We start from the raw sequence: 144,179 nt of genomic DNA on the forward strand, positions 1-144,179 counted from the left end.
CACGCCTAAGGTTTGCCGCAAGAAGAGCTCACCCAAGTACCAGGTCCAACAGACCGGGCCCTCTAGCAAAATCCTGAACTGGGAGGTCTCTTGAGCGCCCTCATACCGCTCCCGTACTGCGATGGGCAATGAGGCCTATGTCTGCCAGGTGATCTGCAAACAAAATATAGTTTGTTATCTACTGCTATTGAAAATGCTATGCAAAGCGAAGCTTAAATGAATTGTAATGTTTGACATACCTTTGCCGTGGTGATGGTATCGAAATAGCGGTGGAAGAATATGAAAGACTCCCGAGGCCTCCGCTCGCACCTCACGTCGAAGCGGTGGGAGAATGAGATCATTGAAGGCATCTCCTCCTCTGGTACTGGGGTAAGCCTCGGGAAGTAGGCGTATACCCATAACTATAATGTGAAAAAACAGATATCAATATGCTTATCAGATAAAGCAGAATGCAGAATAAAGCAGAAGGCGCAGAACCATGCATTGAGCAGTGCATTGTGCAGAGTGTACAGTCCATGCAGTATACAGTCAGTGTAAAGTAGATTGCGTGTTCGCAATATGTGCAGTGTACAGTCAGTTGGTAGCAGATTGTGCAGTATATGAAGTGTGTTATGCAATGTGTGCAGTGTGTAAAGCAAATTATATGTGTGCCGTGGGTGCAATATATGACCAGTGTGAAGAAGACTGCAGTGTGTACAGTGTACAGAGTATAGAGAATGTAAAGCAGAAATGTAAAACAGAAGAAGAAGATGTACCTCCCAAGCACGCCAGTAGCCTCCGAGCAGCTGCCCGCTGAGGCGGGAGGATGAACTCATGTAGCCATAGAGAGTGGCCAATCCTGCGCCACCCCAGTCGTAGCCGCAAATCCTGGTCACGTCAACCAGTGCACTCAGTAGGCAAAGGGGCACGGTGTTCGCCCAATCGGCGAAAAGTGTCGTCCCTAGCAGAAACATGATAAAGCCATGAGCGTACTGCTCCTACTCCTCCTAGGTAGTGGGCGCCTGGATCTGGAAATGGTCCTCAAACCATGAGTATCGCACGGACCCTGCCCGAGCGAGAGGTGGCTGAGCGCCGAGCAGGTACATCTGAGCGGCGTCCCAGTCGTCCATATCAGTATCGAAGGGGATTGGATCACCCCCCATTCCGATGCCTGTGAGCATGGAGAAGTCGAAGGGAGTCATCGTCATCTTCATCTCCCCGGTGGCCGAAAGGTGGAAAGAGTCGGTGGTGTCCCACCACCTCTCCACCAGAGCAGCGAGGAGAGGCCTACTCGTAGTAAGGTGTGAGAGCCCCACGCAGAAAGTGCCGAAGCCAGCCTGGTCAACGATACGGCGAACCGCCTCAGGAAACTCCGTGTACCACCCCCGGGCCATGACGTTCCCACACCCCCGGAAGGCATGGGAATTCCCCTGTGGTCAAAACAAACAGTTGCGAAGCAATGTTACAAATACAGTGTTGAACGCACTCTGGATCAGCGAAAATGTAGTGCGTGTGTGCATGTTTCTAGTTAAACAGATATCAAGTGTGGGTGTGCTCGCAATGAACTCCAGCATGTGATGCAACAGTTTGTTCAGATCATTTCAGTGGAAATACAGCGCGTGTGCACGTGTTCAGATTCAAATAGATATCGGGTGCCGGTGTGCTCACAGTGAACTACAGAATATGATGTATCAGTGCAGTGTGTGTGCACGTGTTCAGATTCAAACAAATACCGAGTATAGGTGTGCTCGCAGTAAACTACAACATATGGTATATCGATGTATCCGGGCAAAGCAATTAAAGAACAAGATCGACTATTGCAGTTGTGTTTTACATTGCGGAAAATGAAACAGGGAAGAGTATACCTCAGAAGCGCCATAAGACAGATGTGACTCCGGCTCGTGCGGCAGAAGCTCTATGGCACGCCCCTGGCAAAACTCCTGAACTGGCGAAGTCCGTCGGGAGGCAGCACGTGTATTGCCGGCCTGTAGGTCGCCGGATCGAATGACTGGATGCGGAGACGTAAGAGCTCGACCTCAGGGTCAACATCCATCTCCGGGGGAGCCCCACCCTGTGGTATGTCATCTGCCATCTCGAAAAGAGTGCAAAAATGGCCGAAAGTGCAAAAACCGGCCAAGAATGTGAAAAGTCAACGAAAAAGTCAACCCCGAGAGGGTGAAAAATGGGCAGAAAGCTCAGAGTGCGGAAAAGGCACAAGAATCAAGGTAAACTCAAGGGAAACAAACCCTGAGTGGTGGAAATCGAGAAAGGGACACCGAAAACAAGTTTTGTTCTGTTCAAAATGTGCGAAACGAGAAGGTGTTCGCGAATCGAACGACGAAACGGGCTCAAAAACAAAGGAAAATGGTGGATCGAAGCTTGGAAAATAACCTAGAGAGGGAGGGGAGGGATTTTCGACCAAGAGGCAAGTGAGAAATAAGGCTTGAAGCCCTATATTTAAAGACCCGTAGCAAAAGGACAAGACTGCCCCGATATAGGCAATTTTGGCCGGTCGGCCACATTGTTGGCCGGTCGGCCAAATATTTGGCCGATGGCCTTGTTTTGTGGCCGGTGAATGGCCGGTCACCTTCCCCGGTGGCCGGTGAATCTCCTACCCCCTTGTTTGGGCCATTGATGTGGTTTTGCTCAAGACAGTCCAAGGAGCTGCATTTTGAAGCTTAACCGGTCTCTGTACCGTGTCGTCTGTGCGTAGCACTCGAATACGTGCAAGGTGTATCCTTTTCGTATCCTTTTTGTATCTTGCAAAGGTTCGGAAACTACTTCAAATACGTTGCATTGTTATGCATGTCTGCATGCGTTGTAGCGCACACCATCTCTTGCATTGTTATGCATGTTTGCATACGTTGTAGCACACATCATCCCTTGCATTGTTATGCATGTCTACACACATTGTAACGCACATAACTTGCATTGATATGCACTGCTCATTTGCATTGTCATGTATTTCTGAAGACGCGCGTTGTCGCGCATTCAAGCTCATTTGCATTGTCATGCATTTTAAAAGACGTGCGTTGTCACGCATTCAAGTTCATTTGCATTGTCATGCATCTCAAAAGACGTGCGTTGTCATGCATTTGAGTTCATTTGCATTGTCATGCATTTCAAAAGACGTGCGTTGTCACGCATTCAAGTTCATTTGCATTGTCATGCACCTCAAGAGACGTGCGTTGTCAAGCATTTTTGAATTCATTTGCATTGCCGTGCATCCCAATAGTATGCATTGTCATGCATTTCAACAAGTCATGCATTGTTGTACACTTCAATTACACGCATTGTCATGCATCTTTCATCTACATTTCAGTTCATGCATTCTCATGCATTCTCATTCATGCATTGTCATGCGTGTCTCATTTCGCATTGTCATGCATCTCCATATTGCGCATTTTCATGCATTTCAGTACATGCATTATCATGCATTCCCTTATCACGCGTTGTTATGCATTACCTGCATTGTCATGCATTTCAATTACACGCATTGTCATGCATTCCAATAAGTCATGCATTGTCATGCATTTCAATTACACGCATTGTCATGCATTTCAATCCATGCATTGTTATGCATGTCTCATTTCGCATTGTCGTGCATCTCAAATTACACGCATTGTCATGAATATTTCCTCACATGCATTGTCTTGCATCCTCCCGTCCACCCGCGTTGTTTCGCATTCTTAGGTTGCATTGTCTTGCATCCTTCCGGACACACATTGCATGCGTCGTCGCGTTATGCTTTACTTATATGTGTTCAAGTTCCTACACACATTGCATGCGTTGTCGCGTTATGCTTTACTTATATGTGTTCAAGTTCCTATACACATTGCATGCGTTGTCGCGTTATGCTTTACTTATATGTGTTCAAGTTCCTATACACATTGCATGCGTTGTCGCGTCATGCTTTACTTATATGTGTTCAAGTTCCTTTATTTTCACACATTGTACATGTTGTTGCATGTGCTTTACTTATATGTGTACATTTCATTCTTGCTTTACACATTGCATGCGTTGTCGCGCATGCTTTACTTGCATGTGTATACTTATCAATTGCCTTACACATTGTACATGTTGTCGCATGTGCTTTACTTACATGTGTACATTTTATTCTTCGCTTTACACATTGTATATGCTGTTGCATGTGCTTTACTTACATGTGTATACTCTTCCTCACCTCCACACATTGTACACATTGTCACGTGTACTTTACTTATATGTGTTTGTGCCTTCATAGCATTGTTATGCTTGTTTCAAATCGCATTATTATGCACACACTCGGGTCGCGTTGTTATGCACCTCTCTCACCCGCATTGTCATGCGCCCCTTCGCTTGCGTTGTCACGCACTTTTCACTTGCATTGCTATGCATGTATCTAACGATATTGTACCTGTTAAGTTCTCTTTCTTTTTTCAGGCACGATATTGTATGTATGGTTCATTTGAGACTAGCATGACCAGACGAACCGGACAGGAACAATATTGTATGTACGGTTCATTTGAAGTTGGCACGACTAGACGAACCGCACAGGTATTGTATTCTCCACGTCAAACGTAGCGAGAATTACCTAATTCTCTTACATCCTTTCTGCATTGTAATGTAGTTTGGTTTTTGGCTTGCTTAAAACTGTTGCATTTATTGTATGTATTTGTTTCGATACAACTTTCTTTTCATGATCATAAGTTATGTTCGGCACCATGCATTGTTTTTGCATTTTGCCCCTGCCTTCGGGCGCATACCTTTGTCTGTAGCTTGTATGCTTTGTCTAAGTCTTCGACCTCGTCAAAAATGGGTCGTCTTTGGGCTTTGACATTCACTCCCGTCATTGTTATGAATTTCGAGTTCTGTCAAAGAGGGGCAACTGTAGACACCCCATTTTTGACCGTCCTCAAGACTTGGACGTCATCGTTTGAACACTCGGTGACCATCCATGTTTGTGTTTGTTTTGAGTTCTCGGAGGCCTCTGCTAAGTGCCTTGCCTTAGGATCTCTCGACTTACTTGTTTTGTGTTTGGTTTTGCACCAAACACTTGTTGTTTTGCTTCTGAGGGCAGGGAATGGCTTGTTGGTCATCCCCACACCTCACCGGCCATGGCTTGAGGCCACCAGCCCTGTTTTGTTGCTACTGGCCATTGCTGATGGCCGGTTGGCACTCTTTATGGTCGGCCGACCATTGTTTTGGTTAATCTGTCATTTTTGGTTGGCCGACCACTGTTCATCTGCTTTTGGCAGATATTTTATGCCAGCTGTGATAGCTGGCATCCACAATGCCACCCCTCCATACACGTGTATGGAGGGATTTCCGTCTTGCTTAGCTTGTTTTGTAAGCTTTGCAAGATAGGAATTCCTATAAAGGGAGGGCTTCTCCTCCCTGCTCAAGGGTTCCAAAAAGTTCCAGAGGTCTGATATTAGGGTTAGAGAAGTCCTATATCTATCTATCTATATATCTCTCTCTCCTTTTGAATGGTGTGTGTATGAAGGTGTTTTGTTCTTAGTTTTGCACTAAGACACATAGTATTACACCATACCTTGGTTGCTGAGGTGCCAAAGGGTTGTTCTTGGAGTTTTTGAGTTGGTTTTGGCCTAAGGAGGCAGCTGGAGTGGTCTTCTTGAAGAAGGTCTTCTTGAAGAAAGTCTTCAAGGGTAAGAACCTTACCTCTTTATTCCCCATTTTTGCACAAGCTTTTGACCTATCTTGCATCTGTTTTTGAGCTTAGTGCATAACTAATAAAAGTTTTGATTTTGTGTGTTTTACAACTTTGTTTAAGGTTGCTTTGAGGTTTGGGGTTGTTTCCCCCCTCCAAGGCCTTGTTAGGCCTTGTTTAAGGCCATACCGTTTTGCCCTCGCTTTGAGCTTTGCATGACCTGTCTACCACTGAAATCCAGAGGATTTGTAGTGGTGGAGAAGTGGTTTTGAGGTCCTAAATGGGAGAGGGTCATCCCCTCTCCATGTTGCCTTTGATGCTTGCACAAATGACTTGTGTTGTAGCTTGTATGCCTAGCTTGCTTTAGCTTCATTTCAGCCGGTATTTGTGCTTATTTTGTCATGATATAGCACTGTTTTAAGTTGGTTTAGACACACCATGCATGCTTTGCATACTTGTCTTGTAATGCCATGAAATTGCCTTAACATGCATCATGATGTACCATGACTTTCTAGCATGATTTTGGCTTAGCTTTGTGGAGTTTTATGCATGTTTTGGTATGCTTAAGGTCTGATTTTGGTTGTTTGGGTCATCCATGACTTGCTTTGTATAGCTACCATGCAACCTAGCTTGTAGGCTTTGAGTATTGGATCTTCTAGCATGCTTTACTTGCATTATTTCAGTGACTTGGAGTCACTTACCATGTCATTTCAGTCCATATGGCATGCTTGTTTAGTCTCAATTGATGCTTCTTTAATGTCTTAAAGAGTTTGTGTTTCATGCTCCATGTTTGTGCCATTGTGTATGCCATCATGTGCAGGCATTTCGGATGCCATCTAAGTGTGTGTTTGGCATTGTTTTGGTCTGCCTTGGGACTGCTTTGAGTCCCTTTGGCCCTTTGAGGTTTGGTTGGCATGGTCATGGCTTGTGCCCCTTGGCTAGCCTTGAGCCTTGGACCTTGTTGCATGCTTTGTTTGATTTGTTTAGTTGGTTTGGCACCTTTTCTAACATGATTTCAGAGCTTACAATGTATGCAATTTTTCCATGTTTGTTCCTTTTAAGTGTGCTAAAAAGTTTCCTCTTTATGCTTAAGTATTGGACCATTTATGCATGCATGTTTGTATGTACATTTGCCTCCATTTCCTTGGCATATTGGCCACTATTTTGGACCTAGTAGAGAGTTGTCCGTCTTGGTGTAAGTCCATCCTTTGCATGTTGTTGCATGCTCACCTTGCGTGTTGTTGCATGCTCTGCCTATCGCATGTTGTTGCATGCTTGAATCACTTTGCATTTGGGATGCATTTTCTTTGTTAAGTTGCTTTACATGTTTCCATGCTAAGTCCCCTTCACGTGTTGTTGCATGTTTGTCATTAGCATTGTTGTTACATGCCTCGCATGCTTGTTTGCTTAGGTTGTGTGCCGAGTACACATTGCTTGTTTGCATGTTCATGTTGCATACTTAATTTGCATGCTTAGGATGCATAACATTGTGCATATCATGCATGCCTTGCCTCTTGATCAAGCATGATAGAGGTTGGATCCTTTATGTGTTTTGTGTGCATTCCATTTGACATTGAAATTGCACACTTTGGCCTCTTGGACCATCATGCATTGAAATGCATGATTGGTGGTCCGAGGGTCGAGGACCAAACTCCCTTGAGTCCACGACATGATAAGGAGGTTGGTTGTGCAAACATTTGATGTGAAATGGTTTGCCATGTCTTGTCTGTCCTCTGCTACTATCAAAACAGGGTTTTCCAGGAAGATATGGTCGACCGACCATTTTCAGTGCCGATCGACCAATAATGGTTGGCCAAGGGCATCATAGATGGTCGATGACCACTTTACCATGGCCGGTGACCATTCCTCTTGGTCGGTGACCTTCCACAGTGATCAGGGAGTGATGCTGAAGCATCCCTGGGACTTGTGCAGTCTTCAGAGATGCAGAGCAATGTAAACAGAGACATCTTGTGCATTGTGGTGGATTTCTGAGCGGAGCCGAGCACACATGCATTGGACCCTCTTCCCGAGGCTGTTTTACCACTTTATTAGCTTAGTTAATTTGCTTAACTAGTTAAGTGGTCTATAACTATTTAATTAGCTTGTCAGTTAGTTAAATTTGTATTATTCTTTCGGTCCCTCCGAGAGAGGGCAATTTGTAATAAGCGTGCGTGTGTGTGATGCATGTCTTCCAACCCCACTTCTTTCTCCCTTTTATTTAACCGCTTATGATGGTTAGTTTTAAGGCATATTTGATCTGGCATACCTTATGCGATGCATGTGTGCATCCATTCATCTATATTGCATGCATTGGGCTCGGTGCATCATACTAACCGCACAGTATTTCAATTCCAATTTGAGTACATGTATCGAGTTGTTGCATTTCACATGCCATCCTTAGATTAGCCGAGCCTATTCTAGTGACATTTTGTATGCGATGCATTAGCCATTTTAACATGGACTTGGATCATACATTGATTGCTAACATGTTCTTCATTTAGGCTCGGAGTACACTGTGAGTGTTTATGCTTTAGCATATTGCATGTATGTGAGTGTTAACACGAAAGCATGCTTGCCATGAGGCTAATTGCTTAGTTGATTTACTGCCTGAATGCATGTGGGTGAAGGTTGGGTTGCTTGAATTGGAATAATTCGTTGAAACCCGTGTATTAGCCTACTCGCGAGTAGCAAACCTCAAACCATTTTCCAAACGAAACGGATATGCGATGCTTTGTTCCAAATTAGGTGATCTAGTCTATAATTTTGTGTTGTGCGCATCACCTAGTAAGATTAGCTAAATAACCGGAATAAGAATGCATAATGTTTTCAAAACCAGATATCATGGTTAGTAGAAGCCGATCTTTGATCGGGCGAGTGGGGGTGCTCATAGCTGACCTTCCCCAATCGTACCCAAGTTTTCGAGCCGAGGCAACTTCGGTGATGACAGACACGTGGCCTTAGGCAAACGAGTCAAGGTTTCCTAAATTCCCCCATAAAAAATATTTAGGTGGCGACTCTGTATCTGGCAAAGCAGTCCATGTTTGACACTTCTTTCTAAAAATCTATTTTTCAAAACGATTTGCCGGATTTGGACTCATTGGTGATTTATCAATCTCACATTGCACATTGTGAGATCAGATTAAGAACCGTGAGAATTTGAGTCCGAACTGTAGTGAGCCCAAAATGAACAAAACGGGATTCCCTCCCGGGATGTTCGGGGACGTCTACAGTTAGTAGGGTGCAAGACAATGCACAAGTTAGTGCGGGTGCAAAACAATGCACAAGTTAGTGGGGTGCAAGACAATGCACCAGTTAGTAGGGGTGCAAAACAATGCACCAGTTAGTGGGGTGCAAAACAATGCACAAGTTAGTGGGGTGCAAAATAATGCACAAGTGAGTGGAGGGTGCAAGACAATGCACAAGTTAGAGGGGGAGTGCAAAACAATGCACAAGTTAGTAGGGGTGCAAGACAATGCACAACTTAGTGGGGTGCAAAACAATGCACAAGTTAGAGGGGGAGTGCAAAATAATGCACAAGTTAGTAGAGATGCAAGACAATGCACAAGTTAGTGGGGTGCAAAACAATGCACAAGTTAGTGGGGTGTAAGACAATGCACATAACGAGCAAGACAATGCAAGTTATAGGGGGTGAAAAACAATGCACATAACAAGCAAGACAATGCCAATTATAAGGGCATGCAAAACAATGCAAATAACGAGCAAGACAATGCCAGTTATATGAAAATGCAAGACAATGCGAATAACGAGCAAGAAAATGCCAGCTATAAGGGCATGCAAAACAATGCAAATAACGAGCAAGATAATGCCAGTTATATGAAAATGCAAGACAATGCGAATAACGAGCAAGACAATGCGAGGTAAGGAAATGCATGACAATGCAAATAACGAGCAAGACAATGCCAATTATATGAAAATACAAGACATTGTAAATAACGAGCAAGACAATGCGAGGTAAGGAAATGCATGACAATGTAAATGACGTGCGAGACAACGCATGCATGACAATGCAAATGAGATGTCCATGACAATGCATGTACTGAAATGCATGTCAATGAAAATGACATGTGCATGACAATGCAGATGAGGAAATGCATGACAATACAAATGAGATGTGTATGACAATGCATGTACTGAAATGCATGATAATGCATGTAACACAATAAGATGTATGATGATGCAAATGAGATATGCGAAACAACTTGGATGGAGGGGTGCAAGACAATGCGACCTAAGGGATGTGCATGACAATGCAAGCATGGCATGCGCGATAACGCATAAGAGATGTGCATAACAATGCAAGCATGGTGTGCGCTGCAACGCATACAGTACGTGCATAACAATGCAAGGATGGTATACGCTACAACGCATATAGTACGTGCATAACAATGCAAGAGGTGTATGCTACAACGTATATTGTACGTGCATGACAATGCAAGGATGGTATGCGTTACAACGCATATAGTATGTGCATAACAATGCAAGAGTGAAATGACGTATAACCATTGCGCGCTTATTATAAACATGACGATACATTGTAATGCAATATATTTAAAGCGATCTGCGAAACTCGCAAGATACAAAAGGATACGAAAAAAAGGATACACCTTGAGCATACCGAGCATCGCACACGGAAGACACGGTTCAAGGTCAACTCGGAGGCCTGTTAAGCTTCAACAGTGTGTTTTCTGACACTTTCTTGAGAGATGAAGGTTTCGAACAACATAACTGACCCAAACAAGGGTGTTGGAGATGCATCGACCACAAGGAGAGTCCATCGGCCACCCATCGGCCACAAAATAAGCTCATCGGCCAAATATTTAGCCGATCGGCTAACAATTTGGCCGACCGGCCAAAAATGGCAATTTTGGGGCAGTTTTGTCTTTCACCCTCGGGTCTTTTAAATATAGGGTTCCAAACCCTATATTTTCACTTCTCCAAACTCAAAAATTATTCTTCTCCCTCTCTAGGTGATTCTCTTCGCTTCGATCTTCGTTTTTCTCTTGTTTTTGGGCCTTTTCCATCGTTCGATTCGCAAAATCCTTCCTGCTTCGCACACTTTGAACCGATCGAAATTCGATTTCGGTGCCCCTTTCTTGGTTTCCACCTCTTGGGGTTTGTTTCCCTCGAGGTATACCTTGGTCTTCATGCCTTTTCCACACTCTAACCTTTTCTCCCATTTTTCACTCCTCGGGGGTGACTTTTGGGTTGACTTTTCGCAATTTCACCCATTTTTCACATCCATAGCCATTTTCGTACTCTTCTTGAGATGGCAGACGACATTCCACGAGGTGGGACTCCCCCGGAGCTGGACATGGACCCTGAGGTCGAGCTCTTGCCTCTCCGCATCTGACCATTCGACCCAGCGACCTACTGGCCGGCGGTACATGTGTTGCCTCCCGATGGCATTCGCCACTTCAGGAGCTATGCGCGGGGCGCGCCACTGGAGCTTTTGTTGCACGAGCCAGAGTCACATCTGTCCTACATTGCTTCTGAGGTACACTCTTCCTCTGTTTCATTTTCTGCAATGTAGAACAATAACTGCGACAGTCAATCCTGTTCTTTAACTACTTAACCCAGATACACTGATACATCATACGTGTAGTTCACTGCGAGCACACCCACACCTGATATCTATGTAATCTTGAACACATGCACACACACTGCATTTTCAACTGAATAACCCAAACGCACTGATACATCATATGCTGTAGTTCATCTGTGAGCACACCTATGCCCGATATCTGTATAATCTTGAACACATGCACACACACTGCATTTTCATCAATTCTGAATGCTTTTCAACACTGTATTTCTAACATTGTTTCGCAACTGTTTGTTTTGAAAACAGGGAGATTCCCATGCCTTCCCGGGGTATGGGAACATCATCGCCTGCGGTGGGCACATGGAGCTGCCCGATGTAGTCCGTGACATCGTTGATCATGCCGGCTTCAGCGTTTTCTGTAGGGGACTCTCACTGCGAGTAGGCCTCTTCTGGGCACACTGGTGGAGAGGTGATGGGACAGCACCGACTCCTTTTACAGATGACGATGACTCCCTTTGACTTCTCCATGCTCACAGGCATCGGAGTAAGGGGTGATCCGATCCCTTTTGACATCGATATGGATGAGTGGGACGCCGCCCTAATGTACTTGCTTGGCGATCGACCTCCTCTCTCCCGTTCGGGATTTGAGAGGTACTCTTGGTTTGAGGACCACTTCAAGATTTAGGCGCCCACGACTCGGGAGGAGGTGGAGCAGTATGCTCGCGGTTTCATCATGTTCCTGCTGGGGACCACACTCTTCGTCGACCGGGCGAACACTGTCACCCTTTACTTGCTTAGCACACTGGTGGAAGTGACCAGGATCCAGCGCTATGACTGGGGTGGCGCAGGCTTGGCCACTCTCTATGGATATATGAGCTCATCTTCCCGCCGCAGCGGACAATTGCTTGGGGGCTACTGGCGAGCCTGGGAGGTATATTTTCCCTTGCTGTCTTTTCAGTTCTGCTTACATTATCTGCACATTGCACACACTGCAAACATGCAATCTGCTTTACACTGACTGCACACTGCACACACTGCACAATCTGCACACTGCTGCGAACATGCAACCTGCTTTACACCGACTATACACTACACACACTGCACATTGTTCTGTGATTTCTGCTTTATCTGTATTCTTCTTTATCTGATAAGCGTACCCATTGTTGCTCGGATGCATTCTATAGTTGTGGGTGTATGCCTACTTCCCTAGGCTTGCTCTAGTGCCTGATGTGGAGACATCCCCTACGGTTCCATTTTCCCACCGCTTCGATGTGAGGTACGAGCGGAGGCCATGGGAGTCCTTCATGTTCTTCCGCCGATACTTTGACACCATCACCGCCGCAGAGGTATTTCAAACTTTACAATTCATTTAAGCTTCGCTTTACATTATACTTTCAACAGTGGATAACAAACTGTATATATCATTTACAGATCACCTGGCAGCCCTGGGCAATGCTGCCTGATATCGTGAGAGATGGATACATGGGTGCCCGGGAGACTGCCCTGTTTAGGATTCTGCTGGAGGGCCCGGTCTGTCGGGCATGGTATTTCGGGGAGCGCTTCTTGCGGTAGACCTTGGGCTTGCCAGAGCAGAAAGTTCCAGCACCTCCTCCTACCCACACGAGGCACACCGAGAAATATACCTTAGAGGAGATGATAGACTGCACGCTTGGTTGGGACTCTAAGCCCTTTAAAGATAAGGGCGACTACACCGAGTTCATCCAGACTTATCTCATGCAACCTTTGACCGCTGCTCACTCAGCCGAGAGAGAGAAGCCTGCGGTGCCAGCGGCAGGAGCGAGAGCATCGAGGGCGACTCAGGCCCGTGGGAGGAGTGGGTCCCGAAGAGGACAGGGAACTAGATGGCCAGAGCTACCTACGACGATGACATGTCGAACACAGGGTGGGGAGACGTACTAGTGTAGATGTCCCCGAACGTCCCAGGAAAATCACGTTTCGTCCATTGGGCTTACTACTAGTTCGGACTCAATGTCACGGTTCTGAATCTAATCTCGCAAAGTGCAATGCAAGATCGATAAATCACCAAAGAGTCCAAATCTGGCAAATCGTTTTGAAAAACTGATTTTAGAAAGAAGTGCCAAACATGGACTGCTTTTCCAGATACAGAGTCGCCACCTAAATATTTTATTTTGGGGGAATTTAGGAAACTCTGACTCATGCCTATGGCCACGTGTCCGTCATCACCAAAGTTGTCTCGGCTCGGGAACTTGGGTACGATTGGGGAAGGTCATTTCATGAGCACCCCAGCTCGCCCGATCAAAGATCGGCCACTACTAAGCATGATATCTTGTTTTTGAAAACACATGTGCTCTTATTCCGGTTATTAACCTAGAATTACTATGTGATTCGCACAACATACAAGTATAGACTAGATTGCCTACGTTGGAACAAAGCATCGCATATCCGTTTGTTTTGAAAATGGATTGAAGTTTGCTACTCGCAAGTAGGCTAAACACGGGTTTCGACGAATTATTCCAACTCAAGCAACCCAACCTTCACCCACAGGCATTCAGGCAATTATATCACATAAGCACATAGCCTCATGGTAAGCATGCTATCATGGCAGTCACTCACATGCATGCAAGGATGCTAAAGCATAAACACTTACCGAGTACTCTGAGCCAAAGAAAGAAGCTAATTCGGAAACATGCATGAATCCTAACTATGTTGAGATGCCTAATGCAACACATGCAAGAATGCAACTAAGATAGGCTCGGCTATTCTAAGATGACATATGAGATGCTACAGGTAACATGTATTCAACTTGGAATTGAAATACGATACAGTTAGTATGATGCGCCGAGCCCGGTGCATGGAAAACAGATGAATGGATGCAAACATACGAGCATAAGGTTGCTAATTGAAACGTGCCCTAAAACTAACCATCATAATCTGGTAAATAAAAGGGATAAAGACGTGGGGTTGGAAGACATACATCACACACACGCACAATTATTACAATATTGCCCTCTCTCGGAGGGTCCGAATAAATAATACATAACCGAATGAATAACGAATTACAACTAATTATTACACGACCCTAATTAATTAACAAATTAACTAAAATAAATAAGCTAGTGTGGATAAGTGGTTTGGAAATACTCTTCAAATCCTGGGAGACGCTAGTGATTCTCAGCTAGTCACCTGAAAAGATACAAACACTCCGGTCGGGGTGCCGGAATTAGCATTCCGACGGAGAAGTTAGTTTAGACACTCAGGATAGCTTGTTTACTAAATTTGGTGAAGTGATTCTTACATACCTTTCTATAACCGTTGTTCCTGTATTTATACATGTTCTTTTTGATCGTCGGGGCCAGGACCTACTTTTTAATCATTGTCCTTTCTTTTACTCGGTCCTAAGGATTTACATTTATTCGGCACATATATTATATTCGGCTCCCCACTCTCGTAGGATACAGCCGACTAATATTCGTCTTCCAATGGTACGTCCCTTCTGATTTTTCCATGTATTCGGCTCCCACAATTTCCCCCCGAACTCCCCATTGACGGAAGTTAATCGGCGTGTTTGCTCTTGAATTGGAAAAATTAAAAATAGGCCAGGCGGCCTTGCATACCCCAATATAGATGTTAGGATTCGCACACCTTTTCGTTCATCATTACGCTTTCCCGCCTCAATCATGCGTCTCGCATTTATTGTGATTTGAAATTTCAGTCCTTTTGAATGCATAGTTCATCGAGTATTCGAGACTCTTGGACCGCCAGCGGATATCCCTTTTCTGACTTGCATTTTCTACAACTCTTCTCCATCTACCCTCGTCTCCCTTGCTCCTCGTAAGTCTTCTTCTCTTTTCTTTGCAATCCTACTTTCTCCTACTTTCTAAGGGTCGTGTCTCCGGATTCCAGCGACACTTTTCCATCCCCGCCGATGTTCATCTATCTCTAGTGACGGACAACACTCAAGATATGGAGAGAGAGGATCAAAATTCAATCGTGTTTCCTCTCCTATCCATTGCAGAGGGCGTGGTCCGTTTTCCCCTACATCCATTCCTTAGGGCCGCCCTCTGCTATTGGGGTCCGATTCCTTCTCAGACCAACGTGAACTTTTTTTGAATTGTAATGGGGATTGTAGAGTTGAACCGGCGCCTCAGGATCGATCTTGGGATTCCGACCATTCAGCACTGCTATGCTTTAGCCAAATCTTCCGGTCGGCTTGGGCGGTACTTTCTTAGGGCCAAGGATACTGACCATCATTTGGTAACCATGCTTGCCAGTTCCGGCAAGCGTGTGGATGATGTAATGGTCAATATTCGAGGGAATTGGGAATTTGGCGAAGGCGAGGGTCGCCTAGACCCTATTCCCAGACAGAGGGGTTGTAGACGCGCCCGCGCGGGGGGCCCCGCGCTACAGTTCGGACTCGATTTGTGTCACGGTTCTTAATCTGAACCAAAGAGTCTAAATTCGGCAAATCGTTTTGAGAAACAGATTTTTGAAAAGAAGTGCCAAACATGGACTGCTTTGCCAGATATAGAGTCGCCACCTAAATATTTTATTTTGGGGAATTTAGGAAACCCTGACTCGGGGCCAAAGGCCACGTGTCCGTCATCACCAAAGTTGTCTCAGCTCGGGAACTTGGGTACGATTGGGGAAGGTCAGCTATGAGCACCCCCTCTTGCCCGATCCTAAGATCGGCCTCTACTAACCATGATATCCGTTTTTGACGTTATGTGTTCTTAAACCAATTATTAGCCTAGCATTACTATGTTATGCGCACAGCAGACAAGTATAGACTAGATTGCCTAATTTGGAAATAAGCATTGCATATCCGTTTGTCTTAAAAAGTACTTTGGAATTTGCTACTCGCAAGTAGGCTAAAGTACGGATTTCAACGAGTTTTTCCAACTCAGACAATCCAACCTTCACCCACAGGCATTCAAACTGTTTATCGCATAAGCATCTAGCCACATGGTAAGCATGCTGTCATGATAGCATTCACACGCATGCGATATGCTAAAGCGTGAAAATACTTACATTGTACTCCGTGCCAAAACAATAAACTAGTTAGCCAACATGTATGGTCCTAGTTCATGTCAAATTGACTAATGCAACACATACAGGAAGCACTTAGAGTAGGCTCGACTAAACTAAACATGGGATGTGAAATGTAATCAATTGATGCACATATTCAATTTGGAATTGAAGTACCAATGCAGTTAGCGTGATGTACCGAGCCCGGTGCATGCGAGACAAATGCATGGATGGACGCATGCATAGCATAAGGTATGCTAAATTAAACATGTCCTATTACTAATCATCAAAGTAGGTAAGTAAAAGGGAAGAAAGAAGTGGGGATTGGAAGACATGCACACACACGCACCCACACTTATTACAGATTCGCCCTCGCTCGGAGGGACCAAATAAATATTACAGATAATTAACCTACAAGATAATTAATTATTACAAATTACCTAATTAGTTAACAAACTAACTAAGCTAGGAAAAACAGTAAACCGCCTCAGGAAGAGAGCTCAATGCAATGCATGCTCGGTCTTGCTCGGGAATTCACTGCCATGTGCAATCTGCCTCTGTTTTCCCTGCTCTGCTCTGCTCCTCTAAAGACTGTCAAAATCTCAGAATTGCTTCTCTGGATTCTAGGGAATGCCACCGGCTGTGATTTGGTGTCCATCGGCACACAATGAATCCATCGGCCACCGATTTATTGCCGGTCGGCACTCTATGCAGTTGATCAGCAGAAAATGTCTGCAGAACTTGTTTGACAGCAGCAGAGGACAGGACTTTGCATGGCAATGCAATTCAAGCCATATATGCACCAATCATGTCTCTTATCATGTGAGTGAGTCAAAGGGACATGCTCCTTGGTTCTCGGACCATCAATCGCGCATTTCCATGCGTGATGGCCCAAGGGACCAAGTGTGCACATTTTGATGTCAAATGCAATGCAAACCAACAAACCAAGGCCCAATTCCTATCACTAGATCAAGGAACAAGACATGCATGCTAGATGCAATGCAACCTAGGCATGCAAGCTAAGGATGCAACATGGGAATGCAAGATGTACATGCAAGCATGCAAACAACATGCAAGGTACGCATGCAAGCAAGCAAAGGATGGACTTAAAATGATTTGGGCAGCTCTAATTAGGCCCAAAAACAGTGGCCAAAGCTTAAGAAGATGGGACCGAACACACATACACACATGCACATGTTAAGGCCTAAACACTTAAGCATCAAAGGGCATCTTGCAAGCACACTTGAAAGAAGCATAACATGGACCAATGGCCTGCAAGGTAAGCATTGAAAATCATGCAAGAACATGGTGCCAAACCAAGCAAACAAGATAGGCTAAACATGCAACAAATGGCCCAAGCATTCAAGGCAAGCTAATTATGTATTGAACTACACTTAACAAGACCAAACATGGCATGAATTTAATGACCAAAAATAGAGTTTTAGCACATAAAACAAAGCCCAAAAGACCACTTAGATGGCATCTAAATGGCTCGAATTCAAAAGCATGCACAAATGCACTTTCAAGGAGCATACCACATAAGCTCATAAGGCATCAAAGAGGCATCCAAGGCAAGCATACAAGCATGCTAAGGGGGCTGAAATGATGCTATAAATGGTGCCAAATCATTAAACAAAGCAAGTAATGCATGCTACACACTCGCACGCTTAAGGCCAACAAGCCAAAATGCAAAGGGGCTATACTAAACATGCCAAAGTCGACCCAAACAACTATGGACAGACCTCTAGCATGGCAAAATAAGCACAAAAGCTTCACAAAGCTAGACCTAAAACATGCTAGAACAATGGTTTACAACCTAAGGCATGTTAAGGCCTAAACATGGCATTACAAGGTAGGTATGCTAAGCATGCATGGTGTACCAAAACCAACTAAAAACAGAGGCATATTATGATGTAATAAGCACAAAAATCAGCTAAGGCATGGTCAACATGAAGCTTAGCTAGGTGCTCCCTCAAGAGGCCAGAAATGGTCCTTTTCAAGGACAACAAGGAGAGGGGGTGGCCCTCTCCTCCCTAGGACCTCAAGGCACCATCCTCACCTCTGAAATCCCTCAAGATTTCAGTGGTGAGGAGGCCCAAATACCAAGGTCCCAGAGCTCACTCAAAATAGCACAAAATGAGGCCTCTCAAGGCCTAAGAGGGGTCAAACACCTCCAAACCACAAAACACTCTAAACAAACTATTTAGAGGGCCCAAAAATAGAACTTTTTTATATTATACACTAAGCTCAAAACCAGTTTTAAGATAGGAAAAAATAGTATGCAAGAATGGAGAATAAAGGGACAAGATTGTTACCCTTGAAGACCCTCTTCACAAATGAAGCTCCAGCAGCTTCTTTGAGCTCAAAACAACTCCAAAACTCTGAAAACAAAGCTCTGGCCCTTCAAGAATCAAGCAAAGGTGTAACACTATGTGTTTGTGTGCAATAGTAAGACATAAACACACTTATACACACACAAGAGAGAGATATAGAGATAGGATATGTATGAAACCCTAACCCTAGAACTCAAACCCTAATATGGCTGTCTAAAATGTCTAACCCTTTTTTTTTCAACCCTAAGGCCAAGAGGGGAGGGCTCCTCTTATAGAGGAGCCAATCTTGTAAAGCTTACAAGGTAAGCTAACAAGGAAGCCATCCCTCCATGGGGAACAAAATGCCATACAACTGTATTAAAATATCTGCAAAAGCAGATGAACAATAGTCGGCTGCTCAAAATTGCCATTTTGGAAAAATGGACTGCCGACCGGCAACAAATAATGCCGACCGGTAATATACATTGCCGATGGCAACAAAACACCAGCCGGTGGCCTCTGGCAATGGCCGGTGATGTGTGGGGATGCCTCAGAAGGCATTCCCTGCCCCTCCAAGGCAAAACACAAGTGTTTGGTGCAAAACCAGACACTAAACAGTCGAGTTCGGAGATTCTGAGGCAAAGCGCGTAGCTGAGACCTCCGGGAACTCCAAACGAACACAAACATGGATGATCACCGGGTGTTCAAACGGTGACGTCCAAGTCTTGAGGACGGTCAAAAATGGGGTGTCTACAGGGGTGAACCAGGTTGCCATGTGTCTCGTTGTGTTTACTGAACTTTTCCTTTACTCGGCCTTCCCTCTGTGTCTAACCTTTTGTCTTTGCAGGTAGTAATTTGAAGAAGATTCTGGTTTCTACTGACGGCGCGGTCCTTGCGCAGGTTGCGACTACACTCGGATACTTCGGTCGTCCAAACTTATAGAAGCAAGGGAGAGCGGCCCACATACTTCTTTGATACGAGCCTACTTACACTACTTTTTCGACCGCTAACAATATTACAATTCCATCCGGCGATCGATAGCTTGCGGCTCTTATCTTCCCTAGCTCCAAGAGTCTTAGGCAAGTTGGTCTCGAAGCTTCTGACTGGGGGCAAGACGTTGAGCCGGTGGTAGCGGTAGTCGCCGAACCAGACAGAGAGTTCGCTGAGGAGGCCGAAGAGGTTGATGAGGCCCTAAACTCGGCGTTTGAGGCAGCCAGACGTAGTCACCTTACCTTGCCGTCCACTTTGGGTCGGGCGGAGTTTTCTTCTGGAGATATTTTTGGAGGTTTGGGAGATCTACCCGGCAATTTTTTTGAAGGTATGGCTGGGGAAAGCCTCACGCAGATGACTCGAAAGAAAAATACCGAGCGTATGGCCACCCGAAAAAAGGCCGAGGCCGCGAGTTCTGGACCTGCCTTGGTTGAGTCTTTCGAACCCGTTATTCAAGAGCCGGCTAAGATTGATGCGGCTGAAACGGCGAAAGAGGTTGAACAACCGGTCATTGTTGAATGGTTGATTCTGGAAGAGCGGGGTAAGAAGCGTAGGGCCGAGGGAGAGGCCGGTTCAGAAGATAGTCTTGCCAACAAAAGGCCTCACTTAGAAGAATTGGATGTGGTTGTTCCTTCTATTGTTCAGCCAAAGATCAGAGACACGCCGATTCCCTCTTGCACATCCATCATTACCGACCCGGCGGTAGCCTTGAGCCTGGCGGCGTCAGTCTCCCTACCAGCTGATAAGGCATCCTTTCATGCCGTGCCGGATTTGGTGGCCATAGCCCTATTTGCATAGTCGGCCCTTTTGGTAGGTGAACTTTGACTTCTTTTGATTTTGGTTGCCTGTGGCATCTAACGATCTCAACTCGTTTTGCAGACGGTCGGCAGGATCGCCGACATGGGCCGCCGCCTACACGATGCCCTTGAGAGGATTAACCGTTTGCAGTCAGAAGTGGTTGATCAAAAGAGCAGGGCCGAGTTTGAGATGATGAGGGCCGCTATGGAGACTGCGTGAGATGAAGCCGAAGTGGAAAGGGCTCGGACTGCCGATCAGCTCCGTTCTGATGCTGAAGATAGGGTGAACGCGAACAAAGAATCGCTTAGGCTAGCCGATGAGGCGCTTAACAAGATGGAGACTGAGTTAGCAGAGTTGAAGGCGGCCAAGGAAAAGGCAGAATCTGAGGCTTCTGCTGCATTCGAAGCAGGAAAAGGCGCCGCCTTCAAAGAATACGTAGATGAAGTCCCCAAGTTTGAGAATCGGGGGTTTAAACACGGGTGACTCAAGGCCCTTGATGCCGCTGGGGTTACATTGGCCTTGCCAATTCCTTATGAGCAGGTGGACGTTGAGCCACTTGAGTCTGACCCCAAGGATTGATCTGGGAGTCGTTCGAATTTTATGAAATGCTTTCCCTTTTAATGTGTGCTTTTGTTTTTAGGACTTTTGTTGGTTCCGAGTAGTTTTCATGTATAAATTGGCTACTGTCTGCGCTCAATTTATTAATAAAAATTATCTTCTTTTTTCACTACTAATGCGCAGTTTGTGATGTTATGTTGGTGTAGATTGTTTGCCTTTCACTACTTGAGATAGAATGATTACTCTGTTGACCTTTCTATGATTGAATATCATGGCAAACTTATCATTCGTATGTCGAATAGTTCGTTGGTACTATGTTGAAACGATTCACGGGCCGGCTGGGGCACTTAAGCCGAGTATATTGATAAATCTGTCATGCCCTTGCCCCAGGCGGTGCATGATCATTCTGAAGTCGATTCATGAGCCGGCTGGGGCACTTAAGCCGAATAGATTGATTAATCTATGGCGCCCTTGCCCCAGGCGGTGCATGATCATTCTGAAGTCGATTCATGAGCCGGCTGGGGCACTTAAGCTGAATTGATTGGTTAATCTGCCCTTGCCCCAGGCGGTGCATGATCATTCAGGCGCCGGAAAAGATGAACTTAGGAGTTTTGCCGACGATTCATGGGCCGGCTGGGGCACTTAAGCCGAATATATTGATAAATCTATGACACCCTTGCCCCAGGTGGTGCATGATCATTCTGAAGTCGATTCATGAGCCGACTGGGGCACTTAAGCCAAATATATTGATAAATCTATGACGCCCTTGCCCCAGGCGGTGCATGATCATTCTGAAGTCGATTCATGAGCCGGCTGGGGCACTTAAGCCCAATAGATTGGTTAATTTGCCCCTGCCCCAGGCGGTGAATGATCATTCGAGCGCCGAAAAAGATGAACTTAGGAGTTTTGTCGATTTATGAGCCGGTTGGGCCACTGAAGCCGAATAGATTGGTTAATCTGCCCTTGCCCCAAGCGGTGCATGATCATTCGGGCGCCGGCGGGTCTATCCAGTCGGCGCCGGGTGATTGAGGTTTTCACAATTAATGAAATTGCCTCGAGGGTGCTGCCTCTGTAAAGGATAAATGATTAAGGGTTCAACTTTTATGAATACAGTAAACAACTGACTCCAGCTTTTGAAGGTATCGTGTGAATGTCAAACAGACTTTTCTTTAACTGCTGAGGGGAAGCGAGGACGCTAGCTGTGCTGGGTGAAAAGATGCATCGAGGTGGTGACCCTTCGCGCACAGGGGGTAGGAGTTCCAGGGATCGAGAGAGGCGTCAGTCTCCTCGACGTCGAAGCAAGTCGCCCAGGCGGGACAAACAGTCGCAGGGCAGATCTTCTCAACCTCGAGTCGAGAAGGGATCTGACTAGAATCTGTGCCCATTAAGCTTTGCGGTATTTGTGGGGAATAGACCCATGACAGAGGCAGACTTGATCGTTCGGGACCCAAATGTAGCGATCGAGTTTGCTAAACAAATTTTTCCTCTTGAGGTTCAACAATCGATGGTAGGTCGTCAGGACTACGAAGTATTTCGCGAAGGCATTCACGGGGCGGTGAAGGGGCTTTACACTACCTATGAAATCGGCTTGCGGTTGCGCGATGCCCGCCAAGAAATGGAGAAGAAAGAGGAACGTATTCGAAGTTTGGAGGCTCGCGCGGAGGCGGCTGAGCGCGAGTTAAGGAAGACCAAGGCGGCCCAGGCACAACCCGCCGGGCACGGAAACCCAATTGTGGAAGAAAGGGTTACCAGTCGGCTCATCAGTTCCGCGCTTGCCGATCGTGAGACAACGAGTATGTTCGCAATGGAGAACGCGAAGGGGAGGGCCTATGAGAAAGGTTTCCATGAAGGCCGAAAAGTTGGAATCGAAAAGACCAAGGAAAAACTTACCGAAGAAGTTTGCCGATGTGAAAATCGTGGATTTAGGCACGGTTGGATCAAGGCATCTCAAGCCGCAGAAGCTCTTCGAGCGCCGGGCATTGATTCAGCATCGCCACTCTACCACAGTAAACATTTTCCGTTTTCTACTTTTGAAGTCGAGAAGAGTGATGAGGGTGATGCCGTATAAGTATACTTATTGTAAGGTTGAAACGCAGATCGCGTTCGAAACTATGTAATATATTGCTTGTTTTATTGAATAAAAAACGTTCTATGATAAATATTTTGTTGCAGTTCGTATTTAGTATGTATGCGTTTCGTTTTACTGTATATGTTTGAATGAATGTATAGACGTTGATCGGTAGGGTCAGCCCATACGTGATAGCCATTTATTCCTGAATGAGGCTATTGTAACTTGAGGAAGCTGAAAGCCAGTGAGTAGAGTGGCTGCGGCAAATTCAACTCGGCTCGGGACCTAGATTTCAGGCCAGTGCGCGTGCTTCAAAAAGTCGTTTGGGATGACTACGCCGTGGCGAATGTGATCCGACGTTTTTCTCATGGAGTTTAGTGTTAGTGAAATCACCTCAGGATTGGGGCCTCAAGATCGCTGCCAGTATTGAAAATAAAAAGAGTGAAGTTCAGCCGAACTTGATGTTGCCATGGAGCGCGGCAGAGGACCCATCCGTATGAGAAGTAGGGCGTCCAAAAGTTGGCAAGAATCTTCAAGTCGTCGAAGCAGATCACCCCGAAAGGAAAGGCAACGACCGTTGGGTGTATCCTTCCTTGTCCGGGATCTTTGCCTTGACATTGTCAATGGCATCAAGGGAGGACTTGGGCACAGTTGGCTCAAGGCATTGCAAACCGCGGAGGACTTCCAGGTGACGGGAATTGATTTGGCGCTGCCGCTTTACCAATGCATCTTCTCTCCCTTTTAGCTTTTGAGATTGGAAATGGGTATTGTAATGCTCAAATGCAAGTTGCGTTTATGTAACAACTGTCTGATTAAATAAAAATTGTAATGCTCAAATGCGGGTTGCGTTTACGTAACAACTGTTTGATCGAATAAAAAGCTTTATTTCAAAGATTTGCGTTTTATTCTGAATTTTTTATATGCTCAGTTAAGCACCTTATTTCTGATGTTGGCGAGTTTTGTTTTGTTCGTGCCAAAGGGTACTGCGTATCCGGAGGCTAAATCGGCACTACGGTTTATGCACCAATGGGGGGCTCCGAATCCGGAGACTTAGTCGGCCCTAAGGTGACATGCACCAAAGGGGGGCTCCGAATTCGGAGGCTTAATCGGCCCTAAGGTGACATGACCCAAAGGGGGGACTCCGAATCCTGAGACTTAGTGTGGACAATCGTGATATCCACGAACGGCGCTCCGAATCCAGAGGATTAATCGGCCCTAAGGTGACATGCACCAAGGGGGGACTCCGAATCCTGAGACTTAATGTGGCCAATGGCGATATCCACAAAGGGCGCTCCGAATCCGGAGGCTTAATCGGCCCTAAGGTGACATGCACCAAAGGGGGATCCAAATTCGGAGACTTAGTTGGCCCTAAGGTGACATGAAACAAAGGGGGCTCCGAATCCAGAGACTTAGTGTGGCGAATCGTGATATCCACAAAGGGCGCTCCGAATCCGGAGGCTTAATCGGCCTTAAGGTGACATACACCAAAGGGGGCTACGAATCCAGACACTTAATGTGGCAAATCGTGATATCTACGAAGGCCGCTCCGAATCCGAAGGTTTAATCGGCCCTAAGGTGACATGCACCAAAGGGGGCTCCGAATCCGATAATCGGCCCTAAGGTGACATGCACCAAAGGGGGCTCCGAATCGGAAGACTTAATCGGCCCTAAGGTGACGTGCACCAAAGGGGGCTCCGAATCTGAAGACTTTGTGTGGCCAATTGTGATATCCACGAAGGGTGCTCCGAATCCGGAGGCTTAATCGGCCCTAAGGTGACATGCACCAAAGGGAGACTTAATCAGCCCTAAGGTGACATGCACCAAAAGGGGGCTCCGAACCTGGAGACTTAATCGGCCCTAAGGTGACACGCACCAAAGGGGGCTCCGAATCCGGAGACTTAATCAGCCCTAAGGTGACATGCACCAAAGGGGGCTCCGAATTGGGAGACTTAATGTGGCCAATCGTGATATCCACGAAGGGCGATTCGAATCCGGAGGCATAATCGGCCCTAAGGTGACATGCACCAAAGGGGGCACCGAATCTGGAGACTTAATCGACCCTAAGGTGACATGCACCAAAGGGGGCTCCGAATCCGGAGGCTTAGTGTGGCCAATCGTGATATCCACGAAGGGCGCTCCGAATCCGGAAGCTTAATCGGCCCTAAGGTGACATGCACCAAAGGGGTCTTCGAATCCGAAGACTTAATCGGCCTTAAGGTGACGTGCACGAAAGGGGGCTCCGAATCTGGAGACTTTATATGGCCAATCGTGATATCCACGAACGGCGCTCCGAATCCGGAAGCTTAATCGGCCCTAAGGTGACACGCACCAAAGGGGGCTTCGAATCCGGAGACTTAATCGGCCCTAAGGTGACATGCACCAAAGGGGGCTCCGAATCCGGAGACTTAATCGGCCCTAAGGTGACATGCACCAAAGGGGGCTCCGCTTCCAGAGACTTAATGTGGCCAATCGTCATATCTACGAAGGGCGCTCCGAATCCGGAGGCTTAATCGGCCCTATGGTGACATGCCCCAAAGGGGGCTCCGAATCCGGACACTTAATTGGCCCTAAGGTGACGTGCACCAAAGGGGGCTCCGAATCCGGAGACTTAGTGTGGCCAATCGTGAAATCCACGAAGGGAGCTCCGAATCTGAAGGTTTAATCGGCCCTAAGGTGACATGCACCAAAGGAAGACTAAATCGGCCCTAAGGTGACAGGCACCAAAGGGGGGCTGCGAATCCGGAGACTTAATCGGCCCTAAGGTGACATGCACCAAAGGGGTCTCCGAATCCGGAGACTTAATCGGCCCTAAGGTGAAGTGCAAAAAAGGGGGCTCCGAATCCGGAGACTTAATGTGGCCAATAGTGATATCCACGAAGGGCGCTCTGAATCCGGAGGCTTAATCGGCCCTAAGGTGAGTTGCACCAAAGGGCGCACCGAATCCAGAGACATAATCGATTTTAAGGTGACGTGCACCAAAAGGGCCTCCGAATCCGGAGGCTTAGTGTGGCCAATCGTGATATCCACGAAGGGCGCTCCGAATCCGGAGGCTTAATCGGCCCTAAGGTGACATACACCAAAGGGGTCTCCGAATCCGTGGACTTAGTCGGCCATAAGGTGACGTGCACCAAAAGGGGCTCCGAATCCGGAGACTTAATGTTGCCAATCGTGATATCCATGAAGGGCGCTCCAAATCCGGAAGCTTAATCGGCCCTAAGGTGACATGCACCAAAGGGGGCTTTGAATTCGGAGACTTAATCTGCCCTAAGGTGACATGCACCGAAGGGGGCTCCGAATCCGGAGACTTAATCAGCCCTAAGGTGACATGCACCGATGGGGGCTCCGAATCCGGAGACTTAATCGGCCCTAAGGTGACATGCACCAAAGGGGGCTCCAAATCCGGAGACTTATTGTGTCCAATCGTGATATCCACGAAGGGCGCTCCGAATCCGGAAGCTTAATCGGCCCTTTGGTGACATGCACCAAAGGGGGCTTCGAATCGGGAGACTTAATCAGCCCTAAGGTGACATGCACCAAAGCGGGCTTCGAATCCGGAGGCTTAATCGGCCCTAAGGTGACATGCACGAAAGGGGTCTCCGAATCCGGAGACTTAATCGGCCCTAAGGTGACGTGGACCAAAGTGGGCTCCCAATCCGGAGACTTGATGTGGCCAATCGTGATATCCACGAAGGGCGCTCCAAATCCAGAAGCTTAATCGGCCCTAAGGTGACATGCACCAAAGGGGGCATCGAATCCGGAGACTTAATCGGCCCTAAGGTGACATGCACCAAAGGGGCTCCGAATCTAGAGATTTAATCGGCCCTAAGGTGACATGCACCAAAGGGGGCCCCGAATCTGGAGACATAATGTGGCCAATCGTGATATCTACGAAGGACGCTCTGAATCCGGAGGCTTAATCGGCCCTATGGTGACTTGCCCCAAAGGGGGCTCCGAATCCGGAGACTTAATCGGCCCTAAGGTGACGTGCACCAAAGGGGGCTCCGAATCCGGAGACTTAGTGTGGCCAATCGTGATATCCACGAAGGGCGCTCTGAATCTGGAGGCTTAATCGTCCCTAAGGTGACGTACACCAAAGGGGGTTTCGAATAGTCGTCATGACGAGCGTTACAATGGGGTTTGTGAAATGAATTGAGCTACGAAGAAAAATCGTTTGCATTGTAGAAGTGATATATATACAAGTATCAAAGCCCACAAGTCGGGTCAGTGATAGGGTTTTCATAAAATCTCTGCTTGTGCCGATTGGGTGGAGCCACGGATCTCTTCAATGCCATGGGCTGTCGGGTAGCGCATAAGCTGATGATAAGTGCTCCGAATCGCCTTCATAATATGTATCCAGATTCGCCCCATGATGACATTATACGGCGAAGGGAGCTTTACGACCAGGAATTGTACTTCTACCGTTCTGGAGCTCACTCAAACAGGTAGTATGATCTTCCCTAATGGGTATTCAGGATTCATATTAAAGCCGAACAATGGGTGAGGCGCTGGAGACAAATCCGACTCGCTGAGGCCGAGTTTGATGAAAGTTTGGTAATACATAACCTCTGAAGTACTCCCTGGGTCTATGAGAATCTGCTCAATGGTGAACCGATTTATGCGTAATTTAATGACCAACGGATCGATGTGGGAAGCTGTTGTGCCGCTAAGATCGGAGTCGTTGAAAGTAATTGTCGAAGCTTCTTTGGGCCATTCAGTAGGAATACGTCACTTTTGGGGGATTGGATGTGATTGAATTGTGTGCACGGTTGGGGGTGCAGGCGGGCTGTAGATCATATGGATCACGCCAAGTGGAGGTGAGTCCTGCCTCTAGGCTAGTGCCTTGATTGGCTTTCCCTTTCTCACATACTGTTGCAGCCGGCCATCTTGCACCAGTTCTTCTAGGTGATCTTTGAATACGTAACAGCTCTCCGTTTCGTGGCCGTGATGTTTGTGATATTCGCACCGCCTATCCCTTCTTCGCATGTCGGGCGGCCCCACCATTTTTGACGGCCATTTGAAGAATGGAAGGTGTTGGACTTTGGTCATTATTGCAGCGATTGGTTCTGACAACTCTGTGTACTTCTTGTCGGCACGCCTCGAACGCCTGCTGTCGACTTGCAGTTGTTCATTCGTCCGGTGGTAGCATTGATCGCTTGATTGGCGAGTATCCCGCCTTTTGTCTCGTTTAGCGCGTTACCGAGGCTCTGGGCTAGGAGGTGGCACGGAACTTATTGGTTGAGCAATTTCAGGGGGGCTGTTCTGTTGGACATTTGGCCGGCTTTTATTCTCAAGGCATCATCTTCCACTTTGCAATACTCTTCAACTTTCTTCATCAACGCCCAGACTGTTTTGGGTGGTCTTCTGGTCAGGGAACTGCGAAGAGGACTGTCAGGATGTAGTCCCATTTTGAAGGCGGTGATGGCCATGGAGTCCTTGCAAGCGTCATCGACGAGGTTGAAGCACTCCCAATAGCACGCCGAATACACCATGAGCGTTTCTCCTGACTGAATCTGCATAGCCCACAGAGAGTCGGCCTGTTTCGGCTATACCTCGTTGGTGATGAACCTGGCCCTAAAGGATTTCTGTAATTGATGGAAGCTTTTGATCGAGGCCGGCTCCAGCTTGTAATACCACCTGACAGCTAGTGGCCCTAGGTTGCTGGGGAATATTCGGCACATGAGGGCTTCGTTGTCTGCGTGCAATGTCATGGCCTGCTTGTAGTGACGGATATGATCAGTGGGGTCTGATTTTCCATCGTAAAGGGTGAATGATGGAGCTTTGAACTTCTTGGGCAGGGTCACCCTTGCAATCCGTCGGACAAAAGGATCGTGCTGGTCCTCTTCGTTTGAATTGCTCCTCCTGCGCTTGTTCCTTGTATGTAGACTCTTTTCAGAGGAGCTGGAAGTTTCGGATCGTCCCTTCTTGTTGATCTCCGTGGGTAATGAGTTGGAGTCGCTATCGGCATCCTTTGGTCGGGCTCGGGGTTGTTGTCCACCGACCCTCGGAGGTCGTTCGGTCTCTTGGCGCATGGCTACTCTCGATTTTGCGACTTCAAGGGCCAAATCTTGACGAAGACGTTCATTTTCAGTGATCATGTTCTGCAGCCTTTGTTCATTCTGCTTTGCTTGTTCCATGACCGCCTGCATTGTCTCTTGCGCTGAGGTCGTTGGTGAGTCGAAGTTCAAGGCGCGTCTTGCAGCAATGGTTTCCTTTCCGAGCATATTTGCTAGAGTGAGGTCATCTCCGTGTGTGGTCTCGTCAATGGATACCGGAGGATCTTCAGTCACGCCTGCCATGGATGTATTTGAGTATTCCCACAGACGGTGCCAATTGTGGAGAAGTGGTTTGGAAATACTCTTCAAATCCTGGGAGACGCTAGTGATCCTCAGCTAGTCACTTGAAAAGATACAAATACTCCGGTTGGGGGTGCCAGAATTAGCACTCTGACGGACAAGTTAGTTCAGACACTCAGGATAGCTTGTTTACTAAATTTGGTGAAGTGATTCTTACATACCTTACTATAACCGTTGTTCCTGTATTTATACCTGTTCTTTTTGATCCTCGGGGCCAGGACCTACTTTTTAATCATTGTCCTTTCTTTTATTCGGCCCTAAGGACTTATATTTATTCGGCACATATATTGTATTTGGCTCCCCACTCTCGTAGGATACAGTCGACTAATATTAGTCTTCCAATGGTACGCACCTTCTGATTTCTCCATGTATTCGGCTCCCACAGGTAGCATGCAAAACATATGAAATGGACTGCCTCAGCTCAGTCTTGAATGACAAGGAATGCATGCATGCTCGAGTTGCCTTGTCAGAAAATCCATCGCGATGCACCAATTTGCCTCTGTTTGCAACTAGTCCCAGAACCTTGTGCAAAACTCCGGAAGGCGAAACTCCACCATGCTGTAGGGATACTACCGAACAGTTTTTGCTGCTGGCTTCCGGTTTGCTACAACAGAGAGCAAGAAAGGGGCATGGCAAAGTATTTTCAACATATGTGTGCACGACCACTCTCCCCGTCATTGCATAAGCTCTAAGGAGTGTAATCCTCGATCCTCGTGCCACCAATCACGCATCTCGATGCATGATGGCCGAGGAGTCGGATTGCATAGCTCGATGTAAAATGAATGCACATATAAACACAACACAGCTGAACTCCATCATGGGTAATCCGGAGTGTCAGGGACCGAGAATCGAGGCACGTTTCGTCACTTGGAGTAAGAAACATCCCTCGCTTCCCGTGTTTGCACTAAACCCTACTCCAAACACAATGCAATACACATGGCATGCATGAATGCAACTCTAACATGCAGCCTAAACATAATGCCACCAAATGATGCAAACATGCAAATGATGATATGCAAACATGCTACTAGCAGACACAATGCTATGAAATAATCAATGGCATGCTTCAATGCATATGAAAAACTATATGGCTTACGCAATGCACACATGGAGACTAACAATGAAATGATCAAGGCGTACACATTGCAATGGTCAGTCATGCAACAACATGGACTAAATGGCATACAGAATGCAAGATGGACTTAAACCAAGATAGGTGAGCCTTAGCCACACCTAAATCAGTGGCCAAACATGATGAAATTAAGGCAACAACACTTATGGAAACATACACAATGCAAGGGACCAAACCAAAGGCACAAAGTGCAACTCTACGAAGGCATGGCAAGGGATTAAATATGGCATACAATCACACATTTTCCAGCTCTGAAATGTCATACAGAGTGGCTCCAAATCATGCAAACACCTCTCAGAATGTATACTAGATGGCCCGAATATCGAAACTAGTGAAGTGCATTACACTAGAGGTATGCAAAGCAATGCACAAATGACCAAACCAGCCCCAAACTGTCCCTATCCAGATCCAAGACAGTGCGAAAATAGTCTAAAATGATGGCTGAAAATGCATAGAAATGAAGCACATGCAATGGCCCATAAATGAGGTATTTAAGCACGACTCTCAAACACATTTAAGGAGTGGAAAACATGGGAATATGGCACAAGTATAGGCTCTTAAATGACATGCTCAAGGACCCCAAATCATGAAAACACCTCAGTGTAAACATGCAATAGGCTTCAAAACTCAAGGCTAGGCAAGGGTATTACACTACAACCATGCATAGCAAGCATCATTCAACCATGAGGCATAAAAACAGAGCTAAGGCAGTCCAAAACATGCACAAAATCAGTTTAAGGCATGGCCAAAAAGTGCTAGAATCAATGACCAAAATAGCATGCAATGTAAGCTAGTAAAGATGATTTACACTACAAGGATATGAGGCATTGAAGAGGTCACTAAACCAAAAAAACTCAGAGGTATGATATGCCAAATAAATCCAAAAAACTCACTGAAACATAGTCAATGCATGCATGAATGGCTTGCTCTTTTGATAAAATATGAAGAGGGTTGTTCTACACATACCATATGGACTCCCAATATGGGAAAACAAGCTCTGGAAAAAGCCTATGCAGGTCCTAAAACTCACCAAAAATGGCCTGAAACATGGCTTAGAAGCATGCAAATAAGGGCTCCTTTGTTAGGCCAAATATGCTAGAAATCAAAACAAGGAGAGAGAGGGTCACCTCTCTCTGATTTTGGCTTTCAAAAACACATAATAACCATTGAAAATCCGCTAGATTTCAGTGGTCAAAAGGGAAAACAAAGGCCTTAATTCATGGCTCAAAACAAAGTGAAATGAAGCATGCAAGGGGGTAGATGACCCCCAACAGGAAAATGATCTTAAACAAACATGTTAAGGACCTCAAAATAAGACCTTTTCAGTTTACACCGAAGCTCAAAAATGCTTGCAAGTATGGCTAAAAGATGGTGCAAAATAAAGCTCAAAAGAGGGAATAGGGTGTTACCCTTGTAGCTCAGCAACTCCAGTAGCTTATGGACCGAAAATGCAGCTCCTTAGGACCTCTCAAGACCCTCCAAAATGCTTAGGTTGGTGTAGGAGGTGTTAGGCTAAGAGGCAGTGTGCAAAGGGCCAAAAACTTCACACTTTCTAAGCCTAAAAGGAGAGATATAGAGGGAGAAAGATGTATATGCCTTAGAGAATTTCAGAACCCTTTCAAATGAAAGAGAGAGCCTCTCTTATAGAGATACAAGCCCTTAGCTTCTCAAAGAAGTTAAAAATCAAGCTTGAAGATCCTCCATACACGTGTATGGAGGATCCATTCTGTGCCTTTCAGCTGGCACAGCTGACAACAACTCACAGAGACAAAGCTGAGGGAGGCAGGACGACCAGTTCAGGTGGTCGGCCGACCAGTTCAAAAGGTCCAAGTCAGTGAATGGTGGTCGGCCATCCCATTTGGTGGTGTCCACACTCAATGCAAGCTAGTGGTGTGGTGGGAGACCAACAATTGTGGCCCAAACGTGAGGGAGACCAGTTACCTATCAAGGAAATCGGCCGACGGGAAAATGTGGTCTCCAAGGAGAAAAGGTGGTCTCCCACCCTTGTACGACCTTCCCAACAATAAAAACAAGGTCCATGCCAAAAATGAACCAAGACGGATGCAAAACGAGGGTTCGGAGGCCAAAACGTGCAACCGGGTGCCCCGAAAACTGACTATTAAACATCGAAAGTGGCGTGCGACCATGAAGGTGGTCTCCCGGGCCACAGTGTCCCTCTAGAGAAAGGAAAAAAGGTGTGTGCCAAAAATCGAAGCAAACGGAGAAAGTTAAGTGGTCCCGAACCGAAGCACACGGCCGACGGCTCCGAAAATCAAAAATTGGTCTCCAAACGGGAACAGTGGTCTACGACCACGAAAAGTAGCCTACGGCCACTGAGAGATGGTCTACGAGACCTCTCCCTCCCTTCGGGAAGAGAAAACAAGACTCGGTTCGCAAACCGAGGCAAAGCACAGAAGGGTCCTGAGGTCCGGGGGTAAGGCTCTGAGCCGAAACTCTAAAACCTCAGAATGAGCACAACATGCACCTTCATCGAGCGCTCAATCGATGACGTCTGAGTCTTAAGGTCAGTCAAAAATGGGGTGTCTACAGTTGGCCCCCTTTGACAGAAATAAAAGTCATACGTGAAGGGAGTGAATGTCAAAGCCCAGAGACGACCCATTTTTGACAAGGCCGAAGACTTAGACAAATAGGCGAGATAAAAGAGATGTGCCCGCAGGCATGCTCACAGGCAGGGGGGGCAAAATGCAAAATGATAAGCATAAAGCCGAACGTAACTTATGATCATGCAAAGTAGCAAGTTGTAATGATGCAAATATTCACAATAAATGCAACAGTTTTAAGCAAAAATGCAAAGCAAAACTCCATTTCATGTAGTTTAAGCATGCGAAGAATTATTCAATTCTTGTTACGTCTCACACGGAGAAGATACAATACCTGCCCGGTTCATCTGGTCACACCAGCTTCAAATGAACCGTACCTACAATATCGTCTGGTTGCACCAACCTCGAATGAACTGTACATAAAATATCGTGCCTGTAAAAGAGAGAAACTTAACTGGCACAACATAGTTAGCAACACATGTTCAACACTATATCGAATGCGGATAGACATGGTGCCGATGGAAAAGTGCATCGCAATGCAAGAGAAACGGGCGTGACAATGCAAGTTAAGTATGGGGGCATGACAATGCCAGTGAAACGTGCACAACAATACAGGCGATGTGCATAATAATGCAAGTGACATGCATAACAATGCAGGATAAGTGCGACTTCAAAAGCATGTTTGAAACAAAACATTGAGCAAAGAAATGCAAGCCTCGACGAGGGCAACTCAAACGCGACCTCTGATTTACCTCTCGGAGGGGTCGCAACGTACTCAAAAAGGATACACCATGCTCTTGGCGAGTAACGACGAGCCATGCATCGAATATTGGATTTGAAGTTCCCGCGAAGGGATTTCACGCCGAAAAGTGCACTTTACTTGTACTTTCTTGAGTGGCGGGGACTCCAATCACCACCAAAATTTGCACGGAGCTCAAAGAGACATTGAAGATCACCTAGGAGGGCCACAGATCACCTAGGGAGGCCACCGGCCAGGTTTTGTGCAAGGGGGTGGTCGGCCTACCAGGAAAGGTGGTCGGTCGACCACCTGCCCAAATCCAGGACAGTTTTGTCATTTTACACTTGTTTCTATAAATCCACATGTCCAAATCACTATTCCTCACACCCACAAGGCCGAAATAAGTTCTCCTTCATTCATAGACCATTTTCTTTCTCAGATCTGCTCTTTATACGCACTTTCCAACGCCCCACGCAAAGTTGTTTCGGGAAATCTTTCAGTTTTGTTCACTTTGGACCGATTAAAATTTGATTTCGGAGACTCTTTCTTCATTTTCACCACTTGGGGTAAGTTTGTCTCAAAATTTGGAACATTTTCTTGGGAGTTGACTTTTGTTGACTTTTTCATTTCCCGAGAGTTGACTTTTGTTGACTTTTTCCAATTTTTGCTCATTTTGCTCATTTTTGCTCATTTTTGCAGATTTCTTGAAATTGCGGGTCATTTTCCTCATGGTGGAGGTCCTCCAGGTGCCGAGGGTGAGCCGGACATCATGTCCTTGCCCCCGAGAGTTCGGCCGTTTGATCCCTAGAGGTATCGTCCTCGGGAGCACGTCCTTCCTCAGGCCACTTTCTACTATTTCGCTGACTTTGATGACCGAGCGCCTGCGGATCTGTTGCTGCGGGAGCCAAAGACTCATCTCTCTCATCAGGCACGAGAGGTACGTACTTCACTTTTACATTCTCTACAATGTATTCTGCATTTCATGCACATTTCATACTTTCGCTATGTATGCTTATCCGTTCGTTCTGAACACATTTGCACACCATATTTCTACTTATTTTAGCACATATCTCACAGCATAGAATTCTGTTGAGTGGGCACACTGCTTGTTTTGAACACTTAGTCTATAACATAGCATTCTGTTTGTATTTTGAATACATAACTCAATCACTCGAATTTCTGAACATGCAGCTCATACTTTTTATCGTGAACACACAGCCCACAGTTTTTTAAAGTTGAACACGCAGCCCAAACTCTTGATGGTGAACACACAGCCCACATTTTTCTAAAATCTGAACACGCAGCCCAAACTCTTGATGGTGAACACACAGCCCACAGTTTTTGAAATCTGAACACGCAGCCCAAACTCTTGAGGTGAACACACAACCCGTAGTTTTTGAAATCTGAACAGGCAGCGCAAACTCTTGAGGTGAACACACAGCCCACAATTTTTGAAATCTGAACACGCAGCCCAAACTCTTGAGGTGAATACACAGCCCACAATTTTTGAAATCTGAACACGCAGCTCAAACTCTTGAGGTGAACGCACAGCCCACAGTTTTTGAAATCTGAACACGCAGCTCAAACTCTTGAGGTGAACACATAGTCCACAGTTTTTGTAAGTTGAACACGTAGTCCAAACTCTTAAGGTGAACACACAGCCTACTGTTTTTGAAATCTGATCACGTAGCCCAAACTCTTGAGGTGAACACACAGCCCACAGTTTTTGAAAGTTGAACACGCAACCCAAACTCTTGAGGTAAACACACAGCCCACAATTTTTGAAATCTGAACACGCAGCCCAAACTCTTGAGGTGAATACACAGCCCACAATTTTTGAAATCTGAACACGCAGCTCAAACTTTTGAGGTGAACGCACAGCCCACAGTTTTTGAAATCTGAACATGCAGCTCAAACTCTTGAGGTGAACACATAGTCCACAGTTTTTGTAAGTTGAACACGTAGTCCAAACTCTTAAGGTGAACACACAGCCTACTGTTTTTGAAATCTGATCACGTAGCCCAAACTCTTGAGGTGAACACACAGCCCACAGTTTTTGAAAGTTGAACACGCAACCCAAACTGTTGAGGTAAACACACAGCCCACTGTTTTTCATTTGCACGCAGCGCATATATTTCATTCTGAAACTGAATACATCTGTTCATTTTAAATGCAGGTACCCTCTTGTTCTACGTGAGGTTGTGGCTCGATTATCGCTAGGGAGTGGTATGCAGAGCTCCCAGAGACCGTTCGTCACATGGTGGACGGGGCAGGATTTGGGCCCTTCTGCACGGGGCTATCTCGCTGCCCTGTGAGCAGGACCTTGATGGGGGGCACTCGTGGAGAGATGGTGGGACACCACCAACTCTTTCCACTTCTCAGCTACTTGGGATATGACGATGACCCTGTTCGACTTTGCGATGCTGACTGGCCTTGACATGGCCGGCCGACCGGTCCCCTACGACGAGGATATGGGCGAGTGAGAGGCTGTCTGGATCTATCTGTTGGGTGCTCGCCCACCGATTGACCGATCTTTGGGCTGAGTCAGATACACTTGGTTCCCCGTGCAGTATAGGGGGAGTATGCCTGAGACTCTTGAGGAGATAGAGTAGTACGCTCGAGGTTTTTTGATGTTCCTCCATGGGACCACTTTGTTCTCCGACTGGGAGAACACAGTTGGACTGTATCTGCTCAGTGTTTTGGTGGACCTATCACAGGTCAGCCAATATGACTGGGGTTGCGCCGGCCTCGCTACCCTCTACTGCTATATGATTGCTACCTCCCGTGGACGGGGGAACATAGTTGGCGGCTACTAGAGAGCCTGGGAGGTACCTTCTGCCCTCTTGATTTACATTTCTGCTTTTCATTATCTGTACACTGTACACGGTACACTTTATATTTTGTATTCTATATTCTGCACTCAGCACTCTGTATTTTTTGTATATTCTGTATTCTGATGGCGACTGCCCTGTTTTCCACAACTATGGGTTTATGTGTACTTTCCGACGCTAGCCCCAGAGTTCGAGGTGGAGGTGCCACTTACGATCCCTTACTCTCACGTGTTTGAGGGTCGATGCCGGGCGAGGGCTCGAGAGACTCTGCCCTTCTTGCAACAGTTTTTTGGCACAGTGCGGGCGATCGAGGTACTTCAGAACTCTCAGTTCTTCATATTTTCAGCTTTGATTCATCTCACATATTTATGACATCTGATTGGCTCATGCACCTGTTATCCTCAGATCACTTGGCGGCCTTGGACACCCCTATGAGGAGATATCTGTTTCTAATTCCCAGGGGCATGGGCTTCTTCTCAGTATCGCTTCATGTGCCAGACGATGGGCGTCCCTAAGCAGAGTGTCCCTTCAACACCTCCAGATGACATGCGGTCCGTTGAGAGACTCACACCCGAGGAGGTCGATGTCGCTATGTTGGGTACCAATGCAGCTCTGCACATGGAGGAGGGGGAGTATGCGACTTACCACCACACGTACTTGATGCCCCCACTGATGGGTGTCCGTACTCCTACTAGGAGGGCTGTTGGTGCATCATCGTCAGCTCAAGCCCGGGCTGCAGACGTTCCTTCGTCTAGTAGGGCCGGCACATCGAGGAGTGGCCAGATCTTCCGACCGAGGTGACTGGATAGCAATACGGGTCATCTTACCCGATTCTAATAGAGCCTCATATGCCCGATCACTGATATGTCAGTGATCCTGACTCACAACTGGTATGTTCCACTACTTTTCATTTATCACTCAGCTACTTAGGCATTCATTTATTCATTGATGACTTGAGCTTGTATCTGCAGCCTCCCAGGGAGTATTCTGAAGATCTACTCGAATTGGTGGCCTCACTTGAGGGCATGGTCTTGAGAAGGGAGACACAGCTGTTCATCGCCGGTGTTACGGTACTTTTCAATTTTTTGGCATTTATCATACTTCTGATGACATGCTGTATTTAACCATTTCACTGCATTGCTTGATTATATGCGTAGAGCACATCTGACACACACCATATTCATACATTGTATCTGCATACACCCACTCTATGTAGCATTCATGTCTCTGTATCTGATATACATGTTGACTAATGTACTCAAATTGTCCTTTTCAGATGCCACCACTACAGGCCGGGCCATCTAGGCCTTCTCGAGGAGCTGGGAGAGGGGACTCATCTCGTAGATGAGGCAGGCGTAGAGCACCTGTCATAGATGATGAGGAGTCCAATGAGGACGAGGAGTCGTCGCATCCTCAGTCGAAAACATCCGCAGGTAGGGATGAGGACTCTGGCTCCGGTTTTGAGAGTGGAGATGATGCCGAGGAGGGTTCCGAGGACGGCAGCTCCGATTTGGATGATGGTGCAGATGCAGAGGTCGTTCAGCCGAAGAGGGCCTCTTATTTTTGCGCTTGATAGCACTGATGCAGATGTTCCTGCTTTATTTTCCCTTTTTTACTAGCAGTTATAGCACATTAGCCTTAGGCAATTTTATTTTCTTGAAAACTTATACCCTTGCTGTAAAATGTTGTAACAAAAGAAGCATGATGGAATGAAACAAATTTTTGAAAAAGTGTTGTATTTTATGTTCTTAGCATCGCATCACATCATTTTGCACAAAAATGAGATTGAATGAAAATTGAGCATTGAAAATTGCCAAGTCAGTTAGTGATCCGACGCAACAAACTAAACAACTTAACTTACTAAGAAACAACAAAGCCTTAGCAAGTTTACAACTCGATAAGCAAATCCTGACAATGTTGATTAAACAAAGAGTAACAATTCGATATACGGAACTCAACAACTCGATAAGTAATGACTCGATAAACAAAACTTTAATAACTCAATAAGAAAAACCAAACAACAACTCGATAAACAAAGAACAACAACTCGATAAGCAAATGCATCTCGGACAATTGGAGTGACGGAACGCATCCAAAACAGAGGTAAACTCAGACCTTCAACACTCCCAATGCATGGAAAAGCTAGGACCTCTCTTCTAGAAACCAGGAACAGACCAAAGACCAACTTTTCTCTATAGCTGACCACCAGAAGGGGCTGGCCGACCAGCCATTTTCCTTGGAGACCAAAGGGGTGGTCGGCCTACCATAAAAAGTGGTTGGCCGACAACCTGGTTTGGCGACCACCAGATTTTTGACACGTGTCCACAAACAGTGCCTTATCATCTATAAAAGTTCCAGCTTCGTGGTTCTTTCATTTCATCTCAGTTTTGCATCAAAATGGAGGCATTCCTCATCGAAAATCTCGCAGATTGGATTGCTACTTTAGACGGTTCAGAAAAGTTGAACTTCCGAGGCTTCAGCTTGAATGCAGCATTTACGTTGAGCCGCACTCTGCTGCATCTTCCCTTTCTCCATGCCGCGGCGAGGTTTTGGAATCCGGTAACACATGTCTTTAGCTTCGGCGGGCAAGAGATGTGTCCTACCTTCGAAGATTGCCAAGCTTTGATGGAGTCCTAGCACAATGAGGAGATCTTGCCCCAACTCCGCTTCGGCCATGCTCAAGCCTTAGGACAAATGTGTGGGCTCACTATGCACGATGCTCGGTCTCTGATCTGCAACGGAGAATTGGACATCCTCAGCTTGATTCGAAGTTTTTCTGATCCCGGTGACCGCGGTGACCATCATTGGCAGGGCTTTCGGCGACATGCCCTTTGTTTGTGCATGTTATCTCACTTTTTGCTTGCCCCGGGCTTCAGCGGGTCTAGCGTTCGTCTGATTGAAGTTGCCTAAGGCTTGAAGGAGGGTAAGAGCTGCATTACCATGACATTGGCCGAGACACTGATGGGCCACAACCAGATTTGCAGGGAGTCCACTACTGCTGCAGGTAATGTTTCCCTCCCTATCTCACATATATATTACCCACATCACTCGGCCCTCGGGCTCGATTTTTTTCACAAAACCCTTTTCTCACTTTTCTCTCAACGTACACCACCCTATTCTTTAATCTCTCATTTTTCATCCGTCCCCAGGTGTGGTTGATGGACAAGTTACAGGTTGTGGACTCTTGCCTAGCATACTTGGCCCGTGGTTGCTTCTTCCGACGATGCCTAGTCAATGCCCTTGATGAGGGATGGTGGTTCGACTAGATGCGCCATTTGTCCTCAGACCGCATTGCTTGGCGTTGTCCTTGGCTCAATCTACCGGCAATGAGCAACAACATGTCCCGGCAGATAGGGATTCAGTTGAATAGTCTGACGCACTGCGTGGTTCCAGTGCCAGTTCGGCCATGACCAGACTTGCCCGCCAGAGGGGATAGAGTACCCTGTCGCATTCCCGGTTCAAGGCGCACAGCTTGCTCGGTATGCTACAGCATGGAGGACGAGAGAACTCCTGGCCCCTGCTCTCACTTTCAGTTGCACGTTGTCTGATGAGTGCGTTGATTGGCTCAATGAAGAGACACAGATTGCGCCCACTTTGGCGTTAGAAGCTTCGACTAGCTCTGGGAGGGGGCGCAGGAACACCTGACTTAGCTATGCCCTAGATTTATTGCTTTATTAGTACTTTCAAGTTTTCTTTATGAATGTAACCAAAAGCAACTTCAATTTGTATGCAAGAGCAGGAGGAATCTGTATTGAAATCAATAAAATTGAAGGTTGTGGGTACTGAAAATTTTCCGCTTTGGTCCAAAAATGGTCTAAGTTGTAAAAAGATTAATTTGAACAAAATCAACTTTTATTAAAACTTTTCAAAACCATTTTCGACATGGATCAAAACTGGACACGCCTGAGATCTGTCACTAAGATGCACAACCCCGGATTCCAGCAACTGGAAAGTTGCCCCTAGTCTGAGTAGCACTGCACCGGAGATCACAACTGAACTCTTGAATGCTGAATAGACAAAGATGACAGAGATGATCAAATGGACAAAGTTGACCGGGGAAAAGTTTATGGCTGGACTCCAGGATTAAGTTGCCTACATATCCCAAAGATGGGAATCAAGCCTTACGTATTTCAGCTCAGGTTCACTCGTGTATTAATTCTCACCTTTTGTGCTCTAACTTTTGCCAAGGCTGCCCTTTGCGAGTTTTCAACCTCGCGAGCTCAATTTTTATAATGTCGAATTTTCTGTGCTCTAACTTTTGCCTAGGTCGCCCTTTCGGGTTTTCGGCCTAGCGAGCCTCTCAGGGTAATATCTCTTCAACTTGTCCACGTTGGTCGGCTGTGAGAACTCTAGGCCATCTAGGTCCATCAAAACAACAGCTCCACCTGACCAAATAGACTTAATGATGTAGGGACCAGTCCAATTCGGTCTGAACTTGCCCCTAGGGTTTGAACTTGCCCCTAGGGTCATGGATGGGGGCTCGGTTGTCTTTGAGCACCAAATCTCCTTCCTTCAGATTCCTGGACTTGACTTTCTTGTTGAAAGCCCTGGCAATTCTGCGCTGATAACCCTGAACATGGTACAGTGCTTTCAGTCTTCTTTTATCAAAGAGCATGAGTTCTTCGAACCTGCTCTGCTGCCAATCTGCTTCGGCTATCTGGCACTCAGCCAGTACTCGTAATGACGGAACCTCAATTTTGATAGGTAGAACGACCTCCATCCCATAAACCAATGAATATGGAGTCACTCCACTAGATGTTCTAATTGAAGTTCGGTGGCCCCACAGAGCAAAATGGCAGCTTATCTGGCCAGTCCCGGTAGGTTTCCACCACCTTCTGTAAAATACGTTTGATGTTCTTGTTAGCGGCCTCGACTGCTCCATTGGCCTGCGGCCGATAGGTGGATGACTTATGAAAAGCCACATTGTATTTTTCCAACAAATCAATCACTTCTTTCTTGAAGTGGGAACCGTTATCTGAAATAATCTCGTTTGGGACCCGTAGCGATAGATGATGTTGTTCTGGATGAACTTTGCGCCGTGCGAAGCCTTCAACACAACATAAGATTGGGCCTCGACCCACTTCGTGAAATAATCCATTGCGACCAGAATGAACTCATGCCCATTAGACCCCTTCGGACTGACTGCCCCGATCACATCGATTCCCCAAACTGAAAATGGCCGTGGCGAAGTCATGTTGTATAGCTTCGACGGTAGGATGTTCATGCGGTTTGCATGGATCTGACATTTGTGGCATAGCCAAACAAAGCCGATACAGTCCTCCTCCATGGTGGACCAGTAGTAACCTTGTCTGAGGATCTTCCGAGCTAACATTACCCCGTTCATATGCGCTCCGCACTCTCCTCCATGGTGGCCTCCATTAAGCGCTTCGACTCTTCGGCATCAACGCACAACTTATGCATTCCCAGATGACCTCTCTTGTACAATTTACCCCCGCAGATTATGAACTGAACGACCATTCTTCTGATTGCCCTTTTTATCCTTAGCATTTGCCCCTGGTGGATACGCCTCTTTTTCCAAGAAGTTCCAGACATCGTAGTACTAGGGGTTCTCATCTTGAACCTCATCTATAACAGCAATCGACTCGTAAGTTCGCGCAAATTTCTGGTCAATGATGATCGGATGCATCCAGACTCCTAAAGGGATGTCTATCATGGAAGATAGAGTTGCTAGTGAATCTGTGCACCTGTTGTTCTCTCTTAACAGATGAGCAAAGTTTAGTTTCTCAAACCGAGGAATTAACAAGTCCAAGGTCTGGTGATACATTAACATCTTTTCTTCTTTGACTTTCCAATCTCCTTTCGCTTGATATACAACAAGGTTCGAGTCCCCAATGATGTCCAACCGTTTTGCCCTTAGTTCCATGGTTGCTTCTAAACCAGCAATGCATGCTTCATATTCTGCTTCATTGTTCGAGACTTTGAATCGGAGTTTGAAGGCTAGAGGGATATAGGAATTGTCGAGTGCTGTTAGCAGCACTCCTACCCCATACCCGTACTGGTTTAACGCTCCGTCAAAGTACATCGTCCATGTTTCGTTTTCGATATGCAAAATGGCCTCATTTGGGAATAAGTACTCAACTGCTTCACCTCCTTCCACTGGATGATCGGCTAAGAACTCCGCTACTGCTCTTCCCTTGACTGACTTGCACGTCACATATTTCAGATCGAATTTAGAAAGCAACAGCAACCAATGAGCTAGCCTACCCGTAAGTGCCGATTTCTCGAAGAGATATTTGATGGGATCTAATCTTGAAACCAACATTACAGAGTGAGCTAACAGATAGTGCCGTAGCTTCCTGGTAGCCCATACCAAGGCTAAGCAAGCCTTTTCCAACAGTGTGTAGCGGGTTTCATACTCCAGCATCTTCTTGCTCAGATAGTAGATAGCCCTCTCCACCTTGTCCTCAGACTCTTGTGCAAGCATGCAGCCCATTGTAATCTCAGTTACTGAAAGATACAAAATCAACGGTTTCCCCGGCTCGGGTGGTGACAACACGGGTGGCTTCTATAAGTATTCCATGATCTGTTCAAAAGCAGCTTGACATCGGCCGTCCCATTGGAACTTCTTTCCTTTCTTCAGGAGACCAAAAACTGGTTCACATGCGAAGGTTAATTTTGAGATAAACCGTCTTATGAATTGCACTTTACCCAGAAAGCCTCGCACCTCCTTTTCAGTCATTGGTGGTGGCAATTCTAAGATGGCCTTGATTTTGGAAGGGTCGACTTCGATACGTCTCTGTGTAATCAGAAACCCCAGCATTTTCCCTGCTGTAACACTGAATGTACACTTCTGAGGATTCAGCCACAATCGAAATTCTCTGATCCTTTGGAAGAACTTTTGCAAGGTGGTGTAGTGGCCCTCTCTTTCTTTGGACTTGACAATCATATCGCCCACACACACCTCAACCTCTTTATGGATCATGTCGTGCAATATTATGGTGGCGGCCTGTTGATATGTAGCTCCAACGTTCTTCAGCCCAAATGGCATCACCCTGTAATAGTAAGTCCCCTACGGGGTGGTGAAAACAGTCTTCTCCCGGTCTTCAGGTGCCATCACTATCTGATTATAGCCCGAGAATCCTTCCATGAACGAAAGCAAAGCATGCCCCGCTGTGAAGTCCACTAACTCATCAATATGCGGCAAGGGAAAGTCGTCCTTCGGACTGGGTCTATTCAAATCCCTGAAATCCACGCATATCCGGATCCTGCCATCCTTCTTCGGCACCGAAACAATAATGGCCAACCAGCTTGGGTATTCAGATACCAGCAGGAACCCTGCGTCAATTTGCTTCGTGACCTCTTCTTTAATCTTGAGGGCCCAGTCCGGGCGGATCCTTCTAAGTTTCTGCTTAACGGGTCGGGCCTCTAGGTCAAGAGGGATGCGGTGCTGTACAATCTAAGGGACGATTCCAAGCATGTCTTCGTAGGACCACGCAAAAACATCTTTGAAATCTTTTAATAAAGTGGCTAAGCGCTCGTGTTCCTCTGAAGACAACGTGGACCCGATCTGGTCCAGCTGTGGGTCCTCCTCAGTACCAACATTAACAGTAGTGATTTCATCAACTAAAGGTTTGACAAATCTTTCCTGCTCTTGATCAATTAAGCGTTGCTAAATCGGAGGAATTTCTTCCCCGTCGTTTTCATCAAAATTTTGAAAGTCCTAATTAATGCAATAAATGAAGGGCATAGAAAAGTACTCAGAAACCACATCCATTCCATTTTCATTAAGCATTTCCAAATCGTTCGATTCTTCTGTTACAATAGACTCAAAAGAGAAAGAAAAAGACGACCTAGACAGGACTGTGGCATCCGGGTTATCACCCCCAGGAATACCGAAATCAAACTTAAACGAGCTGGAACCTGATTCCAACTGCACAGACTCGGTGGAATCAGATTCGGGCTCAATACCTGACCCGGTGCTGCTTGACAAAAATCCCTCCTCGTACTGCGAGATGAGTGAGAGTGCGATGGATGCATCCAAAATACTTGCAGGTAGGCTCGTAGCTGTTTCATTCCCAATCATGGACACGGAGAAGTTATCCCCCAAGCACTTCTGTACGATCGGAGGATCTGAAAGTAGACAAGCCAGTGCTACCCCAATTTCAATTTCAGCGCTCTCGGAATCCACATTTTTACACTGCTCAACCTCAGCTGATGGGTCTGTCTGCTCCTCGGCAACATCATCCCCGGATAACTATAGGTTGAAGAAGGTCTCAAAACTTGGCACGCGCTTCCTCTCCGCATTCAACCATGGCTCTGGGAAGCCGCAGAATGGAAAATTCTCCCTTTCCGGGACGAAGTGTCCATTTAGGGTACCCTCAATGGGTCAGTGTATTAACTCATATGGCTTCCCTGCTTGCTTTGCTCTGGCTCTTCCAGCCATTTCCTTGTCTTTCCTCACCCAGTCCTCTTTGGTGGGCAGATAACCCAAGCCAAAGGTATGCGGGTTGTGCGGCACTTCGGCCGATACTGCCATGCCTTTCTAGCCACTCTTTCCCAATCCCATCCTGGGGATGTGTTGAAGCATGTTCATGAGGTATATTGATTGTGCCCTGACACACACGCCCTCATCAACAGCCAAGATGTTTTGCATGACTCGAGCCTCAGCCAGCGTAAACCTCGATAAGAACACATCGTCCGTGTCGTGCCTGATTTCCAAGATTGGTGTAGACACCTCCGGCGGCGGATGGATTGATGAATTTCCAAAAACTATAGCTACCCCCTTCCTGTGAGGGTATTTCAACATCTGGTGCAAGGTGGAAGAAACTGCCTTTAGCTGGTGCAACCACGGTCGCCCCAAAAGTAGGTTAAAGGTTGCGGGAACGTCCAAGACATGGAAATCGATCTCGTGTTGCCCTGGACCAACCTGGGTCTGAATTTTGACAGTCCCTATCACCTCCTTGCTTGTGTTATCATACGCCCGAATCACCTGGGCAGTTGGTACGAAGTCCGAAGGCTTCAACCCGATTGCATATGTCGTCCTCGACGGGCACACAATAATGGCGGATCTCGTGTCAATAAGAACCAACGGTACCCACTTGCCTCTACATTCCACAGAGATGTAGAGCGGTTTGTTGTGATTTGTGCCCTCAGGCGGTAGTTCTTTGTCAGAAAAGGTCAATGTCGGGGAACCTCCTCCCGAAAAAACCAATCCAACTAGCTGCTCCGGCGTGGTGTCTATCGAGAGTTTGGCCTTGTCCATGGCTGAAAGGACGGCCTGCCTATATACTCAAGAAGCCATAAGTAGTCCCTAGATGGAGATGTCTGTTTGTATCTTTTTCAACTGTTTCAACACAGCCTCTTCTTCGAGTTGCTTCTCTTTTTGTTTCTCTGCCTCCTTGTCTTTCCCGGACGCCTCTGGCTGATCTTGGTGTGGGGGCTTGAAATACCGCCCACTCCTAGTCATATGGTCAACTTCACCAATGTACCGGGTATCATCCGGTTGATTGCTTCCCCAGTCCTCATCCATGTGGGCAAGACATAGATCATGGTCATCCCACTACATTCCATCGGCAGCCAACAAACACCTATCCAGCTCTGTTACCACTGTCCTTGTACTCACGGTACCTTCTGTCCATGTGTTCACAGCACCCTCTGTTCTTGTGCACATAGCACTTTCAGTCCCCACAGGGGCCTTAGCTTTTCTGGTTCTTTCAAAGTCTTCAATTCCTTCCCGTTTTAGCTGCGTCAATGCAGTCTGTTGTTCAACATCTCTTATATTCAAAATGCCCAGATCCCCAGCAAAATTCTTGGCACCGGCGCTTTCCGGTGATGTATTCTGATCCCCGGCCCTTCTGACCACAACTGGTGTCCTTGCCCCTGACGGGCCCTTTTCCAGCTGAGATTCTTCAATAATATCTAGTTGGTCGTCAAGCCACCCTGTAACCTCTGCTGACTCCTCAAAATCAAGCCAGTTGACTGCCATGTCTCTTGGATCTTGTTAGTTGAAAATTTGAAGGTCAGCAATGTCCCCTTGTAGAACTGCTAGGTTATCTATCCTCTGATCAAGTCCATTCCCCCGTAGTACACAAATTTCTGCTCCCACCGACAATTCCACATTTGGCCTAATCTGACCTACTGACGCAACATAGCCACTCGAATTGTATCCCTCCTCAACAAAGCTCCACAGTTCCTCAGTCCCTGAACCCACTGTACCACTTTCCTCCAAAATCATCCCTATTCCGTCTTCGACGATCACCACTATTGGTTCGGGTTGGGTTTGGGAGATGTCCAACATGTACAAGCCAATGCTGTCAGGAAGGAGCACCTCCAGCTTGGGTAGGTGAGATGGGATGATATATATGCTGGGGTCGTATGACATGACCCCGGTCTGGACAAAGTTGACGCGTTTGGCAGGTGGAGCTTGGTTGTGTGGTGGGAGAGGGTTGGTTGTGACATTGGGTTTCTCCGGAGGCACAATCACCCTATTATTAGCGAGGTCTTGAATCTCATGATGTAATCGGAAGCATTGGTCGGTGTCATGACCATGTTGTTGGTGAAAGGCATAGTATTTGGCTGGATTATGGGAGGGGGGAAGTGGATTCGGCAATGGCCGTGGCTCCAGGGGCTTCAAGTGCCCTTTCCTGATTAAAATCCCCAGAGCTTTGGATAGGGGCATATATAATGGAGAGAAGGTTCTTTGGCTCGAGGTTGGTATTTGGTTGTCTGTGAGTTGCTACCAGACGCTCCGGTGAATGGTGTAGCCGCAAGGGCTCTTAGGGGGAGAGTGGTGGTGACTATGCTCACTTCTGAAGCTCTGGCAGTTGCAGCATTGCTCGTGCCTGTATTGGTGTTGCGGTTGAAGGTTATTCTGGGTTGCTCTCTATCTTGGTCAATCAGACCCTGTTTCATAGCATCCTCAATTTGTACCCCCATCTCATGTAAATCTGAAAAGGTGGGGAATGGGAGTACGATCATTTTTTGCATGAGCTTAGGCGGGACATTGCGCTCAATCAACCGTATTTGATCTTTGTCAGTTGGCCTAAGTGTCACCATCGAGGCCTTGGCCCTTCAGTGGGTTACGCATTTAGAAAAGCACTCATTCGGCTCCTGCCTAGTCATTTCAAGATCACGGGTTTTTATCTCGATCTGTGTATTATAAGAGTATTAAGCGACAAAAGCCTCGGCCATCTCATCCAAATTCCTCTTAACATCGTCTTCTAGTTTTGCGTACCAGATGGCCGCAACACCCGACAGGGTCCGGCCGAATAAAGAAAGCTTCTGTAGCCTGGTGAGGCCCATCGGCCTTAATATGTCTGAAAATAGCCGGAAGTGCACCATGGGATCCCTGGACCCGTCAAAGAGGTCAATATGTGGCATCTTAAATCTATCCGGTAGCGTCACAGCGGCGTCGGTATAATCATCCTCGATGCCCGGGATGGACTTCACACCCTGAGATTTCTTGAACAGCTTTTCAAGCTTGCTCCCTTTTAATGCCGTGGGGTCCACCTCGAATTCGAAGGGAGAATCCAGTTGATTGATAGAAGTGAGTGCCTTGGATATTTGAGGTAGAATCGGGGGCAGAGCCGGCCCCGTTGGGATGTCTGTATCCTCCTGGACATTCTGGACATTCGCCATCTCCCCGGGTATTGGGACTCTTGGTGGGGGAGGAGCTTGGTGTAAAGCTGATGCTTCAGTTTGCTGTTGTAGCTGGGTAATTAGCTCTGCCTGTTGGGCCATGACAATGGCCTGTTGTTTGGCAAATTCTGCTTGATGAACAGCGTCCTCCTGCATGGCTTTCATGCTCTCCTGGAGTTGACGCACCGTTTCTTCCATTCCTGCCATACTGCCCTGATCTATCTGAACTAGTGGTATGTCTATCTCTGTAGTAGACTCGGAAATCTCAACCTGACTGTTCGAAGACCACTGATCTGCCAATCTCGGTATCGATACACTGCGTCTTCTCGACCTCCGCCTGACAACCGGGGGTAAAGAGTAGAACACTAGTTGTCCGTCTACCAGATCCTCAGATCGATGGAGTCGACGACCTATAGTCCAAAGTGCTTGGGGAAAATCTGCTTGGTCGGAAGCAATTGTGCTAAACTACCTAGCAAAAAGATAAATAAAGCATAATAAGTAAATAAATAACCAGATAAACGGACAACATAATAGGGTAAATAAACACACAACACATATTTGGGCATCACGACACACAGTTGATATGCTGAATAGACTGTCCTCAAACACTGATCATTGTTACCAAATCACTGCCCCCAAAACTGAATCTGATACCCGCAGATAACTGATTCCCAAAATACCAAACTGGTGCCCACAAGCCTGATACCCAAACTTGTAAACTGATACATCCATTCCTGTAGAGACGCACTCTAAAAGCACATAGCAAACAAGTTGGAGCCAAAACACCCCTATATTGGGGTAAGGTTTCCCTGTCCTATTTTGTCAGGAGCTAGGGTTTCACTACGCAGGCAGCAGTTTCAAACAACCTATAATCGGGTAAGCAACTTGTCCTAGCTTGGGATGGTCACTATGGATTCCAAATATGCACTAGGTCGAATGGTCAAAGGGGGTGCCCCGGTAAAAATCGGGATTTGTGTTCCCATCGTGGCAGAGCCTGTAACCGGTCAGCCTTATGGCACGCTTCTCAAAGCGAGCCTCCGGCAAACCGTTCATGAATAGCAAATGGCAAACACGGTGTCCTAGGCGCGCCAATGCAAATGCAATGCAAAGAAACACATAAGTGTAATCAAAACAAGATATCATGAGTTCGAATCAAGTTCTCTAAATCCCCAGCAGAGTGGCCAGAAACTGTAGACGTCCTCGAACGTCCAGGGAAAATCCCGTTTCGTCCATTTGGCTTACTACTAGTTTGGACTCAATGTCACGGTTCTGAATCTAATCTTGCAAAGTGCAATGCAAAATTGATAAATCACCAAAGAGTCCAAATCCGGCAAATCGTTTTGAAAACTAATTTTAGAAAGAAGTGCCAAACATGGACTGCTTTGTCAGATACAAAGTCGCCACCTAATTATTTTATTTTGGAGGAATTTAGAAAACCCTAACTCGTGCCTAAGGCCACGTGTCCGTCATCACCAAAGTTGCCTCGGCTCGGGAACTTGGCTATGATTGGGGAAGGTCATTTCATGAGCACCCCCGCTCGCACGATCAAAGATTGACCACTACTAAGCATGATATCTTGTTTTTGAAAACACATGTGCTCTTATTTCGGTTATTAACCTAGAATTACTATGTGATGCGCACAGCATACAAGTATAGACTAGATTGCCTAAGTTGGAACAAAGCGTCACATATCCGTTTGTTTTGAAAATGGATTGAAGTTTGCTACTCGCAAGTCGGCTAAACACGGGTTTCGACGAATTATTCCAACTCAATCAACCCAACCTTCACCCACAGGCATTCAGGCTGTTATATCACATAAGTACATAGCCTCATGGTAAGCATGCTATCATTGTAATCAGTCACACGCATGCAAGGATGCTAAAGCAAAAACATTTATCGAGTACTCCGAGCCAAAGAAAGAAGCTAATTAGGAAACATGCATGAATCCTAACGATACTGAGATGCCGAATGCAACACATGCAAAAATGCAACTAAGATATGCTCGGATATTCTAAGATGACATATGAGATGCTACAGGTAACATGTATTCAACTTGGAATTGAAATACGATGCAGTTAGTATGATGTGCCAAGCCTGGTGCATGCAAAACAGATGAATGGATGCAAACATACGAGCATAAGGACGCTAATTAAAACGTGTCCTAAAACTAACCATCATAAGCTGGTAAATAAAAGGGAGAAAGACGTGGGGTTGAAAGACATACATCACACACACGCACACTTATTACAACATTGCCCTCTCTCGGAGGGTCCGAAAAAATAACACACAACCGAATCAATAACGAATTACAGCTAATTATTACACAACCCTAATTAATTAACAAATTAACTAAAATAAATAAGCTAGCATGCAAAACATATGAAATGGACTACCTTAGCTTGGTCTTGAATGACAAGGAATGCATGCATGCTCGAGTTGTCTTGCCGGAAAATCCATCGCGATGCCCTGATATGCCTCTGTTTGAAACTAGTCCCAGGACACTGTACAAAACTCCAAAAGGCTAAAACTCCACCATGCTGTAGGAATACTACCGACCAGTTTTTGTTGCTGGCTTACGGTTTGCTGCAACAGAGAGCAAGAAAGAAGCATGGCAAAGTATTTTCAACATTTGTGTGCACGACCACTCTCCCCGTCATTACATAAGCTCTAGAGAGTGTAATCCTCGATCCTCGTGCCACCAATCACGCATCTCGATGCATGATGGCCGAGGAGTCAGACTGCACAGCTCGATGTAAAATGAATGCACATATAAACACAACAAAGCCTGAACTCCATCATACGTAATCCGGAGTGTCGGTGACCGAGAATCGAGGCACGTTTCGTCATTTGGAGTACGAAACGTCCCTCGCTTCCCGTGTTTGGACTAAACCCTACTCCAAACACAATGCAATACACATGGCATGCATGAATGCAACTCTAACATGCAGCCTAAACATAATGCCACTAAATGATGCAAACATGCAAATGATGATATGCAAACATGCTACTAGCATACACAATGCTATGAAATAATCAATGGCATACTTCAATGCACATGAAAAACTATATGGCTTACGCAATGCACACATGGAGACTGACAATGAAATGATCACGGCATACATAATGCAATGGTCAGTCATGCAACAACATGGACTAAATGGCATATACAACGCAAGATGGACTTAAACCAAGATAGGTGAGCCTTAGCCACACCTAAATCAGTGGCCAAACATGATGAAATTAAGACAACAACACTTATGCAAACATGCACAATGCGAGGGACCAAACCTAAGGTACAAAGTGCAACTCTACTAAGGCATGGCAAGGGATTAAATATGGCATACAATCACACATTTTCCAGCTCTGAAATGTCATACAGAGTGGCTCCAAATCATGCAAACACCTCACACAATGTATACTAGATGGCCCGGATACCAAAACTAGTGAAGTGCATTACACTAGAGGTATGCAAAGCAATGCACAAATGACCAAACTAGCCCCAAACAGTCCCTATGCAGGTCCAAGACAGTAGGAAAATAGTCTAACATGATGGCTCAAAATGCATAGAAATGAAGCTCATGCAATGGCCCATAAATGAGGTATTTATGCACGACTCTCAAACACATTTAAAGAGTGGAAAACATGGGAATATGGCACAAGTATAGGCTCTGAAATGACATGCTCAATGACCCCAAAATATGAAAACACCTCAATATAAGCATACAATAGGCTTCAAAACTCAAGGCTAGGCAAGGGTATTACACTACAACCATGCATAGCAAGCATCATTTGACCATGAGGCATAAAAACAGAGCTAAGGTAGTCCAAAACATGGACAGAATCAGTTCAAGTCATGGCCCAAAAGTGCTAGAATCAATGACCAAAATAGCATGCAATGTAAGCTAGTAAAGGGGATTTACACTACAAGCATATGAGGCATTCAAGAGGTCATTAAACCAGCAAAACTCAAAGGTATGATATGCCAAATAGAGCCCAAAAACTCACTGAAACATAGTCAATGCATGCAAGAATGGCATGCTCCTTTGATAAGCTATGAAGAGGGTTGTTCTACACATACAAGATGGACACCCAATATGGCAAAAAAAGCTCTGGACAGAGCCTATGAAGGTCCTAAAACTCACCAATAATGGCCTGAAACATGGCTCGGAAGCATGCAAATAAGGGCTCCTTTGTTAGGCCAAATATGCTAGAAATCAAAACAAGGAGAGAGAGGGTCACCCCTCTCTGATTCTGGCTCTCAAAAACACATAATAACCACTGAAAATCCGTTGGATTTCAGTGGTCAAAAGGGAAAACAAAGCTCAAAACAAGGTGAAATGAAGCATGCAAGGGGGTAGATGACCCCCAACAGGAAAATGATCTTAAACAAACATGTTAAGGACCTCAAACTAAGATTTTTTTTAGTTTACACCGAAGCTCAAAAATGCTTGTAAGTATGGCTAAAAGATGGAGCAAAATAAAGCTCAAAAGAGGGAATATGGTGTTACCCTTGTTGCTCAGTAACTCCAGCAACTTATGGACCAAAAATGCAACTCCTTAGGACCTCTCAAGACCCTCCAAGAAGCTTAGGTTGGTGTAGGAGGTGTTAGGCTAAGTGGTAGTGTGCAAAGGGCCAGAAACTTAACACTTTCTAAGCCTAAAGGGAGAGATATAGAGGGAGATAGATGTATATGCCTTAGAGAATTTCAGAACCTTTTCAAATGAAAGAGAGAGCCTCTCTTATAGAGATACAAGACCTTATCTTCTCAAAGAAGCTAAAAACCAAGCATGAAGATCCTCTATACACGTGTATGGAGGATCCATTCTGTGCCTTCCAGCTGGCACAGCTGGCAACAACTGACAGAGACAAATCTGAGGGAGGCAGGCCGACCAGTTTAGGTGGTCGGCTGACCAGTTCAGGTGGTTGGCCGACCACCTTCCCTGGTCGGCTGGCCAGTTCAAAAGGTCCAAGTCAGTGAATGGTGGTCGGCCATCCCATTTGGTGGTGTCCGCACTCAATGCAAGCTGGTGGTGTGGTGGGAGACCAGCAATTGTGGCCCAAAAGTGAGGGAGACCAGTTACCTATCAAGGAAACCGGCCGGCGGGGGAAAAGTGGTCTCCAAGGAGAAAAGGTGGTCTCCCACCCTTGTACCACCTTCCCAACAATGAAAACAAGGTCCATGCCAAAAATGAACCAAGACAGATGCAAAACGAGGGTTCGGGGGCCAAAACGCGCAACCGGGTGCCCTGAAAACTGACTATTAAACATCGAAAGTGGCGTGCGACCACGAAGGTGGTCTCTCGGGCCACAGTGTCCCTCTAGAGAAAGGAAACAAGATGTGTGCCAAAAATCGAAGCAAACGGAGAAAGTTAAGTGGTCCCGAACCGAGGCGCACGACCGACGGCTCCGAAAACTAAAAACTGGTCTCCAAACGGGAACAGTGGTCTACGACCACGAAAAGTAGCCTACGGCCACTGAGAGATGGTCTATGAGACCTCTCCCTCCCTTCGGGAAGAGAAAACAAGACCTGGTTCGCAAACCGCGGCAAAGCACAAAAGGGTCCCGAGGTCTGGGGGTAAGGCTCTCAACTGAAATTCCGAAACCTCAGAATGAGCACAACATGCACCATCACCAAACGCTCAATCGATGACGTTTGAGTCTTAAGGTCGGTCAAAAATGGGGTGTCTACAACCAGATAGCCATCGCTCCTCCTCCGGCTGATCATGAGCTTATTGGAGTCTACGGCTTGACCCCGGTATGTACTACTATACTTTGCATTCTGTACAGTTATCTCATTTCATTTGATATTCCGCAGAATACTAATGACTTCAACACTATTGCAGGTTTCCGTCGAGTACACTCGCCAGTCTCTGGAGCTGACTGCCTCCATGATGGGGATGCTGCAGCAGAGCATCGACCTGTTGACCATCTATAGTATCCTGGTAAGTTCCTTCAACCGCAGTCTCAAACTTTGCATAATCAATTTCATACTGATCTGATATACCACATCATCGATACGGTACTTGATACACAGCAATCACGGCACTGATACACTTAAACTCACATATTGCTCACAGCATTGCTCACGACATTCATACACTATACTCACACATTGCCCATAGCATTCATACACTCTACTCACACACTACTCACAGCATTCATACACCATACTCACACATTGCTCACAGCATTCATACACTGTACTCAAACATTGCCCACAGCATTCATACACTGTACTCACACACTTTATGTAGTATTTATACCCTGCTTTGCGTAGCATAACTGATGCATTTGCCATTTGTTCCTTTCAGGCCCCATTCCAGATTCCGGCCGCGGGAGGTGCTCTAGCTGGACCATCTGTACCTGCCTGAGGAGGAGGGGAAGTCAGGTAGAGGATGACTATCCACAACCGAGGCAGACACAGGCGCACCCGTGCTGAAAGCAGTTCACGAGAGCCCTCCCCCGATGATTTTGATGAGGAGACGGCTGTAGACGTCCCCGAACGTCCCGGGAGGGAATCATGTTTTGTTCATTTGGGCTTACTACAGTTCAGGACTCAATGTCACGGTCCTGTATCTAATCTCGCAGAGTGCAATGCAAGGCCGATGAATCATCAAAGAGTCCAAATTCGGCAAATCGGTTTTTGAAAAACTAATTTTTAGAAAGAAGTGCCAAACATGGACTGCTTTGCCAGATACAGAGTCGCCACCTAAATATTTTATTTTGGGGAATTTAGGAAACCCTGACTCGTGCCTAAGGCCACGTGTCCGTCACCACCAAAGTTGCCTCGGCTCGGGAACTTGGGTACGATTGGGGAAGGTCACTTCGTGAGCATCCCCACTCGCCCGATCAAAGATCGGCCTCTAGTAACCATGATATCGAGTTTTGAAAACATTATGTGCTCTTATTCCGGTTATGAGCCTAGAATTACTATGTGATGCACACAACATACAAGTATAGACTGGATCGTTTGAGTTGGAACAAAACATTTCATGTTTGTTTATTTGAAAGATGGTTTGATGGTGCTACTCGCAAGTAGGCTAAGACGTGGATTTGCCACCCTCAAGTGGGCTTAAGAAAAGATGATTTTGCCACTCTCAAGTGGGCTTAAAACTCTCAATTGATGAATTGTTCCAATTCAAATAACTCAACCTTCACCCGCAGGAATTCAGGTAGTTATATCACATAAGCAAATAGCCTCATGGTAAGCATGCTATCATGGAAGTCACTCACACGCATGCAAGGATGCTGAAGCATAAATACTTACTGAGTACTCCAAGCCAAAGAAAGAAGCTAATTAAAAATCATGCATGAATTCTAACTATGCTGAAATGCCTAATGCAACGCTTTCAAAAATGCAACTAGAATAGGCTCGGCTAAACTAAGAATGGCATATGGAATGCGACAACTCGATACGCGTATTGAAGTTGGAATTGAAAATACTATGCAGCTAGCATGATGCGCCGAGCTCGGTGCATGCAATACAGATGAATGATGCAAACATGCGAGCATAAGTATGCTAATTGAAACATGCCCTAAACTAACCATCCAAAGCTAGTAAATAAAAGGGAGAAAGACGTGGGGTTGGAAGACATTCACACACGCACGCACACTTATTACAAATTTGCCCTCCCGACGGAGGGTCCGAAAGAATAATACAAACTCAATAAATAATTATGTACTCTAGCTAATTAATTATTACAGACCCTTAATTAATTAATAAATTAATTACAAAAATAAACTAAGTATGAAATTCAAAAGGCCACCACAGCTTCGCCTCAGAATGATTGGATGATGCATGCTCAATTTGCCTTGCTCGAAAACCCGTTGCCATGCCTCTGTTGCCTCTGTTTGCACTGTTCTGCACCTCTGATAATTGTGAAAATCCTAAGGTTGCTTCTGAACCACTGCCTGAACACTTTGGGATGCCACCGGCCGAGAGAAAACACCACCGGCCATGGAAATATGGTCATGGACCAAAAATGGGACCATCGGCTGGGTATTGATAGTCGGCCGGCACTGAAAGTAACCGACTAGCCATTTCTTCCTGCAAAACACTGGTTTTGCTGCAACAGAGGACAGATAGTGCATGGCATGGAATTTGCAAGCCAAATGTATGCACGACCACCCTCCCTATCATGCTATGAACTCAAGGGAGTATGGTTCTCGACCCTCGGGCCACCAATCACGCATTTCGATGCATGGTGGCCGAAGATGTCAAGTGTGCAAATCAATATGAATGAATGCAACAAAACAAATGAATGCTACACACTCCATCATGTTGGATCAAGAGTGTCGACGACCGAGGATTGAGGTACGTTTCGTCACTCCAAGTACGAACATCCCTCATTCCTCATGTTTGGTTTGACACCCCAAACCAAACATAATGTAATGTATGTATGCCATATACAATGCAAAGCATGTAACCAATGCAATGCAACATGGGAGTGTAAGGCAATGTAACATGAGCATGCCAAAAGTGCAATGTGACTCAAGCATCTACACAGAACTAAGGTAACAAACATGTCAAATGCAACATACCTTAAGCATGCAATTCAAACTAATGTGACATGAACATGCCAAGTATACAACAATGTTATGTGATGCAACTAGTTAAGCATCATGCAATATACCGAACACGCAAACATGATGCAATACAAGCATGCAAATATCATCAATGCAAACATGACCAAATGGACTTAAACCAAAAGGCACCAACATGCGAAACAAACATGTACACATATTGGTCTAAACACTATGCAACAATGCACAATCCTCAAACATGAGCAAAATGGGACAAACATGAGAGCATGACAATGCAATGAACTCTGAAATCATGTGAAGAATGATGCCAAATCATACACATAAGTGAAGCATAGCATGCCAATGGACTCAATGCTCAAAGCTAGCCAGAGGGCTTACACCATGGCTGTAATACCCCTGTTCCGTAATATGTTAATTGGTCCTTAACATGATGTGATTATGTATTTTGATATGATTTTGTGTTCCACTATGTGAAAATATGTGGTTTGAAGTTCTATCTGTTCACCGTAGGAATATCTGTTTGAATAATCTGCTTTGGAATTAAATTGAGGGCCTTATCGGCCACAGAACTCGAAATCGATTACGCCATTGTGGTTGGCATAATTTTTAGAGCCTACGGTGAAATTTAATTGAAAATTGATTCTGGTCAATTTAAACTGATTAAATTGATAAATTAAGTGCCCCATTATTTTATATTAAAATATTTGTTAGTGGGGCTTGTTGTATATTTGCATTGCACTCTCCCTTAGCTCTCTCAAAAACTCAAAATCTGAGTTACACACTTGAGAGTGAGAGAGAGGCCGGCTATAGAGAGAGAAAGGAAGAGACTTGAGCAATTTTTGGCTCTAGCTTGGGGATTTGAAGATTTAACTCAAGAATTGACTAGAATTTGGAAGATTAAAGCTCCTAGGTGAGTAACCAACCCCTAACTCATGAATTTGAGTTGTGATTTCGGGAATTGAAGATTAATTTGTGATCTAGAACATGAAAGGAGTTGGTTTTGATGAATTTGAAGACTATATGTGCATGCATGTAAAGAACTCCTATGGAATCACAAAATCTAGCATGTAATTTGTGAAATTGTGAAAGATTGGTAGTGTAATCCCACATGCAAGCATGTCTTTGTTAAATTTTATGGGAATGAGCACTAATTACATTATTTGAAGTGAATGTGAAGTCAAATGGGCATGCATGTCTGAATAATTGAAGATGGGAGCTTTGAATGCATGAATATGTATGATAGAATTGAGTTTGGTGTCAATTTGAGACATGCAAGTGTTTAATCCTTGAAATTGAGCTCCATAATAAGGTGTTTTGGTGTTTATACCTTGTTAGTATACTTATATGTGATATTTGAGCTACAACATGCATGATTTGTTGGTTAAAAGTCGGAATGGAGCTCAAGAACTCAACCTGGGATTCCCAGATTTTTGTCGTCCGCTCGAGCGGGTGAAGTGACGCTCGAGCGGAGAAATCGAGCTCCCAGCATTTTCTGCAGACATGGTTCCCGCTAGAGCGGGGAAGTTTACGCTCGAGCGGGGAGCTATGTAGACAGGCAGTCCGCTCGAGCGGCTGAGTTCACGCTCGAGCTGGAATTGAAGGCAACCAGTACTTTCGCAGACCTAAGGGTCCGCTCGAGCGGGGAAGTCCACGCTCGAGCGGGGATCCTATTTTCTGAAATCCTGTTTTTTGTATTTTGTGTTCTGTTTTCCGTTCTCTTTCACTTGCAAGCACTCTTAGGCATATGTTAAGCATTGTAAATGAGTTAATGAGATGATAAGAAAGCCTAAAGAGGGATATGTGAATTAAAGAACGGATTGAACTGTTAATGACCCTTTTGTGTTCATGAAACGTGTAGGGTCAAGCTCCAGGGCAAATCAACAAGCCGATCATTGTGAGTAATATCAATATTTGAATGCTTGCGAATGTCCAATTGTTTACTCCCTTTTAAGCTTTATGAATTGCTAATTGGGATTGTGGACGTAAGTCTGATATGAATGCATGAATGGGCCAAAGGCCGTTTTGATATAAACGAATGGGCCAAAGGCCGTTTTGATATAAACGAATGGGCCAAAGGCCGTTTTGATATAAACGAATGGGCCAAAGGCCGTTTTGATGTAAACGAATGGGCCAAAAGCCGTTTTGATGTAAACGAATGGGCCAAAAGCCGTTTTGATGTAAATGAATGGGCCAAAGGCCGTTTCGATATAAACGAATGGGCCAAAGGCCATTTTGATATAAATGTATGGGCCGAAGACCGTTTTGACAGAAATGAATGGACCGAAGGTCGTTTCGAAAGAAATGAGTGGACCGAAGGTCGTTTTGACATGTATAAATGGACCTAAGGTCGTTTTGACAGAAATGAATGGGCCGAAGGCCGTTTTGACAAGAAATGTATGGGCCGAAGGCCGTTTTGACAGAAATGAATGGGCCGAAGGCCGTTTTGATAGTAATGTATGGGCCGAAGGCCGTTTGACAAAAATGAATGGGCCGAAGGCCATTTTGACATGAATGGAAATCTGAATGGGCCAAAGGCCAAAATGTTTTGAACTACTGTCACTTGATTTAAGGTCGTATAGTTATATACATCTGTTAAATAGAAATATGAATTGGGCCCAAGGCTGTTTGGAACATGTTGTTCTACATTGTTGTGTAACTTCTGTACTTGATTTGATATTATTCACTGGGCTTTCGCTCACGCTCATTCATGTGTTTGTAGGTGAGCAAAGAGGAGTCCAGACCCAGCCTCAGTGAAGTCTGTATGAAACAACTAAGGTTTTGAGAAAGTCAGCCCTTGTGTCTCACGCACGAGACCCGTTTTCGCCTTTTGTTATGTATTTACATTTTGTCAGGTTGGCGAAGTTTTGTATATGTCTGCTTATAATTTTGATGGGTTGACTTAGTTTTTGGATGATCCTGACTGTACAGAACCTATGTCACTATGTTTCTGTTGTGAGTTATTAACGTACATATGTATGGTTCGTTTTGATGTGCCATGTAAGCACAGCTCTATGGACAAAGTTTTAAATTTCGCTTCCCTTTTGGCCCCTTTACTCTGATGTGTTAAGTCTGTTTTGGTTTGAGGCCGTAGGTAATCTTAGGATTACTGGCCGGTTACGTCCTTAACCCATGGGGGCGGGTTCGGGTCGTGACAGAGTGGTATCAGAGCACGAGTTAATAACTCACACACTGGTCCAAAAGAGCAATAAGCGTCTAGAAAAGATCTAGGATGCATTCATGTAATAAGTATGAATTCGAAAGCATCGAGAAAATGCTTAAGTGTTTTGATTTGGACAATTATGTGCTATAAGTTGTGTTGTACTTGCATTGCCAATTGTTTGACTACATATGCTCGCTAGTATGTGCATATTTGTAGAATCTTTCGTATATTGTATAATGCTATGTTTTGTATGAATGATTGTCCAAATTTTCCTGGAACGTAATTGTGGTATCCTTAGCAGAGGCCCTCACCCAGGGGACATAATACTGTGGCTTATGGTCATGAGGCCCTCGCCCGGGGGAAACAATACCGTGGCCTATGTATAGGATCTGTTACTCAGTACTGGAGGTTCCATTATGGAACTTGATATGCTTGACCAATCTGATATGCTATGCTAAAGGAAGTACCACGCATGATTTGAATATGAGATATGGATTGTTACAATAATACGCACAACAAGTTTGTTTTGTTATAATGCACATACATGAATATATGAATCATGAAAAGTTGTTTATGTGCATTCAATTCTGCCTACGGGTGTCTATGTGAAACATGAACATGATTTGAGTATATAATTACTTAGTAAATGTTCAGCATGCGATATTTGATAAATATGCAATTATCTGTTGCGTAAGTGATTAACTGCGTACGATATGTGAATGGAGAATATAACAATGTGCCTATGTGCGAATGTACTCATGTGAATTTGTGTTTAATTTCGTATTGGGCATCCCAGTATTTGGTAAAGTTTGATAAGAATTTGTGTAGAGTATGGGCAAATTAAGGGCATACGGGTTGGAAGGTTCTTCCACAGCCCGACTTGATAGTCCGGAAAGAGTAGTACAAGAATTGGCAAAGACCTTGAGACAGCGGTGTCAGTTGCCGCTACGGCAAGAACCTTTGCCACCACCAGTGTGAGAAACACCGAGAAGTTTGTTATCAGACTTCTGGGGCTCGTTATAGACATGGTAAAATGGACCATACGGCAAGGAACTGTCCCCGGATTGAACGAAATGTGCATGAATCCTCTGCCTTGGCTAAATCCGTACCAGTGGTAGGAATTGCTACTCAGGATGGAGTAATTACACTCATCCCAGAAAGCACTCAGAATGTTGTAACCATCATCCCAGGTATCTATATTGTGTACAAATGAATGCTTATGTGTTGATTGATTCTGAATTAGTACGTTTGTACATCTTCGCTTGGGATATTATTTGATTCGGATCGGCATATATTTCATATCTGCTGCATGTGTATCTAGATTGGTTAGACCCACATGATCGAGACTGTATTCATTGGAGGTATATGCCCCGTTTGGGAAATTTGTGAAATACGTTTTGAGATATTGATTTGACTCTGCACATGCACATATATATATCTACACATATGCTCAGGGTGATTTATTGTGTTACCGTCTTCCATGACTAAACCACTGGAATTATGATTCTGTAATCGTGTGACCAAGTTGAGCGCCCTAAATGATGAACTCTATAATTGTGAGACCATATATTTTGATTGGTAGAAAGTTGATTGGGTGATGTGACTAATTTGGAACATTTGCGTAACAATCCCATACTATGTGTACCCGAGGAGCTTTGTATAATGTATTACTGTGCACCATGTTCTTGCATATAAGACTTATTTGGGAACTGCTATACTGATAATGATACGTACCTCTTGATATGAACACTTGCATGCTTATGTAACTATACCTAAACTTGTGTGGACAATACCGTGTTGTACGTGATTCGAAACACTTTGATATGAACAGTTGTGATGAATGATTCTGATACGACCTTGAGAACTGATAAATTTAGGGCAGTTGTGAAACTATCAGCCATGTGCCTAAACAAACGAAGTGAGCTTTACAGAATCAAATGTACCCTATTTGAGAAAACTTCTATCTGACTTGATCCAATAGAACCTTTGTCTGAATTGACCCGATAGAACCCTCATTGGATATAATTTGACAGGACCTTTGTTTGATTTAATCCGACAAGACCTTTGCTTGGGTTGATTGATAAGAACCTCTATCAAAGTTGATTTTGTAAAAGGGGGTTAAGAATTGTCTATGAATAAATGACCAAATTATTATTGGCAGGAAGACTGATGGACCCAAAACTTGAATCCGTTTGGAGTGCTGGACTTATTTGAAAGACCTTTTGTGGGCTATCAATAGATTGATCTACCTATGAACACCATTGAGAACCAACCTTCAACTAGTGAGGACATATGTGTTAAAGATGAACTGAATTGTACGAATCCCGTGATTGGGTGTCTTAAGGAACGATGCTTGTGTATTGTCCCATCCTGGTTGGTTTGATGCTATGGGGACTGATGATGGCAGATTGATTTGACTATAAGCAGTACTGAACAGTTGTCCTTGACTGATTAGAATATGTTGTGTATGGGAGAGTGGTTGCTTTAGTGTTATCGGATTTTGGAAGATCAGGTTATGATGAGTGGTATTAGGTTTGTTTTGATGACATTCTTGGGGCGTCCTTTCGTGCTAGGGGACGTTAAGCCTATGTAGCACCTTTGATCGAGATGCCTTCTACCACCGACGGTTTCGTACGGGTGGGTTTGACTAATCGATCTCGAGTCGGCCATCGACGGTTGTGAACGGGTGTGCTTGATTCCGAGACGATTATTCCTTTGTTTTGTCCGGAATGTCATCCTTTGGTATTATGCAGATGTTACAGACATCCAAGAAGCTTTGAAAAATCCTGATTATCCATAAGTGTGCGAATTCAGTACACCTTGTGAACGCCTGCCTAGCGCCATTATATTCTGTAATTGGGGCCCTGAGGATGTGTAAATTGTGCTTAACATGTGATTGACTCCTTTGATACTACCTTTGCCATTATGGAGGTTTATATATGAATTGCCTTATGCTTTGATGACTAGCAGATAATGTGGAAAGACTCGATAGAACAGGGAATTGAATATTGAACTGAATTGTGAACTGTAAACTGTTGAATGAATTGAGAACACGTGTATTATGTCAGAAATTGCCTGCTTCGATGTTATTGTATTTTACAATCAGTATTATGGGGATGTCTGGACTAGGTGTATTGTGTGGGTAATCACTTCGATGTTACCTTTGTTGTTTCGGGAATCAGTATCTGGATCCACCTTAGATTCCTGAAAACTTTTAATTGACCTTGGATAATTGTGATGAGTCACTGGGCTGAATACCGAATCAGATCGTGAATTGGGGAATTATTGAAGAATGAATTGAACTTTTGTGACACGGAATAGACCGAACTTCTGTGATAAAGTTAGCTGACATTGAAATAAATATGTTGGTGACCTACCTTGAAGAGGTCAGTTGGTGAATATGTCTAAATATTTTTCGGTGCCAACAGGTCGAAGTTGAATTTCAGATAGTGGCGGGACTACTTCAACCTCTCTCCATTTTGGAATGGAAATGGGAATATGTGGCTACGAATTTCGTTGTGGGGCTACCTTGAGCACCCAAGGTATAAGTCCCATTTGGGCTATTGTAGGTAAAATTATTGAAGTTGCCCATTTCTCCCTATAAAGTTTTGTATGATGCTTGTAGACTAACCACCGTTTACATCGATAAGATCACTCATTTACATGGAGTCCCAGTATCTATTGTTTAGACAGAAATTCTAAATGTGTTTGAATTCCGAAAAGCCTTCAAGAGGCAATGGGGGCTCAGCTTCTGTTCTGTTATGTTACCCGGATCCCGAAGGTTCCTTTATGGAACTGGTTATTCGTAACCTCACGTGTATATGTTCTGTACTGTTCCGTTCTGTTAATGCTAATGGATGTGTCACGTAAACTTAATCATGACTTATGATTTCTGTATATGATCTGGACAAATTACGAATTTGATACGAAACTGAATTATGATTCGGCGCTGTTTTTCCATCCGCAAATTGATGTATGATTAGAAAGAACTTGTCGGACTCTGGGAGAAATGCTCCAAATGTGTACCTTAGATTTTCGAGGAATTGGAAAGATCTATTCATCGTTGGCAGACCTTACTCACGACGATGGCTTACACTCTAGTTTCGGTATGGCACCATACAGGCCTTGTATGGAAGAAAAGGTAAGTCTCTGACTGAGTAAGAACTGAGTTTTGTTTGACTTTGGGGCTAAGTAAGTGGCTATCAAAGAGAAATGGAACCGTTGAATAAGAAAGTATTCCGAATTATTTTCGGCTACAGGTAAATTAAGTTTGGAGGACCAAACTTCCTAAAGGGGGGAAGACTGTAATACCCCTGTTCCGTAATATGTTAATTGGTCCTTAACATGATGTGATTATGTATTTTGATATGATTTTGTGTTCCACTATGTGAAAATATGTGGTTTGAAGTTCTATCTGTTCACCGTAGGAATATCTGTTTGAATAATCTGCTTTGGAATTAAATTGAGGGCCTTATCGGCCACAGAACTCGAAATCGATTACGCCATTGTGGTTGGCATAATTTTTAGAGCCTACGGTGAAATTTAATTGAAAATTGATTCTGGTCAATTTAAACTGATTAAATTGATAAATTAAGTGCCCCATTATTTTATATTAAAATATTTGTTAGTGGGGCTTGTTGTATATTTGCATTGCACTCTCCCTTAGCTCTCTCAAAAACTCAAAATCTGAGTTACACACTTGAGAGTGAGAGAGAGGCCGGCTATAGAGAGAGAAAGGAAGAGACTTGAGCAATTTTTGGCTCTAGCTTGGGGATTTGAAGATTTAACTCAAGAATTGACTAGAATTTGGAAGATTAAAGCTCCTAGGTGAGTAACCAACCCCTAACTCATGAATTTGAGTTGTGATTTCGGGAATTGAAGATTAATTGGTGATCTAGAACATGAAAGGAGTTGGTTTTGATGAATTTGAAGACTATATGTGCATGCATGTAAAGAACTCCTATGGAATCACAAAATCTAGCATGTAATTTGTGAAATTGTGAAAGATTGGTAGTGTAATCCCACATGCAAGCATGTCTTTGTTAAATTTTATGGGAATGAGCACTAATTACATTATTTGAAGTGAATGTGAAGTCAAATGGGCATGCATGTCTGAATAATTGAAGATGGGAGCTTTGAATGCATGAATATGTATGATAGAATTGAGTTTGGTGTCAATTTGAGACATGCAAGTGTTTAATCCTTGAAATTGAGCTCCATAATAAGGTGTTTTGGTGTTTATACCTTGTTAGTATACTTATATGTGATATTTGAGCTACAACATGCATGATTTGTTGGTTAAAAGTCGGAATGGAGCTCAAGAACTCAACCTGGGATTCTCAGATTTTCGTCGTCCGCTCGAGCGGGTGAAGTGACGCTCGAGCGGAGAAATCGAGCTCCCAGCATTTTCTGCAGACATGGTTCCCGCTAGAGCGGGGAAGTTTACGCTCGAGCGGGGAGCTATGTAGACAGGCAGTCCGCTCGAGCGACTGAGTTCACGCTCGAGCTGGAATTGAAGGCAACCAGTACTTTCGCAGACCTAAGGGTCCGCTCGAGCGGGGAAGTCCACGCTCGAGCGGGGATCCTATTTTCTGAAATCCTGTTTTTGTATTTTGTGTTCTGTTTTCCGTTCTCTTTCACTTGCAAGCACTCTTAGGCATATGTTAAGCATTGTAAATGAGTTAATGAGATGATAATAAAGCCTAAAGAGGGATATGTGAATTAAAGAACGGATTGAACTGTTAATGACCCTTTTGTGTTCATGAAACGTGTAGGGTCAAGCTCCAGGGCAAATCAACAAGCCGATCACTGTGAGTAATATCTATATTTGAATGCTTGCGAATGTCCAATTGTTTACTCCCTTTTAAGCTTTATGAATTGCTAATTGGGATTGTGGACGTAAGTCTGATATGAATGCATGAATGGGCCAAAGGCCGTTTTGATATAAACGAATGGGCCAAAGGCCGTTTTGATATAAACGAATGGGCCAAAGGCCGTTTTGATGTAAACGAATGGGCCAAAAGCCGTTTTGATGTAAATGAATGGGCCAAAGGCCGGTTCGATATAAACGAATGGGCCAAAGGCCGTTTTGATATAAATGTATGGGCCGAAGACCGTTTTGACAGAAATGAATGGACCGAAGGTCGTTTCGAAAGAAATGAGTGGACCGAAGGTCGTTTTGACATGTATAAATGGACCTAAGGTCGTTTTGACAGAAATGAATGGGCCGAAGGCCGTTTTGACAAGAAATGTATGGGCCGAAGGCCGTTTTGATAGAAATGAATGGGCCGAAGGCCGTTTTGATAGTAATGTATGGGCCGAAGGCCGTTTGACAAAAATGAATGGGCCGAAGGCCATTTTGACATGAATGGAAATCTGAATGGGCCAAAGGCCAAAATGTTTTGAACTACTGTCACTTGATTTAAGGTCGTATAGTTATATACATCTGTTAAATAGAAATATGAATTGGGCCCAAGGCTGTTTGGAACATGTTGTTCTACATTGTTGTGTAACTTCTGTACTTGATTTGATATTATTCACTGGGCTTTCGCTCACGCTCATTCATGTGTTTGTAGGTGAGCAAAGAGGAGTCCAGACCCAGCCTCAGTGAAGTCTGTATGAAACAACTAAGGTTTTGAGAAAGTCAGCCCTTGTGTCTCACGCACGAGACCCGTTTTCGCCTTTTGTTATGTATTTACATTTTGTCAGGTTGGCGAAGTTTTGTATATGTCTGCTTATAGTTTTGATGGGTTGACTTAGTTTTTGGATGATCCTGACTGTACAGAACCTATGTCACTATGTTTCTGTTGTGAGTTATTAACGTACATATGTATGGTTCGTTTTGATGTGCCATGTAAGCACAGCTCTATGGACAAAGTTTTAAATTTCGCTTCCCTTTTGGCCCCTTTACTCTGATGTGTTAAGTCTGTTTTGGTTTGAGGCCGTAGGTAATCTTAGGATTACTGGCCGGTTACGTCCTTAACCCATGGGGGCGGGTTCGGGTCGTGACAATGGCCATATCAACCAAGCCCCAAAGGGCCAAGATGACACAGTCCCAAGGTAGACCAAAACGAGCCTAGAACACGCATGGGATGAAGCCAAAACATGCTATAAAGGCGAGCACGAAACAAGACGCATACAAGGCCCAAAAGGGCAAATGCACTACACCTACTACAACCAATCATGGCATGAATTAGGCCAATAAAATCAGAGTTATAATATGTCAAAATAAGCCCCCAAACCCAATGAGAAGGCCTCCTAAAGACCTAATCATGGAGGCACATACAATGGTCCAAACATGGAGCATAAGACAATAACTCTTCAAAGCATTAAAAGGATGGCAAGTGCAAGCATACAAGCACGGAATATGGACTGAAATAGCATGATAAATGATTCCAAATCACTGACATAACCAAAATAAAGCATGCTCATGACTCATACACTCAAAGCTAACAAGCTAGGATACATGGTGGCTATACAAAACATGGCAAACATGACTGAATAAAGCTAAGCAAACATGCTACCTTTATGAGCCCTAAATGCAAGCAAATGAGTCACGAGGCGAGAGGGGTGTCTATCCCCTATACATGACCTCAAAACAACTTCTCTACCACTGAAAATCCTCTGGATTTCAGTGGTGAGAAGGCAAAAGCAAAAGGGTTACAAAGCCCAAAGAGAAAGGCACAGAAAGAGACCAAACAAGGCTTAAGAGGGGGTGGACGATCCCCAACACAAAAGTGACCTTAATGAAACATCTTAAGCATGAAAAAATAGAACTTTTATCAGTTATACACTAAGCTCGAAACAATATGCAAATAGGTCTAAAACCTTAAGAAAAAATAGGGAATAAAAGGGTAAGTTCCCACCCTTGAAGAACACTTCAAGAACACCAACGCCAGCACTTCCTTTCGATCAAAAACCAACTCAAAACTTTGAAATCAACCCCTTAAAGCCTCAGCAACCAAAGTATAGTGTAACACTAGGTGTCATAGTGCAAAACTAAGAACAAAAACCCCTTTTGAACACTATTACACACACAAAAGTAGAGAGAGAGGGAGATATAGAGAGAGAGTGATATATATGTTATATATCAGAGTTGTTCAACCCCTGGAAAGGGAGGGAAGGCCCTCCTTTTATAGTAATTCCATTCCTAAGCTTCTTGGAGAAGCTAACATAAGGGAGCAAATCCCTCCATACACGTGTATGGAGGGGGTGTATTGTGGATGCTAGCTGTCACAGCTGGCATAAAATATCTACCAAAAGCAGATGGAAAGGTGTCGACTGAAAATTATGGCTGATTGACCAACAAAAATGGCCGGCCAACCAAAAACATTGCCGACTGACCAAAATCTTTGGCCGGTAGCAAGAAAACATGGCCGGTGGCCTTAAGCCAAGGCCAGTGAGGTGTGAGGATGGCCAACAAGCCATTCCCTACCCTCAGAAGCAAAAACATAACTGTTTGGTGCATAACCAAGTACAAAACAAACAAGTCGAGAGGTCTTGAGGCAAGGCGCGCAACCGAAACCTCCGAGAACTCAAGGCGAACACGAACATGGATGATCATCGAGTGTTCAAACGATGACGTCCAAGTCTTGAGGACGGTCAAAAATGGGTTGTCTACAGTTGCCCCTCTTTGACACAACTCGAAAGTCATAACAATGACGGGAGTGAATTTCAAAGCCCAGAGATGACCCATTTTTGACAAGGCCGAAGACTTAGACAAGCATGCAAGATAGCAAGATATGTGCCCGTAGGCAGGGGCAAGATGCAAAGAACATGCATGATGCCGAACATAACTTATGATCATGCAAAGAAAGCTGTAACGAAGCAAATACATACAATAAATGCAACAGTTTAAGCAGGCCAAAAACCAAACTACATTACAATGCAGAAAAGGATGTAAGAGAATTATTCAATTCTCGCTACGTCTCACGCGGAGAATACAATATCTTTGTAGTTCGTCTGGTCGTGTCAGCTTCAAATGAACCATACATACAATATTGGGCCTCAAAAAGAAAGAAAACTTAACAGGTACAATATTGTTAGAAACATGCATAGCAATGCAAGTGAGAAGTGCGTAACAACGCAAGTGAAGTGTGCATAACAATGCAAGTAACGTACGAGACAACGCAGGTGAGAGGATGCAAGACAATGCAACCTAAGGATGACACATAACAATGCGGAATGGATGCAAAACAATGCAACCTAAGTGCAACATATGACAATGCAGAAGGGAGTATGACAATACAAGGAGGGCATGCGTGACAACGCAAGCCGAGTAGGACGCATAACAACGTGATTTGAAACAAGCATAACAATGCAATGAAGGCACAAACACATATAAGTAAAGCATACGTGACAACGTATACAATGTGTAAAGGTGAGGAAAAGTATACACATGTAAGTAAAGCACGCGCGGAAACGCATGCAATGTGTAAAGCAAAGAATGAAATTTACACATGTAAGTAAAGCATATGCGACAACATGTACAATGTGTAAAGCAATTGTGAAGATAAGCATGAACACATGTACGTAAAGCATGCGCGCTAACGCAAGCAATGTGTAAAGTAGGGAATAAAACGTACACATGTAAGTAAAGCATGCGCGCTAACGCAAGCAATGTGTATGGCGGGAATGGACACATGTAAGTAAAGCGAACACGCTAACGCAAGCAATATGTATAACAATACGAAAAGGGAAAAATGGTGCACAAACACATGTAAGTAAAGCACACGCGAAAACATATACAATGTGTGTAATAATGCGAAAAGGGGAAAAAGGTGCATAAACACATGTAAGTAAAGCACACGCGAAAACGTATGCAATGTGTGTAACAACGCGAAAAGGGGAAAAAGGTGCATAAACACATGTAAGTAAAGCACACGCAAAAACGTATGCAATGTGTGTAACAATGCGAGAAGGGTGCATAAACACATGTAAGTAAAGCATGTGCGAAAACGCATGCAATGTGTGTAACAATGTGAGAAGGGTGCATAAACACATGGAAGTAAAGCATGCGCGAAAACGCATGCAATGTGTGTAACAATGCGGGAACAGAGAAAGGCACATATTCAACTGAAGCATAGTAAAGCCATGTTATTCATGATGTAGAGATGCAACTTGAAAACAAGACGAGGCATCGTTCAACGCAAGATGCGTAACGAGCGTGCTTTATTAAAGTCAAAATGAAGCAACGTAATACAACATAATTAAAGCGATTTGTGGACTTCGCAAGATACAAAGGATACGAGAAAGGATACTCCCCGCACGCACTGAGCATCGCTCACAGAAGACACGGCTCGAGGTCAACACGAAGGTCTATTAAGGTTCAAAAAGTGCGCTTTCTTGCACTGTCTTGAGTAATGAAGGTGCCAAACCACATGATTGACTCGAACAAGGGCGTGGGAGGTGCATCGACCACAAGGGGAGGCCACTGATATTAATCCAGACACTCTGCTGCCCTTCTCCCCTTTTCGCTTTACTTTTCCCTTTTTATTGGTAGTTTAAACACATTGCACTGCCTCAGGCAGGTTTTACTTTCTCAAAACTATGTGCTTTTTGCAAAAGACATGATGGAAATGAAATAGTTATTTTGTTCAAAAAAGTGTTGCATTTTATGCATCGCATCGCATCGCATTACATAACAATGTAAATGAGATTCGAACCATTGTTTGAAAAGTAAGCACTTGCCTCGTAATAATCAGGCAGTGAACCGAGTAAGGACAAAAAAAAACTCGATAATCAAAACAAAGAGTTCGATAAGTTAACCAACTGTAAATACAACTTGAGAAGCAAAGCAAAGACTTAAAGAATGTAAAATACAACTCGATAAGCAGAAGTACAACAACTCGATAAACAAGACGAAGTAATTGGTGCTAGTTCGCAAAACATCATCAGAAGGCATTGGAAGTGGTGTCAATCACCATTTTTTTAGCATGCTTAATATTTATTCAGCTCAGAGAAAAATTTAGAGGCCATCGGCCAAAGGGAGACATAACCGGCCGAAACTAATGGGAATCGGCCAACACTTTAGCCGATCGGCCAAAATGGATGGTTGATTGGCACTACTTTTGGTCGACCGGCCAAAAATGGTAAGGACCTCCAAAATGTTGACACCTGTCTTCCACTCAACACCTTATCCTCTGTAAAATCCTCAGCTTTGTAGTTTTCCTCATTTCAACACTGATTTGCACCAAATGGAAGAGTTTCTTACCCAAAATCTCAAAACCTGGATTGCCAACTTGGATGGCTCGGAAAAGCTAAATTTCCGGGGCTTTGGCATAAACGCACTATTCATGCTGGGTCGCACTCCGCTACACCTTCCGTTCCTCCATGCCGCGGCAAAGTTTTGGAATCCGGTAACACAAGTCTTTAGCTTTGGCGGGCAAGAGGTGTGTCCTACCTTCGAAGATTTCCAAGCTTTGATGGAATCCGAGTGCAACGAAGAAATCTTGCCCTACGCCCAGGCCTTAGGACGAATGTGTGGGCTCACTATGCACGATGCTTGATCTTTGCTTTGTGACGGAATGCTGGATATTCCGAGTTTGATTTGTCGGTTTTCCAATGGGGGTGACCGCGGTGACCATCATTGGCAAGGCTTTCGGCGACATGCCCTTTGTTTGTGCATGCTATCTCATTTCTTGCTTGCCTCAGGCTCTGGAGGATCTAGTGTCCAGTTAATCAAGGTTGCCCAAGGCTTGAAGGGAGGGCAAAAGCTGCATTGCCATGTCATTGGCCGAGACATTGATGGGCTTGGATGCTTTCCATCGCCGGGAGACGACCAGATTTGCGGGGAGTCCACTACTGCTGCTGGTAATGTTCCCACCCTTCCTCACATATATATTGCTCACATCGCTCAACCCTCAGGCTCAATTTTTCTCTCAAAACCCTTTCTCACTTTTTTTCTCAACATACACCTCTCTATTCTTTAATCTCTCATTTTCATCCCTCCCCAGGTGTGGTTGATGGGCAAATTGCAGGCTGTGGATTCTTGCCCAGCATACTCAGCTCGCGGCTACTTCTTCCGATGTCGCCTAGTCGATGCCCTTGATGAGGGATGGTGGTTCGACTAGATGTGCAATTTGTTCGCAGTCCGCATTGCTTGGCACTGTCCTTGGCTCAATCTACCGGTAATGAGCTACAGCATGTCCCGACAGCCTGGGATTCAGTTGATTGGCCTGACACACTGCGTGTTCTATTTTCCCTTCCGGTTCCAGCGCCAGTTCGGCCATTATCAAATTTTCCCGGCAGAGGGGATAGAATACCCAGCTGCATTTCCAGTCCGAGGCGCGTAGCTAGCTCAGCATGCCATAGCATAGAGGACTTGAGAGCTCCTGGCCCCCGCTCCCACTTTCAGTTGCACTTTGTCTGATGAGTGCATAGATTGGCTTAATGAAGCGGCACAGCTTGGGACCAACTTGGCATCAGAAGTTTCGACCAGCTCTAGGAGGGGATGCAGGAACACGTGACCACGCCCCAAATTTATTTGCTTTAATTAAAACTTTCAATTTTTCTTTATGAATGTAATGAAAAGCAACTTCAATTTGTATGCAAGAGCAGGAGAACTCTGTATTGAAATCAATAAAATTGAAGGCTGTGGGTACTGAAATTTTTTTGTTTTGGTCCAAAAAATGGTGTAAGTCGTAAAAGATTAATTTGAGCAAAATCAACTTTTATTAAAACTTTTCAAAACCATTTTCGATATGGATCAGAACTGGACACGCTTGAGATCTGTCACTGAGATGCACAACCCCGAATCCCAGCAACTGGAAAGTTGCCCCTAGTCTGAATAGCACTGCACCGGAGATCACAACCGAGCTTTTGGATGCTGAATAGACGAAGATGGCCAAGATGATCAAGTGAACAAAGTTGATCGGGGAAAAGTTTATGGCTGGACTTTAGGATGAAGTTGCCTACGTATCCCAAAGATGGGAATTAGGCCTTACGTAGTTTAGCTTAGGTTCACTCGTGTATTAACCCTCACCTTTTGCGCTCTAACTTTTGCCAAGGCCACCCTTTGCGGGTTTTCAACCTTGCGAGCTCAGCTTTTGTAATTTCAAATTTTTCATGCTCTCACTTTTGCCTGGGTCGCCCTTTCAAGTTTTCGGCCTAGCGTGCCTCTCAGGGGTAATATTTTTTCAACTTGTCCATATTGATCGGCTGTGAGAACTCTAGGCCATCTAGGTCCATCAAAACGACAGCTCCACCTGACCAAATAGACTTGATGATGTAAGGGCCAGTCCAATTAGGAGCTCGGTTTTCTTTGAGCACCAAATCTCATTCCTTCAAATTCCTGGACTTAACTTTCTTGTTGAAAGCCCTGGCAATTCGTCATTGATAACCTTGAACATGGTACAGTGCTTTCAGTCTTCTTTCATCAAAGAGCATGAGTTCTTCAAATCTGCTCTGCTGCCAATCTGCTTCGGTTATCTGACACTCAGCCAGTACTCGTAATGATGGAACCTCAATTTCGATAGGTAGAACGACCTCCATCCCATAAATCAATGAATACGGAGTCGCTCCAATAGAAGTTCTAATTGAAGTCTGGTAGCCCCACAGAGCAAATGGCAGCTTATCTGGCCAGTCCCGGTAGGTTTCCACCATCTTCTATAAAATACGCTTGATGTTCTTGTTGGCGGCCTCGACTGCTCCATTGGTCTGCGGCCGATATGTAGATGACTTGTGAAAAGCCACGTTGTATTTCTCCAACAAGTCAATCACTTTTTGTTGAAGTGGGAACCATTATCTGAGATAATCTCATTCGGGAACCCATAGCGACAGATGATGTTGTTCCTGGTAAACTTCGTGACATGTGAAGCCTTCAACACTGCATAAGATTGGGCCTCAACCCACTTTGTGAAATAATCTATCACGACCAAAATGAACTCATGCCCATTAGACCCCTTCGAAGTGACGGCTTCGATCACATCGATTCCCCAAACTGAAAACGGCCATGGCAAAGTCATATTGTACAGCTTTGACGGCGGGATGTTCACGCGGTTTGCATGGTTCTGACATTTGTGGCATCGCCGAACAAAGCCGATACAATTCTCCTCCATGGTGGACCAGTAGTAACCCTGTCTGAGAATCTTCCGAGCTAACATTACCCCGTTCATATGTGCTCTACACTCTCCTCCATGGATGGCCTCCATTAAGCGCTTCGATTCTTCGGCATCAACGCACAACTTATGCATTCCCAGATGACCTCTCTTGTACAATTTACCCCCGCAGATGATGAACTAAACGGCCGTTCTTCTGATTGCCCTTTTATCCTTGGCATTTGCCCCTGGTGGATACGCCTCTTTTTCCAAGAAGTTCCAGACATCGTAGTACCAGGGGTTCTCATCTTGAACCTCATCCATAGCAGCAATCGACTCGTAGGCTGTCGCAAATTTCTGGTCAATTATGATCGGACGCATCCAGACTCCAAAAGGGATGTCAATCATGGAAGATAGAGTTGCTAGTGCATCTGCGAACCTGTTGTTCTCCCTTAACAGATGAGCAAAGTTTACTTTCTCGAACCGAGGAATTAACAAGTCCAAGGTCTAGTGATACATTATCATCTTTTGTTCTTTGACTTTTGAATCTCCCTTAGCTTGGGATACAACAAGGTTCGAGTCGCCAATGACGTCCAACCGTTTTGCCCCTAGTTCTAGGGCCGCTTCTAGACCGACAATGCATGCCTCATACTCTGCTTCGTTGTTTGAGACTTTGAATCGGAGTTTGAATGCTAGAGGGATACGGGAATTGTCGAGTGCTATCAGCAGCACTCCTATCCCATACCCGTATTGGTTTGACGCTCCGTCAAAGTACATCGTCCAAAATTCTTCTTCGACATGTAGAATGGCGTCATTTGGGAATAAGTACTCAACTGTTTCATCCTCGTCCACCGGGTGATCGGCTAAGAATTCTGCTACTGCTCTCCCCTTTACTGACTTGCGTGTCACATATTTCAGATCGAATTCGGAAAGCAACAGCAACCAACAAGCTAGCCTACCCGTAAGTTCCGGTTTCTCGAAGAGATATTTGATGTGATCTAATCTTGAAACCAACGTTACAGAGTGGGCTAACAGGTAGTGTCGTAGCTTCCTAGTAGCCCATACCAAGGCTAAGCAAGCCTTTTCCAATGGTGTGTAGTGGGTTTCATACTCCAGCATCTTCTTGCTCAGATAGTAGATAGCCCTCTCTACCTTATCCTCAGACTCTTGTGCGAGCATGCAGCCCATTGTAGTCTCAGTTACTGAAAGATACAAAATCAACGGTTTCCTCGACTCGGGCAGTGACAAGACGGGTGGGTTCTGTAAGTATTCGTTGATCAGAAACTTTACGGGTGAATTGCACTTTACCCAGAAAGCCTCGCACTGCCTTTTCAGTCCTTGGTGGTGGCATTTCTAAGATGGCCTTGATTTTGGAAGGGTCAACTTCGATACCTCTCTGTGTAATTAAAAACCCCAGCGTTTTCCCTGCTGTAACACCGAACGTACACTTCTGAGGATTCAGCCGCAACCGAAATTCTCTGATCCTTTGGAAGAACTTTTACAAGGCGGTGTAGTGGCCCTCTCTTTCTTTGAACTTGACAATCATGTCATCCACATACACCTCAACCTCTTTGTGGATCATGTCGTGCAATATTGTGGTCGCAGCTCGTTGATATGTAGCTCCAGCGTTCTTCAACCCAAATGGCATCACCCTATAACAGTAAGTCCCCCACGGGGTGGTGAAAGCAGTCTTCTCTCGGTCTTCAGGTGCCATCACTATCTGATTATAGCTCAAGAATCCATCCATGAACGAAAGCAAAGCATGCCCCGCTGTGAAGTACACTAACTCATCAATGTACGGCAAGGGAAAGTCATCCTTCGGACTGGCCCTGTTCAAATCCCTGAAATCTACGCATACTTGGATCCTGCCATCCTTCTTCGGCACCGGAACAATGTTGGCCAACCGAGTTAGGTATTTGGATACCAGCAGGAACCCTGCGTCAATTTGCTTGGTGACCACTTCTTTAATCCTGAGGGCCCAGTCCGGGCAGATCCTCCTGAGTTTCTGTTTAACGGGTCGGGCCTCTGGGTCAAGAGGGATCCGGTGCTGTACAATCTCAAGATCGATTCCAGGCATGTCTTTGTAGGACCACGCAAAAACGTCTTTGAAATCTTTTAATAAAGCGACTAAGCGCTTGCGTTCCTCCGAAGACAACATGGACCCGATCTGGACCAGCCGCGGGTCCTCCTCAGTACCAACATTAACAGTAGTGATTTCATCAACCAAGGGTTTAACAAATCTCTCCTGCTTCTACTCTAGCAAATATTTCAAAACCGGAGGAATTTCTTCCTCGTTGTTTTCATCGAAATTTTGAAAGTCCTGATTAATGCAATAAATCAACGGCACAGAAAAGTACCCAGAAGCCACAGCTATTTCATTCTCATTAAGCATTTCCAAACCATCAGATTCTTCTGTTACAACAGACTTAAAAGAGAAAGAAAAAGACGACCTGGACAGGACTGTGGTATCCGGATTATCACCCATAGGATTATCGGACTCAGACTCAGATGAGCTGGAACTTGATTCTAACTCCAAAGATTCGGTGGAATCAGATTCTGGCTCACTACCAGACCCGGTACTGCTTGATAAAAATCCCTCCTCGTACTGCAGATGAGAGAGGGTGTGATGAATGCATCCAAAATGTTTGTAGGTGGGCTCGCATTCGTTCCATTCCCGATCATGGACACCGAGAAGTTATCCCCCAAGCACTTCTGTACGATCGGAGGATCTGGAAGCAGACAAGCTAGTGCTACCCACATTTCAAATTCGGTGCTCTCGAAATCCACTTTCTCATTCTGCTCAACCTCAGCTGATGGGTCTGTCTGCTCCCAGGCAACATCATCTCCGGATAACTGCAGGTCGAAGAAGAACTCAAATCCTGATAGGCGTCTCTTTTCGGTATTCAGCCATGGCTCTGGGAAGCCACAAAATGGAAAGTCCTCTCCTTCTTGGACGAAGCGTCCATTTAGGGTGCCTTGGATGGGTCAGTGCATCAACTCAAAAGGCTTCTCTGCCTGCTTCGCTCTGGCTCTCCCTGCTATCTCCTTGCCTTTCCTTACCCAATCCTCCTTGGTGGGCAGATAACCCAAACCAAAGGTATGGGGGTTGTGCGGCACTTCGGCCGATGCTGCAATGCCCTTCCGGCCACTTCTTCCTAGTCCCATACCAGGGATGTGCTGGAGTTTGTTCATGAGGTACACTGATTGAGCACTGACATACACCCCCTCCTCGACAACTAAGATGTTCTGTACAACTCGAGCCTCGGCTAGGGTAAAACCTGATAGGAACACATCCTTCGTGCCATGCTCGATTTCCAAAATGGGTATAGACACTTTTGGCTGCGGATGGATTGACAAATTCCCGAAAACAATAGCCACCCCCTTCCCGTGGGGGTATTTCAACATCTGGTGCAAGGTGGAAGAAATTGCCTTTACCTGGTGCAACCACGGTCGCCCCAAAAGTAGGTTAAAGTTTGCGAGAACGTCCAAGACATGAAAGTCAATCTCGTGCTGTCTTGGACTATCCTGGGTCTGAATTTTCACAGTCCCCATCACCTCTCTGCTTGTGTTATCATACACCCGAATCACCTAGGCAGTTGGCACGAAGTCCGTGGGCTTCAACCCGATTGCATATGTCGTCCTCGAGGGGCACACATTAATGGCGGATCCTGTGCCAATAAGAACCACTGGTATCCATTTGCTTCTACAGTCCACAGAGAAGTAGAGCGGTTTATTGTGATACGCGCCCTCAGGCGTCAGTTCCTTGTCTGAAAAGGTCAACATCAAGGAAGCCCCTCCTGAAAAAACCAATCCCACTAGCTGTTCGGGCGTGGTGTCTATTGAGAGTTTGGCTTTGTCCATTGCTGGTAGGACAGCTTGTCTATGCACACGCGAAGCCATAAGCAGTCCCCAGATAGAGATGTCTGCTTGTATTTTTTTCAACTGTTTCAGCACGGCCTCGTCCTCAAGTAACTTCTCTTTCTGCTGCTCCACCTCCTTGTCCTTTCTGGATGCCTCTGGTTGATCTAGGTGCGGGAGCTTGAAATACCGCCCACTCCTAGGCATATGGTCAACTTCACCGATATACCAGGTATCATCCGGCCGGTTACTCCCCCAATCTTCATCTGTGTGGGCTAGACATAGATCATCGTCCTCCCACCACATTCCATTGGCAACTGACAGACACCTGTCCGGCTCCGTTGTAAATATCCCTGTAGCCGCAGTATTTTTCGTCCAGGTGCTTGCAGCATGCTCTATCTTTGTGTACATAGTAGGTTCAGCCCCCACAGGGGCCTTGGCTTTTCTGGCTCTTTCAGAGTCCTCGATTCCTTCTTGTTCCAACTGCTTCAGTACAGTTTGCTGTTCAACATTCCTTGTATTCAAAATGCCCAAATCCTGAACGAAATTCTTGGCACCGGCGCTCTCCGGCGATGTATTCTGATCTCCGGCCCTTCCGGCCACAATTAATGTCCTTGCCCCTGACGGGCCCTTTTCCAGCTGAGATCCTTCAACAATATCTGGTTGGTCGTCAAGCTACCCTGTGACCTTTGCTGACTCCTCAAAATTGAACCAGTTGACCGTCATGTCCCCTGGATCTTGTTTGTTGAAAATCTGGAGGTCAGCGATGTCCCCTTCCAGAACTGCTAAGTCCTCTATCCTCTGATCAAGTCCATCCCCCCGCAGTACACAAATTTCTGTCCCACTGGCAATCCCACATTTGGCCTAATCTGACCTGTTGATGCAATGTAGCCACTCGGGTTGTACACCTCCTCAGCAAAGCTCCCCAATTCCTCAGTCCCTGAATCCACTGTACCACCTTCCTCCGAAATCATCCCTATTCTGTCTTCGACAGCCACCAACATTGGTTCGGGTTGGGTTCGGTGGATGTCCAACATGCACAGGTCAGTGGTGTCAGGAAGGAACACCTCCGGCTTGGGTGGGTGAGATGGGGTGATATATATGCTGGGGTTGTATGACATGACCCCGGTCTGGATAAAGTTGATGCGTTTGGGAGGTGGAGCTTGGTTATGTGATGGGAGGGGGTTGGTTGGTTGTCGATGAGATCCTGAATCTCATGATGCAATCTATAGCATTGGTCGGTATCATGACCGTGCTGTTGGTGAAATGCACAGTACTTCGCCGGATTATGGGAGGGGGGAAGTTTTTCTGGCTATGGCCGTGGCTCCAGGGGCTTCAAGTGCCCTTTTCTGATTAAAACCCCCAAAGCTTTGGACATGGGCATATATAGTGGAGTGAATGCTCTTTGGCCCTTGGGTGCATATCTGGCTGCTTGCGGGCTACTACCTGTAGATGTCCCCGAACGTCCTGGGATGGAATCCTGTTCTGTTCGTTTGGGCTTACTACAGTTCAGACTCAAATTGTCACGGTTCTTAATCTGATCTCACAATGTGCGATGTGAGATTGATAAATCACCAAAGAGTCCAAATCCGGCAAATCGTTTTGAAAAACAGATTTTTGAGCAAGAAGTGCCAAACATGGACTGCTTTGCCAGATACAGAGTCGCCACCTAAATGTTTTATTTTTGGGAAATTTAGAAAACCCTGACTCGTTGCCTAAGGCCACATGTCCGTCATCACCAAAGTTGCCTCGGCTCGGGAACTTGGGTACGATTGGGGAAGGTCAGCTATGAGCACCCCCGCTCGCCCGATCAAAGATTGGCCACTACTAAACATGATATCTCATTTTTGAAAACACATGCATTCTTATTCCGATTAATTAGCTAGAATTACTATGTGATGCGCGCAGCAAAACAAGTATAGACTAGATCGCCTAATCTGGGATAATGCATCGTATATCCATTTGTTTTGAAAATGGATTGAAATTTGCTACTCGCAAGTGGGCTAAAACACGGGTTTCTACGAATTATTCCAATTCTAGCAACCCAAACTTCACCCACAGGAATTCAGGCAGTTAATAAACTAAGCAGATAGCCTCATGGTAAGCATGCTTTCATGGTAACACTCACACACATGCAAGGATGCTAAAGCGCAAATGCTTACCTAGTACTCCAAACCAAAACAGAAACTAGTTGGTAATCAAATGCATGATCCTAGTTCATGTTAAGATGGCTAATGCAACACATGCAAAATGCAACTAGAAATAGGCTCGGCTATTCTAAGATGTCATGTGAAATGCAACTTGATACATGTATTCAAATTGGAATTAAAATACAATGCAGTTAGCATGATGGGCCGAGCCCGGTGCATGCAAGACAAATGAATGGATGCAAACATGCGAGCATAAGTATGCTAATCAAAACATGACCTAGAACTAACCATCAAAGCAGGTAAGTAAAAGGGAGAAAGACGTGGGGTTGGAAGACATGCAGCACACACACGCAAACTTATTACACAATTGCCCTCGCTCGAAGGGTCTAAAAGAATAATACAAATTAACTAATTAATTATTACAAAACACTTAATTAATTAATAAATTAAATACAAAAGGAGGTGGCCGCAGCCCCGCCTTGGAATGCTTGAATGATGCATGCTCGATCGCCTCGCTCGGAAACCCATTGCCATGCCACTGTTGCCTCTATTTGCACTGTTCTGCACCTCTGAGCATTGTGAAAATATGCTTGATGCCTTTGAACCACTCCCTGATCATTTTGGGATGCCACCGGCCGAGGTAAAGATTCACTGGCCATTGATAGATTGTCATCGACCAGTTGTGAATCCATCGGCCAGATATTTTTAGTCGGTCGCCACTGTATGTAGTCGGTCGGCCAAGTATTCCTGCAGAATCCTATTTTGACAGCAACAGAGGACAGACAGTGCGTGGCAAGGAACTTTCAAAGCAATGTGTGCATGGCCACTTTCCCTATCATTCTATAGACTTAAGGGAATGTGGACCTCGGCCCTCAGGCCACCAACCACGCATTTCGTTGCATGATGGCCAAAGGCACCAAGCTTGCAAATCAATGTAAATTAATGCAACAAATGAGTGAATGCTTCACACCCTATCATGTTGAGATCAAGGGCGTCGGCAATCGAGGATTGAGACTTGTTTCGTCACTTTGAGTACGAACACACCTCATTTCCCCATGTTTGGTTTGACACCGCAAACCAAACATAATGCAATGTATGTATGCAATATGGCTCAAGTGTACAAAATGGCATCAAGTATGCAATATGAGGCTGAGTTAGTAAAACATGCCAAATGCAATGCAACCTATACATGCAAATATGCAATACGCCAAGCATGCAAAATGCAATGTAGCAAATATGGAAAAATATGCAATGGAACTAGCATGTGCCAACACACAATGAACCAAATATGCAACAAACGTGTGACGAACATGCAATGGTGGACTTAAACCGCAAGGGGCAGACCTCAGCCTTGCCATAAACAGTGGCCAAAAGTGATGGAAATGATGGACAAATGCTCATGCAAACATGCACACCAATGGGCCTAAAACTAAGGCATAAAAGGGTGCATCCCACTACAACTATCATGACCTCACATGGCATGGATTATGAAACCAAAAACAGAGTTTCAATGCGTCGAAATAGACCCCAAAACCCATTGATATGGCAGCCCAAGGATTTAAACAGAAAGGCATACACCAAGGACTCAAACATGGAGAATAGGACCACAACTCTTCAAGGCATTGAAAGGGTAATCAAATGCAAGCATGTAAGCATAAACACATGGACTGAAATGGCATGATAAGTGATTCCAAATCACTGAAATAGCCTAAGTAATGTATGCTAAAGACTCACACACCCGAAGCCAACAAGCTAAAATGCAAAGGGGCTATACAAAGTATGGAGAGCATGACTAAATCAATACCCAACAGAGCTTGAACATGATAAAACATGACCAAAAGCTTCACAAAGCTAAGCCAAAACATGCAAGCATGGTGATCCAAATGCAAGATGCATCTCTAGGCAAAATAGAGGAATGCAAGGCAAGTGTATGGTGCATGCAAGGGGTCGACGAACCAACACGGAACAGAGATAAAACATCCTAGATAAGCACCAAATAACCTCTAAAATAAAGCCAAACAAAGCTAGGCATACATGCTTCCCTTATGAGCCAAAACACAAGCAAATGAGACACAAAGGCAGATGGGTGTCCCTCCCTTATGCAAAACCTCAAAACCTCTTCACCACCACTGAAAATCCTTTGGATTTCAGTGGTGAGAAGGCCAATACACGAAAGTTCTCAAAGCTCAAACAAAGAAGGCACAAAAGGGCCAAACAAGGCTTAAGAGGGGGTGGTCGACCCCAAACACAAAAATGACCTTAATGAAACATCTTAAACATGAAAAATCAGAACTTTTATCAGTTATACAGAAAGCTCAAAACAGCATGCAAAGTAGGTTAAAAGCTAGTGCAAGAATAGGGAATATAAAGCAATAGTGCTCACCCTTGAAGAACACTTCAAGAACCAAAACTCCCGCCCCCCTTTTTTGATCAAAACCAACTCAAAAGCTCCAAAAACAACCTCTCAACACCTCAATAACCAAGGTATGGTGTAACACTAGGTGTCTTAGTGCAAAACTAAGACCAAAACTCACTTTTGGACACTCTAACACACACAAATGTAGAGAGAGAGGGACATATAGAGAGAGAGTGGTGTCTATGCCATATATATATATATCTGATTTTGCTGAACCTCTTCAAAGGAGAAGAGAGGCTTTCTTTTATAGTGCAAGACAAAGGCCTAAGCTTCTTGGAGAAGCTAAGGCAAAGGGGTCAAGGCCTCTTAAAGAAGCTAAGGCAAAGGGGTCAAGGCTTCTTGAGGAAGCCAAGACAAAGGTCCAAGCTTCTTGAGGAAGCTAAGACAAAGGGTCAAGCTTCCTCAAGAAGCTAGAGCAAAGGGTGCAAAGGGTGAAAATCCTCCATACACGTGTTTGGAGGATTGGTCCGTGCACTCTAGCTGGCACAGCTGGCATGCACAATGCCTGGAAAAGGAAAAAAGGAGGTACCGGCCAGAAAAAGAGACAATCGGCCAAATGAATGGTCGATCGACCAATTATTTGTGCCGACTGACCAAACAATTGGTCGGTAGAGAAGAAGCAAGGCTGGTGGCTTCATGCCACGGCCGGTGGGTTTAAGGGATGGCTAACAAGCCACTTCCTACCCTCAGGTGCAAAAACCACAAGTCCTTGGTCCACAACCAAGCACAAAATAGTCAAGTCGAGAGATCCTAAGGCAAGGCGCGTTGCCGAGTCCTTCGGGATCTCAAAATGAACACGAACAAGGATGATCACCGAGTGTTCAAACGATGACGTCCAAGTCTTGAGGATGGTAAAAAATGGGGTGTCTACACTACCGGACGTGTCGGAAAATGGTGTAGCCGCAAGGGTTCTTCGGGGAGTGGTGGTGACCATGCTTACTTCTGAAGCTCTGGCAGTTGCGGCGTTGCTTGTGCCTGTATTGGTGTTGCGGCTGAAGGTTCTCCTGGGTTGCTCTCTGTCTTAGTCAATCAGACTCTGTTTCATAGCATCCTCGATTTGTACCCCAATCTCATGTAAATCTGAAAAGGTGGGGAATGGGGAGAACAATCATTTTCTACATAAGCTTGGGCTGGAGATTGCGCACAATCATCCGAATCTGATCTTTCTCAGTGGGCCTAGTGGTCATCATTGAGGCCTTGGCCCTCCACCGGGTTACGAAGTCAGAAAAACTCTCCTTAGGCTCCTGCATAGTACTGAGCGACAAAAGCCTCGGCCATCTCATCCCAATTCCTCTTAACATCGTCTTTCAATTTTGCGTACCAGATGGCCGCCATACCCGATAGGGTCCGGCTGAATAAAGAAAGCTTCTGTAGTCTAGTGAGGTAATATATCTGAAAACAGTCGTAAGTGCACCATGGGATCCCCGAACCCGTCAAAGCGGTCAATATGTGGCATCTTAAATCTGTCCGGCAGCGTCACGGCTGCATCGGTGTACCCATCTTCAATATCTGGAATGGTCTTGACACCCTGAGATTTCTTGAACAGCTTTTCAAGCTTGCTCACTTTTAATGGCGTGGGGTCCATCTCGAATTCAAAGGGAGAATCCGGTTGATTGATAGGAGTGGGCGCCTTGGATAGTTGAGGTAGAATTGGGGGCGGAGCTGGCCCCGTTGGGATGTCTGTATCCTCCTGGGCATTCTAGACGTTCGCCGTCTCCTCAGGTATTGGGACTTTTGGTGGGGGGGTTTGATGTGAAGCGGATGCTCCGGTTTGCTGTTATAGCCGGGTAATTAGCTCTGCCTATTGGGCCATGACAACGGCCTGTTGTTTGGCAAATTCTGCTCGACGAACAGCGTCCTCCTGCATGGCCTTCATACTCTCCTGGAGCTGACGCACCATTTCTTCCATTCCTGCCATACTGCCCTGATCTATCTGAACTACCGGTATGTGTTCCCACTCTGCGGGAGAAATAGAACTCGGATCCCTACTATACTCTGGTGGGGTAGACCAAACCCTCTGAACTGACTGCTAAACTGATATCCTCTGCCTAGCTGCCCTCCGTCTAGTAACCGGGGGTAAAGAATGGAACACTGGTTGTCCATCTACCAGATCCTTAGATCGATGGAGTCTACGACCTCTACTCTAGAGTACTTGGGGAATATCTGCTTGGTCGGAAGCAATTGTGCTAAACTACCTAGCAAAAAGATAAATAAAGCAATAATCTAGAAATAGACAATCGGACAAACAGGTAGCGTAACAGTGTAAATAAACACACAAGACACAGTTGGGCATCACAACACACAGTTGATAAGCTGAATACATTATTCTCCAACACTGATCATTGTTCCCAAATCACTGCCCCCAAAACTGAACCTAATTCCCGTAGATAACTGATTCCCAAAATACTGATACTAGTGCCCTCGGGCCTGATACCCAGACTTGCAAACTGATACATGCACTCCTGTAAAGACACACTCTAAAAGCACATAGCAAACAAGTGAGAGCCAAAACACCCCTATGTTGGGGTAAGGTTTCCCTATCCTATTTTGTCAGGAGCTAGGGTTTCACTACGCACACAGCGGTTTCAAACAACCTACAATCTGGTAAGCAACCTGTCCTAGTTTGGAATGGTCACTATGGATTCCGAATATGCACTAGGTCGAATGGTCAAAAGGATGCCCCGGTAAAAATCGGGGTTTGTGTTCCCATCGTGGCAGAGCCCGTAACCGGTCAGCCTTATGGCACGCTTCTCAAAGCGAGCCTCTGGCAAACTGTTCAGGAATAGCAGATGGCAAATACGGTGTACTAGGCGCACCAATGCAAATGCAATGCAATGAAACACATAAGTGCAGTCAAATCAAGATATCAAGAGTTCGAGTCAAGTTCTCTAACTCCTCAGCAGAGTCGCCAGAAACTATAGACATCCCCGAACGTCTCGGGAGGGAATCCCGTTTTGTTCATTTGGGCTTACTATAGTTCAGGACTCAATGTCACGGTCCTGTATCTAATCTCGCAGAGTGCAATGCAAGACCGATGAATCATCAAAGAGTCCAAATCCGACAAATCATTTTTTGAAAAACTGATTTTTAGAAAGAAGTGCCAAACATGGACTGCTTTTCCAGATACAGAGTCACCACCTAAATATTTTATTTTGGGGAATTTAGGAAACCCTGACTCGTGCCTAAGGCCACGTGTCCCACATCACCAAAGTTGCCTTGGCTCGGGAACTTGGGTACGATTGGGGAAGGTCACTTCGTAAGCACCCCCGCTCGCCAGATCAAAGATCGGCCTCTACGAACCATGATATCGAGTTTTGAAAACATTATGTGCTCTTATTCCGGTTATTAGCCTAGAATTACTATGTGATGCACACAATAAACAAGTATAGACTAGATCGTTTGAGTTGGAACAAAACATTTCATGTTTGTTTATTTGAAAGATGGTTTGATGGTGCTACTCGCAAGTAGGCTAAGACATGGATTTGCCACCCTCAAGTGGGCATAAGAAAACATGATTTTGCCACTCTCAAGTGGGCTTAAAACTCTCAATTGGTGAATTGTTCCAATTCAAATAACGCAACCTTCACCCACAGGCATTCAGGTAGTTATATCACATAAGCAAATAGCCTCATGGTAAGCATGCTATCATCGCAGTCACTCACACACATGCAAGGATGCTAAAGCATAAATACTTGCCGAGTACTCCAAGCCAAAGAAAGAAGCTAATTAGAAATCATGCATGAATCCTAACTATCCTGAAATGCCTAATGCAACGCATGCAAAAATGCAACTAGAATAGGCTCGGCTAAACTAAGAATGGCATGTGGAATGCGACAACTCGATACACGTATTCAAGTTGGAATTGAAAATACTATGCAGTTAGCATGATGCGCCGAGCCCGGTGCACACAATACAGATGAATGATGCAAACATGCGAGCATATGTATGCTAATTGAAACATGCCCTAAACTAACCATCAAAAGCTAGTAAATAAAAGGGAGAAAGACGTGAGGATGGAAGACATTCACACACGCACGCACACTTATTACAAATTTTCCCTCTCGACAGAGGGTCCGAAAGAATAATACAAACTCAATAAATAATCAAATACTCTAGCTAATTAATTATTACAGACCCTTAATTAATTAATAAATTAATTACAAAAATAAACTAAGTATGAAATTCAAAAGGCCGCCGCAGCTCCGCCTCAGAATGATTTGATGATGCATGCTCGATTTGCCTTGCTCGGAAACCCGTTGCCATGCCTCTGTTGCCTCTGTTTGCACTGTTCTGCACCTCTGATAATTGTGAAAATCCTAAGGTTGCTTCTGAACCATTCCCTGAATACTTTGGGATGCCACCGGCCAAGAGAAAACACCACCGGCCATGGAAATATGGTCATCGACCAAAAATGGGACCACTGGCTGGGTATTGATAGTCAGCCGGCATTGAAAGTTGTCGACCGGCCATTTCTTCATGCAGAACACTGGTTTTGCTGCAACAGAGGACAGACAGTGCATGGCATGGAATTTGCAAGCCAAATGTATGCACGACTACCCTCCCTATCATGCTATGAACTCTAGGGAGTATGGCTCTCGACCCTCGGGCCACCAATCACGTATTTCGATGCATGGTGGCCAAAGATGTCAAGTGTGCAAATCAATATGAATGAATGCAACAAAACAAATGAATGCTACACACTCTATCATGTTGGATCAAGAGTGTTGGCGACCGAGGATTGAGGTACGTTTCGTCACTCCAAGTATGAACATCCCTCATTCCTCATGTTTGGTTTGACACCCCAAACCAAACATAATCTAATGTATGTATGCCATATACAATACAAAGCATGTAACCAATGCAATGCAACATGGGAGTGTAAGGCAATGTAACATGAGCACGCCAAAATTGCAATGTGACTCAAGCATGTGCACAAAACTAAGGTAACAAACATGTCAAATGCAACATACCTTAAGCATGCAATTCAAACTAATGTGACATGAACATGCCAAGTATACAACAATGTTATGTGATGCAACTAGTTAAGCATCATGCAATGTACCGAACACGCAAACATGATGCAATACAACCATGCAAATATCATCAATGCAAACATGCCCAAATGGACTTAAACCAAAAGGCATCAACATGCGAAACAAACATGTACACATATTGGTCTAAACACAATGCAACAATGCACAATTCTCAGACATGAGCAAAATGGGACAAACATGAGAGCATGACAATGCAATGAACTCTGAAATCATGTGAAGAATGAGGCCAAATCATAAGCATAAGTGAAGCAAAGCTAGCCAAAGGGCTTACGCCATGGCCATATCAACCAAGCCCCAAAGGGCCAAGATGACCCAAAACAGTCCCAAGGCAGACCAAAATGAGGCTAGAACAGGCATGGGATGAGGCCAAAACATGCTATAAAGCCGAGCACAAAACAAGAGGCATACAAGGCCCAAAAGGGCAAATGCATTACACCTACTACAACCAATCATGGCATGAATTAGGCCAATAAAATCAGAGTTATAATATGTCAAAACAAGCCCCAAAACCCAATGAGAAGGCCTCCCAAAGACCTAATCAAGGAGGCACATACAATGGTCCAAACATGGAGCATAAGACAATAACTCTTCAAAGCATTGAAAGGATGGCAAGTGCAAGCATACAAGCATGGAATATGGACTGAAATAGCATGATAAATGATTCCAAATCACTGACATAACCCAAATAAAGCATGCTCATGACTCATACACTCAAAGCTAACAATCTAGGATACATGGTGGCTATACAAAACATGGCAAACATAACTGAATCAACACCAAACAGAGCTTAAACATGTCACAACATGGCTAAAAGCTTCATGAAGTCAAGCTAAAACATACAAGCGTGATGGTCTAAATGCATGGTACATGTTATGACAATAGACAAAGCAAGTGCATGATGCAAACAACAGGCTATCGAACCAACATGAGATAGAGGTCTAACATGATAAAATAACACCAAATACCCTCTGAAATGAATCCAAATAAAGCTAAGCAAATATGCTACCTTTATGAGCCCCAAATGCAAGCAAATGAGTCACAAGGGGAGAGGAGTGTCCCTCTCCTATACAAGACCTCAAAACCACTTCTCTACCACTAAAAATCCTCCAGATTTCAGTGGTGAGAAGTCCAAAACAAAAGGGTTACAAAGCCCAAAGAGAAAGGCACAAAAAGAGACCAAACAAGGCCTAAGAGGCGGTGAACGACCCCCAACACCAAAGTGACCTTAATGAAACATCTTAAGCATGAAAATATAGAACTTTTATCAGTTATACACTAAGCTTGAAACAATATGCATATAGGTCTAAAACCTTAAGCAAAAAATGGGGAATAAAAGGGTAAGTTCTCACCGTTGAAGAACACTTCAAGAACACCAACCTCAGCACTTCCTTTTGATCAAAAACCAACTGAAAACTCTCAAATCAACTCCTTAAAACCTCAGCAACCAAAGTATAGTGTAACACTAGCTGTCTTAGTGCAAAACTAAGAACAAAAATCCCTTTTGAACATTATTACACACACACAAGTAGAGAGAGAGAGGGAGATACAGAGAGAGTGATATATATGTTATATATTATAGTTGTTCAACCCCTGGAAAGGGAGGGGAGGCCCTCCTTTTATTGGAATTCCATTCCTAAGCTTCTTGGAGAAGCTAACATAAGGGAGAAAATCCCTCCATACACGTGTATGGAGGGGGTGTATTGTGGATGCCAAAATATCTGCCAAAAGCAGATGGAAAGGTGTTGGCTAAAAAATATGGCCGATTGACCAACAAAAATGGCCGGCTGACCAAAAACATTGCCGACCGACCAAAATCTTTGGCCAGTAGCAAGAAAACAAGGCCGGTGGCCTCAAGCCAAGGCCGGTGAGGTTTGGGGATGGCCAACAAGCCATTCCCTGCCCTCAGAAACAAAAACACAAGTGTTTGGTACATAACGAAGTTCAAAACAAACAAGTCGAGAGGTCTTGAGGCATGGCGCGCGACTGAAACCTCCGAGAACTCAAGGCGAACACGAACATGGATGATCATCGAGTGTTCAAACGATGACGTCCAAGTCCTGAGGACGGTCAAAAATGGGGTGTCTATAGCGACGTCGTCCTAGGGTGAGGCCGGAGATAGCTCAGGCTCTGACTACGGAGCCGATGGTGGTCATCCTGGACCAGGAAGAGGACCAGGATGGATTCCCATGCTCGACAAGACTGATACTGATCCAAACACTTGCTGCTTTTCTTCTCTGCTTTGTATAGACATTTTGTTGCTTTTTTCCTTTTTTGCTTTACTTTTCCTTTTGCTAGTAGTTTAAAGCACATTGTACTGCCTCAGGCATGTTTTATTTTCCCAAAACTATGTACTTTTGCAAGAGAGATACAATGAAATGAAACAGCTATTTTGTTCAAAAAGTGTTACATTTGTACATTCCATGCATCACATCGCATTACATTATAATGTAAATGAGATTGAACTTTGTTTTGAAAACCAAACGCTCGAATTGCATCAATCAGGTAGTGAACCAACTAATAACAAAACAACTCAATAAGCAAAACAAAGAACTCGACAAGCCAACCAAGTGTAATTACAACTCGATAAGCAAAACAAAGACTTAAAGAATACAAAATACAACTTGATAAGCAAATGTACCACAACTTGATAAACAAATTGAAGTAACACAGGCGCGACTTCACAAAATCATCATCGGAAAGCATTGGAAGTGGTACCAATCACAAGTTCTTAGCATGTTCGACGCATAGACCGCTCATAGAACAAAGGGAAAGGCCATCGACCAAAGGAAAATGCCATCGGCCACAAGAAATGGCCATCGGCCAAAATTTCTAGCCGATAGGCCAAAAACGATGGTCGGTCAGCACTATTTTTGGCCGATCGGCCAAAAATGGCAAAAACCTCCAGAATGTTGACACCTGTCTTCCACTCAACACCTTATCTTCTATAAAATCCTCAGCTTCGTAGTTTTCCTCATTGCAGCTCTAATTTGCACCAAATGGAAGAATTTCTTGTCCAAAATCTCACAACTTGGATTGCCAACTTGGATGGCTCGGAAAGGTTAAATTTTCGGGGCTTCAGCGTAAATGCACTATTCATGCTGGGTCCCACCCCGCTGTGTTTTCCGTTCCTATATGCCGCGGAGAGGTTTTGGAATCCGGTAACACAAATCTTTAGGTTTGGTGGTCAAGAGATGTGTCCCACTTTCTAGGATTTCCTAGCTTTAATGGAATCCGAGCGTGATGAAGAAATCTTGCCTCAGCTCCGGTTCGGCCACATCCAAGCCTTAGGAAGGATGTGTGGCCTTACTTTGCACAACGCTCGGTCATTGATTCACGACCGAGAGCTGGACAATCCGAGCTTGGTTTGTCGATTTTCTGATGCTGGTGATCGCGACGACCATCATTGGCAGGATATTCGACGGCATGCGCTTCGTTTGTGCATGCTGTCTCATTTCTTGCTCGCCCTACGCTCTGGTGGGTTTAGCACTCGTTTGATTGAAGTCGCCGAGGGCCTAAGAGAGGGTAAGAGTTACATCGCCATGACATTGATAGGTTTAGATGTTTTTCATTGTTGTGAGATGACTAGGTTTACGGGGAGTCCACTACTATTGCAGGCAATGTTTCCCACCCCACCTCACATATATTTCTCACATCACTCGGCCCTCAGGCTCGATTTTTCTCTCAAAACCCTTTTCTTACTTTTCTTTCAACGTACACCTTTCTATTCTTTAATCTCTTATTTTCGTCCCTCCCTAGGTGTGGTTGATGGACAAGTTGAGAGTGGTGGACTCATGTCCGGTATGTTATGCTCACAGCTATTCCTTCCAGCGACGTCTAGTCGATGCTCCAGACGAAGGATGGTGGTACAACTGGATGTGCAATTTGTCTGCGGACCACATTGTTTGGCGTTGCCCTTCACTCAATCTGCCGACGATGAGCTATAGCATGACTCGCTAGCCCGGGATTTAGTTGATTGGCCTGACACACTGTGTCTTTTACTTTCCGTTCCGGATCCGGCCCCAGTTTGGATATGATCAGACTTGTCCGGAGGAGGGGATAGAGTACCCAGCTACATTTCCGGTTCGAGGCGCACAGCTGGCCCGGTATGCTGCAGCACAGAGGACGAGAGAGCTTCTGGCCCCCGCTCCTATTTTTAATTGCACCCTCTCCACTGAGTGCATAGATTGACTCAATGAAGAGGCACAGGTGGGGCCCAGCTTGGCATCAGAGACTTCGACCAGCTCTGGGAGTGGACGTAGGAACACATGACTATGCCCCAGATTTATTTACTTTTAATCAGAACTTTGAAGTTTTCTTGATGATTGTAATGAAAAGCAACTTCAATTTGTATTCAAGAGTAGGAGAACTATGTATTGAAATCAATGAAATTGAAGGTTGTGGGTACTAAAAATTTTCTGTTTGGTAACAAAATGGTCTAAGTTGTAAAAAGATTAATTTGAGTAAAATCAACTCTTATTAAAACTTTTCAAAACCATTTTCGATATGGATCAGAACTGGACACGCCAGAGATCTGTCACTGAGATGCACAACCCTGGATCCCAGCAACTAGAAAGTTGCCCCTAGTCTGAATAGCACTGCACCGGAGATCACAACCGAGCTTTTGAATGCCGAATAGACAAAGATGACTGAGATGATCAAATGGACAAAGTTGATCGGGGAAAAGTTTATGGCTGGACTTCAGGATGAAGTTGCCTACGTATCCCAAAGATGGGAATCAAGCCTTACGTAGTTCGGCTTGGGTTCACTCGTGTATTGACACTCTCCTTTTACGCTCTAACTTTTGCCAAGGCCGCCTTTTGCAGGTTTTCAACCCTGCGAGCTCAGTTTTTATAATTTCAAATTTTCTGCGCTCTAACTTTTGCCTAGGTCGCCCTTTCGGGTTTTCGGCCTAGCGAGCCACTCAGGGAAAATATTTCTTCAACTTGCCCATGTTGATCGGTTGGGAGAACTCTAGGCCATCTAGGTCCATCAGAACGATAGCTCCACCTGACCAGATGGACTTGATGATATAAGGGCCAGTCCAATTGGGTGGAACATGCCCCTAGGGTCGTGGATGGGAGCTCGATTGTCTTTGAGCACCAAATCTCCTTCTTTCAAATTCCTGGACTTAACTTTCTTGTTGAAAGCCCTGGCAATTCGTCATTGATAACCCTGAACATGGTACAGTGCTTTCAGCCTTCTCTCATCAAACAGCATGAGTTCTTCAAACCTGCTCTGCTGCCAATCTGCCTCAGCTATCTGACACTCAGCCAATGCCCGTAATGACGGAACCTCAATTTCGATAGGCAAAACAGCCTCCATCCCATAGACCAAGGAATACGGGGTCGCCCCAGTAGAAGTTCGAATTGAAGTCTGGTAGCCCCACAGAGCAAATGCAGCTTATCTGGCCAGTCCCGATTGGTTTCCACCATCTTCTGCAAAATGTGTTTGAAGTTCTTGTTGGCGGCCTCGACAGCTCCGTTGGTTTGCGGCCTATATGTAGATGAATTATGAAAAGCCACGTTGTACTTGTCCAACAAGTCGATCACTTCCTTCTGGAAGTGGTAACGATTATCTGAAATGATCTCGTTCGGGACCCCGTAGCGACAAATGATGTTGTTCTTGATGAACTTGGCAACATGCGAAGGCTTCAACACCCGTAAGACTAGGCCTCAACCCACTTTGTGAAATAGTCTATCGCAACCAAAATAAACTCATGTCCATTGGACCCCTTTGGAGTGACAGCCCTGATCACATAAATCCCCCTGACTAAAAATGGCCATGGCGAAGTCATGTTGTACAGCTTTGACGGCAGAATGTTCATGTGGTTTGCATGGATTTGGCATTTGTGGCATCGCCGGACGAAACCAATACGATCCTCTTCCATGGTGGACCTGTAGTAACCCTGTCTAAGGATCTTCTGGGCTAGCATCACCCCGTTCATGTGTGCTCCGCACTCTCCTCCATGGATGGCCTCCATTAGGCGCTTCCATTCTTCAGCATCAACACACAGCTTATGCATCCCGAGATGACCTCTCTTGTACAGTTTTGCCACCGCAGACAATGAACTGAGCAGCCATTCTTCGAATTGCCCTCTTATCTTTAGCATTTGCCCCTACTGGATACGCCTCTTTTTCCAAGAAGTTCCAAACATTGTAATACGAGGGGTTCTTATCTTGAACCTCATCTATGGCAGCAATCAATTCATAGGCCGGCATAAATTTTTGGTCAATGATGATTGGACACATCCGGAATCCAAAACGGATGTCTATCATAGAAGATAGAGTTGCTAGTGATTCTGCGAACCTGTTGTTCTCTCTTAACAGATGAGCAAAGTTCTGCTTCTCAAACTGAGGAATCAACAAGTGCAAGGTCTGGTGGTATATTCTCATCTTTTTTTCTTTGACTTTCCAATCTCCTTTAGCTTAAGATACAACAAGGTTCGAATTCCCGATGACATCCAACCGTTTTGCCCCTAGTTCTAGGGTAGCTTCTAAACTAGCAATACATGCCTCATATTCTGCTTCATTATTCGAGACTTTGAACCGGAGTTTGAATGCTAGAGGGATACGGGAATTGTCGGGTGCTGTTAGCAACACCCCTATCCCATACCCGTATTGGTTTGACGCTCCGTCAAAGTACATCGTCCAAGTTTCGTCTTCGACATGCAAAATGGCCTCATCTGGGAATAGGTACTCAATTGCTTCATCCCCTTCCATAGGGTGATCGGCTACGAACTCCGCTACCACTCTTCCCTTTACTGACTTGCGAGTCACATACTTCAGATCAAATTCCGAAAGCAGAAGCAACCAACGGGCTAGCCTACCCGTAAGTGCTTGTTTCTCCAAGAGATATTTGATGGGATCTAATCTCGAAGCTAGTATTACACAGTGAGTTAACAGGTAGTGCCGTAGCTTCCTGGTAGCCCATACCAGGGCCAAACAAGCCTTCTCCAGATGAGTGTAACGGGCTTCGTACTCCAGCATTTTCTTGCTCAGATAGAAGATAGCCCTCTGCACTTTGTCCTCAGACTCTTGCGCGAGCATGTAACCCATCGTAGTTTCAGTCACTGAAAGGTACAGGATCAACGGTTTCCCCGGTTCAGGCGGTGACAACACAGGTGGATTCTATAAATATTGCTTAATCTGTTCAAAAGCAGCTTGGCATCGGTGTAGACGCGCCCTCGAGGGCCTTACTTCTACAGTTCAGACTCAAATGTCACGGTTCTTAATCTGATCTCGCAATGTGCGATGCGAGATTGATAAATCACCAAAGAGTCCAAATCCGGCAAATCATTTTGGAAAACTTATTTTTTAGAAAGAAGTGCCAAACATGGACTGCTTTGCCAGATACAGAGTCGCCACCCAAATATTTTATTTTGGAAAAATTTAGGAAACCCTGACTCGTTGCCTAAGGCCACGTGTCCGTCATCACCAGAGTTGCCTCGGCTCAAAAACTGGGGTACAATTGGGGAAGGTCATCTACGAGCACCCCTGCTTGCCCGATCCGAAGATTGGCCTGTACTAAACATGATATCTTGTTTTTGAAAACATATGTATTCTTATTCTGATTATTAGCCCAAAATTACTTTGTGATGCGCACAACACACAAGTATAGACCAGATCGCCTAAATTGGAACAAAACATTTCATGTTTGTTTATCTGAAAATGGTTTGATGGTGCTACTCGCAAGTAGGCTAAGACGTGGATTTGCCACCCTCAAGTGGGCTTAGAAAACATGATTTTGCCACCTCAAGTGGGCTTAAAACCCGCATTTCGATGAATTGTTTCAATTCAAGTAATCTAACCTTCACCCACAGGCATTCAGGCAGTTATATCACATAAGCAGTTAACCTCATGGCAAGCATGCTATCATGGAAACACTCACACTCATGCAAGATGCTAAAGCATAAATGCTTACCAAGTACTCCGAGCCAAAACAATAGCTAGTTAGTAATCAATGCATGATCCTAGTTATGTCAAGATGGCTAATGCAACACATGCAAAAATGCAACTAGAATAGGCTTGGCTATCTAAGAAAGGCATGTAAAATGTGACAAGTCGATACACGTATTCAAGTTGGAATTGAAATGTTATGCGGTTAGAATGATGCGCCGAGCCCGGTGTGTGAATACAGGTGAATGATGCAAACATGCGAGCATAAGTATGCTAATTGAAGCATGCCCTAAACAAACCATCAAAAGCAGGTAAGTAAAAGGGAGAAAGTCATGGGATTGGAAGACATTCACACACTCACGCACACTTATTACAAAATTCGCCCTCTCGATGGAGGGTCCGAAAGAATAATACAAATTAACTAACTAACAAGCTAATTAATTAATTACACAACACTTAACTAATTAAACAAATTAATTAAGCTACTAAAGTAGTAAAACAGCCTCGGGAAGAGGGATGTATGAATGCCCAGTCGACTTGGCTCGGAAATCCATCGCCATGCCATGTTGTCTTTGTTTACACTGCTCTGCACCTCTGAAAATTGTACAAGTCTCAAGGATACTCCAGAACCAGTTCATGGACACTGTGGGAGGTCATCGACCAAGAGATGAGGTCATCGGCCAAGGGAAATTGGTCATCGACCACGAATGAAGCTCTTGGCCAAGAATGCATAGCTGGCCGGCACTGAAGATGGCCGACCGACCATCTCTTCCTGCAGAATGCTGTTTTTGCTGCAACAGAGGACAGACAGAGAATGGCAATGCATTTTCAAGGAAATGTTTGCACAACCACCCTCCTTATCATGTTTAAAGTTCAAAGGAGTATGGTTTTCAACTCTCGGGCCACTAAATATGCATTTCAATGCATGATGGCCAAAGAAGCCAAGTGTGCATTTTAATGTCAAATGAAATGCACACAAAAATCCATAAATAACCCCAACCTCTATCACGGTTTATCAAGAGGTAAGGGATGTAAACATGCAAGCAAAACTAGTGCAACATGAGCATGTTAATGATCCTGCCATACAAGGTTAAAGGTAACAAGCATGCCAAATGCAATGCAACCTAAATAAGCATGCAAATATGCAAGGCATGCAACAACATTTAAAGATAGGCAAGCATGTAACAACATACGAGGCAAGCATGCAACAACATTCAAGGGACAATGCATGCAAAATATAAAGCAACCTAACAAAGGGGCATGCCAAATGCAATACAACTTAAGCATACAACAACATGCAATAGGCCAAGTATGTAACAACATGCAAGGCAAGCATGCAACAACATGCAAAGGATGGACTTAAACCAATATGGACAGCTCTCAAGTAGGCCCAAATCAGTGGCCAATATGCTAAGGGATAAGGGAGAAAATCACATAGAAACATGCATGGTAATTGGCGTAACACTTAAGCATCAAAGGGCAACTTTTGAGAATATTTAAAAGGAATGAAAAGCGTGCAAATGTAACAACATTGCATGTTCTGAAATGAGGCTAGGAGTGATATGAAATCACACAAACAAATCATAATCGTAGCATGTACAAGGCTTAAAGCCTAAGACTAGTGAGGGGACTTGAACCAAAGCTACACAAAACAAAGAGCTTATGGCAAGCATAACCCAAAACAGTCCCGAAGCATGGCAAAGTATGCCTAAAACATGCAATGACCAAAACCAAAACAAGCTAAAACAAAGGGGCAAAAATGTGAGACATGCAAGACTACCGAAGAGGTGTTACATTATGCCTAAGACAACCAAACATGGCATGATTTAAGTCAATGGAAACAGAGATATGGCATGCCAAAATGAGCCCAAAAACCCACTTAGATGGCATCCCAAATGCCTAAGCATGGTGGCATACATGATGACAAATTCATGAGGCATAACATACCAACTCTTTAAGGCATTAAAAACGTCACAAGTGCAAACATATGAGCATACTATATGGACTGAAATAGCATAATAAGCGATGCCAAACCACTGAAATGGTCGAAATAGCGCGTACTAATGACTTGAGCACTGGAAGCTAACAAGCTAGATGACATGGTAGCTATAAAAACAATGCAAGCATGACCAAGAAGACCAAAATCAGAGCTTAAGCATGTCCCAACATGGCTAACAGCTTCATGGAGGTGGGCCAAAACACGCAAGCATAGCAGTCTAAATGCTAGGTACATGTTAGGGCAAATCGTGGGACTACAGGACAAGTATACAAAGCATGCATGGTATGTCTAAACCAACTTTGGACAGAGGTAAATCATGGCAAAATAACACCAAATACTTGCTGAAATGAAGCTAAAACAAGCTAAGCACAATTGCTACAATACAAGCCATTTATTCTAACACTCAAGACAATAAGGAGAGGGGATGACCCTCTACTATTAAGGGCCTCAAAATCACCTCTCCACTACTGAAAATCCTCTGGATTTCAGTGGTAGAGGGGTCATACAAAGACAAGAACAATGGCCAAAAGGGATGGCCTAAAACAAGGCCTAAGAGGGGGGAAACAACCCCAAACCTCAAAATGACCTGAAACAAAGTTCTAAAGCAAGAAAAATCAGAACTTTTATCAGTTATAAGTTAAGCTGAAAACAATAAGAAAGAAGGGCTAAAAGCTTAAGAAAGAAAGGTGTATCTAAAGCAAGGAACTCACCCTTGCAGAACCTCTTCAAGATGGAAGCTCCAGCAGGTTTTCTGAGTTCAAACTAACCCAAGAACATTGAAATCAACCTCCTAGCACCTCCGCACCCAAGGATGGTGTTCTAGTGTGTGTTTGTGTACAATAGTAAGACAATACTACACTTTTGGGCACAAAACAAGGCTAAACAAAGAAGAATAGATACAATACTATATCTATCCTCTCCAGAACAATTTTTCTGAACCTTTGAGGTGGGAGGAGGAACTCCCTCTTTATAGAAGTTCAATCCAAAGCTTCTAAGAGAAGCTAAGCAAAGGGTGTAAATCCCTCCATACACGTGTGTAGAGGGGGTTAATTGTGGATGCTAGCTGGGCCAGCTGGCACAAAATATCTGCATAAAGCAGGTGAACCAGGTTCGGCCAGCAAAAGTGGCCGATCGACCAACACAATGGCCGGCCGATCAAAAACAGTGCCGATTGGCCAACACACTTGGCCGATGGAAAGAAAACAGGGCCGGTGGCCTCAAGCCTTGGTCAGTGGGTTGAGGGCATGGAAAACAAGCTGCCCTCTTCCCTTAGAAGCAAAAACACAAGTGTTTGGTTCACAACCAAGCACAAAACAGACAAGTTAAGAGATCTTGAGGCAAGGCGCGTAGCCGAGACTTCCGAGAACTCAAAACGAACACGAGCATGGATGATCATGAAGTCTTGTGGACAGTCAAAAATGGGGTTTCTATAGTTGCCCCTCTTTGACAGAACTCAAAAGGCACAAAGTGACGGGAGTGAATGTCAAAGCCCAGAGACGACCCATTTTTGACAAGGCCGAAGACTCAGACAAGCATTCAGGATAACAAAGATATGCGCTCGTAGGCAGGCGCAAGATGCAAATGACATGCAAGATGCCAAGCATAACTTATAATCATGCAAAGAGAGCTGTAATGAAGCATTTATGCAAAATAAATACAACAATTTAAGCAAGCGAATAAGAGATAACGGTCATACACATTCCAACAGAAATGATCTAAGAAAATTATGCAATTCTCGCTGCGTTTCACGCGGAGAAGACTAAAAGCGACTACCGAGGACACCCGAAGTCCCAAACACAACATCTTTCAGCGTAGCACACGTAACCGAGGAAAGGAAGCATCTTTCGGCGTGGCACACGCATGAGAGGAAATGGACCATCTCTCAGCGCGGCACACGCATGAGAGGAATGGGAGCATCTCTCAGCGTGGAACATGCATGAGAGGAAAGGGTTATGCAAGAAATCGCGATGCACATAACAGTGCGGGTACATCCAAACGCGGCACGCGAGTGAAGAAAAGGTTACGTCCAAACATAGCACGCGAGTTGAGAAAGGGTTACCTCTAAACGCGGCACGCAAGTGGAGAGAGGGTTACATCCAAACGCGGCACGCGACTGGAGAGAGGGTTACGTCCAAACGTGGCACATGAGTGGAGAAAAGGTTACGTCCCCACGCGGCAGGCGAGTGGAGAAACGGTTTCTTGCAAACACGGCACGCAAGTGGAGAGAGGGTTATGTCCAAACGCGACATGCGAGTGGAGAGAGGGTTACGTCCAAATGTGGCATGCGAGTGGAGAGAGTGTCACGTCCAAACGCGGCATGCGAATGGAGAAAGGGTTATGTCCAAACGCGACATGCGAGTGGAGAAAGGGTACGTCCAAACGCGACACGCGAGTGGAGAAAGGGTACGTCCAAACGTGGCACGCGAGTGGAGAAAGGGTTCCATCCAAACGCGGCACACGAGTAGAGAAAGGGTTACGTCCAAACGTGGCACGCGAGTGAAGAAAGGGTACGTCGAAACGCAGCACGCGAGTGGAGAAAGGGTTATGTCCAAACGCGGCACGCGAGTGGAGAAAGGGTTACGTCCAAACGCGGCACGCGAGTGGAGAGAGGGTTACGCCCAAACGTGGCACCCGAGTGGAGAAAGGGTTACGTCCAAATGCGGCACGCGAGTGGAGAAAGGGTTACGTCCAAACGCGGCACGCGAGTGGAGAAAGAGTTTCGTCTAAACGCGGCACGCGACTGAAGAGAGGGTTACGTCCAAACGTGGTACACAAGTGGAGAAAGGGTTACGTCCAAACGCGGCAGGCGAGTGGAGAAAGGGTTACCTGCAAACGCAGGACGCAAGTGGAGAGAGGGTTACGTCCAAACGCGACACGCGAGTGGAGAGAGGGTTACGTCCAAATGCAGCATGCGAGTGGAGGCAGTGTTACGTCCAAACGCGGCACGCGAGTAGAGAAAGGGTTAAGTCCAAACGCGACACGCGAGTGGAGAAAGGGTACGTCCAAACGTGACACGCAAGTGGAGAAAGGGTACGTCCAAACGCGGCACGCAAGTGGAGAAAGGGTTCCATCCAAACGCGGCACGCGAGTGGAGAAAGGGTTACGTCCAAACGTGGCATGCGAGTGAAGAAAGGGTATGTCGAAACGCAGCATGCGAGTGGAGAAAGGGTTGCGTCCAAACGCGGCACACGAGTAGAGAAAGGGTTACGTCCAAACGCGGCACGCGAGTCGAGAGAGGGTTACGTCCAAACGTAGCACCCGAGTGGGGAAAGGGTTACGTCAAAACGCGGCACGCGACTGGAGAGAGGTTTACGTCCAAACGTGGCACACGAGTGGAGAAAGGGTTACATCCAAACGCGGTAGGCGAGTGGAGAAAGGGTTACCTGCAAACGCGGCACGCAAGTGGAGAGAGGGATACGTCCAAACGCGACACGCGAGTGGAGAAAGGGTTACGTCCAAACGCGGCACGCGAGTGGAGAAAGGGTACGTCAAAATGCGGCACGCGAGTGGAGAAAGGGCTACATCGAAACGCAGCACGGGAGTGGAGAAAGGGTTACGTCGAAACGCGCCACGCGAGTGGAGAAAGGGTTATGTCCAAACGCGGCACGCGAGTGGAGAAAGGTTTACGTCCAAACGCGGCACGCGACTGGAGAGTGGGTTACGTCCGAATGTGGCACACGAGTGCAGAAAGGGTTATGTCCAAACGCGGCAGGCGAGTGGGAAAGGGTTACCTGCAAACGCGGCACGCAAGTGGAGAGAGGGTTACGTCCAAACGCGACACGCGAGTGGAGAGAGGGTTACGTCCAAATGCGGCATGGGAGTGGAGACAGTGTTACGTCTAAACGCGGCACGCGAGTGGAGAAAGGGTTACATTGAAACGCGGCACGCGAGTGGAGAAAGGGTACGTCGAAACGCGGCACGCGAGTCGAGAAAGGGTTACGTCCAAACGCAGCACGCGAGTGGAGAAAGGGTTACGTCGAAACGCGCCACGCAAGTGGAGAAAGGGTTACGTCCAAACGCGGCACGCGAGTGGAGAAAGGGTTACGTCCTAACACGACACGCGAGTGGAGAAAGGGTAGCAGTCAAGCTGAACCGGAACTTCCTTGAATGAACCATACATACAATCGCGTCTTGTTTCACCATTTTCGAATGAACCGTACATATAATGTCGTGCCTGCACAAAAAGAAACTCAACGGGTACAATATAGCAGAAATGCATGTTCAACGTTAGATCAAGATATCATTTCAATATAAGATAAGCACGAGTATGACAATGCAAGTACGACATGCGTGACAACGCAAGCGAAGAGTGCATAATAATGCAAATTAAACATGCAAAACAACGCAAGTTAACAATGTACACAATAGTGTAAGTAACAAACGTAACAACGTAAGTTAAAGGGGTACATAACGATGTAGGGGTACATAAAGTAACAAACGTAACAACGTAAGTTAAAGGTATGCGAAACAACGCAAGTTAGAGAAGGTGCGAAACAATGCAAGTTAGAAGGGTTGCAAAACAATGCGAGTTAGTGGGTTTGCAAAACAATGCGGGTTAGTGGGTTTGCAAAACAATGTGAGTTAGAGTTGCAAAACAATGCAAGTTAGAGAGTTGCAAAACAATGCAAGTTAAATAGGGCGTGCAAGACAATTCACAAGTTAGTAGGGAAGTGCAAGATAATGCACAAGTTAGAGGGGTGCAAGACAATGCACAAGTTAGAGGGAGTGCAAGACAATGCACAAGTTAGTGGGGCTGCAAAACAATGCACAAGTTAGTAAGAGTGTGCAAGACAATGCACATAACGAGCAAGACAATGCCTGTTATAAGAAAATGCAAGACAATGCAAAAGAGGAAATGCATGACAATGCAGAATAAGGAAACGCATGACAATACGAATTATTGAAATGCATGACAATGCAAATGAGCTGAAATGCATGACAATGCATGAACTGAAATGCATGACAATGTAAATGAGACGTACATGACAATGCATAAACTGAAGCATTGTCATGCTTCATGTGCTGAAATGCACGACAATGCATGTAATAAAATGCGTGAAAAATGCGTGAACTGAAATGCATGGACAATGCATGTACTGAAATGCATGACAATGCAAATGAAATATGCATGACATTGCTAATTATTGAAGTGCATGATAATGCAAATGAGACGTGCATGAGAATGCACAAACTAAAATGCATGACAATGTAGATGAAATATGCATGACAATGCGAATGAGACGAAATACATGACAATGCATGTACTGAAATGCATGACAATGCATGTAATATGATAAGGTGTATGATGGTGCAAATGAGACACGCGAAACAATGCGGATGGAGGGGGCGCAAGACAATGCGACCTAAGGGATGTGCATGACAATGCGAGCATAGTGTGAGCGACAACGCATATAGTACGTGCATAAAAATGCAAACAGGCGCGCGTTACAGTGCTTATAGAGATGTGCATAACAATGCAAGGGGTGCGCGCTACAACGCTTAAGAGACGTGTATAACAATGCAAAGGTGGTGTGCGCTACAACACAAGACAAAACATTGTAATGCAACGCATTTATAGAAATTTCAGAATCTTGCAAGATACAAAAGGATACGAAAAAGGATACACCACACGCGTACTGAGTATCGCACATGAAAGGTACGATTTGAGGTCGACACCAAGGCCGGTTTGAGCTTCAACAGTGTATTTTCTTGCATTTTCTTGAGGAATGAAGGTCCCAAACATCATATCTGACCCAAATAAGGGTGTGGGAGGTGCATCGACCACAAGGAAAGGCTACCGGCCATCCATTGGCCACAAAATAAGCTCATTGGCAAAATATTTGGCCGACCGGCTAACAATTTGGCCGACCGGCCAAAAATGGCAGTTTCGGGGCAGTTTTGTCTTTTGGCCACGGGTGTTTAAATATAAGGTTCCAAACCTTATATTTCCACTTCACCCTTGCTCAAAAATCCCGCCCCTCTCTTCCTAGGTGATTTTTCTTCCTTCGATCCGTGTTTTTTTCTTATTTTCGACCCTTTTTCGTCGTCCGATTCGCGAAACCCTTCCCGTTTCGCACACTTTAAACCGAACAAATCTTGGTTTCGGTCCCCTTTTCTTGGTTTCCAGTACTTGGGGTTTGTTTGACTTGATTCATAGTTCGATCTTTGTGCCTTTTCTACACTCCGACCTTTTCTCCCATTTTTCACCCTCTCGGGGTTGACTTCTGGGTTGACTTTTCGCATTCTCGCCCATTTTTCGCACTTTCGGCCATTTTCGCAACTTTCTTGAGATGGCAGACGACATTCTAGGCTGTGGGGCTCCCCCAGAGATGGATGTGGACCCCGAGGTTGAGCTTCTACCTGTTCGCATCCGACCATTTGACCCGACGACCTACAGGCCGGCGATTCATGTGCTTCATCCCGATGTCATCCTTCACTTTAGGAGCTGTGCGCGGGGTGTGCCATTGAAGCTTCTACTACGCGAGCCTGAGTCGCATTTGTCCTACGGCGCCAATGAGGTATACTCCTCCTCTGTTTCATTTTCCGCAATTCAGAATGTATAACTGCAATAGTCAATACTGTTCTTTAACTGCTTAACCCAGACACACTGATACATCACACGCTGTAGTTCACTGTGAACACATCCACACCCGATGTCAATGTAGTCTTGAACACAGGCACCCACACTGCATTTTTATCCATTCTGAACACATTCAAACACATGCACACACACTGAATTTGTCATCAACTCTGAACGCATTCAAGCACATGCACACACACTGCATTTTCAACTAAATAACCCGAACATACTGACACGTCATATGCTGTAGTTTGTCATGAGCACAACTGTACCTGGCATTTGTGTAGATTCAACACATGCACAAACACTGTATTTTTATCAATTCTGAGTGTATTCAACACTATATCCCTAACATTGTCTCGCAACTGTTTATCTTTGAACAGAGGGAGATTTTCATGCCTTCCGGGGGTATGGGAACATTGTCGCCCGAGGTTGGTATATGGAGCTGCCCGACGCGGTATGTCATATTGTCGACCAGGCTGGTTATGGGACTTTCTACATGGGACTCTTTGGTGGAGAGGTGGTGGGGCACCACTGACTCCCTCTGCCTTTCTGCCACCGGGGAAATGACGACGACTCCCTTTGACTTCTCTATGCTCACATGCATCGGAGTGGGGGGTGATCCGTTCCCCTTTGACATAGATATGGACGAGTGGGATGCCGCTCAGCTATACTTGCTCGGCACTCAGCCACCTCTTGCTCGGGTAGGGTTTGTGAGGTACTCATGGTTCGAGGATCAATTCCGGATCCAAGCACCCACTACTCGGGAGGAGGAGGAGCAGTATGCCCGTGGCTTCATCATGTTCCTGCTGGGGACCACGCTCTTCGCTGACCGGGCAAACACTGTCGCCCTCTACCTACTGAGTGTACTTGTGGATGTGACGCGGATCCGCCGCTATGACTGGGGTGGCGCAGGCTTGGCCACTCTTTACGGATATATGAGCTCATCCTCCCGCCTTAGCGGGCAGTTCCTTGGAGGCTACTGGTGAGCCTGGGAGGTACATGTTCCCTTTTCTAGTTTTCAATTCTGCTTTACATCATCTGTATACCACACGCACTGCACACATGCAATCTGCTTTACACTGGTTGCACACTGCACACACTGCACAATACACTGCACACACTACACTTTGCTTCATCTGTATACTGCTTTGTCTGATAAGCATATTCATATTTGTTCTGTTGCATTCTGTAGTTGTGGGTGTATGCCTACTTTCCTAGGCTTGCCCTAGTGCCGGATGAGGAGATGCCCCCCATGGTTCCGTTTTCCCACCGCTTCGATGTGAGATGCGAGCGGAGGACACGGGAGTCCTTCATGTTCTTTCGTCGCTATTTTGACACCATCATCGCAGCCGAGGTATATCAAACAATGCAGTTTATTTAAGCTTCGCTTATATCGTGCTCTTAATAGCAGTAGATAACAAACTGTGTATTATTTGCAGATCACCTGGCAGCCTTGGGCCCCGCTGCCTGACGCAGTTCGGGAGCGGTGTGCCCAGTTTAGGGTCTTGCTAGAGGGTCCAGTCTACCGCGCGTGGTACTTGGGTGAGCGCTTCCTGAGGCAGACCCTCGGCTTACAGGAGCAGGTAGTCCCGAGGCCGCTTCCCACCCACATGAGGCATACTGAGAGGTATACCGTTAAGAAGATGACGGATTATACGATCGGCTGGGACTCGGAGCGCTTTAGAGACAAGGGCGATTACGCCGAGTTCATTCAGGCTTATCTCATGCGGTCTCTGACCGGACCAACAGCGCTAGCAGCAGTAGGAGCATCGAGGGCGACTCAGGCCCATGGCAGGAGTGGATCTTGGAGGGGATGGGGTGCCGAGTGGCTAGCACTGCCCACGATGATCACATGCCGAGAGCAGGGTGGGGAGACTTATCCGATCCCTTTCGCTCCTCCTCCTGCTGATTATGAGCTTGTCGGAGTCTATGGCTCGACCCCGGTATGTAATACTAGACTTTGTATTCTGTACAGTCATTTCAATTCATTTGATATCCCGCAGAATACTAACGACTTCAACACTTTTGTAGGTTTCCGTCGAGTACACTCGCCAGTCCCTGGAGTTGACAGCCTCACTGGTAGGGATGCTGCAGCGGTGCATCGGCTTGTTGACCATCTACAATATCCCGGTCAGTTCTTTCAACCACAGTCTCAAACTCTACCTAATCTGTTTCATACATAATCTGATGCATCATACTATCAACACGGCACTTGATTCACAGCACTCACGGCACTGATACACTGTAATCCACATACTGTTCACAGCGTTGCTCACGACATTCATACACTGTACTCATACACTACATTATGTACTAATATACTGCTCTCAGTATTCATATACTGTTTTGCGTAGCATGACTGATGCATTTGCTATTTGTCGTTTTCCAGGCCCCATTCCAGATTCCGGCTACGGGAGGTGCTCCAGCTGGACCATCTCTTCCAGCTCAAGGAGGAGGGGGAGCCAGGCGGGGGATGACTATCCACAGCCGAGGCAGACACAGGCGCACCCATGCTGAGAGCAGTTCACGAGAGCCCTCCCTCGATGATTCTGATGAGGAGGCGGCATCGTTCCAGGGTGAGGCTAGAGACAACTCAGATTTCCGACTATGGAGATGGCGGTGGTGACTCTGGACCTTCGTCCAGGAAGAGGACCAGGACCGACTCCCGCACTTGAGATGACTGATATTGATCCAGACATTCTGCTGCTTTTTTTCTTTTTTTCTTTGCTTTATTTTTCTTTTTACTGGTAGTTTGAGCACATTGTACTGCCTCAAGCAGGTTTTACTTTCTCAAAACTATGTACTTTTTACAAAAGACATGATGAAATGAAACATGTTAAAAAAGTATTACATTTGTACATTTTATGCATCACATCGCATCGCATCGTATTACATAACAATGTAAATGGGATTTGAACTTCTGAAAATTAAGCATTTGCATCGTAATAATCAGGTAGTGAATCGAGTAATGACAAAAACAACTCGATAATCAAAACAAAGAACTCGATAAGCTAACCCAGTGTAAATACAACTCGATAAGCAAAGCAAAGACTTGAAGAATGTGAAATACAACTCGATAAGAAAATGTACAACAACTCGATAAACAAATCGCAACAACTTGATAAACAAATGAGCAACAACTCAATAGACGAATGAGCAACAAGTCAATAGACAAATGAGCAACAACTCGATAGACAAATGAGCAACAACTCGATAGATAAATGAGCAACAACTCGATAAGCAAACACGCATTTTTTTTTTTTTGCATGAGACATGCAAAGAATATTCTATGCAAAATTGAAAGAAAGCACATTTTACGCAATAGACAAGCAAATTATATGCAACATTGAAAGCATATTCTATGCGTGAATCATAACGATGCGCGGCACGCATGCAACAGAAGTGTAGATGAAAGTGCACATTCTATGCAGTAGGGGGGCATCAAACATGTACTTTGGTGCCTCAAATTTATCCCTTGGAGGGCTTTGCAACACACTCAGCTCAAAAGGGTACACCCTATTTATATTGGCAAGAGATAACATCTACATGTGAAAACCATAGGTACTACTTGGACTGCCACTCTGACTTGAAGCAGGCTTACACTTGGGGTCGAGATACACTCATACTCTAGAGAAAGGCGAGGCCGGACAAGATGTACCTGGAACACAGTCTCGGAATTTGTTGGAGTTGAAACACACTGAGATGTTCCAGATTTTCCCTCTTTTCTCTTGCTTTGCAGTCTAGAACCCATATAGCTTCAGATAGGTCCTTGTTCGGCTGTTCCCACATGACCTGGGTTGAACTCTGCAGTTTATGAAGGAAAGAATCTTGTTTTGTATAAACGTGGAGAATAACACAGCACCTTGTGCACAAAACGATCTATTTTTGAAATTTAATTGAGAAAGGGGTCCTCAACCGAGTATTGAGCCTACAACTGACCGCAGTCAAAATGACTCAACAAAGAAAAACAAAAGGTAAACACCCTAAACACATCGAGTAACACTCGAAACGACTCAAAACAAGAATCGAGACAAACGACACAACAAACATGACGCTCAGACGTATTACAAAGGAGAGAGACCTCTCAGTCGGGAGGAGCCAGTTTCTCCGGGTATGGTTTCCCACCCTTTCTCATTTGTGAGTCTCACATCACTCGGCCTTCAGGCTCTGTTTTTTCTGAAAAAGCCCTTTTCTCACTTTTTCTCTCAGCTCACATCTCTTTATTCTTCAATCTCTCTTCTTTTTTATCCCTCCCTTGGGTGGTTGATGGATAATCAAGAGGTTGTGGGCTCGTGCCCCTAGCATTCTGCTAGATTCTTCTTCTTCTGCTCACAACAGTGAACTTCCCCCACAGAGGGGTTACGTTACAACTGGGTGTGTAGCCAATCTGCAGCTGACATCGGTTGACGATGCTATGCTGGGGAGTTTAGACGTAGTCAGGTGTGTCCAGACGAGGGAGTGGAATATCTTGATCCAATCTAGTTCGTGCTTCGCACTTCGCTTGATATCTCGTTGCTCAGAGGATGAGATAGCTTTCGGTATTCTGTTGTTAGCTTCAGTTGTGCCTTTCTTGGCGAATATGGTGCCCTTTCTAGAAAGTAGAGTGCCCTTTCTAACAAGTATGTTGACAACGGAGAAAAGACAGGAAGCCTGCCTCAACTGCGCCCCTAATTCATCATTTTTGACGATTTTTTGCTTTGGCTTTCTACTAAAACAATTTTGACCAATATGAAAGTCAGATTAACATACTTGTTCAATTTTCTGATTTGAAATCATGTAAGTCAGGCTATGAGCACTGAAAATTTTCCTTTTTTCGATCCAATAAATGGTCCAGTTTTGGAAAAAAGGAATAATTTTCGAGAAAATTAGTCAACTTCATTAAAAATTCTCAAAATCTATTTTTGCAAACGGCCACTGCTCAATGAGCACCGAACCTACTCTTAAGATGCACAACCTCAGATCCAAAACAATGGAAGTTGCCCCTAGTGTAAATGGCACTGCACGACAATGGAAAGTTGCCCTATGTTTGAATAGCACCGCAGCACACCATAATCAGTCCTCAAAGTGATGATCACAACCGAGCTCCCGGATTCAGAGAAGACAAAGATGATCAAGACCATTACATGGACACAATCAATTTGGAAGTGTTTATGGCCGGACTTCAGAATGAAGTTTCCTTACGTAGTTCCGGTTTACGGTACCCTCGGGTATTAACCTCTCCTTTTGTGCTCTAACTTTTGCCAAGGCCATGCTTCTGGGTTTTCAACCTTGCGAGCTTTGTTCTTCTTTTCTTTTCAATCTTTTCAATTCTTTTCATTTCCTCTTTTTTTCAAATTTTTTTTTTTGCATTTTTCTTTTCTTTTTTTCTTGCTCTAACTTTTGCCTGGGTCGCCCTTCCGGGTTTTCGGCCCAGCAAGCCTCTCAAGGGTAAAAGTGTAGCTCTGTCCATGTCAAATGGTTTTAAGATCTCAAAGCCATCTGAATCGAGGAGAATGGTTGTTATTCACTGATAATGTAGGAGCACATCCAACGGGGGCTGAATTTGCCCCTAGTGTTGCGGATAGGAACTTGGTTGTTCATCAGCAATACTTTCTTCTTTCCTCCCTTCTGGAATTTGGCATTCTTGCTGATCTTCGTTAGCTTGAGAAATGTCCCAATTCTTGACTCTTCAAGCACATCTGGCATTTTTTTGCACCCCTAGTTCAAGGGGTGCTTCTGATCTAGCTTTACAAGCTTCCTTTTGATCATATCTGACCTTCTTGCCCCTAGTCCAAGGGTTGCTTTTGATCTGGCCGTACAAGCCTCACATCATGGTTGACCGTTGAACATTCTGAATCTGAGTTCAAGGTTTGAAAGCAAGGGGTTGAGTCTCGAGGCTGAGAATGATCCTATGCTGCACAATCTTAAGAGCGATTCCGCACAGGCCTTCGCAGGACTACGCAAAACATTTTTTGAAATCTTTTAAGAAAGCAAAAAATCGCTCACGCGGAAAACAGTGTAAGACCAATCTAGATCAAGCCAGGATCCTTCTTAGTACTCATATTTAACAAACATGATCTCATTTATTAAGGGCTCAGCACGCCTCTCTTTCTCTCAATTGATCAAATTTTACAAAACTCGAGGAATTCCTTCCTCTTTGTTTTTACCACAGTGTTCAAAAAGTTTTGAAAAAGCTTAGGTCGATGCGATGATTTAAAAGGCACAGAAAAGCAGGTGAGATGCTCCGCCATTTCATTCTAAACTTGTTGCCACAACAGGCTCAAAGTAGCAATAAGCACAAAACATGAAAAACCACTACTGTTTCATTCAGATCTGTTAGCACAACTGGCTCCAAGGCAGAAACAGACTCAAAAGAAAGCAAAAAGACAAACACCAAACAAAATAGTGATGCCTGAGGTAACATCCCCGGAATCACCCGACTCCTATACAACAGGACTGACTCAATACATCAAGACAGACCCAACCAACATAGTAAGAAAAGACTGACTATAACAAGACAATAAAACTAACTGAATAGCCAAGTCAGAAAGTACAAAAACTAGCATTCGCAAATGCTCAAAATAGTGCGTGCCATACGCCACATCCAGAGTAAATTGAGTGACGCCTGCAGGTGGTCCAACCTTTGATCACATGTATTATCCTCGAAGTTCACCAACCCGGTGATGATAGACTTTGCTGAGCTCGGTGGGAGGATGACCCCGTCATCAAACAGATCCTGTACTTTGTGGCGAAGTCGAAAGCAGTTGTCAATGGTGTGACCAGTCTGTTGATGGTACGCACAGTACTGGGTAGCATCATCTGAGAGAGGGAGATTACATGGGAGAGGCCGAGGCTCAAGAGCTTTGAGAGGACCTTTTTCAGTGAGGATTCGAAGAGCCTTGGACAAAGGCATGTACAGGGCATGAAAGACCCTGCGACCTCGGGGCAAATACTTCGAAGTCTGTGAACCTTTGCTGAGCGCAGTAGCAAAAGGATCGATAGGTGCTGCCTTGGCTGTCTAATCTTTCCCAGGTGCAGGGTTAGGATTGGAAGGAGTTGTTCTGGTACAACGGTCCCTATCCCGATTTTCCCTTTGGCTTGAACTGCTCTCGATCTGAGCAGAGAAAATGTCATCCACAATCTTAGCCACAACTGCGAGTACTTGTTGCTTATTCAACCCCCTGGCTTTCAGGGCCTCAACAGCTTGCTGGAGTTGTTCATAGGGATCAGTGTCCACTTTCGCCTTGTTCTTTCCACTAGCCTCAGCTTGGTGGAAGGTTTGGGTTGCTATTTCAGTGCGAAGCCCCCTTGTCGTTGACATGTCATTGTTGGAGCTTGAGACAACTTCAGGTTGGCTGAGCTCAATTACAATTCGCCCCAGTAGCGGGGGCTCCTGCGGCATGAAGTTCCCGGCATACGATATGGTTGGTGGCGGAGCCGACATTCCATAGGCCAGATCAGCCACAGATGTCTAGAGGTTGCCAATCATTCCCATTAACTCAAATGTGGTTGGCTTAAGTGCTTGAAACAACTGGGATTCCCAGATCAGGTGCGCGGCAGGTGACCTGGGATGGTGCGGCACTGCAACGACGGTCTCGCCCTGTATTGTGATTCCTTCGTTTAGTGTCGCTGCCATGACCACAATTTCCTTCGAATTCTGTGTCATCACGGATCTGCTTAACTGAACAGAGGGGACGTGATTGGTGGCTGATGGATATGATGAACCGGTGAGCCTCAACTGCTCCTTTTTTGCTTTGCCTTAGTGAAGGAGAACACTGGTTGCTCTGAACGGAATCTCTAAACCCCCCCTGAAAGAGAAAACAGGCAGCATCTAGGCCCAATTTCACCAGAACAGACATAAGTATAGCTGAATAACTGTATTCGACCGCTGATCACTGTTCCCCAAATTACTGTCCCAAAACCGAATCTGATACCCGCAGATATAGCTGATTCTCAAAATATTGATGCCCATAGGCTTGATACCCAGACTTGCAAATTGATACGTGCATTCTGGTAGAGGTACACTCTAAAAGCACATAGCAAGCAAATGAGAGCCAAAACACCCCTATGTTGGGGTAGGGTTTCCATGTCCTATTTTGTCAGGAGCTAGGGTTTCACTGCGCACGTAGCGGTTTCAAACAACCTACGATCGGGCAAGCAACCTGTCCTAGCATGGAATAGTCATTACGGATTCCAAACATACACTAGGTCGAATGGTCAAAAAGGGTGCCCCGGTTAAAATCGAAGTTTGTGTTCCCGTCCTGGCAGAGCTTGCAACCGGTCAGCCTTATGGCACGCTTCTCAAAGCAAGCCGCTGGCAAATCGTTTAGGAATAGCATACGGCAAACACGGCGTCCTAGGCACACCAATGCAAATGCAATGCAAAGAAACACATAAGTGTAATCAAAACAAGATATCATGAGTTCGAGTCAAGTTCTCTAATTCCGCAACATAGTCACCAGAAACTATAGACGCGCCCTCGAGGGCCTTGCTTCTACAGTTCGGACTCAAATGTCACGGTTCTTAATCTGATCTCACAATGTGCGATGGGAGATTGACAAATCACCAAAGAGTCCAAATCCGGCAAATCGTTTTGGAAAACTGATTTTTAAGAAAGAAGTGCCAAACATGGACTGCTTTGCCAAATACAGAGTCGCCGCCTAAATATTTTGTTTTGGTAGAATTTAGAAAACCCTAACTCGTTGCCTAAGGCCACGTGTCTGTCATCACCAAAGTTGCCTCGGCTCGGGAACTTGGTTACAATTGGGGAAGGTCATCTATGAGCACCCCCACTCGCTCGATCCGAAGATCGGCTTGTACTAAACATGATATCTTGTTTTTGAAAACATATGCATTCTTATTCTGGTTATTCGCCTAAAATTACTATGTGATGCACACAACAGACAAGTATAGACAGGATCGCCTAAATTGGAACAAAACATTTCATGTTTGTTTATCTGAAAATCGTTTGATGGTGCTACTCGCAAGTAGGCTAAGACGTGAATTTGCCACCCTCAAGTGAGGTTAGAAAACATGATTTTGCCACCTCAAGTGGGCTTAAAACTCGCATTTCGATGAATTGTTCCAACTCAAGTAATCTAACCTTCACCCATAGGCATTCAGCCAGTTATATCACATAAGCAGTTAACCTCATGGCAAGCATGCTATCATCGCAACACTCACACTCATGCAAGTTGCTAAAGCATAAACGCTTACCTAGTACTCCGAGCCAAAACAATAGCTAGTTAGTAATCAATGCATGATCCTAGTTATGTCAAGATGGCTAATGCAAGACATGCAAAAATGTAACTAGAATAGGCTCCGTTATATAAGAAAGGCATGTAAAATGTGACAACTCGATACACGTATTAAAGTTGGAATTAAAATGTTATGCGATTAGTATGATGCGCCGATCCCGGTGTATGTAACACAGATGAATGATGCAAACATGCGAGCATAAGTATGCTAATTGAAACATGCCCTAAACTAGCAATTAAAAACAGGTAAGTAAAAGGGAGAATGACGTGGGGTTGGAAGACATTCACACACTCACGCACACTTATTACAAAAATCGCCCTCTCGACGGAGGGTCCGAAAAAATAATACAAATAAACTAACTAACAAGCTAATTAATTAATTACACAACACTTAACTAATTAAACAAATTAATTTAGCTACTAAAGCAGTAAAATAGCCTCGGGAAGAGAGATGTATGCATGCTCAGTCGACTTCGCTCAGAAATCAATCACCATGCCATGTTGCCTCTGTTTGCACTGCTCTGCACCTCTGAAAACTGTAAAAGTCTCATGGATACTCCAGAACCAGTTCATGGACACTGTGGGAGGTCATCGACCAAGAGATGAGGTCATCGGCCAAGGGAAATTGGTCATCGACCATGAATGAAGCTCTCGGCCAAGAATGCATAGCCGGCCGGCACTGAAGATGGCCGACCGGCCATCTCTTCCTGCAGAATGCTGTTTTTGTTGCAACAGAGGACAGACAGAGCATGGCAATGCATTTTCAAGGAAATGTTTGCACAACCACCCTCCTTATCATGTTTAAAGCTCAAAGGAGTATGGTTTTCGACTCTCGGGCCACCAATTATGCATTTCATTGCATGATGGCCAAAGAAGCCAAGTGTGCAGTTTAATGTCAAATGAAATGCACACAAAAACCCATAAATGACCCCAACCTCTATCATGGTTTATCAAGAGGCAAGGGATGTAAACATGCAAGCAAAACTAGTGCAACATGAGCATGTCAATGATCGTGCCATACAAGGTTAAAGGTAACAAGCATGCCAAATGCAATGCAACCTAAATAAGCATGCAAATATGCAAGGCATGTGACAACATTTAAAGATAGGCAAGCATGTAACAACATACGAGGCAAGCATGCAACAAAATGCAAGGGACAATGCATGCAAAATGCAAAGCAACTTAACAAAGGGGCATGCCAAATGCAATACAACTTAAGCATGCAACAACATGCAATAGGCCAAGTATGTAACAACATGCAAGGCAAGCATACAACAACATGCAAAGGATGGACTTAAACCAATATGGACAGCTCTCAAGTAGGCCCAAATCAGTGGCCAATTTGCTAAGGGATAAGGGACAAAATCACATACAAACATGCATGGTAATTGGCCTAACACTTAAGCATCAAAGGGCAACTGTTGAGCATACTTAAAAGGAATGAAAAGCGTGCAAATGTAACAACATTGCATGTTTTGAAATGAGGCTAGAAGTGATGCCAAATCACATAAACAAATCATAATCATAGCATGCACAAGGCTCAAAGCCTAAGACTAGTGAGGGGACTTGAACCAAAGTTACACAAAACAAAGAGCATATGGCGAGCATAACCCAAAATAGTCCCGAAGCATGGCAAAGTAAGCCTAAAACATGCAATGACCAAAGCCAAAACAAGCTAAAACAAAGGGGCAAAAACATGAGACATGCAAGACTACCGAAGAGGTGTTGCATTACGCCTAAGACAACCAAACATGGGATGTTTTAAGTCAATGGAAACAGAGATATGGCATGCCAAAATGAGCCCAAAAACCCACTTAGATGGCATCCCAAATGCCTAAGCACGGTGGCATACATGATGACACATTCATGAGACATAACATACCAACTCTTTAAGGCATTAAAGAAGTCACAAGTGCAAACATATGAGCATACTATATGGACTGAAATAGCATAACAAGTGATGCCAAGCCACTGAAATGGTTGAAATAGAGCATACGAATGACTTGAGCACCCGAAGCTAACAAGGTAGATTACATGGCAGCTATCCAAAACAATGCAAGCATGACAAAGAAGACCAAAATTGGAGCTTAAGCAAGTCACAACATGGCTAAAAGCTTCATGGAGGTGGGCCAAAACATGCAAGCATAGTAGTCTCAATGCTAGGTACATGTTAGGGCAAATCGTGGGATTACAAGACAAGTATACAAAGCATGCATGGTATGTCTAAACCAACTTTGGACAGAGGTAAGTCATGGCAAAATAACACCAAATTCTTGTTGAAATGAAGCTAAAACATGCTAAGCACACTTGCTACAACACAAGCCATTTATGCTAACACTCAAGACAATAACGAGAGGGGATGACCCTCTCCTATTTAGGACCTCAAAACCACCTCTCCACCACTGAAATTCCTCTGGATTTTAGTGGTAGAGAGGTCATACAAAGACAATAAAAATGGCCAAAAGGGATGGCCTAAAACAAGGCCTAACAAGGCCTAATAGGGGGGAAACAACCCCAAACTTCAAAATGACCTTAAACAAAGTTCTAAAGAGAGAAAAATCAGGACTTTTATCAGTTATATATTAAGCTTAAAACAATAAGCGAGAAGGGCTAAAAGCCTAAGCAAGAAAGGGGTATCTAAAGTAAGGAACTCACCCTTGTAGAACCTCTTCAAGTAGGAAGCTCCAGCTGGTTTTCTATGTTCAAACTAACCCAAGAACACTGAAATCAATCTCCTAGCACCTCAGCAACCAAGGATGGTATTCTAGTGCGTGTTTGTGTACAATAGTAAGACAATACTACACTTTTGGGCACAAAACAAGGCTAAACAAAGAAGAATAGATACAATACTATATCTATTCTTTCCAGAACAATTTTTCTGAACCTTTGAGGAGGGAGGAGGAACTCCCTCTTTATAGAAGTTCAATCCAAAGCTTCTAAGAGAAGCTAAGCAAAGGGTGTAAATCCCTCCATACACGTGTATGGAGGGGGTTAATTGTGGATGCCAGTTGTGCCAACTGGCATAAAATATCGACATAAAGCAGATGAACAGGGTTCAGCCAGCAAAAATGTCCGATCGACCAACACAATGGCCGGCCAATCAAAAATAGTGCCGATCGGCCAACACACTTGGCCGATGGAAAGAAAACAGGGCCGGTGGCGTCAAGCCTTGGCCGGTGGGTTGAAGGCATGGTAAACAAGCCACCCTCTTCCCTTAGAAGCAAAAACACAAGTGGTTGGTTCATAACCAAGCACAAAATAAACAAGTTGAGAGATCTTGAGGCAAGGCGCGTACCCGAGACCTCCGAGAACTCAAAACGAATGCGAGCATGGATGATCATTGAGTGTTCAAACGATGACGTCCAAGTCTTGAGGACGGTCAAAAATGGGGTGTCTACAATCGGTCATCCCATTGGAACTTTGTTCCTTTCTTCAGGAGACCAAAGTGTGGTTCACAAGTCAAGGTTAATTTAGAAATAAACCGTCTTATGAATTGCACTTTACCCAGAAAGCCTCGCACCTCATTTTCAGTCCTTGGTGGTGGCATTTCTCAGATGGCCTTGATTTTGGAAGGGTCGACTTCGATACCTCTCTGTGAAATCAAGAACCCCAACATTTTCCCTGCTGTAACACCAAACGTACACTTTTGAGGATTCAGTCGCAACCGATACTCTCTGATCCGTTGAAAGAATTTCTGCAAGGCGGTGTAGTGGCCCTCTCTTTCCTTGGACTGGACAATCATTTCGTCTACGTACACCTCCACCTTTTTATGGATCATGTCGTGCAAAATTGTGGTTGCAGCCCGTTGATACGTAGCTCCAGCATTCCTCAGCCTAAACAGGATTACCCTATAACAATAGGTTCCCCATGGGGTGGTGAAAGTAGTCTTCTCTCGGTGTTCGGGTGCCATCAATATTTGATTGTAGCTAGAAAACCCATCCATGAACGAGAGCAACGCGTGCCCTGCAGTGAAGTCCACTAATTCATCGATATGCGACAGAGGAAAGTCATTCTTCGGACTGGCTTTGTTCAAATCCCTGAAATCCACACATACTCGAATTCTGCCGTCCTTCTTCGGCACTAGAACTATGTTGGCCAACCAAGTTGGGTATTCAGATACCAACAGGAACCCTGCATCAATTTGCTTGGTGACCTTTTCTTTGATCTTGATAGCCCAGTCTGGGCGGATCCTTCTGAGCTCCTGTTTAACAGGTCAGGCCTCTGGGTCAAGAGGGATCTGGTGCTGTACAATCTCAGGATCGATTCTAGGAATGTCTTTGTAGGACCACGTGAAAACATCTTTGAAATCTTTTAATAAAGCAACTAAGCGCTCGCGCTCCTCCGAAGTCAACGTGGACCCGATCTGGACCAGCCGTGGGTCCTTCTCAGTACCAACATTAATTTGGGTGATTTCATCAACCAGTGGTTTTACAAACCTCTCGTGCTCTTGTTCTAGCAAATATTTCAAAACCGGAGGAATTTCTTCCTCGCCGTTTTCATCGAAGTTTTGAAAGTCTGAATTAATGCAATAAATCAAGGGTACATAAAAGTAATCGAAGACCACAACTGCACAATTCTCTTTAAGTACTTCATCCAGTCCATCTGATTCTTCTGTTAAAACAGACTCAAAAGAGAAAGAAAAAGACGACCTAGACAAGACTGTGGCATTTGGGTTGTCACCCCCAAGAATACCGGACTCAGACTCAGACGAGTTGGAATTCAATTTTGACTCTACGGACTCAGTGGAATCAGATTCCGGCTCACTACCTGACCCGGTGCTGCTCGATAAGAATCCCTCCTCGTACTGCCAGACAAGGGAAGGTGCGATGGATGCATCCAAAATGTTTGAAGGTTGGCTCGCAGCCATTTCATTCCCAATCATAGACGCTGAGAGATCATCCCCTAAGCACTCATGTACGATCAGAGGATCTGATAGTAGACAAGCCAGTGCTACCCCCATTTCAATCTCGGTGCTCTCGAAATCCACTTCCTTACACTGCTCAACCTCAGCTGATGGGTCTGTCTGCTCCTCGGCAACATCATCCCCAGACAACTACAAGTCGAAGAAGATCTCAAAACCCGGGGAGCGCCTCTTCTCTGCTATCAACCATGGGTCTAGGAAGCCGTAGAATGGAAAATCTTCTCCTTCCCGGACGAAGCGTCAGTTCAGGGTGCCTTGGATAGGCCAATGCATCAAATCAAAGGGCCTCCCGGTCTGCTTGGCTCTGGCTCTTCCAGCCATCTCTTTGCCTTTTCTCACCCAGTCCTCCTTGGTGGGTAGATAACCCCGACCAAAGGTATGCGGGTTGTGCGGCACTTCGGCCGATACTGCAATGCCCTTCCAACCACTTCTTCCTAGTCCCATCCCAGGGATGTGCTGGAGCTTGTTCATGAAGTACACTAACTGTGCGCTGACATACAACCCCTCATCAACAGCCAAAATGTTCAGAATGACCCGGGCCTCGGCTAGGGTAAATCCTGACAGGAACACATCGTTCGCGCCATGCTCGATTTCAAAAACCGGTGTAGACACCTCTGGCGGTGGATGAATCGACGAATTCCCAAAAACTATGGCCACCCCTTTCCCATGGGGGTATTTTAACATTTGATGCAGAGTGGAAGAGACCGCCTTTAGCTGGTGCAACCACGGCCATCCTAAGAGTAGATTAAAGGTTGCGGGAACGTCCAAAACATGAAAATCAATCTCGTGTTGTCCGGGACCAACCTTGGTCTGAATTTGCACAGTCCCCATCACTTCTCTGCTAGTATTGTCATACGCCCGTATTACTTGGGTAGTTGGCACAAAGTCTGCGGGCTTCAATCCGATTGCATACGTTGTCCTTGACGGGCATACGTTAATGGCGGATCCCGTGTCGACAAGAACTACCGGTATCCATTTGTCTCTGCATTCCACAGAGATGTAGAGAGATTTGTTGGGATTTGCGCACTCAGGCGGCAATTCCTTGTTGGTGAAGGTCAACGTCGGGGAAGCTCCTCCGGGAAAGACCAGTCCTACCAGCTGCTCAGGAGTGGTATCTATTGAAAGTTTGGCCTTGTTCATTGTTGAAACGAAAACTTGTCTATGAACTTTTAAAGCCATAAGCAGTCCCCAGATGGAGATGTCTGCTTGTATCTTGTTGAGCTGTTTCAGCACAGCCTCTTCTTCAAGCAGCTTCTCTTTTTGCTTTTTCACCTCCTTGTCCTTTCCGGACGCCTCTAGTTGATCTAAGTGTGGGGGCTTGAAATACCGCCCACTCCTATTCATGTGGTTAACTTCACCAATATACCAGGTATCATCGCTGGTTATTCCTCCAGTCCTCATCTGTGTGTGCAAGACATAGGTCATCATCTTCCTACCACATACCATCGGCAACCAATAGACACCGGTCTGGCTCCATTACAACTATTCCTGTGCCCACAGCACCTTTCATTCCTGTGCTAGCAGGATGCTCTGTCCCCGCAGGGGCCTTGGTTTTTTTGACCCTCTTGGAATCTTCAATCCTTTTTTACTCAAACTGCTTCAGTGCAGCCTGTTGTTCAGTATCTTCTGTTCCCAAACTGCCCGCATTCTGAGCAAAATTCTTTACACTGGTGCTCTCCGACGATGTACTCTGATTCCCGGCTCTTCCGACCACTATTGATGTCTTCGTGCCTGACGGACCCTGTTCTAGCTGAGGTTGTCCAACAACATCCGGTTGGTCGTCAAGGCACCCAGTAGATTTTGCTGACTCATCAAACCAATTGACTGCCACGTCCCATGAGTCCTGTTCGTCGAAAAACTGATAGTTAGGAATGTCCTCTTCCAGATTCGCTAGGTCATCTAGTCCCTGATTAGGTCCATTCTCCAGTACTACACAAATCTCTGCCGCCACTGGCAATTCCATTGTCGGCCTAGCATGGCCTGCTGATGTAATGTAACCACTTGGGTCATTCATGATGTTCTTAGACCCCTAAGGCTCTGTATCATCAATCTGATCTGCCCCTACAATCGACCCACTTCTATCTTCGATAGCCACCACCACCGTCTCAGGCTGGGTTTGGAAGATGTGTAACATGCACAAGTCAGTGCTGTCAGGAATGAATACCTCCGGCTTGGGTAGGTGAGAAGAGGTGATATATATGCTAGGGTCATATAACACAACCCCAGTTTGGATAAGATTGATGCGTTTGGCAGGTGGAGCTTGGTTATGTGGTGGGAGAGCGTTGGTTGTGACATTCGGTTTCTCCGGAGGCATGATCACCCTATTGTCAACGAGATACTGAAACTCATGGCCCAATCAAAAGCCCTGGTCGGTGTAATGACCATGCTGTTAGTGAAAGGCACAGTACTTAGTTGGTTTATGGAAGGCAGGGAGTTTATCTGGTAGTGGCCGCGACTCTGGGGTCTTTAAGTGCCCTTTCCTGATCAAAACCCGAAAGCTTTGGATAGGGGTATGTATAGTGGAGTGAAGGTTATTTGGCCTCGAGGTGAATACTTGGTTATTTGTGAGCTACTTCCGGATGCACCAGTGAATGGCGTAGCTACAAGAGTTCTTAGGGTGGTGGTGGTGACAATTCCCACATCTGAAGATCTGCCAACTGCAGCACTACTTGTGCTTGCATTTGTACTGCGGTTGAATGCCCTCTTGGGCTGCTCTCTGTCTTGGTCAATCAGACCCTATTTCATAGCATCCTCGATTTGCACCCCAATTTCGTGTAAATTTGCAAAGATGGGAAGGGGGAGGTCGATCATCTTCTGCATAAGCTTGGGCTGGAGGTTACGCACAACCATCCGTATCTAATCCTTGTTAACAGGCCTGATGGTCATCATGGAGGCCTTGGCCCTCCACCGGGTCACGAAATCGGAGAAGCTCTCCTTCAGCTCCTGCCTAGTTGTCTCGAGATCACGGGTTGTAATCTCAATATGTGTATTGTAAGAGTATTGAGCTATGAAGGCGTTGACCATCTCCTCCTAACTCCTCTTGACGGAATCCTCCAGTTTTGCATACCAAATAGCCACTACACCCGATAGGGTCCGGCCAAACAAGGAAAGCTTCTGTAATCTGGAGACGCCCATCGGCCTTAGTATGTCTGAGAATAGCCACAAATGCACCGTAGGATCTCCAGACCCGTCAAAACGGTCTATGTGCGACATTTTAAATCGGTCCAGCAGAGTCACGGCCGAGTCGGTATACCCATCTTCAATGTCCGGAATGGACTTCACACCCTGAGACTTCTTGAACAGCTTTTCTAGCTTGCTCACTTTTAATGCTATGGGGTCCACCTCGAACTCAAAAGGAGAATCCGGTAGGTTGGCCTGTGCCTTGGATAGCTGGGGTAGGATCGGGGGCGGAGCCGGCCCGATTGGAATGTACGTATCATCCTGGACGTTAATTGTCTCCCCGAGTATGGGAACTCTTGGTGGGGGAGGAACCTAGTGTGAAGCAGATGATCCAGTTTGCTGTTGTAGCCTGGTAATTATCTCTGCCTATTGGGCCATAACCTCAGCCTAGCATGCGGCAAATTCTATTTGACGGCCAGCATCGTGCTGCGTGGTTTTCAAACTCTCCTGGAGCTGACGCATCATCTCCTCCAAGCCTACCATATTGTGCTGATCTAACTGAATAGCTGGTACATCTGTCTCTGCAATAGAAACTAAGACCTCAGCCTGACTATTTACTGGTGGGGTAGACCACTGATCTGGGGACCGCTGTAGCACTACACTGTGCCTTATTGACCTCTGTCTGGTAATCGAGGGTAAAGAATGGAACACTGCTTGTCCATCTATCAGATCCCTAGATCGATTAAGCCTACTACCTCTAACCCCGAGTGCTCAGGGAATATCTACCTGGTCGGATGCAATGGTGCCAAACTACCTTGTAAAAAGATAAATAAAGCATAATAAGGAAATAATGAACAGAAAAAAAATGGACAGCATTACAGCTTAAATAAAGACAGCACACAGTTGGCAAACACAAGCTGAATGAACTGTTCTCAACCACTGATCACTGTTCCCAAAATCACTGCCCCAAATCTGAATCTGATACCCGCAGATATGACTGACTCTCAAAATGCTGATGCCCACAGGCCTGATACCCAGACTTGCAAACTGATACGTGCGTTCCTGTAGAGGCCAACTCAAAAAAGCACATAGAAAGCAAATGAGAGCCAAAACACCCCTATGTTGGGATAGGGTTTCCCTGCCCTATTTTGTCAGGAGCTAGGGTTTCACTGCGCACACAGCGGTTTCAAACAAACTACAATCGGATAAGCAACCCATCCTAGTTTGGAATAGTCACTATGGATTCCGAATATGCACTAGGTCGAATGGTCAAAGAGGGTGCCCCGGTAAAAATCGGGGTTTGTGTTCCCGTCGTGGCAGAGCTTGCAACCGATCAGCCTTATGGCACGCTTCTCGAAGGGAGCCTCTGGCAAACCGTTCAGGAATAACATATGGCGAACACGGTGTCCTAGGCGCACAATGCAAATGCAATGCAAAGAGATACATAAGTGTAATCAAAACAAGATATCATGAGTTCAAGTCAAGTCCTCTAAATCCCCAACAAAGTCGCCAGAAACTGTAGACGCGCCCTTGGACTTCGTGCTACAGTTCGGACTCAATGTCACGGTTCTTAATCAGATCTCGCAAAGTGTAATGCAAGACTGATAAACTACCAAAGAGTCCAAATCCGGTAAATCGTTTTAGAAAACTGATTTTTAAGAAAGAAGTGCCAAACATGGACTTCTTTGCCAGATACAGAGTCGCCGCCAAAATGTTTTGTTTTGGGGGAATTTAGGAAACCCTGACTCGTGCCTAAGGCCACGTGTCCGTCATCACCAAAGTTGGCTCGGCTCGGGAACTTGGGTACGATTGGGGAAGGTCATGCAATGAGCACCCTCGCTCGCCTGATCAAAAATCGGCCTGTACTAAGCATGATATCTTGTTTTTGAAAACATATGCATTCTTATTCCGGTTATTAGCTAGAATTTACTTTGTGATGCGCACAACACACAAGTATAGACTAGATCGCCTAATTTGGAACAAAGCATTGCATTTTCATTTGTTTGAAAACGGTTTGAAGTTTACTACTCGCGAGTAGGCCAAAATGCAGATTTCAATGAATTGTCCCGATTCAAGTAAGCCAACCGTCACCCACAGGCATTCAGGTAGTTATATCATATAAGCGATTAGCCTCGTGGCAAGCATGTTGTCATGGCAAAACTCACACTCATGCAAGATGCTAAAGCATAAACACTCATAGTGTACTCCAAGCCAAAATAAGAAACTAGTTAGAAATCATGCATGATCCTAGTTCATGTTAAAATGGCTAATGCATCGCATGCAAAGTGCAACTAGAATAGGCTCGGCTAATCTAAAATGGCATATGAGATGCGACAATTTGATACATGTATTCCACTTGGAATTGAAATACAATGCAGTTAGTATGATGCGCCGAGCTCGGTGCATGCAATACAGATGAATGGTGCAAACATGCATAGCATAAGGATGCTAATTGAAATATGTCCGAGAACTAACCACTGAAAGCAGGTAAGTAAAAGGGAGAAAGAAATGGGGGTTAGAAGACATGCATCACACACACACATGCTTATTACATAATTGCGCCCTCTCGACGGAGGGACCAAAAAAATAATACAAATCATCTAGTTAACTAACTAACAAGCTAATTGTAGACGCCCCATTTTTGACCATCCTCAAGACTTGGACGTCATCATTTGAACACTCGATGATCATCCATGTTTGTGTTTGTTTTGAGTTCCCGGAAGTCTCGGCTGCGTGCCTTACTGTTTTGTGCTTGGTTGTGGACCAAGAACTCGTGGTTTTGGCACCTAAGGGTAGGACGTGGCTTGTTGGCTGCCCCTCAACCCACCAGCCATGGCCTGAGGCCACCGACCTTATTTTCTTTCCACCGGCCAAATGTATTGGTCGATCGACACTGTGTTTGGTCGGCCGGCCATTGTTTTGGTTGATCGGCCAAATTTTTGAGCCGGGGCCTTTTCTTTTCCCTTTTCAGGCATTGTGCATGCCAGCTGTGCCAGCTGGTGGGCACAGACTCTGCCCTCCACACACGTGTATGGAGGGATTTCATCCTTACACTTAGCTTCCCTTGGAAGCTTGGAATTGAATTTCTTATAAGAGGAGGGCCTCCCCTCCCTTTCCAGAGGTTGAGCCATCTGATATATGAGATATATATCACACTCTCTCTCTATATATATTTGTGTGTGTAATAGTGTTCTAATGGGTGTTTTTGTTCATATTTTTGCACTAAGGCACCTAGTGTTACACTATCCTTTAGTTACTGAGGTGCTAAGGAGTTGTTTTCAGAGTTTTTGAGTTGATTTTGATCAAAAGGAGGTGATGGAGTTGGTGTTCTTGAAGTGTTTTTCAAGGGTGAGAAACTACTCTTTTATTCCCTATTTTTGCTTAAGCTTTTAGCAATACTTGCATGTTGTTTCAAGCTTAGTGTCCTACATAAAAAACTTCTGTATTTTCATGCTTGAGATGTTTCATTAAGGTCACTTTTGTGTTGGGGGTTGTCCACCCCCCCTTAGGCCTTATTTGGCCTCTTTTGTGCCTCTTTCTTTTGCCTTTGAAAGTTTCCTTGTTTCAACCTTTTCACCACTGAAATCCAGAGGATTTTCAGTGGTGGAGAAGTGGTTTTGAGGTTTTGAATAGGGGAGGGACACCCCTCTCACCTTTTGCCTCATTTGCTTGCATTAAGGGCTCATAAGGGTAGCATGTTTGCTTAGCTTTATTTAGCTATGTTTCAGAGGATATTTGGTGTTATTTGGTCTTGCTACACCTCTCTTTTGGGTTGGTTTGCTGGTCTCTTGCATGCACCATACACTTGCCTTGCAATCCTCCTACTTACCTAACATGCATCATGCATTTAGACCATCATGCTTACATGTTTTGACTTAACTTTGACAAGTTTTTAGCCTTGTCTCACAATGTATAAGCCCTGTTTGGTGTTGTCTTGGTCGTGTTTGCCATGCTTTGTATAGCCACCATGCATCCTTGCTTGTTAGCTTTGGGTGTGTGTGTCATTAGTATGCTTTACTTGGGCCATTTCAGTGATTTGGCATCACTTGTCATCATATTTCAGTCCATTTTCCATGCATGTATGCTTGCATTTACCATCCTTTCAATGCTTTGGAGAGTTGTCGTTTTATGTTCCATGTTTGGACCATTTTGTATATCTCCGTGGTTGGGTCCTTGGGATGCCATCTCATTGGGTTTTGGGGCTTATTTTGACACATTATAAATCTGATTTTGTTGGCCTAATTCATGCCATGATTGGTTGTAGTAGGTGTAGTGCATTTGCCCTTTCGGGCTTTGTATGCGTCTTGTTTTGTGCTCGCCTCTATAGTATGTTTTGACCACATCCCATGTGTGTTCTAGCCTTGTTTTGGTCTGCCTTGGGATTGTTTTGGGTCATCTTGGCCCTTTGGGGCTTGGTTGATATAGCCGTGGTGTAAGTCCTTTGGCTACCTTCGAGCTTTAAGGCCATTATCATGCTATGCTTGTCATGTTTAGTTGATTTGGCATCACTTCTCATGTGATTGCAGAGCATATCGCATTGCTACATTCTCACGTTTACCATGTCTTGCTCATGTTTGAAGATTGTGCATTGCTGCATAGTGTTTAGACCAATATGTGTACATATTCCTTTCGCATGTTGGTGCCTTTTGGTTTAAGTCCATTTGGAGCATGCTTGCATTCATGATATTTGCATGCTTGTATTGTATCATGTTCGCATGTTCGGCATATTGCATGATGCCTAGCTAGTTGCGTCACATAACATACTTGGCGTATTCATGTTACATTAGTTTGAATTGCATGCTTAGGTTGCATTGCATTTGACATGTTTGTTACCTTAGCCTTGTGTACATGTTTGACTCACATTGCATTTTGGCATGCTCATCTTGCATTGCATTACATTTCTCTATCGCATTGTATTTAGCATACATGCATTGCATTGTGTTCGGTTTGGGCTGTCAAACCAAAGGGACGTTCGTACTTGAAGTGACGAAATGTACCTCAATCCTCGATCGCCGACGCTCTTGATCAAACATGATAGAGTTCTAGGCATTCATGTGTTTTGTTGCAGTCACTCTACATTGATTTGCACACTTGGCACCTTTGGCCATCATGCATTGAAATTCGTGATTGGTGGTCTAACGGCAGAGAGCCATACTCCCTTGAGTTTATAGTATGATAAGGAGGGTGGTCGTGCACACATCGTCTTGCAAATGCCTTGCCATGCACTGTCTGTCCTCTGCTGCAGCAAAAACAGCATTTTGTGGGAAGGGATGGCCGGCCGGTGTAGACACCTCATTTTTTACCATCCTCAAGACTTGGACGTCACTGTTTGAACACTCGATGATCATCCATGTTCGTGTTCGTCTTGAGTTCTCGGAGGTTTCGGTCGCGCGCCTTGCCTCAAGACCTCTCGACTTGTTTGTTTTGTGCTTGGTCGTCTACCAAACACTTGTGCTTTTGCTTCTGAGGGTAGGGAATGGTTTGTTGGTCATCCCCACACCTCACCGGCCTTGGCTTGACGCCACCGGCCTTGTTTTCCTGCTACCGGCTAAAGATTTTGGTCGGTCGGCAATGTTTTTGGTCGGCCGGCTATTTTTGTTCATCAATTGGCCATATTTTCCAGCCAACCCCTTTCCATCTGCTTTTCGTAGATATTTTATACCAGCTGCCACAGTTGGCATCCACAATACACGCCCTCCATACACGTGTATGGAGGGATTTGCTCCCTTGTGTTGGCTTCTCCAAGAAGCTTAGGAATTGAATTCTTATAAAAGGAGGGCCTCCCCTCCCTTTCCAGAGGTTGAACAACCTGTGATATATGATATATATCACTCTCTCTCTATATCTCCCTCTCTCTCTATAGTTGTGTGTGTAATAGGATTCTAAAGGGGTTTTTTTTCTCAGATTTGCACTAAGACACCCAGTGTTACACTATACTTTGGTTGCTGAGGTTTTAAGGGGTTGATTTCAGAGTTTTGAGTTGGTTTTTGATCAAAAAGAGGTGCTGGAGTTGGTGTTCTTGAAGTGTTCTTCAAGGGTGAGAACTTACCTTTTTATTCCCTATTTTTGCTTAATGTTTTAGACCTATTTTCATATTTTTTCGAGCTTAGTGCATAACTGATAAAAGTTCTGTATTCTCTTGCTTAAGATGTTTCATTAAGGTCACTTTTGTGTTGGGGGTCGTCCACCCCCTCTTAGGCCTTGTTTGGCCTCTTTTTGTGCCTTCCTCTTTGGGCTTTGTAACCCTTTTGTTTTGACCTTCTCACCACTGAAATCTAGAGGATTTTCAGTGGTGGAGAAGTGGTTTTGAGGTCCTGTATAGGGGAGGGACACCCCTCTTCCCTTGTGACTTATTTGCTTGCATTTAGGGCTCATAAAGGCAGCATGTTTGCATAGCTTTATTTGGCTCCATTTCAGAGGGTATTTGGTGTTAGTCTATCATGTTAGACCTCTGTTTCATGTTGGTTTGATGGCCTATTGTTTGCATCATGCACTTGCTTTGTAATCCCCTCTATTGTCATAACATGAATCATGCAATTAGACCATCATACTTGCATGTTTTAGCTTGACTTCATGAAGCTCTTATCCATGTTTTGACATATTTAAGCTCTATTTGGTGTTGATTTGGTCATGTTTGCCATGTTTCGTATAGCCACCATGTATCCTAGCTTGTTAGCTTTGAGTGTATGAGTCATGAGCATGCTTTATTTGGGTTATTTCAGTGATTTGGAATCATTTATCATGCTATTTCAGTCCATGCTCCATGCTTGTATGCTTGCATTTACCATCCTTTCAAAGCTTTGAAGAGTTGTTCTTTTGTGCCTTCAAATAGGTCATTGTGCATGCCTCTTTGTTTAAGTCCTTGGGCTGCCATATCAATGGGTTTCGGGGCTCCTTTTGGCATATTATAGCTCTGCTTTTCTTTGAATAATCCATGCCATGTATGGTTGAGGTAGTTGTAGTGGAGTGCTCTCTTTATGGCTTTGAATGCCCCTCATTTTTGCGCCCCTTTCCCAGCATGTTTTGGCCTGATCCCATGCACGTTCTAGCATCAGTTTGGCCTGTCATGGGACTATTTTGGGTCACCTTGGTCCTTTGGGGCTTGGTTGATATGGCCATAGTTCAAGTCCTTTGGCTAGCTTTGAGCTTTAAGTCCATTAGCATGCCATGCTTGTCTTGTTTAGTTGATTTGGCACCACTCTTAACATGATTTCAAAGCCTATTGCATTGTCATACTCTCATGTTTATCACATCTCACTCATATTTGAGGATTGTGCATTGTTGCATAGTTTATGGATCAATATGTGAACATGCGTGTTTTGCCCTTTCGGCGCCTTAATTCATCACTTTGGCTACTGTTTTGGACGTGGCTGAGGTCTTCCCACTATGGTCTAAGTCCATCTTTGTATATAGCTGCATGCTTAACATGGTACATCTTGTTGCATACTTGCTAGTTTACCTTTTGTCACATGCTCATGTAGGTTGCTTTGCATTTGGCATGCTCGCTACTTTAGCCTTTGTGCGCATGCTTGAGCCATGTTGCACTTGGCATATTCATGTTACATTGCATTACTTTGAGTTGGCATGATCATGTTCCATTATTTGCATGCATTGCACTATATTTGGCATACTTGCATGCATTACATTGTGTTTGGTTTGGGGTGTCAAACCAAACATGAGGAATGAGGGACATTCGTATTTGAAGTGACGAAACGTACCTCAATCCTCGGTCGCCGACACTCTTGATTCAACATGATAGAGTGTGTAGCATTCATTTATTTTGTTGCATTCATTCATATTGATTTGCACACTTGACACCTTTGGCCATCATGCATAGAAATACGTGATTGGTGGCCCGAGGGTCGAGGGCCATACTCCCTTGAGTTCTTAGTATGATCGGGAGGGTGGTCGGGCATACATTTGGCTTGCAAATTCTATTCCATGCACTATCTGTCCTTTGTTGCAACAAAACCAGTGTTCTGCAGGAAGAAATGGCCGGCTGGCAACTTTCAGTGCCGGCCAACTACCAATATCCAGCCGATGGCCCTATCTTTGGTCGATGACCATCCTTCCATGGCCGGTAGTCCTGTCTCTTGACCGGTGACCTCCCACAGTGTTCAGGGAGTGGTTCAGAAGCAGCCTTGGGACTTGTGCAGCTTTCAGAGGCAACAGTTGGCTTGGCAACGGGTTTCCGAGCGAGGCGAATCGAGCATACATCATTCAATCATTTCGAAGCGGAGCTGCGGCGGCCTCTTTTTATTTCATATTTGGATTATTTTGTAATTAATTTGTTAATTAATTGAGGGTTTTGTAATATTTAATTATCTAGGGTAGTTGATTAATTATTCGGTCTGTATTATTTATTCGGACCCTCCGTTGAGAGGGCAAATTTGTAATAAGTGTGCGTGTGTATGATGCATGTCTTCCAACCCCATGTCTTTCTCCCTTTTATTTACCAGCTTATGATGGTTAGTTTAGTACAGGTTTCAATTACCATACTTATACTCGCATGTTTGCATCCATTTATCTGTCTTGCATGCACCGGGCTCGGTGCATCATACTAACTGCATTGTATTTCAATTCCGAGTTGAATATGTGTATCAGTTGTTGCATTTCATATGCCATTTTAGAATAGCGCCTATCTTAGTTGCATTTTTGCATGTGTCGCGTTAGGCATTTCAGCATAGTTAGGATTCATGCATGATTTCTAATTAGCTTCTTCCTTTGGCTTGGAGTACTTGGTAAGTATTTATGCTTTAGCACCCTTGCATGTGTGCGAGTGACTGTCATGATAGCATGCTTACCATGAGGCTATGTGTTTATGTGATATAACTGCCTGAATGCCTGTGGCTGAAGGTTGGGTTGCTTGAGTTGGAACAATTCGTCCAAACTTGTGTTTTAGCCTACTTGCGAGTAGCAAACTTCAATCCATTTTCAAAACAAACGGATATGCGATGCTTTGTTCCAACTTAGGCAATCCAGTCTATACTTGTATGTTGTGCGCATCACATAGTAACTCTAGGCTAATAAACCGGAATAAGAGCACATGTGTTTTGAAAAACTCGATATCATGTTTAATAGTGGCCGATCTTCGATCGGGTGAGCAGGGGTGCTCATGAAATGACCTTCCCTAATCATACCCAAGTTCCCGAGTCGAGGCAACTTTGGTGATGACGAACACGTGGCCTTAGGCACGGGTCAGGGTTTCCTAAATTCCCCCAAAACAAAATATTTAGGTAGCGACTCTGTATCTGGCAAAGTAGTCCATGTTTGGCACTTCTTTCTAAAAATCTGTTTTTCAAAATGATTTGCTGGATTTGGACTCTTTGATGATTTATCGGTCTCACATTGCACTTTGCGGGATTAGATTCAGAACCGTGACATTTGAGTCCGAGCTGCAGTCAGCCCAATGAACAAAACGGTATTTTTCCCGGGATGTTCGGGCGCGTCTACAGTTTCTGGCGACTCTGCTAGGAAGTTAGAGAGCTTGACTCGAACTCATGATATCTTTTTTTTATTACACTTACGTGTCTCTTCGCATTGCATGTGCATTGGTGCGCCAAGGACATCGTGTTTGCCGTATGCTATTCCTGAACGGTTTGCCGAGGCATGCTTTGAGAAGCGTGCCATAAGGCCGACCAGTTGCGGGCTCCGCCACGACGAGAACACAAATCCCGGTTTTACTGGGGCACCCTTTTTTGACCATTGGACGTAGTGCATATTCAGAATCCATAGTGATGATTCCAATCTAGGACAGGTTGCTTACCCGATTATAGGTTGTTTGAAACCACTGCGTGCGTAGTGAAACCCTAGTTCTTGACGAAACTAGGACAGGAAAACCTTACCCAAACATAGGGGTGTATTGGCTCTCATTTGTTTCTTATGTGCTTTTTAGAGTTGTATCTCTACAGGGAATGCATATATCAGCCTCCAAGTCTGGGTATCAGGCCTACGGGCATCAGTATCGATGTTTTGAGAATCAGTTATATCTGTGGGCATCAGATTCAGATTTTGGGGCAGTAATTTGGGAACAATGATCAGTGTTGGAGAACAGTGTATTCATCTTATCAACTGCGTGTTTTTATACCCGACTGTGTGTTGTGTTTATTTACGTCGTTATGCTGTCTGCTTTCTGGTTGTTTATTTCCTTATTATTGCTTTATTTATCTTTTTTCTAGGTAGCTTAGCACAATTGCTTCCGACCAAGCAGATATTCCCCAAGCACTCTGGACTAGAGGTTGCAGACTCCATCGATCTGAGGATCTGGTAGATGGACAACCAGTGTTCCATTGTTTACCCCTGGTTACTAGACGGATGGCAGTTAGGCAGAGGATATCAGTTCAGCAGTCAGTTTAGAGGGCTTTCTCTACCCCACCGGAGTATAGTAGGGATCAGAGTTCTGTTTCTCCCACAGTGAGGGAACATATACCGGTAGTTTTGCCAGATCAGGGCAATATGGCAGGAATGGAGGAAATGATGCGTCAACTCTAAGAAAGTATGAAAACCATGTAGCAGGACGCTGTTCGTCAAGCCGAATTCGTCAAGTAACAGGCCGAGGTCATGGCTCAACTGGCAGAGTTAATCGCCAGGCTACAACAGCAAACCAGAGCATCTGCTTCACACCAGACTCCCCCCCACCAAGAGTCCCAATACCTGGGGAGACGGCGAATGTCCAGAATGCCCCGGAAGACACAGACATCCCAACGTGGCCGGCTCCGCCCCCGATTCTACCTCAACTATCCAAGCCACCCACTCCTACCAGTCAACTGGATTCTCCCTTAGAATTTGAGGTGGACCCCACAGCATTAAAAGTAAGCAAGCTTGAAATCTGCTCAAGAAATCTCAGGGTGTCAAGACCATTCCAGATATCGAAGATGGATACACCAACGCAGCCATGACGCTGTCGGACAGGTTTAAGATGCCACATATTGACCGCTTTGACGGGTCCGGGGATCCCATGGTGCACTTACGACTGTTTTGAGATATATTAAGGCCGATAGGCCTCACCAGACCACATAAGCTTTCTTTATTCGGCCGGACCCTGTCGGGTGTGGCGGCCATCTGGTACACAAAACTAGAAGATGATGTTAAGAGGAATTGGGATGAGACGTCCGAGGCTTTTGTCGCTCAGTACTCCTATAATACACTGATCGAGATCACAACCCGTGATCTCGAGACGACTAGACAGGAGCCTAAGGAGAGTTTTTCTAACTTCGTAACCCGGTGGAGGGCCAAGGCCTCAATGATGACCACTAGGCCCACTGACAAAGATCAAATTCGGATGATTGTGCGCAATCTCCAGCCCAAGCTTATGCGAAAAATGATTGTTCTCTCCTTCCCCACCTTTTCAAATTTACATGAGATGGGGGTACAAATTAAGGATGCTATGAAACAGGGTCTGATTGACCAAGACAAAGAGCAACCCAGGAGAACCTTCAACTGCAACACCAATACTGGCACAAGCAATGCCGCAACTGCCAGAGCTTTAGAAGTAAGCATGGTCACCACCACTCCCCCAAGAACCCTTGTGGCTACACCATTCTCCGGCACGTCCGGTAGTAGCTCGCAAGCAGCCAGATATGCACCCAAGGGCCAAAGAGCATTCACCCCACTATATATGCCCTTGTCCAAAGCTTTGGGGGTTTTAATAAAAAAAGGGCACTTGAAACCCCTGGAGCCACGGCCATTGCCAGAAAAACTTCCCACCTCCCATAACCCGGCGAAGTACTGCGCGTTTTACCAACAGCACAGTCATGATACCGACCAATGCTATAGATTTCGTCATGAGATTCAGGATCTCATCGACAATAGGGTGATCATGCCTCCAGAGAAACCGAACGTCACAACCAACCCTCTTCCATCACATAACCAAGCTCTACCTCCCAAACGTATCAACTTTATCCAGACCAAGGTCATGTCATACAACCCTAACATATATATCACCTATCTCACCTACCCAAGCCAGAGGTGTTCTTTCCTGACAGCACTGTCTTGTGCATGTTGGACATCTCCCGAACCTAACCTGAACCAATGGTGGTGACTGTCGAAGACAGAACATGGATGACTTCGGAGGAGAATGCGATTGTTGAGTCAAAGTCTGGGGAAGTTGTGAGCTTTGCTGAGGAGGTATACAATTTGAATGGCTATATTGCATCAGTGGGCCAGGCTTGGCCAAACTTTGAATTGGCAGCAGGGGCAGAGATTTGTGTAATATGGGGGGACGAATTTGATCAGAGACAGGATGACTTAGCAACTATGGAAGGGGACATTGCTAACCTCCAGTTTTTCAACGAACAAGATCCAGGAGACATGGCAGTCAACTGGTTAGATTTTGAGGAATCAACAGAAGTTACCAGGTGGCTTGATGACCAACCAGACATTGTTAAAGAATCTCAACTGGAACAGGGCCCGTCAGGGGCAAGTACATCAGTTGTGGCCGGAAGGGCCGGAGATCAGAATGCATCACCGGAGAGCACCGGTGCTAAGAATTTCGCTCAGGAATTGGGCATTTTGAATACAGGAAATTTTGAACAGCAGGCTACATTGACGCAGTTAGAACCTGAAGGAATCGAAGACTCTGAGAGAGCCAGAAAAGCCAAGGCCCCTGTGGGGACTGAACCTGCTATGTGTACAAAGGTAGAGCGTGCTGCGAGCACCTGGATGGAAAGTACTGCAAGTACAGGGATAGTTACAACGGAGCCGAACAGGTGTCTGTCGGCTGCCGATGGAATGTGGTGGGAGGACGATGATCTATGTCTTGCCCACACAGATGAGGATTGGGGGAGCACCCAGTCGAATGATACCTGGTATATTGGTGAAGTCGACCATATGACTAGGAGTAGGCAGTATTTCAAGCCCTCGCACCAAGATCAACCAGAGGTGTCTGGAAAGGACAAGGAGGTGGAGAAGCAGAAAGAGAAGCTACTTGAAGATGAGGCTATGATGAAACAATTGAAAAAGATACAAGCAGACATCTCTATCTGGGGGCTGCTTATGGCTTCGCGTGTTCACAGACAAGCTATCTTATCGGCAATGGACAAGGCCAAACTCTCAATAGGCACCACGCCTGAACAGCTAGTAGGATTGGTTTTTTCGGGAGTGGCTTCCCTAATGTTGACCTTTTCTGACAAGGAACTGCCGCCTGAGGGTGCGAATCATAACAAACCGCTTTACATCTCTATGGGATGTAGAAGCAAATGGATACCGATGGTTCTTGTCGGCAACGGATCCGCCATTAACGTGTGCCCGTCAAGGACAACATATGCAATTAGGTTGAAGCCCGCAGACTTTGTGCCGACAGCCCAGGTGATAAGGGCATATGATAACACAAGTAGAAAGGAGATAGGGACTGCGAAAATTCAGACTCAGGTTATTCCAGGACAGCACGAGATTGACTTTCATGTCTTTGACGTTCCCGCAACCTTTAACCTACTTTTGGGGCGGCCGTGGCTGCACCAGGTGAAGGCAGTTTTCGTCCACCTTGCACCCGATGTTGAAATACCCTCATGGGAAGGGGGTGGCCGTTGTTTTTGGAAATTCATCGATTCATCCACCGCCAGAAGTATCTACGCCGGTTTTAGAAATCGAGCACTGCACGGAGGATGTGTTCCTATCAGGGTTTACTTTGGCTGAGGCTCGGGTTGTACCGAACATCTTGGCTGTTGATGAGGGGTTGTATGTTAGCGCTCAGTCAGCATACCTCCTGAACAAACTTCAACACATCCCCGAGATGGGATTAGGGAAGAGTGGCCGGAAAGGCATTGCGGTATCGGCCGAAGTGCCACACAACCCACATTCCTTTGGCTTGGGTTATCTGCCCACCAAAGAGGATTGGGTGAGGAAAGGTAATGAGATGGTTGGGAGAGCCAGAGCGAAGCAGGCGGCGAAGCCTTTTGAATTGATGCACCAACCCATCTAGGGTACCTTGAATGGACGCTTTGTCCGGGAGGGGGAGGACATTTCATTTTGCGGCTGCCCAGAGCCGTGGCTAAATGCCAAAAAGAGGTGCCTGCCGGGATTTGAGAACTTCCTCGACCTGCAGTTATCAAGGGATGATGGTGCCAAGGAGCAAACAGACCCATCAACCGAGGTTGAGCAGAATAAGAAAGTGGATTCTGAGAGCATCGAATTTGAAATGGGGGTAGCACTGGCTTGTCTACTTTCAGATCCTCTGATCGTACAGAAGTGCTTGGGGGATAACTTCTCGGTGTCCGTGATCAGGAATGGAACGGCTGCGAGCCCACCTACAAACATTTTGGATGCATTCATCACACCCTCTCTCATCTGGCAATACGAGGAGGGATTTTTATCAAGCAGCACCGGGTCAGATAGTGAGTCGGAATCTGATTCCACCGAATCTTTGGAGTCAGAATCTGGTTCCAGCTTGTCTGAGTCTGAGTTCGGTATTCCTGGGGGTGATAAGCCGGATGCCACAGTCCTGTCCAGGTCGTCTTTTTCTTTCTCTTTTGACTCTGTTGTAACAGAAGAGCCCGACGGTTTGGAAATGCTTAATGAGAATGAAATAGTTGTGGCTTCTGAGTACTTTTTTGTGCCTTTGATTTATTGCATTAATCAGGACTTTCAAAATTTTGATGAAAACGACGAGGAAGAAATTCCTCCGATTTTGAAATATTTGCTAGAGCAGGAGGAGGAGAGATTTGTGAAACCTTTGGTTGATGAAATCACTACAGTTAATGTGGGTACTGAGGAGGACCCGCGGCTGGTCCAGATTGGGTCCACGTTGTCTTCAGAGGAATGCGAGCGCTTAGTCGCTTTATTAAAAGATTTCAAAGTTGTTTTCGTGTGGTCCTACGAAGACATGCCTGGAATCGATCCTGGGATTGTACAGCACCGGATCCCTCTTGATCCAAAGGCCCGACCCGTTAAACAGAAACTCAGAAGGATCTGCCCGGACTGGGCCCTCAAGATTAAAGAAGAGGTCACCAGGCAAATTGACGCAAGGTTCTTGCTGGTATCCGAATACCCAACTTGGTTGGCCAACATTGTTCCGGTGCCAAAGAAGGATGGCAGGATCCGGGTATGCGTGGATTTCAAGGATTTGAATAGAGCCAGTCCGAACGACGACTTTCCCTTACCGCATATTGATGAGTTGGTGAACTTCACAGCGGGGCATGCTTTGCTTTCGTTCATGGATGGATTCTCGGGCTATAATCAAATAGTGATGGCACCTAAAGACTGAGAGAAGACTGCTTTCACCACCCCGTGGGGGACATACTGTTACAGGGTGATGCCATTTGGGTGGAAGAATGCTGGAGCTACATATCAACGAGCTGCGACCACAATATTGCACGACATGATCCACAAAGAGGTTGAGGTGTATGTGGACGACATGATTGTCAAGTCCAAAGAAAGAGAGGGCCACTACACCGCCTTGCAAAAGTTCTTCCAAAGGATCAGAGAATTTCGGTTGCGGCTGAATCCTCAGAAGTGTACGTTCGGTGTTACAGCAGGAAAAATGCTAGGGTTTCAGATTACACAGAGAGGTATCGAAGTCGACCCTTCCAAAATCAAGGCCATCTTAGAAATGCCACCACCAAGGACTGAAAAGGAGATGCGAGGCTTTCTGGGTAAAGTGCAATTCATAAGACGGTTTATCTAAAAATTAACCTTGACTTGTGAACCACTTTTTGGTCTCCTAAAGAAAGGAAAGAAGTTCCAATGGGACGATGTAGACATTCCCAAACGCCCCGGGGAGGATGAGTCCCGTTCTGTTCGTTTTTGGGCTCGCTACAGTTCAGGACTCTAATTGTCACGGTTCTTAATCTGAACCAAAGAGTCCAAATCTGGAATTCATTTTGAGAAACAGATTTTTGAAAAGAAGTGCCAAACATGGACTGCTTTGCCAGATACAGAGTCACCACCTAAATATTTTTTTATAGGAGAATTTAGGAAACCCTGACTCGGTGCCAAAGGCTACGTGTCCGTCATCACCAAAGTTGCCTCGGCTCGAGAACTTGGGTACGATTGGGGAAGGTCAGCTATGAGCACCCCCTCTCGCCCGATCCGAAGATCGGCCTCTACTAGCCATGATATCCGATTTTGAAAACGTTACGTGTTCTTATTCCAGTCAATTAGATAGAATTACTATGTGATGCGCACAACACAAAAATATAGACTAGTTCGCCTAATTTGGAACGAAGCATTGCATATCCGTTTGTTTGAAAAACAGTTTGAAATTTGCTACTCGCAAGTAGGCTAAAGCATGAATTTCAACGAGTTGTCCCAACTCAAACAATCCAACCTTCACCCATAGGCACTAAAGCAGTTTATATCACATAAGCATCTAGCCACATGGTAAGCATGCTGTCATGGAAGCACTCACACTCATGCAAGGATGCTAAAGCATGAAAGCTTACCTACTACTCCAAGCCAAAACAGAAACTAGTTAGTAATCATATGCATGATCCTAGTTCATGTTAAGATAGCTAATGCAACATATGCAAGATGCAGCTACAATAGGCTCGGCTAATCTATGGATGACATATGATGATGCTACAACTAACACGTATTCAACTTGGAATTGAAATACAATGCAGTTAGTATGATGCGCCGAGCCCGGTGCATGCAAGACAAATGTATGGATGCATGCATGCATAGCATAAGGTATGCTAAATCAAATATGACCTAATACTAACCATCAGAAGCAGATAAGTAAAAGGGAGAAAGAAGTGGGGGTTGGAAGACATGCACACACGCACCCACACTTATTACAAGTTAGTCCTCACTCGGAGGGACCGAAAGAATAATACAATTTAATTAACCTACAAGCTAATTAAATATTACATTCCACCTAATTAATTAAGCAAATTAACTAAGCTAAGTATGTGGTTAAAGGCCTCGGGAAGAGGGTCCCATGCGTGCGTGCTCGGGTTTTCTTAGAAATCCAATGCCATGCACAAGTTTGCCTCTGTTTTCCCTGCTCTGCTCTTCTGAAAATTGTACAACTCCCAAGGTATGCTCCATGGACACTGTGGAGCACCACCGACCAAGTGGGAACACCGCCGGCCATGTCCGGATAGTCATCGGTCATTTGTTGAGCTCTCGGCCATCAATAATTGGCCAGTCAGCACTCCATGTAGTCGACCGGCCAAATATTCCTGCAGAACCTATTTTGACAGCAGCAGAGGGTAAAACATGGCATGGCAATGCATTTCAAGAAAATGTATGCACCACCACATCTCTTATCATATTTAAGACTCAAAGGGGTATGGTGCTCTATTCTCGGACCACCAATCGCGCATTTCAATGCGTGATGGCCCAAGAAACCAAGTTGTGCATTTTAATGTCAAATATAATGCACACAAACACGCAATGAACTCAACCTCTATCATACTCAATTCAAGAGGCAAAGCATACGTGCTTAATGTTATGCAACCTAGACATGGAAGCTAAGCATGCAATATGAGCATGTGAACAAGCAATGCAAATATGCAAGCATGCAAGTTATGCAAACTAACAAGCATGCAAGATGGATGAGCATGCAATGACATGTGGGAATGGTCTTAAACCAAAATGGGCAGCTCTCAAATAGGCCCAAATCAGTGGCCAAAATGATGCAACAAAGGCATGAAAACGCACACACAAGCATGCATGCACAAGGGCCTAAACATGGAGCGTAAGCCATCAACTCTTCAAGGCATGAAAGGGATGGAAAATGCAAGTATGCAAACATGGAACATGGACTGAAATGTGGTTTCTAATGATGCCAAATCATGAGAATAAGCCAAGTAAAGCATACTAGTGACCCACACACCCAAGGCTAGTAAGCTAGAATGCAAGACGACTATACAAATCATGGCAAACATGATCAAAACAACCATAACCAGACCTTAAGCATGGCAAAACAGTGCTAAAACCCTCTTGGAACCTAACCAAAATCATGCTAAAATGTCATCTCACAACATGATGCATGTTAGGCCAAAACATAGGATTGCAAAGCAAGCGTATGATGCATGCGAGAGACCATTAAACCAAGCAAAAGTAGATCTAAGGCATGCCAAAATATGACCAAATACCCACTGAAATGTGTCCAATACATGCAAGCATAAGGTGCTCCTTTGAAAGGCCAATAAGAGGGTTACTCTACACATGTAGAAAGGACACTCAACATGATGAAAACAACTTTGGAAATGGCTTATGGGGGTCCTAAAACCCACTGAAAATGCCTGAACCAAGCTCAAGAAGTTTGTAAATATAGGCCCCTTTGTAAGGCCAAAAATGCAAGCAAACAAGACAACAAGGAGAGGGGATGACCCTCTCCTTCTTAGGACCTTAAATCACCATCCTTACCACTGAAATCCCTTAAGATTTCAGTGGTGTGGAGGCCCAAACAAGGTGGTCCCGGAGCTCACCAAAAATAGCACAAAATGGGGCCAAACAAGGCCTAAGAGGGGGTAAACGACCCCAAACACAAAAGTGACCTTAATAAACTATCTTAAACACAAAAACATAGAACTTTTTTATGTTATACTCAAAGCTTAAATCAGCATGCAAGACAGGTCAAAAGCTAATGCAAGATTGGGGAAAATAAAGCAAAAGTGTTACCCTTGAAGAACACTTCAAGAACAGCAGGCCCAACCAGTCTCTTTTGACCAAAATCAGTCCAAAATCTCAAGAACAAACCCTCAATGTCTCTCAAAGTCCAAGGTGTAATGCTATGTGTTTTAGTGCCAAACTAAGAACAAACACACACTTTAGGCCCTCAAACACACACAAAATGAAGAGAGAGAGGGAGATATAGAGAGAGAGGATGATATATATCAGATATATATGTGTATAGCTCTGGTTTTTTGCTGAACCCAATCAAAGGAGAAGGGAGATCTCTTATATAGACAAGGGAAAGGTTTGAAGCTTCTCAAAGAAGCTAAACAAAAAAAATGGGTCAAAGGGGGCAAAGGGGCAAGGCTTCCTGAGGAAGCTAGGAGAGCTGGCAAGCTTCTTGAGGAAGCTTTGACAAAGGGTCAAGCTTCCCCAAGAAGCTTTGACCAAAAGGGTGCAAAAAGGGCAAAAGAGCCACATGTATGCCCCGGGGCAGGTTTGGTGCATTCCAGCTGGCACAACTGGCATGTACCATGCCTGAAAAAGGTAAAATGGTGCTACCGGCCAGAAAAGGAGGTCACCGGCCAAACAGATGGCCGGCCGGCCATACTGAGTACCGACCGGCCAATGGTATAATTCACCAATGGCCGGTAGCCTCAAAACATGGCCGGTGGCCTCAAACCAAGGCTGGTGGGTGTCAGGGGTAGCTAACAAGCTACTTTCTACCCTCAAAAGCAAAAACACAAGTGTTTGGTGCAAAACCAAACACAGAACAGTCGAGTTGAGAGATCCTGAGGCAAGGCACATAGCCGAGACCTCCGGGAACTCAAAACGAAACACAAACATGAGTAATCACCGAGTGTTCGAGCGGTGACGTCCAAGTCTTGAGGACGGTCAAAAATGGGGTGTCTACAGATGGTCGATGCCAAGCTGCTTTTGAACAGATCAAGGAATACTTACAGAACCCACCTGTGTTGTCACTGCCCGAACCGAGGAAACCATTGATTTTGTATCTTTTAGTAACTGAGACTACAATGGGCTACATGCTCGCACAAGAGTCTGAGGACAAGGTAGAGAGGGCTATCTACTATCTGAGCAAGAAGATGCTGGAGTATGAAACCCACTACACACCATTGGAAAAGGCTTGCTTAGCCTTGGTATGGGTTACCAGGAAGCTGCGGCACTACCTGTTAGCTCACTCTGTAATGTTGGTTTCAAGACTATATCCCATCAAATATCTCTTCGAGAAACTGGCACTTACGGGTAGGCTAGCTCGTTGGTTACTGTTGCTTTTCGAATTCGATCTGAAATATGTGACGTGCAGGTCAGTCAAGGGAAGAGCGGTAGCGGAGTTCTTAGCCGATCATCCAATGGAAGGAGGTGAAGCAGTTGAGTACTTATTTCTAGATGAGGCCATTTTTCATATCGAAGATGAAACTTGGACGATGTACTTTGACGGAGTGTCAAACCAATACGGGTATGGGGTTGAAGTGTTGCTAGTAGCACTCGACAATTTCTGTATCCCTCTAGCCTTCAAACTCCGGTTCAAAGTCTCGAACAACGAAGCAGAATATGAAGCATGCATTGCTGGTTCAGAAGTAGTCCTGGAACTAGGGGCAAAATGGTTGGACGTCATCGGGGACTCAAACCTTGTTGTATCTCAAACAAAAGGAGATTGGAAAGTCAAAGAAGAAAAGATGATAATGTATCGCCAGACCTTGGATTTTTTAATTCATCGGTTCGAGAAACTAAAGTTTGCTCATCTGTTAAGAGAGAACAACAGGTTCGCAGATTCACTAGCAACTCTATCTTCCATGATAGACATCCCCTTCAGATTCCGGATGCATCCGGTCATCATTGACCAGAAATTTGCGCCAACCTACGAGTCGATTGCTGCTATAGATGAGGTTCAAGATGAGAAGCCCTGGTACTACGATGTCTGGAACTTCTTGGAAAAAGAGGCGTATCCACCAGGAGCAAATGCCAAGGAAAAAAAAGGGCAATCAGAAGAATGGCCATTCAGTTCATCATCTGCGGGGGTAAATTGTACAAGAGAGGTCATATGGGAATGCATAAGTTGTGCGTTGATGCCGAAGAATCGAAGCGTTTAATGGAGGCCATCCACGGAGGAGAGTGCAAAGCGCATATGAACGAGGTGATGTTAGCTCAGAAGATCCTCAGACAGGGTTGCTACTGGTCCATCATGGAGGAGGATTGTATCGGCTTTGTTCGGCGATGCCACAAATGTCAGATCCATGCAAACCGCATGAACATCCTGCCGTCGAAGTTGTACAATATGACTTCGCCATGGCCATTTTCAGTTTGGGGAATCAATGTGATCGGGGCCGTCACTCCGAAGGGGTCTAATGGGGATGAGTTCATTCTAGTCGCGATAGATTATTTAACGAAGTGGGTTGAGGCCCAATCTTATGCGGTGTTGAAGGCTTCGCACGTTGCAAAGTTCATCCGGAACAACATCATTTGTCACTACGGGGTCCTAAACGAGATTATTTCAGATAACGGTTCCCACTTCCAGAAGGAAGCGATTGATTTGTTGGAAAAATACAATGTGGCTTTTCATAAGTCATCCACCTATCGACTGCAAATCAATGGAGCAGTCGAGGCCGCCGACATGAACATCAAACACATTTTGCAGAAATGGTGGAAACCAACCGGGATTGGCCAGATAGGCTGCCATTTGCTCTGTGGGGCTACCGGACTTCAATTAGAACTTCTACTGGAGCGACTCCATATTCATTGGTTTATGGGATGGAGCCCATTCTACCTATCGAAATTGAGGTTCCGTCATTACGAGTATTGGCTGAGTGTCAGATTGGCAGCAGAGCAGATTTGAGGAACTCATGCTCTTTGATGAAAGAAGGCTAAAAGCACTGTACCATGTTCAAGGTTATCAACGACGAATTGCCAGGGCTTTCAACAAGAAAGTTGTGTCCAGGAGTTTGAAGGAAGGAGATTTGGTGCTCAAGGACAATCGAGCTCCCATCCACGACCCTAGGGGCAAGTTCAGATCTAATTGGACCGGTCCCTATATCAGCAAGTCTATCTGGTCAGGTGGAGCTGTCGTTCTGATGGACCTAGATGGCCTAGAATTCTCCCAACCGATCAACATGGACAAGTTGAAGAAATATTACCCCTGAGTGGCTCGCTAGGCTGAAAACCCAAAAGGGCGACCTAGGCAAAAGTTAGAGCACAAAAAATTTTGAAATTATAAAAATTAAGCTCGCAAGGTTAAAAACCCGCAAAGGGCGGCCTTGGCAAAAGTTAGAGCATAAAAGGAGAGTGTCAATACACGAGTGAACCCAAGCCGAACTATGTAAGGCTTGATTCTCATCTTTGGGATACGTAGGCAACTTCATCCTAAAGTCCAGCCATAAACTTTTCCCCGATCAACTTTGTCCATTTGATCATCTCGGTCATCTTTGTCTATTCAGCATTCAAAAGCTCGGTTGTGATCTCCGGTGCAGTGCTATTCAGACTAGGGGCAACTTTCTAGTTACTGGGATCCGGGGTTTTGCATCTCAGTGACAGATCTCAGGCGTGTCCAGTTCTGATCCATATCGAAAATGGTTTTGAAAAGTTTTAATAAAAAATTGATTTTGCTCAAATTAGTCTTTTTACGACTTAGACCATTTTTGGACCAAAATGGAAAATTTTCAGTACCCACAACCTCCAATTATATCGATTTCAGTACAGAGTTCTCTTGCTCTTGAATACAAATTGAAGTTGTTTCTTTTCATTACATTCATAAAGAAAACTTGAAAGTTTTGATTAAAGCAAATAAATCAGGGGCATAGTTAGGTGTTCCTGTGTCCCCTCCCAGAGCTGGTCGAAGCTTTTGATGCCAAGCTAGGCCCAATCTGCGCCTCTTCATTAAGCAAATCTATGCACTCATCAGACAAAGTGCAACTGAAAGTGGGAGCGGGGGCTAGGAGCTCTCTAGTCCTCCATGTTGTGGCATACCGAGCAAGCTGCGTGCCTCAGACCAGAAATGCAGCTGGGTACTCTGTCCCCTCTGCCGGACAAATCTGATCATGGCCGAACTGGCACTGGAACCGGAAAAGAAAGTAGAACACACAGTGTGTCAGGCCAATCAACTGATTCCCAGGCTGCCGGGACATGCTATAGCTCATTGCCGTTAGATTGAGCCAAGGACAGTGCCAAGCAATGCGGTCTGCAAGTAAATTGCACATCCAATCGAACCACCATCCCTCATCCAGGGCATCGACTAGACAACGTCGGAAGAAGTAGCCGCGAGTTGAGTATGCTAGGCAAGAGTCCACAACCTGCAACTTATCCATCAACCACACTTGGGGAGGGATGAAAAATAAGAGATTAAAGAATAGAGAGGTGTATGTTGAGAAAAAAGTGAAAAAGGGTTTTGAGAGAAAAACAGAGCCTGAGGGTCGAGTGATGTGAGCAATATATATGTGAGGAAGGGTGGGAACATTACCTGCAGTAGTAGTGGACTCCCCGCAAATCTGATCGTCT

This window comes from Camellia sinensis, chromosome 15 (genome assembly GCF_055761805.1).
Source record: "Camellia sinensis isolate YWXY chromosome 15, ASM5576180v1, whole genome shotgun sequence".
NCBI lineage: Eukaryota > Viridiplantae > Streptophyta > Magnoliopsida > Ericales > Theaceae > Camellia > Camellia sinensis.